Below are 136,070 nucleotides of genomic sequence, written 5' to 3' on the forward strand. Positions count from 1 at the left end.
TATCTAATTGTGATACGCCATATTATATACCGGAACCTGCCAGCTCATTGACTATCCCCCCCTAAAACTCTTTCCTCAATCACAAGAGCTTCATTCAACCCACGCTTGTTCGCAAAGGAGGTCTACTTGCTGGTGGGAATGATCATAAGAAAACTCGGTGCTTGCTCCTACATAGTAATGCTTCTTTGTGACATGCATGTATGTTTGTCGCACAAAACAAAAGAACACAGCAAAACAAGGGCGACGCATCATCTCTATTTCTGTCACCCTTTTCTTTTCCAAAATGACACGCGACACTGACGAATCCGACGACCCATCCCAAGTACATAATACGAGAGTACATGGGTGGTGATATTGACACGCTTTATTATTAGATCAGCATAAACTTAGAGGATGACGAGGGCTACCACCTTAAACAGTTTTTCGAAAAGGGGCTCGATGCACTCTTAACGGACCCACACTTTTTGTTGCTGTATGTGCCAGAGGATGGAGCCAACAGGATGCAAATTATAAGACCTGCCACCAATTTACTCCATCGAAAACGCATGATCAAAAGGGTTAATGAAACAAAAAAGGGCATCCCATCCTTTTATTACGCTCTATCGCACCTCTGGGGGGTCTCCAAAGACAACCGGTACCACTGGAATGATATCAGCGAATATGTGGAAGATGAAGATGGACAACCTGTCAAACCTGTTTCCATGAGACCAGAGAAACGAGATGCATTGTTAATGCTACTCAAGGATCATCCTGATAGTTATTGGTGGATTGACGTCTTGTGTGCACGTACTGATACACCGCTCGATATCATGGGTGATATCTATGCTTGTTGCCTTGAGTGTATTGCCATGGTCGACTGTGAGCCTAATGTGATACCACAACTACATACCATGAAGGGCGAGGAAAAAGAGGATTTCAATGACGTGTTCGATGATATCGTGAATATAAGTCAAGATTCATATCTTCAAGGCAAGCAAGCCTATAAAGATTACCCCCAACTGATGGATTGCGTGCCTACATTTATGGAAAGTGAATGGTGGCAACGTGTTTGGACTTGGCAAGAAATGGCTCTACCTGCCGGAGATGTGCATTTTATGTCAGAAGTAGACACCCAGCGACTTGAAAAGAATACGATCACTCTGGAGGACCTAATTAACAGTTGTATACATGCTTTACGCATTAATTTCTATTTTTGCATGGAAAACAATAGGTTTGGTAGGTAGTAATGCCATATTGGTATATTATTGAGGCACACTACTAATCTAGTTACAGCATTAGACGCTATGAAAAAAGAACCGGAAGCCTTTGGCTGGGGATGTGTACCTCTCAAGCATCCCATGGGTACACCGGCCCAATTTGGAGGTAGGAGTACGCAATACTTGGAACATGATCAACGAATACTGTACCACTAAATTTTCAAGCAGGACTAATGTATTGGCTCGCTAACGTAAACCAAGCCAGAGCCTTCAACGAACGTCGACTCAAAAAGAAAAAGAGCGCACAGGAACTTCTCGACCTGTTTGGTGCATTGGGTGGTTCCACTCGACGATGCATGGATCCAGTGGACTATGTCTATGGTGTGCTTGGCATGTTCCAATTCAAAATTCCAAGGACACTTGAGTCGGATCAAGTTTGGCGGTATTTTTTGTCTGAGATGAATAATTACATTGAAGATATCAAGAACGAAGAGGTCATGCTTAACCCTCACTATGGAACGATGGCAAGAATAACTGGAGTCAGTGATAGTGCATACGAGGTCGATTTGCTGGAAGCTGAAAATATGGCTGATGTATACAGAGATTTACTAGCAACGCAGGAATTTCTCTCGAGTGACGAAGAATAAATCAATCATGGATCACTGTCAGAGACAAGAAGATCTTTTGTGTTATTGATCATCATGGATTGCAAACAAATAAAGGGAGGTTGTGAAGCTCTTCTATAGCTACTAAGAGAACAAGATACGGAAGGTGTGGATAGCAGCTACAGCTACGGCTTTGGAGAGAAAGGCTGATTGCTGAAAAGGTATCAGCAATGGGCCCGCTATATGGCTTGCATAACACAGGCGCACATCGTCGCTTGTTGATGTTGAAATCATGCAGGAAAGCTAGCTTTGAGATGGAGCTGGCACCAGGGTCCGCAAAGTAAAAGTGGTTATAAGTCGCCAAATTTGGTACGGTGTTACAGCTCTACTCCTCTTCCTTCTTCAAGCATGTTCCTTTTTCGCCGAATCGTTGCATGTACAGCACCGCATCGTCCATTTTCGACCAAGACAACACATGCCAATTCAGCCAAGCTCGATCGATTGCATGAACTTGCGACAACAGTCAATGAGACGAGCAGCAATATAGAAAAAGCTCTCCGAGTCAAACGCTTTATGCCTTGCTGTCATTCCATCATGAAGCGCATATACGATCCCCATTCACGGTTCCATATATCTTCACGGACTGTATTGGCGTATATTGAACGACAAGGTGCAAAGAAAAACACACCAGCAGCAACAGCACCTACAACACTTGAAGCGTTACTGGATGCGTTAGCGTCACGGCAACTGACAGGCAATGCAGCACTTGAAGCAGCGGCCTCTTTTTACCTATCTTATTGTCATACGGCTTCCCAGCAGCAAATCTTTTGTCGTATCCTTGATCGTAATCTCAAGATGGGCGTATCCACAAAAACAATCCAACAGATCCTTCGTCGAGATGATGATCAATTTCGATTCCCGAGCGTTGCCTTGGCACACCTTCATCCTTTATCACAACATCCATTGGACAATGGCGAATGGTACGCATCACGTAAACTGGATGGTGTGCGATGTATTGCTTTTGTCAATCATGATGATATTCGTTTCTATTCACGCACCGGTCGACGCTTTGAGACATTGCAAAAAGTGGAAGAAGCCATTCGTAGACGACAAAAGAAGAAGGAGGGTGGTGATGGATCATTTGTATTGGATGGCGAGATATGCGTTTATGACGAGCACATGGAGGATTTTATCAGCGTCATGAAGCAAATCAGGACCAAGCAACCCATGGATCATCCCGTCTATGAAGTATTTGATTTGGTGGATACACAAGGATTCATGAAAGGCGTTGATCCCACCCCATTTACAGAACGACAGCAGTATCTGAAATCATGGATTGGTCATTCACAACCGCATTTGAGGATGGTGCCCCAAACAAGAATCACATCAAAGAAAATGTTGAAGGAAATGAAGGACAAGGCAGCCCGCCATGGATGGGAAGGATTGGTTTTACGTCGAGATACAGGGTATCAGGGGAAACGAAGGTAAGGAAAAAAAAAACAATCATGCATGCATTGCTGTGTGGAATTAAATCATCCTTTTGTGTTACAAGTCGCGACATGATCAAGATTAAGAAATGGAAGGACCAAGAATTCATTGTCAAATCGATCGAAACGGGACGAATGAGGATGCCAGATACAGGTGAAGATAAGGAGGTCATGACAAGTGTTGTCATTGAACACAAAGGTAATAATGCTCAATCCCCCACATGATGTATCCATGGTTACTCATCCTACCTTTTTTTCAGGTACAACGGTGAGTGTTGGATCGGGGTTCACTCTTCAGCAGCGTATGCGCTTTTTGCAAAATCCGGATCTTATCATTGGGAAACCCATCACGGTGCAATACTTTGCTGAATCTCCTGGTGAAAACGGGCAGGCTTCTCTTCGATTCCCTACCGTGAAGATGGTTTATGAAGAAGGTGTACGAGATGTCTAATTGTATTCTATCAACATCCCCCCACCATATGGCTTTGATTGCTACTAATATCCACAACCATGATAGTCCCCGTATTCCCTGATGTGCATACATAAAAGCTGAGGAAGATGAATGAGCATCCAATACGGTAAAAATGACTTGGTTAAGTGAAGCGTCATAAAAGGTGTATGTATAAAACAAGTGATCGCTCCCTTGAATCGACCTTTATTTGCTGGCAATAAATGGATACGTACATCAGTTATACCAACACGACCAAGCCAAGTCAATGATCCAATACGAGTCATTTTATGAAGAGGATGGCATGTTTTATATGGGATTAGTGGTGTCTTTATGAGCTGTTGAGATCCCTAGGTTGTATGCGAGTATTATCTCACATTAGCGATGCATATACATATGCCAAAGAGGTGGGGAAAGTTACTTTATTTGTATAAAGTGGTACAAGTATTGTTTACTCTTTCTTTCGGTGTGTTTCGTAATGAACCATTGGCATGGAGCCACCGCATCAGACACAATGGTATCGGACTTTTCAAGTGGACCTTGTTTTCCAACACCACATGAAAGTTTTGAGATAACGCCTCTCCCTTTTTCCCTTCCTTTCCTCTCTCTCTCTCTCTCTCCCGTTTTCTGCATGTCCGCCATTCAGTTCAGCATTGACAGGCCATTTGGTGTCTACTTGTGGGATTACTTTGACCAACTCTACACTGCCGTTGTTGGCAAGTCGGCTACGGACTTTGCTTTTGTAGAAGGAGAGACGCCCCTGTCCACCGTCCCAGAAGGTAAGAAGCAATGGCCAACATGGAGGACCACCACCACCACGATGAAGGGTATTAAAGACACACTTCTCTAGTTGCCATTGGATGTGTTACCTATTTGTTGGTTATCTTTGGCGGACAATACATGCTCCGTGAATCTGGCCCAAGCAACCCCAAGTTTATCTTTCGCCTTCACAACTTTTTGTTGACGATTGTATCCCTCGCTCTCTTGTTGTTGTTGGTTGAACAATTGGTCCCTCAATTGGCGCGTCATGGTCTTTACTATACCATTTGTTCGGCAGAAGCATGGACCGAGAAGCACGAATTGCTGTACTACCTCAATTATCTTGTGAAATGGTGGGAGTTGGCAGACACCGTGTTCCTTGTGCTTAAGAAAAAGAAGCTTGGTAAGTGAGGATGTGTATAAATATCATGCGCGTATGAATGGATTGGCTGATTGGAGAGGAAATCATGTTAGAATTCTTGCACTATTTCCATCACAGTATGACCATGGTCCTTTGCTACACTCAATTGGTTGGCAGAACCACTGTTGTAAGTAGGAGGATGATTGGGGAAAAAAAAGGATTCATTCAAAGCTGACAATTGCAAATGATAGTCTTGGGTGCCTATTACGCTTAACCTTACTGTGCACGTTCTCATGTACTATTACTACTTCCGTACCGCATCGGGTGCCAAGATTTGGTGGAAGCGTTACTTGACGACCATGCAGATTATCCAGTTTGTGATTGATTTGGTTGTCATTTACAGCTGCACATACACCTTTTATGCCAGCAAGTATGCTCCTCATTTGCCCAACTTTGGTTCTTGTGCTGGAGGTGAAGGTGCTGCATGGTTTGGTTGTGCCCTTCTTTCTTCCTATTTGTTATTGTTTATCAACTTTTATCGCATGACTTACAAGGCTGGTAAAAACAAGAGCAAGGCTGCTGCCGCTGCTACTGCTGCTTCCACCACGGTCAAGAAGAGCAAGAAAATCTAGACCCCACCTATCACGACTACTACTACATCCCTTATCCCCACACACACACACATCAGCATCTTTTCTGATTCCATTGTATAGAAAAAGGAGAATAGAGATTTATTTAGAAGAAGAATACAATTGCTTTTCGCGAATGTAATTAGCTACATCGGGATCTACGATGGTATCCAAGTCGTTGCTATGAGCTTGTTGTCGTGCAAGTGTACTTGATAATTGAGCAATGGCAGGATCCGATAATACGACACGCGTCATTTTATTCTTGTAGACACACGATTGCCAAAAGGATTCTATATCACCATAACCTGGACGATCCGCACAGACCAGCTGGGCGTGCTTGAAAAAGGGAGCCAACGCATCATTGAGCGGTGTAGGTAAATAATATTTGGCATCAAGGAATCGTATCACGGTATCATAGCCCAACACAAAGTACGGTGTGCAATCAGGCCACTGGTGTGCCAACGTCGTTGCCTTGTCGACAAATTTGCCATGCGGTGTCACTGCTACGGCCGTTGCAAGGTGTTCACTGTCGACAAGCTTACGCGCTATCATGGTCATCATCGCCAGCCTTTCTTCTGTAGACGCACCAGTAGCATTCAACTTATCCACGTTACGCGTCGTATATAACAACAAACAACTGTCAAAGTATCCTGGGCCGAAATGCGATACGGTGGTATGCACAAGCGCCTGATGGGCTCGTGTAGGTGGGTTGAATGACGAGTCAAGTACAAGCATACGTTGTCGTTGTTGTTGACCTTGCCATCCTTCAGAAGCAAATGTCACTTGCAAATCGCCATTGCCGTGCAGCGTGGAGGATGCCATGGTGCTGCTGTTGCTGTTGTCCTTAGAAAAAAGATAGCGTCGCCAAAGCCAAGACACACGAAATGAAAACATGACATCATACTAGTATCTCCATGTGATTTTTTTATACATAGCACTGACAACATTGACACGGCAGCTTTTTAAATGCTAAAACAACATAATATTAATGAAATGGTGTCCGAACAAGTGTTCTATTCTGGGGACAAGGTTGAGTGTGTGAGTGTTGTTGGGATATGTGTGGGTAGTGTGAGAGAGATGGGGGAAGAAAAGAGTTAAAAGTGTGAAAACTATATATGAATGTCAATATGGAATCGTCAACGATGTGGTGGATTGTTGTTGCGAGTGCTGTGAGTGTGTGTGAATGTGTGTGTGTGTGTGTGTGCGAGTGCGTGTTGTGTGTGTGTTTTCGGGGGGGAATCCTGTTTTTAATATAGGTGTGTAAATAATAACATGTTTTACAAGCGACCGCTAGCATTCAAGTTTTGTTGGGAGTGAGCATCGCTACTTGTGCTTGCTACACTTTGTCGATGATTGAACATGTGAGAGAATCCACCTGTATTGGATCGCTGGACATCAGCGCCCTTTTCGGAAGGGAAGAGGGGGCCATTAGGCGATCCTGCAGTAGATCCTGGTGGTACCGATTTGGTGGCATTGTCCAAAGAACGGAAAATCTCATCATTGACATAGTATGACTTGAAGAGCATTTCCATCATTTGCATACGTTCTTCCACTCGAGAGATACGTTGACCTTCAGATTCATATGCCAAATCCTGTGGCATGTTGTTCATGGAGAAACGTGGATGTAAAGGATGAACAAGAGGAATCGATGAATCGGTAGGCTTGAAGCTTGTTTGCAAACCACGCAACAATGAACGTTTCATCTCACCCACGGACCAACGATGCACCAAACCCCATGGGCTCGAAGGACGGAAACCGAATAACCAGGTTTGTACAGCAACCAACAAACCAAAGATACCACCAACAAAACCAAGTGCATTAAGCAAGGTGTACATCTTCACTTCACGATCGGTGTAGTTGGCAAAGGATTCGGGGTAAATAGCGATAAAGGCCAAGTCAGCGTGGGTTTGCGTGTAGTTGGGATTGGGAGCCTCAGCACGGAAATTGCTTTCAACTTCAGGTGTCGAGTTGGTGATGGGAGAGAAACCAACATAGTTCCAGCCAACAGGTTGCAAGTAGCGATGATCAATCAAGTTGTAGCTAAGGGCATTGTAGCTGTAGGGCTCGACTTCAAAGATGTTGGTGGTGCCAAGATCGTTACGTTCATTCACTTGCCATGTCAAGACATCAAAATCAGACATGATGACGGGAATGTCATCATTGAGGTTGTACACCTTGACGTTGGGATCCATTTGCTTGGGATACAAAGAAACGTGCACGCGACCATAGTTGACAGATTGATCACCAAAGAAAGTGAACAACATGCGTGAACCGTTATTGGCACCTGAAGTGGAAGTCATCTTGAAATCAGCATCCGAACGGAACAAGAAGCATGAAACAGCACCAAGGTTGGATGCAAAGGAAGGTGTGAAAACGCTCATGTCGAGTGGTTGAATCGAGCCACTGCAAGAGTAGCCGGTATCGGTTTGGCATACAACACCAGGGTCACGAGGATCATTGTTGCCATAGGTGGGGAAACCATCAAAGCAGAATCGTACATCTGTAGAAAACAAATTAATATCATTTAGTATGGGAAGGGAGAGAGGGGGCCGAGAACCAAATCACATACCTGGAACATCAACTTGAGCAGCAGCCTCCTCAATTCGTTGTGTAACATTGGGGCTATTAATCGCTTGGCGGATCACAAAGACCAAGAAGCACACAAATAGGAACAACATAAAGATTTGGCACACAATGCGACTGGTTTCAGCCCACACAGGTTCACCGGTACGTGGCTTCCAGATATCGTGATGGATGCGAAGAGCCAACCAGCGAATGTAAGATTGGAAGCGCCACAACAAGAACAAAATGATGCAAAGCAATACAACAGCAGCAATGGTAACACCAGCAATGAGACCACCAGAGACACCCGAACCAGAATCGCTATCGCTTTCATCAAAGGATTGCAACCATTTGGAATCAGCCAAGTTGAACACATTGAGATCATTGTATTGCGTATTGAGAGCCGAGCCTAGATTATACGTATATGCAAGTTAAAATTTGCTCTCTTTATCAACATTGATGTGTGCATATGCATGTGACTTACCAAAAGCAAACAAAACATGTTGATCATCAAAGCTACCAGAGACGGCAAATGAACGACGCGAGGGAGGAATACCGTCGACGGTAGGGATTTCCCAGGTCCATGTCTTGGTATCAAGAATAGCAATAGCATTCAAGTATTGTCGGTTTCTCATATCACTGCCACTGTCACCTAAAAAAAGAACCCAACATGTCAACCCTCTTGGTATTACATGTGTACACGTGATGCATTTCCATACCGCCAAAAATCACAATCTTGTCGTCGGAGGCTGTTTATGGATATGGGATTAACATTTCATTGTCAATTATGCATGGTTGGCATGTGAGCACTTACTGACGACGGCACTATGATCGGTACGAGTGGAAGGGTAGCTGCCACCTGAAGATTGGGTGTTTTGTGCGGTCCATGTGTTGGTCTTTGTGTCGAATACAAGAACTTGTTGCATTGGGACAAGGTCGGGCACATTGTTTTGATCCAAAGCAACACCACCAATCACAACCAACTTGCCATCACTAGATGTAAGTAAAAAAGAAAAATCATGATCATCAGCATGCGAGTGTTTGAGGAGAGAAAGGAATAAAAATTTCCCATTCATTGTCGGGGAGCACAAGAATTGGGATGATTGGTTGTGCACAATTATTATGTGGTAAATCAAATTTGCACATTAAAGATATACATGCAACATACACACATACACGTGGTCTTCTCCCCCATCATGATGATGGAAATTAGAGCTTACCTTAACATGGAAGCGGTATGACCGTAACGATGTTCACCAGCATTAGGCAATTCAGTGAATTGCATTTTGCCGGTATCCAACTTGTAAAAGTCGCCAAAGATGACCGAATTGTTGAGCGAACCACCATAAATGTAAACGCTGGTGTTGTTATCATAGGTGGCGGTGAAACGTTGACGGTTCAAAGGCACACCGGTAGCATTTGTGTTTGCATTGCCGCCCCAGGCACCCCAAGATTTGCTGTCAAAGTTGTAAGAGTACATTTGCAAAGGCAAGAGCTGATTAGCGGTGGATTGGGAAAGACCACCCATCAACAAAAAGGTGCTGCCAGTGTTGGAAACAATGGCTTGGCCGTATGTAGAGCCTGGTGGAGGATTTTGCTGTTCCAAGGCTTGCCAAGTAAAGGTATCGCCGGTTTGTTGAAGCTGGAAAAGGCCGTTGGTGTAAGGGTTGGTACCATTCTCGCCACCAAAGATCACAATCGAGTCACCACCACGTTGTGCAAAGGCACTACCGCCTTGGAATGGTAACGAGCTCATGAAATTGGGAACGTAAAAGTAGGCATCGGTTAAAGTCGCAGCCCAAAGGCCCACGAGTAAAAGTGTGGCAAGCAATTTCATGTTGTTGATGATGAAGAGGAGAGAGGTATTGCTCACACACTAGAGTCGGATGTAAAAGGAGGAAGCGGGATAGAGGAGGTGATGATAGGATGTATAATAGATGTATGTGTGTGTGGAGAAAATGAAAGGAAGTGGGGAAGCAGTAAAAAGAAAGAAAGAAAGAAAGAGTGAGCAAGAGCACAAGAGAGAGAGAAAGAGAGAGAAAAAAGAAAGCGAAAGAGAAAGGAACAGGGTCCACAAAGAAACGAGGCACACACAAAAAATTAGGGAGGTACCAAATGGAGATCGAAAGCGAACGATAAAGCAAGGCGATAACATGGTGCCATAATGACTCGGGGCAGAAATCAACATGTAACTATAACGACTACTACTACTACTGCTGCTTGCTGTGATATATACAACTCCTTTCTTTTCCCTTCTCCTTGATTTTGGGAGCCAAGTATATATAAAAGCGCCCATACGCGTTTTTACATTTCTCCTTGTTCTTTCTTTCTCTTTACCCATCATTTGATTTAAAACAAAAAAGAGACCAAGGATATGGGATCATACTGAAATCGGCATATGATGGGGTCAAGACCGGGCTACACGCGTTCTCGCCCTTGAATTTTTGCTCCTTTGCTGTACCATAAAAGGCATGCGCTTAAACTTCAGCGGTGTCTAGTTCATTTAAGGCATCCAATCATCACCTACGGCCTATTTTTATGCTTCAAGGTCCACACACAAACACGCTAAACTGTAGATGTGGTTGTTTGTTTCGCAATAGTGAGAAAATGCTTGTTAGCGTGCTTCGAGGCCCCCATTGACATGAGTGGAGCCATCCATTTGTGTTGCCATGTTTCCATGCACCTTGTGTTATGGTTCATTCAAAGATGAAAAGAGTGACCCAGCCAACCAGCCAGCCAGTCCTCCTTTGAGATTCCGAAAGATGGGCACACATGCATCCAACACACACACCGATCGCCCCGCCCGCTCTCTCTCATCATTTTTTTTCGTTTGCTCTCATCACTCTAATTCTTGGCTGCATTGTAAGACAAGAGAAAATGATCGCCCTGCCCTCGTGCCTGGCCCGATGTCGGTGCTGCACTCCTCCATTTTTGATATACAGCGGAAGATAGAATGTTTCTTTTTTATTACACTTGAGAAAGAGTAGTATATTTACAAAGCAAGGTGTGTGTGTGTTTATTACCGCTATGCTAACGTTGTTGTTGTGATCTTTTTGGGAAGAGGGGTTATACCAATGACGATGGGTAAAAAGAAGACGAGGAGGAGGAGGAGGAGATGTGTGTATACAAATGAGGTTGCTTGTTGATATATATGTGTGTTGTGTGCGTATATATATAGATGTGTGTGTGTGTGTGTGTGTGTGTGTGTTTGGATGCATAGAATAGGAAGGATCGTTAGTGAGATGATGCTTCAGCGGATGGTGTAGTAGTCGAAGTGGTGGAGGTGGTATTGTTTGGTGTACGTTCAACAGGAACAGCTCTGCACAAGGGACATCGGTTTTGACCTTCTGTGAGCCACTTGTCGATACAAGTTTGATGGAAACCATGCTGACATTTCAAGACGCGCACCACATCCAAGGCAACAAACTTTTCCAAGCACACGTGACAATTTTCGGTATCACCCACCATGGATGCCGCCACTTGAGCATTGTATTGTTGCGTAGGAGCACTTGCATCGATTTGTTCAATACTGATCGGGAATCTGGCAGGACCCAGTGACTCCACCAACGATAGCAATTCCTCATACGTAGGCGACTCGCTCAATCCCGGCAAAGTGCCACCCCCTTCTCCAGTCGTATCACTATAAATCCATACCATCCATCGACTCGATGCATTTCTTTGCTGCTCCTCTTCCTCTTGTTGTTGTCGCTGTTGTTGACGTTGGGCTGCTATTCGTTGACTACGTCGCAATCCTTGTTGTTGTCCTTCATCATCACCACCTTCGTTGGGTGTGGGTGTCGTTGTAGTAGTGGTAGCCGTGCCTCGAATACGATATCCCACAATGACCATTGGCATCGTCATTTCACGCAATTGTTGAGTTTCACCATTGGCGGATACAGTGGTTAACATGACTGGCAATCGTACATATCTGAAAAAAGATTCATCGGTCGATGCTCCAGTGCTTGGTGATGACGAAGAACCACCATTGGATGTTTGATTCAACATGGATGGGATATGCATTGAAGCAAGTGATGATAGTTGTTCAGGTCCCAATGATTGTTCACCTCCTTCTCCCGTTGTTGTTGTTGTAGTAGTAGTAGCAGAAGCAGCTGCTGCTGCGGCAGCTGCTGTGGTTGTCATCATTGGATCTGGATTGGTGGTTGTGGTTTCAGTTGTATTGCCTTCACCAGCACCCGTATGTCGATCTCGAAATGCTGATAGTACGGCTTGAGTAATGACATCTGCAATCATGGAAGGCGCTAAAAGGGTATGTGCTGGATCATTGTTGGTAGTAGATGCATCAGGTTGTTGTTGTGGTTGATCAATATCCATCATGCTGCTGCTTGATTCCTCTTGTTGTTGCTGTTCGTCTCGCATCCTGGACATTCGAACTGAACGACGCAACGAGTAGGGTACATTATCAACATCTCGTCGTCGTCGTTGTTGTTGTTGACCACCCGCTGCTAGTGCTGCTGCTGCTGCTGCTGCTGCCCTTGATCGCGTAACCATACCGGATGGTGGCGGTGGGTCTTCTTCATTAGGACTCAACAGACTCGAGGCATTCAACGGTAGACTTTGACTGCTACTGGTGCGTATAGGTCGAGTGGATCGTGACAATGGATTGTATCGATTGACTTGTCGAGCCGATGCACTGCGACTCAATGTGCGTCGAGGCGAAGAAGCAGTAGAAGAAGAAGCATTGTTGGTATCGTTCCTTTGTTCACTCATGTGACGTGATGGATCGTGTGAATTGCTCGTGGTTGAAAAGTTTTGTCCCATGAGAGTGAATGTGATAAAGAGAAAAAGAAAGCAATTGGACAAGGAGTTCAAGTGAGGGGGGTAAAAAGAACAAGAGAGAGAGAGAGAGAGAGTAAATGTGTAATATGCAAGATTGGCTTGCTGGCTGCAGAAAAAAGAAAGTCCCACATTCGAACGATCGGTTGGATTTGTGTGAGTTGCCTTTACATCTAGCAACTTCCATCCCAATGTGAAACATGACCTCTTGTTCTTCCATTGTAATCCATTCTATCATTACACATGCACTGTAAAATGATTCATTCAAAATGAGTGTTGTTGCTGGATGATGATAGTAAACTATAAAGAGTACAAAAAAAATAAAGAGACTATGCTACGTAAAAACAAAGGAGAGGCAAGAGAGAGATAATTAGTCAATGGTGCATGATCGATTGTGTGTGTGTGTGTGTAAAAAAAGAAAGGAAAGGGGGTGATGGAAGAAGAGGAACATTCAACATCATCCTACTGCGATGATGCTGCAGCACTGCTGTTTTAGGGAGAGAGAGAGAGAGATGATGGCATCATGTGTTGCTGCCATCCTTTTGCTGCAAATGTTGCTTTACCAAGTCCTCCAATTGTTTTCGAGAAAGCCGTTCTTGCATCAACATGGCTTCAAGTTGTGCAATGCGTTCAAGTAACTTGCTCCCATCCATGTTGAAACCGCCAGCCAGGGCAGGTGGACACGACGACCGGCGTCTTTTACGTTCTTCAACCTCCATGTTGGTGGTCACATGTTGTCGACAATGAGGGCATGTTGTATCATTCTTACTGCTACTACTACTACTACGAGTGGTGGTTGTGGTTGATTTGAAAATGGAATGCCGTTTTTGTTGTTTGGAACAAGAAGAAAGGGTTGACATGCGTGGGGAGGGTACGGAGGGTGGTGGCATAGGGAATAATTGCAGATCATCCTGGATCGGTGAAGTCGTCGTAGTAGCACTAGTAGTGGACGTGCACGGTTGCATATTATCCGCCTTTGGATGTTCCGATGAGGATGAGGATGATGAATGGTGTGTGCTGCTGCCAACACTGTAAACACCTGAATCTCTCAGCATGGGCTCATAAGATGCAGGCAATAGGGGGATGTGCTTGGCCCCTGCCAAAGTAGATGCCGGTGTGGGTGGTGCTAAACGTTGTCCACTGCCACTACGTGCTAGCAGTGGTGTATTTGCTTTTCTCCTGGTAGGCATTCGATGATGGTAATGATCCACTACAATATCACTCAAACTGGAAATAGCTGGTTGTTGTTGTTGTGGTGGTGGTGGATTGGATGTTGATGATGATCCTTGACGCCTATTATTACTACTACTACGAAACTTGCGAAATAGACTCAATTGTTTCTTGCGATGATTGCTGTAATCATCGTCATCGTTGTTGGATGAATGATGATGAATCATAGAGGCACGGTTTGCGAATTCTTCAGGACCTGTGGATGCTAAAAATTCGGCTAGAGCAAGTGTGCTGCTCCCTGATAATCGATATGGGTTCATGGCATGATCAACATCAAACAATGGATCTCTGCTGGAGGCTGTCGTCGTGGTGGTGGTTGCTCGTGCAGGTTGCATTATTCGGGTGGCCATGATGTTAGTTGGCTTGATGCTATTATAAAAGGAAAGGAAGAAAAAAAAAGTACAACGTCGACAAAGTTTTCATTTTATACGCAAGGTTGTTTGATATAGGTTGTTATATAATCTTGTTGCCTCCTTTTGACGTTTATCGATTGTATGACGTGAATACATTTCTGTGCTCTATTATTATATGACTCCTTGTTCACACCCATTGACAAAGCGTCAATTGTGTATATGGGTGTGTATCCAGACACTTGGCGCTTTGTCTCATCAACCCCGGTCTCCCTCCTCCTAGAGAGATCAATGGGGTAATAAGTGAAACTGACATTTGCCCTTACATTTGCCTCCTGACTCAGCACAGCACACACACACATACATACACACCCACACTCAAATTATTATATGGGGAAAATGTATATATATATACTGGTTGAAAAAAGAACAAGCATCGAAAAAGCTACCTGTTTTGGGATGAAGAAGAAGGAGAGGAAGAAGAAGAAATGAGTGACAAGGGATGTTGTTCTTGTTGTTGTTGATGGTTGTTGTTATTCTGCTCCTCCTCGGATAGCGTTGATTCTCCTACTATTGAAGATTGTGCTGTGGGTGGTTGTGGTTGTGATAATGATGCTGATGATGCTGAATGTTGTTGCTCTCCTATCACTGATGGCTGTTGTTGTGACCGAGGATTAGGAGAGAGTGAATGAGGACCAGGAGCTGTAGAACCCGCCAAGCCGATAAAAAGATCAGAGTCCGAGCCACTTCGAATAGGCAATGATGGCATTCGGTAGGCTAAACGTCTGTTGCTATGGATAATGGATGACCCTCGTCGTATGGCTCCTTGCCCTGCTACGGATGATGGTGATGGTGATGCTGTTGAGGAGGGAATATCCATACTGGAGACACGACGTTGATGATGATGCTTGTTGTTGTTGTTGCGGGGATACCATTCACCCACACCTTGAAGCAAAACGCCATGTTCATTATTTTCGAACAAGGATGATTGAGCTGGTGTTGCCATCGTCGTGCTGCTGCTGGTCGGCTGTTGTTGTATGGTTGCTATGCTACAACTCTCCTCCACGGCCTCCTCTAATGAACCCCTTCTGGCCTGAGTATGATGATCCCTTTGCCTGGATGACCGCCTCGACATCGATGATGATGGTGTCATTTTTTGTTGATTCGTTGTAGTAGTAGTCGTGTTGTTGTTGGTGGATTGTCGCCAACGTCGCCAACCTTCAAAATCAATCAAGGCTTGCATGCATCCCCATTCGACAATTTTCTTTTCAAGCCATTCCAAACTCACTGGCTTTGTAAGGAAATCATTGCATCCTGCCGCCAAAGCTGCATGACGATCGGATTCAGAGGAGCTTGCCGTCAGGGCAACAATAATGACCGGTGATCGAAATGGCGTTTGTGGGTCCGATGATGCCATCATCTTGTTGTTGTTGTTGTCACCGCCAGATGAATCATTGTCTGCCAAAGAGGCTGATGCTGGTAACACACCAATCTTTTGTTCCTTTTCAATTGCACGAATCGTCTTTGTAGCTTCAAGTCCATTCATAACAGGAAGTTGGATATCCATCTAAGTGGTTGTGTCATTTCGAGGAGAAGAAATAGTAGTAGTCATGGGTAGGAGAGAGAAGAACAAGGGGGGGAAGGGGAATGAAAGAGGAAATAATTAGCCTGAATACAATCATAATAAAGCGGGTTGGCATTGTTGTTGTCATATACACATCTTGTTGTTGTATAGGTAATAGCCAACCTTGTCACCCCCTCCTTGCTTTGACTTACCAGTACAAGATGAAAACCACCCCCTTTCCATTTCTCCACGGCTTCTTGTCCATTCATGGCAGATGAATGCTTGATGTTGTGTTTCTTCATCCAAGTTTGCAAAATCACTTGATTGATCTTGTTGTCTAGTAGCATGCTATCAATGTCAACAACACGTTGTGCCTAGACGACTTCTCCTTATTACCTTCCACAATCAGCACATGAATGGGTGGACTCGCCATACCAGAAAAGGGTGTGCCCTTGTCTCGTCTCTTTTTCCTCACCATCCGCCTAATCCTGCGAGCTGTTACTGGAGCTGAAGAGGAAGATGCCTGATTCGCTGACGTTGTGCCTGTGGGTGATTTTCTGGATGTAGAAGCATTGTCGGTCGCATTGGCTACTGAAACAGATGTATTTGCCATAGCCGTTGTCGTATCATTTCCATCTTGTTGTTGACGCTGTAATGGTCCAACGAGTGCTAATGATTGCTCCGATGACTGTTGTTGTGATGATGATGGTTGATTATCCTCATCGTCATCTTCATCGTCCTCATCATCGTCATCCGTATCATCATCGTCGTCATCATCTTCATCAACAGGACCCACCATAGCAGCAGCAGCAGCAGCCGTATTCATGCGCATGAATCGGCTATTTGTTGTTCCACTTGCACGTAAATCGTCATCGTCATCATCATCTGTACCAAATGGATACATCATGCCCGCCATCGCAGGTCGATAAGGTGTAGCCAAGGCATCCATTCTTGATTCCATCGGTCGATTGCTTGCAAAAAATGTACCACTGGAAGATCGCAAACGTTTTTCCTTTGTTGTTGTCGTTGATGATGTTGCATGATGAGGAGAACTTGCCATACTCGTACTGGCGGTGGTGGTGGTGGTGGTGCCATCCATCACGATCGTTTCTTGGGTGAAATAATGCTTATCAGGCCAATTCACACCAGGTGGGGTATAATAACCACTGCCACCACTATGTCGTTGAGAGGGACCTCCTCCTGGTCGTCGACTTGCTGTGCTATGATAACTGCTACTTGATCCAGGATGAATACCACTGTCGCTGAGAGGAGATGCCATTGCAGGTTGTGGATGATGATGATGATGATGATAATAATAATGTTTTTGTCCACTACCACTTCCACTTCCACCACCACCACTTTTATCATGATGATGATGATGATGATGACCTCCTGGTGTGCTGGTATTGGAGGGTGTTGAATGCAAAGGATGAGGAGGAGGTGGTGCCGTCATGGGCGTAAAAGGGGTGGTAGCAATTGGAAAATAATGTGGTTCTACCATTGGATTATGCCATGCTGTGTGTAACGCTGTCAAGAAACGTAAAGGACCTGCTGGTTTGGGCACCACAACGACTCTCGGCATACCAAAAGGATGATGCTGCTGCCCCGTTGAAAACCTTTGTACAACACCACGAATTTGTTTGTACTTGTTGAGCGATGCAAAACAAATGATGGCTTGTACGCCATGATGGAAAAAGTTGCCATGAGGTCCACCACCACCACCACCACTTGTTGAAGGATTTGCCGTCTTTTGTCGGCGTTGCATTTGTTGATGATGTTGTAGCATCTTGTCGGATACTGGAGGTTGAGAACGAAACTCACGTAATTGTTGCTCCAATGTATAGGTATCATCGTCAATCAATACAAAGGTGGGCTCACTCAAAGTAGTCGTCGTTGTCGTCGTCGATTGTTGTTGTGATGATGCTGCATCTTTCATTTCTTGACGAGGGAATCGGCTGATAGGAATATGACTGATGTCGACATTGAGGTTGGCAAGATAGCTTGTAAGATGAGTCGCAAAGACACTTTGCTCGGGTGCATGCAAGACCATCCTGATCCCTTTCAAATGTGTATTCACAAACTGGGCCAATTCATCCCGTGTTGGCTCATTGGAAAACTGGATCCCTGACAATTGTTGTTGTAGTATTTGCTGTGACGACGTATCAATGACAAGTAATTGTTGTTCATCCGTATCACGTTCGCCAGGTTTCATATCAAGGGTCAATCGAAAGAGAGTACGTCCACGATCCATTTCTTCCACGGCCAAGCTGCCACCCACATGCTGCATCAATTGGGCTGTGAAATTGGAATTGGGTGTAAGCACGGCTTCCAAGCTGATAGGGATGGCAGGTGAACATGTATGAACAATATCAAAGGTGATACGCTTCAAGCCATTATTGAGAGATGCCATTCCCAATCCCACTTCCACTGTAGCACCTGGTGTACATCCCTCTTCCATAATTCGTGATATTAACTATACAAAGAAAATAGGTGTTAATGATGATGTCTATGTTGCTGTTGTACTTGTACTTGCATCCAACAACGTATGACGAATAATGCCTTCGTTGCCTGTGACATTGCTGTAATGGAGTCCATTGTCGGCATGATAGATAACAAGGTATACATCCAATTTGGCTGCCATGCCAGCTAATGCATCACCCACGTTTTGTACAAGACCACCAATATCAAACTGGACATTGTCCTGCTGCTGTAGTAGCAATGTATCCTCTTGCGTCTCACTGTGGGATGTTGTAAAGGTATCGGGATCATGATGATGATGCTGATGATGCTGATGGTGATGATGTGTGCTGGTAAGTAAACGCGTGACGAGATCAAGGTTATGGCTGACGTGGTGCACTTGTTTGATAGCTGTATGAATAGCGGAAATGCTTGTGATAGGAACAGCAATCGTACATGCACTGAGTAATTCATGGGTGCGAGCCAAGATGGAAGAAGGGGAAAAATGCTCAAGCGTTGTAGTGATCATGCCTGCCACTCCTTGCATTTCCTGTGCAACAGCATCCAACATCTTGAGTCGATGAGATGACGCGTAGATTCGGCGCAGTAGTTCGCGTTGGTGGTAGTCATGTGCTGCATGTAACTGTCGAGCAAACCAAAAGAGGCAAGCACCGGGAATAACAAGCAACGCCGATGCATGGAGCAAGTATGGATGGTTGTTGTTGTTATGATTGATAAAAAGCATTGTCATGTGGTGGTGCACGGCCATGAGAATAGATACACCCAATGCCCATGATAGCCATCCCTCATGCATCGTAGTGTCATTGTAGGACCCCATCCATAAGGCCAAAGTAGACCATATCCACCATGTGGTATACACGAATGCTGCCGGATGATCCACTTTTACCATAGCAATACTCGATAAAAGACACATGATCGCTGCTGCTGTGGTTGCGTATCGGATTTGGCGATCCACAGGATTACTCACAATACATGCTTCGAGACTAGTAGTGTCGGTGGATTCATTCATGCCATAACGAGTAGTAGTGCGTGATGATGTCGATGAGGAGGAGGATGAAACGGGTAAGGGTCGTCGTTTGGTGGTGGTGGTGGTGGATTCAAACGACACGTTGTTGCTGTGAGTCATTGTCGGTTCAATCGCAGCTGCTGTCTTGTCATTCCACCGAGTCATTAAAGTGCGAGTTGTAGTAGAATCGCTTCACAATGGCAGTGGAAGGAAAAGGGTGTATGTATATATATATGCGTCAAGTGTGTGCGTGTGAAAAGAGAGAGAGAGAGAGAAAAGAGAGAAAAGAGAAAGAACGAAAAATCGTTTGCGAACGAGCCACCTAGAAAGGGGAAACGTTTCACCTCTACACACACACACACAAAGCAACATCACCCATAATCACCACCATCATCACCCACACACCCACACCTTGTATCACCCTGAATAGGGTCTTTTGCAGTGGTCCAACCCCACCCCCAATCTCATTGGCCGCACGCTCCACCCACCCAAGATCGGCACCCAATCGCATCATCGGACCTAGATCGTGGTAGCTCACATGTTTCACACATCATCTGTTGCTACAATGTACATTTTATCTATTGTGCACCATTAACTCTACCATATGATAACACCCGCTGATCAAGACGGCATTCTTCCGGTACAGTCGTCACTTTTTGTAAGCTCTGTTCAAGCACCACATTCTCATCCTAATCATTCTCTTTGAGTTAATGCACACTTTATGATGATGATTATCGTACCTTGGGAAAATGGAATTCACCCACAAAAGGTTGTCCACTCAACATGAAGGGTAACCAAAGTCGGTCATCCGCCCACATGCTGTCATAGGGAATGTCATCATACGAATACCATTGGGGTCGCATTTCCTCGGTTCTAATCACCATCCAAGGTTACTACATCATCATCCTCATCCATACCAATCCACTGTACTTACTCGGTAGGTGTGCCTTGAAAAGTCTTTCCTTTGAATATATGGACTTCAAGTGCCATTGGGCTTTCTTCAAATGTAAATACATTGAGACCAATCTTTTCAAGGTGATCCGTTTTGATCATCGCCTCTTCCTAAAAGATTTATTACTATGTGCTGCTGCGGCGGCATACAATGATGATGACCACCTACCTCTAATTCTCGGTGTGCAGCTTCCAATACGCTCTCTCCAGGTTCCACCTTGCCTCCAAATCCTATAGCGTTCATCTTTTGAATACACCCAGCCGCGTGTAGACACTATGCTTTGATCTCTTACCATTCCAGAGATTCACACCAAAGCCACGCTTCTTCATTCCGAGAAGGACCTAGTCGAGTGATGAGGGGATTAGTCAATCACACCTCCTCGTATCGACAACAACCCCTTTATATACCTTTTGGTTGGCTTCGTCTTGAATAAATATCAGAGTGTACGCTTTTTTCTTGTCAACAACGACCATGCTTAAAACGTGAGGGGAGAAAGAAAAGAGTTGAATGTGTCAAAATCGGAGTCGACTATGAAGCTGCTACTACTACGCGTACAAGTGTCTCTTTCTTTCGTCCTCCTTTACGAACGCGTCCATTCACTACTGATATCACCAATGTCATGGGTTTGTGTGTGTATGGGGGGGGGGAAAGATGTGTGCTCTCAGTCAGCTGGTGTTGGTGGTGGTGAGCAAGACCTTGCATATTCCTCGGAACCGCAAAAGGTGGGGAAGCCGAATTTATACTTTCATGGGACCTACTCGACGAATGACTTTTAGCGCCTTGAGTATGATGTGATCAGACCTTGTCCTCCTCATCTCTCCCAGGTACCCATTTCTTATTCAGGAACAGCTTGATCCCGGTGTATTCGATAGGATGATGAAGTTTAGCCAATGTCAATAAACTATGGATGGTAACAACATTCACTGGTGGCCCATTGTATACAAAAAAAAAAGGTTGTCAGAGACGCCGCCACCACCTGCATGATATAGGAAACATGAAAGGATCAAGGGTTGGGATGCACTCCGATAACTTGATTAATTGCGCTACATACACACAGGTTCTCTCTTTTCTATCAAGGCTATGCACACGATCTTGTTGTAAATGAGATTTGCAGACCTCATTGATATTCGACGCCCTTCTTCTTCCAACGACCATTCCACCACCAGACACTCAGTTTCCGGAGAATCGCTTGAGCAACAACAACAACAACCACCACCACCATCCATCTCCACATCATCCACCACCTCTTCCATCGACATGACACAACAAGCAGACGTTCATTTTGCTCGGTCGACACAAGGGTTCCCTCGTAGTGCACTCGATCGTGCTGCTGCCGCCAAACTACGTTTAGAACATCACTACAAAGTGACACTTCAAGAAGCTATTGAACGTAATCAAAGGTAGCCTTTTCTCTCCCTCTTTTATCGATGGATGGCATTATTAAATGGTCTCTATAGGAGGGTGGAAGTAGAAAAACGGCTTCAAGATGAACAAAGCAGCCAAGAAAAGAAGAATCGACAATTGCAATCGCTTGGTCGTAAGGAGTCTCAGTATTTACGGTTACGACGTACACGGCTTGGACTCGATGATTTTGTCACCGTCAAAGTAATTGGTAAAGGTGCCTTTGGTGAGGTAAATTAGCAACATGATGATCCAAGGATGATGATCTCAACAATGATTTATGTTAGGTACGGTTGGTACAAGCTTGTGATACTGGCAAGATTTATGCTATGAAGACATTGAGGAAATCAGAAATGATGAAAAAGGATCAAGTAAGTGATTGATGTCTATGCGTTATGGATCCCACCTACATGGCTAATACTTGTTGACCATAGTTAGCACATGTCAAAGCTGAACGAGACGTCCTTGCAGAGTCCGATTCGCCTTGGGTGACACAGCTTTATTTTTCATTCCAAGACACGCAATACCTCTACTTGATCATGGAATTCTTGCCTGGAGGGGATTTAATGACCATGTTGATAAAGTATGACACATTCAGCGAACCGGTGACGCGATTCTATATGGCTGAAATTGTTTTGGCCTTGGAAGCTGTACATAACCTTGGATTTATTCACCGGTAAGGAAGAAGGGATACATCGTTTTAACCCCCTCGCTCATTCCTTATGCTGTTGTTGATCATCATCATTTCAGGGACATCAAGCCTGATAACATTCTGATCGACAAGGATGGTCATATTAAGCTCTCTGACTTTGGCTTATCCACGGGTTTCCACAAGACACATCATTCACAATATTATCAACGTCTCTTGGAAGGTGCAGAAAACACAAGCGGGACCGAGAGCATCCATTTGACCACCAAGGAGAAAATCGCAACATGGAAAAAGAATCGTCGTGGATTGGCTTATTCAACAGTGGGAACACCGGATTACATTGCACCCGAGATCTTTTTACAAAAAGGATACGGCCAAGAGTGTGATTGGTGGTCACTTGGCACAATCATGTTTGAATGTCTTTGTGGCTATCCACCCTTTTGCTCTGATCACCCCCATGATACCTATCGCAAGATTATGAATTGGCGAGAGACGCTTGTGTTTCCAGATGATCAACCTATTAGTCGAGAAGCTGAGGATTTGATTCGAAGGTATGTAATGTAATGTGATCGAAGTGTATATAAAACATCAACTCATTATTGTGATCATAGACTTGTATGTGACGCTGAGTATCGACTAGGACGTCTCGGGGTACAAGAGATCAAGGCGCATCCATTCTTTTACGGGGTTAATTGGGATACATTAAGATCTGAGCCATCGCCCTATGTACCGCAATTGTCAAGTATCACGGACACCAGCCATTTCCCTACCGAAGAATTGGATGCTATTCCCGAAGCTGTGGATGCTCATCACATGCCTCAAGGTAAGAAAGAGAGAGAGAATGTGTATGTGTGTATGTGGCTAATCGGCTTTTCTTATATCCAGACTACGCCACGGATACCGTCAATGCACAAAAGGATTTGGCTTTTGTCGGCTACACGTTTAAACGATTTGATAACTTGACAAGAAAAAACATTTTGTAATATGACCGCTCATTTTTCCCTATACACATACGCACTCCTCCTCTTCATCCTCATCATCATCCTCCTTTGAAACCAACTTTGGGCAAATAGAAAAAGAAGCTTCTTTCAATCGCGTCAATTGTTGATTTAAATCTCGACGGCTTGGAGACTGGAATTATGTGTGTATGAGAGAGAGGGTGTGTAGATACGTACATAAGCATATTTCATATCCCATGCATGTATGTATGTGTGACCGATAGAAGGGATGAGATAGCTTTTTACGGTTAAGGTTTTTGCACGAGCAAATGGGGCGGGTCGTGCGGGCGGGCGGGCGGCCCATCCATCATTGATTGACACAACCTATGAGAAGTCTAACTCAAAAAGCTCTTGTTTTTTATGCAGATATCGACCGGCGTATTGACCAGATCCAAATTATGAATAAACACTCAAGCTAGTTATTGGAAAACGATATAGGATTGACACATACCATTCATGTGTGTGTGTGTGTGTGCGTATAGTGAATGACATGTTATTATCGGCGACCCTCTCTCTCTTTTCTTCCACACACACACCCCTTAACACCCTAAAAGCAGGGGCATTCCGCCTATCATTTTCTATGACTTGTCTATAATCTCGGAAACAAATGACATTGTTCCTGCAATGCCGGTATCTACGTGATGTATGTTATTGATATCATTCCATCCATATGAATGGATAGAGAGCGAGTTAGAGAGAGACAGAGCGAGAACGAGCGAGAGGAGGAGAAAAAAGTCCCGCACGAAAAAAATACACACACAGCTCAGTTCAAAGTGTAGGTGGTTTGTACCAAGAGAGAAAAGTTGTTATTGTTCTTTTACCACCACAACACACAAACACACAGACCAAAAAGTGAAATAACTCAAAAGCCCATACCCTCTTTTTTTTTCTTTCTCCCTTTTTCGTTCACTTGCCGCCTTTTCACCAACCCAAAAACACCACCACCACAACAACAAAAAGACGATTGGCATTGGCTCATTTAACAACCAGCAGACTTTGTTGTTGCGCGCGCACCTTTCTTTCTTTCTCTTATACCTCATATACACAACGACTATTACTATTATTACCCCACCACAACAACACCACCCTTACGAGAAACAACAATGACTGGCTACATGGCCTATTCGTTATGCTTGGGGATCCCACCAGACACGGACTCAATGGACGCTATTGATCCGACAGCGATTGCAGCGATGCGGGATCGATTTAGTGCTACTCATACCCAACTTCAGCATGTGCATTTTTCCACGGTACGATTGTCGTCTTCCAGGACGTTTCTTAACGTGGTGGTGAACGGACCTCTTGCTGCCGTCCAAGCTGCGAGAGCTGATATCCTACGACAAAATCCAGTAGAGGTGAGGGATGCGAGAGAGCAAGAGCAAGAGCTATACCCAAAAGAGTGTGAGGGAGAGGGAGAGGGAGAGAGAGAAAAACTTCACCAAGGATTTCGGAACAATACCTTTTGAGAAAAAGTGTGCAATGTGTTTGGAAATGGACTATACTTCTTCTTCTTGAACGCTAATAATCATCATCCATGTTTCCATGTACTGTATCTACCAGACTAGGCTGGTCATCAAATCTTTCAATCCCGATTGTATCCATGCTCCTGGCAAAAGGCAGGTCCTTATTGCTGGTCTTGATGACATTGCATCCCATACCCACTGCAAGTTTCTTGTGCAAGACATTTCAGAACCAGAGATCATCGTATCAGGCTCACTGGATGCTGCTGAATCAGCTCGTGTTCGCATCTTGGTCTTTCTTGATCAAATGGCAAGTTACCTACGCTTATATATAACTCCGTCCCATCGCTAATCGCTCTCTCTCGCTCTCTTTCTTATAGATGGGTTTACGCACAGACACCTTGCAGATACCCTATTATCTTCATAATCTTATTGCTGGTCGCAAGCATATCAATATCCAATCCATTCTGGAAGAAACCAATACCAACATTTATCTTCAATCGCCTTTCACAAAGCTCGGTGATTCTCAACACATGGCTATTCCCGTGGCTGATCGATCGGGTACCATTCATCTGACTGGCGATAGTGCGGGTATTTCCCGTGCACAGGAAATGTTAAAGAAATTGACCACGCAAAAGGTAAATTCATTGGGCATGAGAGACAAAGTAACAAGGCAAACTTACGCTTTGCATCTAGGCCAAGTCCATGTATCACAAGCAATCGACAATGCATCCAAGAAAACTCGATTGGATCATGCTCCATCAACAAGGTCAATTACGAAAGATTATGCGAGATAATGGTAAGAGGGGAAAATGAAAGGAATCATGCTATTGTGAACGAGGTCACACTCACTACATTTGCTATAGGGTCCTTCATCGCTTTTCCTGCACTTGGCTCTGGTAGCAATACCATTACGGTGTATGCCGAGAACAGAATTAATGTGGAACGTACTCTCAGATCGCTCAATTATTTGGTACGCATGATGTCTTTATTCTCTATCACAAGACTTATCATCATCATTGTTGTCGTACATAGATCTACAAGGTATATGAAGTCTCCTTCTGCATCAAGCATTCAGGCGATGGATCACAACGCGTAGAGGACCCATTGCATTTATTTGGATCACCTGAAGCATTGACGCAACTCTTACAACGTATCTCCCAAGCCTCTGGTGCTGAATTGAGTTATCGTACTGAGACTGGTCGATTCGAAGCATTTGGTATTGAACAAGCCGTGCATACCGCTTATCAAATCCTTTCTGGCATACCCGTGCTCAAAGTAAGTTGTTGTTGTGTATTGATGATATGCATCCATGGGATATAAACAAATCGTTACTACTAGATGCACCATACCCTAAGCGTATTTGCAGTCGAGCTTGCAGCAGACCAACGTGAATTCTTGAGCGGCAAAAAGAACGGCAAAGTCAACAAGATCATGAAAACGTGTGGTGTGCGTATCAAGTTTCTTGCCTTCAACGAATACAATTTTGTGATTACGGTCGAGAGTGATGATCCTGATAAGGCATTGGAAGGATTGCGCATGCTACAAGACGAGCTACCAGCCGAGATGTCATTTTTTGTACCTGAGATATACCATCGGCGTATCATTGGTGTTGCCGGCAAGAACATTCAGCGTGTGATGAAACGTTTTGGTGTCTATGTCAAGTTTTCGGGTGCTGAGGAATTCACATCCTTGGGAGGCTATTTTGAGAACGAGCATAATGTGGTAGCACGCACACCCATGAAGAATCAAGCCAACCTTGAGAATCTCAAAGCAGCCGTGATGGATTTTGTTACGTTTGAAAAGGATCGAGATTTCACGACCAGCGTTGTACGCATTCCATGCTATCAACAACGCACCATTTTACACGTCCATGGCAGCGAGATACGAGAGGCATGCCGTACACACAATACACGAGTATGGTGGCCCGAGAGATCAGGCACAGACCAAGTGGCTGTCATGGGACCTGCCTCTCAAATTGGTGCCGTGCTGCAACTCTTGAATACCATGATTGAGCGAGAAGCCCATTTCTTAATACCCTTAACTGAAGAGTTGCGTCAGCTATTCACGGACAAGGCCAAGGAACTCGACACTCTTACACGTCACCTGACAAAAGATTTAAAGATGGAAGTGCGTTTACCGGATCTCGATAGCAGCAGCAATCCGCCACCCACCACCACCACCACCTTGTCAACAGCCCATGTTCAATGGAAATCATCCACACCCATCGTGCGAGATATTCGCGTGATTCGTTTGCATTATAAACAAGAACATGGGAAGAATGTATCGAATGCCAAGGACAAGTTGTATCACTTTTTCAAGCAACACAATGTCCCATGCGATATGGCAACAACAACAACAACAGCTGCTACCAATGATACCAGTCTTATTTCTCCCACATCGGATGACTCGTGTCTCAACATTGACCAGGATACATTGGCAGCCATCCCATCGCCTAACGATGATGCTACCAAGCAACCCACACCCCAAGGTAGCAACAGTAGCACTACTACTACTGCTGGAGAGTACAACTTGTTCAATGGACCCTTACCATTACCTGCATTTGATGGCTCCTCGTGGTCGATATTCCCTGCTGAAGAGAAAAAGAATAGCAAATTGGGTGAATCCAACTTGTCACTCAAAGATGGTCCTTTACGTGCTATTTTTGAAAACATGCCTAGTTCACCTCCTCATCCAATGGATCGTCGTCGTGCATCTACCGCTGTGTTATCGACCCCTATGCCGGGAAAGAACATTTGGGCCTCACCTCGTCTTCAAGCGAGCAATGTAAGTAACACAAACATTCATGCAAGTTTAAAAAATGCTGATGATCACCATCCTCTCATGTAGTCATGTTCTCCTCGTAGTCGTCAAGGTCTTATGCAGGATTCGGCGACGCGACGTTATCATGCACCTCCTATGCCGTATACCTCTTTTTCAGCAACGACCAGTAATCATCGACCCAATTTTCATCAATCGATGCCCGATATCTTTTTTGGTCATGATTTGTTTCCAGTCTCAGGTGCTGCTGCTGCCGCACCACCACAGCCACTACCATCCTCCTCCTCCTCTGCTACAGCAGCAGCAGCAGCAGCCATGTATGGTGGTGGAGGAGATCAATTTGTACCGGTAACAACCACACCTCCTGGAAGTGATCGTATGTTTGTCCCTGTGAGTACTAGCAATAGTACAGGTAGTAGCAGCAGCAGTGGCGGCGGTCATCATCATTGGGTTCGTCACCAACAACAACAACGTCAACAACAATTGCCTACTCCACCTCCAAGCATGACGACGCATCATCATCATCATCATCATCCTCACTTGCATCACCCCAAGCTCGATGAAAATGTCAGCGATGGTAACGCGTTGCTTCTTCGGTCTTGATATACCATGGATTTGTCTTTTGGCTGATTGATTCTTTTTTTCTTTTCTCCCAATGTTTTGTTATTCTTCTTTTCCATTCTTGTTACGACTCCAGTTGTTGCATCGTCATTAGATACCATCAACAAGCCTGCTATTCCAACCCCCTCTCAAAGCTCTCCATACCCACGCACGCAGCAATCTGTAAAGCATCTACCGGGAGGTCGAACCCCAGGCTTCAACATTTAATTAAATGTATCCTTCGTTTTTTCTTTCTTTCTTTTGCACACACACACACACACACCCTGCCCATTCTTTCTATTATAAAGGTTGTTTTTCCACTCCACTCATAGTAGTGCTGCGCTTGTTGGTTGCATTTTAGATAAAAGAGGGTTCGCACAATAAAGGGTGTCATGTGATTTCTGCCACGTGGGTTTTACGTTGCATGTTACAATTCATTACGTGGCAATGTTGCACTTTGGTTACACGCTTGAATATGACCACGGGCCATCATGATCCAGAACATGTATAGTAGCGCGGGATGTTTTGTACATTTACTGTGATGCAAAAAGTAATGGAATACAAATGATCAAATGTGTGTGTGTATGCGTATGCATGCAATTGGGGGGGGTGGGAGGAAGGATTCTAATAACGCTTTTCGTGCCGAATAAGCCTGATTTGGGATGATAGGTCATCTTCACGTTCATCCATAGGCAGCCACTTTTCATCCGCGAGTGGTTGTGATGGTTGTGGTGTGATAGCGGGTATATGATTCGAATGATGCTCGTGACTATAATAATAATCCTCCTCCTCCATGGCAATAGGTCCTTTGAGCGTATTCATCGTCATGCCGAGATCGAGTGTGGGTGGTGTTGTCGTTGTGCTATTGCCGTTTAACCCAAACTCGCGTTGTTGGGGTGTTGACGAATAATGGTTTCCATGGAGACGATGATGATTATGTTTTTGGAAATTTTGTTGGTATTGAAGTTGTTGCTGTTTCAAATCCTCAAAAGCATGATGACTCAACGTGCCCTGAAAACTCACGTCAACACCAGGTCCAGCAAAAGAGGAAGATGTTTGTGTTTCCTCGTACGTGGTGGATCGTCCACCTGTCGAACTTTTCAATCCATCCACACCACTGGTACCAATCTTTGGACTAAACACCACCCACCCTTAATCAGCATCATCGGTTTAGTGTGCGTTCATGATGATCAAGACTTACTGGAAAATGACCGCCAATTCCACGCACAGCGTGGTGACAGGACCGAGATAATTCCAAATGACACCAAGGAAAATGGATCCTGGTACGTTCACCATGATCTGATCACGAAGAGCTCCATATAGGAGCAAAAAGATAGCAAACAAGAGTAAACATACAACAATGATACCCATCACCGCACGTATCTATATAATACCGAATGATGAGTACAACAACAACAATGATGTAGCACGTTTTGTACCTTAAAGATACCCGTTTTGACAGATGCATAGCGTGGCCCCGATGACTTGAATTTCGTCAAATGATGATTAAGGATGCGGACCAAGCGAATTCCAGAGAAGAGCACCGCCATGGCAAGTGAAAAACAATGGACAAACCAAAATACATACAACAATCGCACACACACTTCGGATGCGTACAAGTTGGTGCGTGCCAGCGCGCCACCAACCAACGCCACAATGTTGTTACAAATGAAGGGTGCAAAGAAAAAAGTCAATCCAATAATATCCACCGTCCTTGGTGATGGTAACCATCCATGAGAAATCGCCTTGTGGCTCTAGTAGTGGTAGTAGTAGAGTGAAATGGTAAGTTTAAAAGAAAACATTGAGACAACAGCAAATAGTAAGCTTACATCAGCCAATGTTTGTGCAATCCCGACAAGGTAAAGTGCAAATGCACCATAACCAAATTGCCATGGAAACTCAAAAATAACTAGGTACACATGCATTTAGCTCTACGTTGTGTGCGATGCTTTCTTTTTGGAAAAGAGAAAGACACTTACACATGCGTGAAATCATGTCATCAGCAACATCCGTGACAAGAATAACGCTTGTCAACAAGCGAACTATAAGGAGGAGATAGACTATTGTTAAACCGGCTTTCTGGGCATACCATCGTGCGGAGTCGGGGAAGAAAGGGAGATGATCCTTTGGGCAAGAAATAAAGGAATGGGAAGAATTTACTTACGAATGTTGTATATCATTAATAAGAATAACATACAATCGATTGGTTTGGGTCGTAAGCAACCTTTTGCTGGGCTAACATCAAAAAGTCGATGTCCCTTGATAAAGATGCGATGGATCAGGAGACAAACACCTATCGAGCGAGCAAAAGTTACTATCGTGCTCATTGTTCTTTGTTGACAAGGTATGCATACCAATGATGAACACTACAGCCGAGATAGCGATGTTGCCGATATAAACGCCTGTCATTGCATTTTGCTCGACACAGCCTTGAAGTGTGATACGCCAATCGCAGTGACAGGTGCCATCAACTAGGCAGTGACGTTCCAATGTTCGCACGCTCAATTCGGCGCTATCTTCCATGTCGAATGTTGAGCTATTGGAGCGACAAAAGTGACAAGGGGCCCGAGCAGCAGCAAGTAAGGAAAAAGAAAGAGGTAAATCAATGGGGAAAAGAAAAAGGCGACTCTCGTCTATTTTGTGTGCCTTGTCGTCGTCGTCGTCAATGTATGGTAAGCATGTTTTTTTTGTTGAATTAGCGCGGAGGTACAAGTCATCGATCTTCCCAAACAATTTACTTCCGCATTGTCATCCTTTGGGAAAATTTGTGATGGCTGTCAAATGTCACACGCGTGTACGTGCTTTGCCATTATCATCGGCTTTTCTCTTTCAAAGGGGCATACACCCACACGCATAAAACACCACGACGGCTATTATTGATCCAGCGGGATCATGATGATGGTAGTAGTGGTTGTAGTATAATAGGTTTCTTGCCTATCCCGAGTACACAGATTTTTCGAAAGCCGCCCTGTGCGACGCGCTGCCACAAAGTAATAAAAGGCCCTTTTCGTGTTTGGCACAGGGAAAAGTGATCAGCATGTTAGCACTCGTTTTGTTGTTGATCAAGGAGGTGAGAGGGAGAAAAGTCCATGTTGGTAAAGTGGGATTTCATATGTCAGTCTGTACGACATTGTCAAGGGATGACAAGGTCCAACCATAGAATCAGAGCTCGGTCGTACATGTGTTCAATGATACGGGTGGCCATGGGCCACTTTGGGTGCCCTCCTCCTCCCTGGGGTAATGAGTTCAACTCCCGTCATTCTGGATCAATCCATCTTGTTGCTTCCCTAGCTTATTGGATCAAAAGCATTCACGAAGAACAAGGCCTTAATCTCACATTTACATAATGCATCATTGCAACATAGATCATCATGTGCGCAATTAAACATCAAGCAACAAGGTCAGAAGCGCTGGAATTAAGGAATTCTCGAGTATCGATGTCCTGCATCAACCTGATAGAGAGAAAAGACATTCACACTCACCCCCTCCCCATTGCAGTGGCAATATGGGATCTGTGCATGATTTTCAAGTAGCATGTATCATCGACGACATAAAATTTATTATCAGAAACCACCCAATCACGCGTCCTGCTAATATGTGTGGCCGTTGTCATGCCGTAAAAAGATGGTTGCCATGGTCACTTATTCCACTGATGTAACGGACCATGTCGCCGAATCCAACCTTTGCATATGCATAGCATGCTCATGTGTATGTTAACCACCATCATTCGATAGCACAATAGCCTTTCCCTAGCAACCTTCACTCCGCAGCAAAAGTGTCTATAGTGACAGTGGTATTACTGATATCGCTCCTGCTAACACTGGCGATAACAAAACAGCCCTCATTGTTGCTCCTCAGAAACAAATACATGTGGGCATTGTTAATGTTATAGTCATTATCCATGATGATGTGCTTTTTTCATTGATTTGATACTGATGGTCGTATTAGTATATGACCATGTTTTACTCAAGCATTCACCATGACGACCATTACCATGACGACAATGAAAGTAGAACAACAAAGAAAGGAAGCCTATGGATGATCACAATGACCAGCTCCCATCTACAGTCACCAAAATACGAAGACCTTATTTTCCAAGAGCCCAAGTATGATTGATTGTTGTTCATGCATAATAATATAAATGGTAATTGGCATGGACACGATCAAATTAGGGCAATCCATCACCACCAAACAATGACATCAAGCATACCTATCTCTTGTAAAGCTTATGTGGACATGACCATCATAAAAAATAGCCGCTACCTGTATCCTGCTGTTACACGTTTCATGGTGAATGTATGTGGTATATTCATTTGAGTAGCTCATTGTTGTAAGCAGCACATTGATGAAACTATCTGACTTTGGGCAAGACATCTTGTGGGAGGGGGCTTGTATACTATAAAGCATGGATGATGATGCAAGAGACCAAGCGCTGAGCAATCAGATGGCACCCCAAGGTGCGTTATGCTACACTAGATCCAAGACAACGGACATCGTCCAATGAGTGGTGAGATGTGCCTGGCCGAACACGATAAAACAAACGCAGAAATTTTTTTACTGGACACGTTCTCTTTTTCATCCACTTCTTTATCGATTACACACTATGAGCTACCAACTTGTTGTTATGGAAAACCCTCTCCTGGACATCCAGGTTAACAATGCTGAGGAGCTTCTTCAAAAGTACGAGCTCAAGGCCAACGATGCCATCTTGGCTGACACCAAGCACATGCCCATGTAAGTTGTAACGTCTCCCCCTCCCCCTCTCATTGCCCTCATCGATGAGACTCATGTTGAGCATTGTATAGCTACGAAGAGATTGTTGAAAAGTACAATGTCGTCTACGTTGCTGGTGGTGCTGCTCAAAACACTGCTCGTGGTGCTCAATACCTTTTGCCTGCCAACTCGACTGTGTACTTTGGTTGCGTTTCCAATGACAAGTATGCCGATACTCTCAAGGATGCTGCTGCTGCTGATGGCTTGCGTACCATCTACCAAATCAACGAGGAGGTTCCTACCGGTCTCTGTGCTGCATTGATCACTGGTCACAACCGGTAAGGTGTCTATATTATGGGGGGAAGGGTCAAGAGGATGAGATGATCTTATCAAGTGCTTATATAGTTCGCTTTGCACCAACCTTGCTGCTGCTGAAAAGTTCACTCTTGAGTTTATTGAAAAGCCCGAGAACTGGTCGATTGTTGAGAACGCAAAGTATTACTTTGTTGGTGGTTTCTTCATCACTCACGATGGTGGCTACAACTCTGCTATCAAGCTTTCCAAGTACGCTGCTGAGAACAACAAGCCTTTTGCTTTGAACTTGAGTGCTCCTTTCCTTGCCCAATTCTTCAAGGAGCGTTTGGATGCCGTTCTTAACAACGCTGATATCGTCTTTGGTAATGAGACTGAGGCTCGTACTTACTCTGAAGTCGCTGGCTGGGGTACCACCGATGTCAAGGAAATTGCCAAGAAGCTTTCTCAATTGCCCAAGGGCAACAACAACCCTCGCACTGTTGTCATTACTCAGGGTGCTGATGAGACCGTCGTTGCTACTGGTGATAACGTGCAAGTCTTCCCTGTCCACAAGGTTGAGGATAAGGATATTGTCGATACCAACGGTGCTGGTGATGCATTCTGTGGTGGTTTCATGGGCTTGTATGCTCAAGGTATTCATGATGTCGCTCGTTGTGTCAAGGCTGGTCACTATCTTGCAAGTCTTTGCATCAAGCAAGTTGGCCCTACTTTCCCCAAGGTTGGCGAGCGTGAACCTCTCCCCGAGTTCTAAACTCTCTTTTCATTTGGTTCAACCCGGCTATACAGATCTCCTTCGCGCCGACTCGTATTCTTAAATCTCATCCATATCAATTGCCCTTTTGCTTGTCTTTTTTTTCTTGTACCATAAACCGTTTCAACACACTCAATGTACAAATTATATAAACACACGATTTCATATCCACACATAAGCAAGTGTTTGTCCCCCCTTGAATCCTCTCTCTCTCCTCCGTAAGCATTGCTGCACGCGTACTTAGATCGGCGTCAACGTATCTTTCAGGACAATGAGAAAAATGAATTTGCCATTGTTGTCTCTTTAACCCCCCCTCCACCCCCAATTTCTCCTTTTAACCTGTTTCCTCCTTAAAGGGTGGCGTTATTACAATAAAGGCATTCGCAAAAGCATTTGTCGTATACGTATGTTCAACTCGCATGGACCTCCTCGCATGGGATCGATCCATGTACATGTCGTTAGATAAGAAAAGAATACTGTGGTGGTGTGGTATGTAGGAGATGCCACCAGCCAGATAAAAACACTTCTCCTTTTGGTCATGGAAATTCATCCCAACAAGGTATATTACACACACAATCATAATGCAGACAAAAAATCGCGTGGTGATGACGATCATCTCGTGTGCAGAATATGTGTGTATGTGCGTGTGTGTGTGTGTGTGTGCGCTCAACACGCTACTACTATCATCATCCTACACTTTGTCGCTCGCCAAATGATGCCATTGCATCATGCTGCAAACGGCCTCTTCTTTTTTTTACTCCTTGTAGCTGCAAGATGCGTTTGGATATGCTAAAGAGTGCATCAAAACGTGTATGATGTTGCAAGGAGCATGGTGAGTTTTGCACGTATACATGTAAATGTATGTATGCAAGATGTTGCATTCGTTGTTGATGGTGCTATTATGTAAAGGAGGAATGTTGACCTCCTCGTCCTCCTCCAATAGGGTTGGACCCTGACCAGAAAGTCAAGGTCATCATCATCCCATCATCATTAGTCAACACGCAGGTATGTATAATTAGGATCTAACATGCGGATTGGTGTTATCCTGATGCACGGATGGGGTTGGTGATGTGGGGGAGAAGTTGTCAGGTGTCTATAGTAGGGTGGTTGATCAGGATGGTACTCTCTTTTTTTAGGAAATTAGGAAATTGACGATGTAGTGAATGCATAAAAGACATCAAATCAAGTGCACAAAATGGAGCCGATCCATGCCTGGATACCATCAAGTGACCCATTTTAATCCAAAGCGTCAATAGTAATAAAGCTCTTTCCTTTTTCTCTTGTCAAGCTTAACTCTCTTGTTGAAATGAAACGATGGGAAATGAAATATGGCTCGAGTGGCTCTCCCTGAGGGTGGCGTTAGTTTTTGTATGTGCGTATGGGCTGAAGCTGCCCTGGTGCTCTTTCCAAATTCATATCAAGCACCGTGGATGAATCCGAGAAACCTGACAGCTTTATGCCGACGACCACCATGCAATGTGTAACGCGACATACATCCCAACCGGTTCCTCAGCCCTCTCTTTTACTCCCTCATGATGAAGGACCTGTCGGATAAACACCCCATCACCCCCTACATTGGCTATGCGATTCATAATAATACACACAACAAAAAAAGTTTGAGGTGTTTCTCATAGAGGAGAAGGATTACATTATTTGTTGGATGATCCAATATACAATAAATACATATGAACAAGGGAATGTGTTGGGGTATACAATACTACAGAGGGGTTCAAAAAGGAAAGAAAGAGAGAGAGAATTATTTACAAAAGAGATGGGCGTCGCCTTGTGGTGGGGTTATTTTTAGCAATGCAGCGAAGGGTGACCTTTTCATGCTGGCTCCAAAGTTTATCCATGGCAGCTCGGAGATCCTTGTCATCAGCAATAATGGTCATTCTATCACTGCGAGCGGAAAAACATGAGGCGGCACTCGTACCCGAGGATCGTGCATCATTGTACAGTAAGCAAAAGTCACTGGTAGGTAAACGTGTTGCAGGATCGAGCGAGAATTTGAGCATAATACGTGATCGCAAATCGGCCATGGATACGGTGCGTGGTACTTGGATGACGATAATATTGTCGACATCGTAAATGACCTTGATCTTGATGGTGCATGACACACAAGAGGAGGTGGAAATAGGGCTACCAGGCGGTGTTGGAGTCGTCGTACTGCTGTTGTTGCTGTCACACGTACTAACACTATCACGGCTGCTGGTAGTGGAGGATCGGCTAATGGTGCTACTACTACCAATGCGACGTGGGGTTGAAAAGGATGGCATGATCATGCTGGCAATGGATGAAATGGTGGTGGCTGTTGATAGGCTAGGTTGTGGACAGGGGCTATAAGCAGATGATGGGGGTGATGTTGACGATGGCGTTGTTGTTGTTGTCGTCGTCATCATGGAGGGTGATGATGATAAGTAGGGGAAGGCTGCAGCTGATGCTGATGATGTTGTTGTTGTGCTGGGTTTTCTTTTCTTTTTAAAAGTTGAGATGGTGGTGCAGCTTTGGCTGGATGTCATTTGTTGGTTATTGGATGATGATGTTGCTCGTGCGCGTAAGCGTTGCCATGTTGAAGGAGATGAATCCAATGTCGGCATCGGATCGGTCATTACGGAACAAAGCTGCACCTTGCTGCTACGGCGGTCATGCGACTGCTGTCCAAAAAATTCAAGCACCGGTAATGATTGAGCAATGGATGCTGGCAAGCGAAATAGCTGATACAAAAACTTTTCAAGATCGGTACGTCGTTGTAATTGTCGCTTGGCTTGATTGTGCAACAAGTGGATACGCTTGCTACTGCTATGGCTGCTCAATTTGGGAATGCTTGGCCCACCTTGATGGCGACGTGAGTGGTTGTTGGTAGTGGTAGTGAGTGGTGGAAATGCTTCATGCAATCGTTGTGAGAGTTGAACAAAGTCTTCGTATCGACGAGCAATCGAATACGGCTGACGAGCAACAGCCTTGATGCCCACAGGGACTCCATTCACATAACGAATATCGGTTTGTTGAGGAATGACCCGTACAGTGAACCACACCTTTTGGTCAATTTGCTTTTCAGCAATGACAAGCGCTTGATGTATGGGTGGGGCGAGCTTAAATGGTGTATACCGCTTGCTACACATGTGTGTGATGATTGTGTGAAAGAAAAAAGGAGCACAGACAAAAATGAGCTTTTGAAAAAGAAAGTAATGCAGAATAGTAATGTGGCAAGGATCATCTTGGTGCCCTTTTTATATATGTCGGGAGGCAACCTACGTATGGAAAATCCTCACTTGCATCAAATCGGATGGGCTGGCTTAATTTGTATATGCGAAAGAGTTGGGGGAGTCATCAACACAGGGACGAAAAAAGGAGATTGGGGGTGCAACACACACAAAAAGATGGGGGAGAAAGAGATGATGCATGAAAGACGGACCACAAAGAAGGAGCTGGTGATGATATGGGGAGGATTTTAGAGTTGATGTGTTTGACATGCATCATCCCAATACACGGCACACACACACACACACACGCTCGTATCACTGTTAATCCTCCACAAAGGATCATCTTTTTTTTCTAAAGTAGATCATTGATCCTCCACCTGATGATGATCAACAAGAAAGATCAGCCATGTTGCTGATGTGCCCACAACACAAAGTTGGCATATTCTTGCGATATCATGGATGATGTACAGCAATGAGCCAATGTTCCAGATTCTTAGGGAGTGGGAAAGTGGAGGAGGAGATTACTACTACTAACACTGATATGCCTATCGTAAGCGAGACACATGTGCATGCGTCATGCATCACCCAACCCACACACACGCACACACACACACCTTTCAAGTTATCCACCTTCTATACACGAGCCTGATGGTAGCATGGAACGAAGCGCATTGGGCGCACTGCAGCACACAATCACAAAACACGCTCTCATTCTTCACCTTGAATCCCTTTTCTCTTTTCTTTGAATAACACGTTGTTCGTTACAGTACTCTACAATCAATCAAGCTTACTCTCTTTTTGATAACAAAACCAAAGCATTTTTCAAAAGTCGTGGTGTTGTGGATCGAAATGAAGAACATTGGGCTCCCCCTGGATCATTTGTTTGCTTTCGGGAAGAACACGCGTATCCATATTTGTATAGCAAACGCACAGCACGCACCTTGGTTACACAAACCAACTTGTGTCCAAATGATCAAAGCACTCTCACAGCCAACCTTGTTTGGCTCATTTTCTCTCTCACTCTCTTGATCATCCCTTTAGCCCTTTTTTTTGTACTGCTGCATGCAAAATGAAAACCACCTTAACACCTATCATCGCGTCATGTATTACCATCATTGCTCGGTTTCCATAACCGGCTCCTTACTCTGCTGTTGCTGCTGCTGTCAATAAAACAAAGGAGGAGGAGAAGAGCATTACTTGTTCACCCTGGATTGTCGCAAATCAAGCCGTGACGTTGCTTTGCTCTGCATAATGTTTGTGTATCAACTTTTGACAATGAAAGGCCAACCTTTCAAAGTGCGTGTGTGATGGTGCATGTGATGTGCGTGCATATACACAACAACAACCATGATGATGGTGTTGTTGTTGTTGTTCACCGGCAGCAGCAGCAGCAATGTGTACCACTGTAATGTGTGTGCGTACGTGCGTATGTGTTGTGGGGGATTTTTGGGGGAGGTGATCGAGACATGTGTTGCGTGAAAAGCTTAAGCACGCTCATTGAAAGCACACTTATTGACCCATTCGGAGCCGGACGTGCATTACATCTCCCCAAATCCATCGAGAATGGGTATAATGAAAAAGGACATGCGGTGTTTACATGTCATCACCTGTTATTTTCTTCTTTCATCATCAGCAAGCAACAACCACCACTGCTTTGTAAGCGACGTGCATGGTAATACTAGTAGTGTGTGGGATGATGCTGCATCTCAATTGCATACGTAGAATTCAGCTGGTGATACCGTTATTTGGTACAACCCAGAAAAGGGCGGTCTGCAAGATAAAGGATGGTTTAGCACAGACAACGCTCGGTCCAGACACACCCCATCATTGACATAATGAAACGCTATTACCAAGGAAAATCATTTTAAAGGATATGCATGTTTATTTTGACGCTGAAACAAGTGTACTTGCTGACATCCGCCATCATTTCATTATACTCTATGGTTACATGTTTCACATTGATTTGCCCTTTCAACCTTCAACAAAAAGAACAATGAAAATTGTGGCAAATCAAACAAAGGCTGATCTTGTAATACCCAATCGGTTCTACGACCACCAATGATACTGCAACAAAATGAAGAAAACTTTGATAGATACACAAACACACACACACACACACACACAGACGCCCAAGTGATGCAGTTAGGATTGCTATAGATGACATGTAGGAGTTGATCTTGTTTTGGGGGACAGAGAGAGAGTCTCTTTGGGCGTCGATAGTAGAAAGGGAGGCGAAAAGAAGTTGATGGGCTGTGCTCCAAAAAGTTATCCCCAGATTCGTAACCAGCGAGCAAGTTTACGTCAAGCTGCATGAAGCCATGTGCTGCTATCTTTGTAACAATTGGGTCGTGCGTGCGTGCTTGCCTGCCATCTTTCCACTTTACACTCTTTCCATTTGCACACTTGAATCATGAATACAACGATACACGTTATCATTTATGATGGGCGTCAATCATCCATGTCGCATTTTTATTCAAATGGGGTGGATAACATCATCATCATCATCATAAGGAGGAGAAGAAATTGGCTGTGCAACAAAGGAGTGTGGGGGAGGTGGGGCTGAACTTGTTGTCAATTGACATCCGTTGATGAATTACGTATGCACTAACAAAAGGAGACAAAGAATATGGATCGGACGTACAATGGCTTTGCTAGAGCAATACAAAGTGCATCGAGATCTTCTTGAAGAGTCTCGAACCACCGTGCGACATGCAGATGATGACGACGACGAGTGCTTCGTTGCTGATGATCTTGCCTTTTCTTCCATGCATCCGTTATCGTTGCACCAGCAATGATATGTCTAATGTCACTGATGTTTCATAACTAACATTGCCTTGCTGCTGCTGTCAATTTAATCGAGATCTTCTTGGGTCGGCCCTTTATGATATCACCACTTTCCTCATACAGCAGCATACCATCATGGCGTTCATCAACAACCTCCTCGGCCTGCTTGATGTGGATGGTAGTATTCTATTAATCTGTAACAACATCGATCTTCCCTTTTTACGTCATGATGTTGGTGGGTGGTGGTCTTTCTTCATCTGGGAAACAAGCCATGTGCATATTATTCACACGACGTCATTTTTGTTTGGGAACCTCCTCCTCCTCCTCCTCCTTCTTGAAGATGTGTAAACCAGGACATGTTTTATTGAGCAAGGATTGTGTACTAGAGTACGTGCATGGGCGAATTTCTAGCTATGCGGCGCCAAAGGTACCAACCAGCATGAAGTTGATGCTCCGCGTGCCTTTGTTGTACCTTGCCAACGACCACAACGATCTTTGTTCTTTGACCGAATATGACAACTGCTGGTGCTGCTGGAGAAATCATACCCTTTGTCCATTACTATTGTGCATGTCCCGATCTCACTACCACGCCGCAACCCACTGATCCACAAAGGTCGCCTGATGTCGGTTTGAAAAAGGAAGGCGTTGACGATGCCAAGAGTATCGGCCCCAGTAGCGCAAGCACCAGCACCAGTAGCAACCATCACAAGGAGCATAATATCGATGCATCGACCACGGGCTATCATTTGCTCTCGCGTAAAGCATCCAACTATCTATACCCACTTTCGAGATTGTACTTTTGCGAAGATTGCCACCAAATCCGCTGTCCTTCGTGTGTCCAAGACGAAATAATGTCATATTACTGCCCCAACTGCTTATTCGAGGTATACTCTATCAATCATCAGCCCATCTCTATGTCCCATCTTTTACTTATCGATAATACAAGGTACCCACAGCGAGCGTCAAGAGTGAAAAGAATAGGTAAGGAAGGATTGGATCATGATGTATGGGATAGGCTACTAACATGAGAGGGATCTTTTAGATGTGCACGTAACTGCTTCCAATGTCCCATATGCCAAAACACGCTATCCGTCGTTGCTGCCCAAGAACCAACACCCTCCAGTACACCTGCCACTGCCGGTCCCTATTTCCTCTTTTGCAATGTGTGTCGGTGGAATTCTAAAGAAGTCAACATGACATTTGAAAAACCTACCAGTTTGGCATGTAAGTTTCATGATGCGGGATGGTACACAAAAGGATGATCAAATTGATATGTATGATATTAGTACAACTACAAAAGACAGAGGAAGCATTACCAGATGCCAAGGAATTCGACCATCTCAAAGAACACTTTGAAAAGCATTTGCGACTCAATCCACCACCACCACTTCCGCCCAGCTTGTTATCACTCTCCAGTCCTGGCGCTTTCAGCAAATTGATGGGAACAATGTCAAATCCGCATTCGCAAGCTCAGTGCAAACTTGATGATATCGACACGTATGAGCCAAGCGTTCAAGTACCGGATGATGATCTCAAACTCGTGGATAAGCTCATGACGCTTCGCAATGTGGATGAGAGTAAGCTTTGAGGAAAAGAGGGGGTTACCATGGGTTGTTGAGAGAATTGATGGATTTTTGTGTGTGTGTAGTCTCCACTTTGCGACAACGTTCAAGCCAACTCCATAATCAACCTTATCTACGCAAGTAAGGTATCCATGATTTGGAAATGACAAAACGGCTGATCATGGAGATCATAGGGATATCCATCCACAACGTATTCATCTTAGCATCAAACGATCCAAGCGTTGCAGGACATGCAGACACATCCTTATTCGTCCAGAACAAAAGGCCCAAATCACTCGATTCAAAATCAAGTTGGTTGCCATGTAAGTTACCCATGCTACCATTTTAATCGGCCGATAGCCTAATTGCATCATATATAGGAATTACATCCCCAATATCACCATTGTGAAACTACCTCGCAAGACATGGCCATTACACGTCGGCATTCCTACTCAATTTGTGCTAAAGTTCACCAATCCACTCTATGAAGAAATGAGTGTTACGCTGGCAACGCCACAACAACATAAAAAGCCTGCCATGGGTCTTGGTGCAACGGCTGAGGAAGAACAAGAGACAACAACACCTGATGAACCCAAGGTGGGTGGCAAGGTAACGATCCTCTCGCCTCATTTCAAGGTTGGTGCATTCAATGAAATGATGGAGTATGACGATGAGATATACCCTACGGGTCCCAGTAGCCGTAGCCGTTCTGGATTCTCGGCTGGTTTGTCATCGTCTTGGGCAGATGGTGTGCATGAAAAGAAGAATAATTATACCAGCATCATTGTGGAAGTGATCCCTGAAGAAGCGGGCGAATTCAAGGTAAGATAAAACAAGCTTTATATACTCACACAGGTTTATTCATGCACTTTTCTTTTATGTAGTTTCCATTGCTTGTGACCTACAATTACCGATCAGGACAAGACCGCATGGATGCATCATCAGGTGATATTGATGAGGAGGATATCGAGGATATGGATGTGGATGATAGTACGGATGGTGGATCTCGGAAAGCCAACTCGTCAATGCGATTAGATGATGATCGGATCAAGAGCTATTCGTTTTGGTGTTTGATCGGTCTTGGTCAAGTCGTTTCGGATGCCGAGAAATAGCCCTCTCTCTCTCTCTCTCTATCGATCCAACCCATTACATCTATATATTCAAGATCCACCTTTGCATACGGATTCCCGGTTTTATTATTAAACAACTGCTTGACTATTTGGTGACCATTTGGATATTGTGCTTCTTTTGGAATTCTTGAAATTCTTGTTCCTTGCGTTTGTAGGATTGCAATAATGATTGGATGACTTGTTGAATCTATACATAAAAGACTTTAGTATGCTAAAAGCAAGTTGAGGGGAGGAAAGAAGGAGGTGGAGGAAACACATACGCCATTGTAGTTTGTTTGTAGAGCTGGGAGGACTTCCTTGACAGTGCGCTCAACTAGAACACCACCCACCATACGGAAACACTTGCGATCAGGTTCGAGTGGCGAGATGCTGTCAATCACAAGCCTAGATAGATGGCGTATTAGTTGAATAAAGAGCATCGGTGGCATGACGACGCGTCGATGTTTACTTGTGTTCTTCGACCTCGGATTCCAACTCGCCGACCTTTTGTGCCAGCTGTTGCAATTCATTCTTGTACTTGTTATACTGTGGATGCAAGCGTTAGTCAAGGTCTCCATGCGTATAGTGTCAATGACAACTTGCTTGTTGGGTAATCTCGGCTTCCGATGGCTTTTTGCTTGATGAGGACATGGTGGGGAGAGAGTGGCTGACAGGTGGTGGTAACGAGATAATGCTGAAATGGACTATGTACCCTCGTGTATGCTTTTCAAGCTCCACGGCCCCCACCAAAGGTTTTCATCGGCAAGTCAAACGTCCCCTGACGACAACTCATCCAAGCAGGCACAAAGTAGATTATGACCACTACAACAACAACACGTGATACATTTACAATGCCCCCCATTATTCTTTATCAAATACATAAATTGTGCTTTGGGTATCTGCATTAATTTTGGTATACAAAGGTGGATTGTGTTGGCTATATACAATAACAGATTTTGCAAGTGTACACGCTGCTCCCTCTTACCTTGCCGGTCGAGTTACAGCGTCGGATGAATGCAGGTTTATGTGTGGATGTCAGGGTGTCTTCAATTTGTTTCTCGCTGCTCCTTACATTGGTTTCTGTACGCTTCATGCTTGAATTGTAAAGTCTTTAGATGTTGCATTAAGTCTGCGAAATCGATGGCCGGTGTCTTTTTGGAAGGATGAGAAGCACCATTCATGGTGGGTATGGATCGACTGGTAGTAGTAGTAGTAGCAGCCAAGGTCGTATTACTGAAAACACAATGAGTCACATGTATCGTATCATAGGCCTTGGTATATGGATACATACGTTTTTGGCATTGCATGCATGAAACCCAAGGATGAAGCACTGTTAAGACGGCTCCGTAACGGGCTGAGTGATGATGATTGTGGTAAGAGCATGAATATACCATAAAGGCATTTGAGGAGTTGTGGATACTTGTTGGGTTCCAAAAGCTGTAATCGAAGATCTGTTTCCACCTCTTAATTAGCTTTCCACACGCACGTTGTCATTGTATCATGCAATATTACATGTAAATACGGGCGATTCGAGTAATTGAACAAGTTGATCCAATTGTATAAGCATCGTCACTGTCATCTCAATATCGGCACTAGTAGCGTATCCTAGAGTGTGAGTGTCATCGCCCATCATGATGTTCCTTAAGACAAACTTACAAGAATTGAAGCATGTTGGCAGCATGGTCGTAAGCTTCTGCCATCAATGTAAGCGAGAATGCCGAAATAGCATTATGGCACCATGATCGATAAAGCGTGAGAAAGAGATGTTGTCCTTCCTATTATTTATTCTCGTCAATGTTCTTCACTGCCCCGTGTGTGTCATATGTCTACCTCCTCCTCCTCCTCCTCCTCCTCTTTAAAGTTACCTTGGTATCCAATTCTCTCAATTGCTTACGTATATCATCCAATTCCTCGGATGTGATGAGGATGATGTTGAGATTTTGTACCATCATGTTTGCAAAGTCCAAATCCTACAAAGAAAAAAGAATATCCGCTGTTGATGCGTATTCGCCCCATCCTTCAATCCCACAAACAAGGTTACCTTGTCTTGCTCCAGTATCCTTGCCATGGTACAAAACACCTGTTCCGGACCAAGGTGCACACAGAGTTCACGTATGATGGAGTCACCTCGCGTTTCCAACAAGTCACCGTCAATAGCAAAAAGTGATAATAAATGCTTTGTAAGCTTGTCAAACTCCTTGTCACCACCTTGTTCGGCTACTTGAGCAATCAACTCGAGGGTCAACAATACAACCTAATGAGATGAGAATCGATGTTTTGGAGCAAGCTCAAACGTGAGACTGTATATACCTCTTCAGACGGATCACTAAGCAGCTTGAGAAGCATTGGAAATGTGCTATCCATGGTACTCAAGATCTTGTCCCCCAAGACAAAATGATCATGTGAGATGATGATGAGTTGCTGTTGCTTGACACCCACCCCCATTTGTATTTACCTTTTCTCTCGCCTTGGTATGTAAAAGCATTAACCACCTCAAGCTTTCGATCCGTGTTAATGCATGGTCGCTGTGAAATTGCAATCGTAAATTGATGACCGTCAGCTGGTAATCAAACATGTCTCCTGGCGCAGGTTCAGAACGTTTGGTCAATTGATGCCCAATGTCAGATCGATGCGTACGACGCAAGGTGGGTACGAGCGTGTTGCCATGGCTACTGGTCTCTTCTTTTTCTTGTCGCGTGGTGGGAAAATGGTGATCCAATGAGGATGGATCGCTTTTGCTGTTGACAGGTTCAGGTGGTTTGTTCTCCATGACAAGCTTTTGCAAATTGCGATTGGTTTCAATGGCAAACGCGCTTATGGTAGGCACCGGATGTTCGAGTGATGGCAAAACAGCAATGATGATACGAGGTGTAAATTGCAGTACCACATCCTTGGCAATGGTAATAAATTCAATGATCCATTGTAGCGCGGTACGTTGGATATCTTCTTTGGGTGAAGACAAGTGTGGAATCAAAATTTCAATCATGCGTGCATCCTTCTCCTTGTCCCATTGAGGTGATGATGATGATGATGATTGTTGTTGTTGTTGCTCTCCTCCATGTCGCCGTAAAAGGGCTACACCTTCATCCGATTGTTGTTGATGGACCATGGTTTGTATTTGTTGAAAAAAGCGTGCCAATAATAACCGAGCGTTTGCACGTACGGGCTGATTGGGATCACCGAGTACGCGAATAAGACCATCCATGTATTCAGGCAAGTACCAAACGAGGTTAAACTCGGGAATTGAATCCAATAAACCAATCCATGACATGACATAAAGCCGTTCAGCAGGATGATGGCTGTAAATACGACGCCGTAAATAAGGTATGAATTTCTGGACTGAAAAGGCCTTGACTGGAACGCCTCTTGGAATACCATGGGTGGTGGTGTAGGTGCCTGCCAATTCAAAAGCGATCTCCTTGATCAATCGATCCAAAATGTCACGACCATTCTTGATAGAAGGTTCCTTGTTGGTGGATAGCTACATCGTAGATATGGATATTACTATCACCTGCATGTATCCATTTTCTCTTTTACCTTGCACTGTGCTTCGAACACGCTGTTAAAAAAGCGGAGCAATTCGCCTTTGGAAACCTTGGCAACGTTGTACATGCACTCGCATGCGTAGTAGCGCACCGACGACTCCTTTCTGCCCATGCTATCGAGAATGGGTGGCACCACCGTATCTAGATAGGGCGCCACATCCTGCAAATGATCATTAGTCCTCTTCCCAATAGAATCGTTTAAAGAATGGATTATTATACTTGCAGATCCCAGGGCAATGGCTGTCGCTGCGAGGCTGATCAAACCGCCGCATTGGGCGTTGGGCATATGCGAATACACAAAATCCCGCACCAACTCATCAATGATCCGAGATACTTGAGCAGGATGGTCTTTGCTAGCTTTCACCAGACTAAGATGATGATAATGATGACGACGCGTGAGGAAAAAATAAACGTATTTGAGAGAGAGAGAGAGAGAGAAAGCATGTTTGTTGTTACCTTTCGACTTCAAGAGCAGCTACTTTACGACGGTCGTACTTTTTATGAGTCAATTCCCGAATGACGGTGGGAGTAAAGACACTCAATCGTTTATCGATCGGTTGCATGAGCGAAGTAAGAGAGGAAAGAAAGAGAAACGGGGATCTCAAAACAGTTACGGAGGGTGGGGGGGGGAGAGAAAAAAGACACCTGAGAAGGGGCCAACAAGCATCCGATACACCCGAGATGGCTGGTTGGTTGGTTACCATTTGTTTATGCAAAGCTGCATCAAAAGTTTGATCACCACTCTTCTCTCTTTTCTTTTCCCCCACAAGCAAACCACCACATTCAATGCAACGTATTACAAGAAGCATTATCATCAATCGACCTTTATTCTCTAACTTGACGACTCGTCGCTTTTACTCGGATGGTCCATTTGGAGGTAGTAGTAATGGTGGTGCGGGTGCCACTGCTAGTTCACGAGACTGGGGTGAAAAAGAAAGAGCTATAGAAGGTCAATGGGCTCGTATCAATGTAAGTTCTACTTTATTACTAATTGTCCTCTTCAAATGTTCACTCGTTTTACAGGATCAACAAAAACTCAACATGCTTCGAGAAACAATCGAGAAACAAAAGATTGCTACAGGCGAAATGAGAAAAGATATAGAAGACTTGAAAGAAATCCTTGATTTGAAAAAGAAGAACCAATAAACCTTTCTTCATGCGTTGTCGGTGATATGACGGATTAGTAGCAGTGGATGGTTGCACAATTGCTTTCTTTCTTTCCCTTACATGGACGCGTTTATTGAACACCAAGTCAAGCTTGTCGAGAAGGAAAAGCAGATCGATGTCGAGGATACCTTGCAATTGCTCTCGTCATTCACACCCATTCAGCTTCAAAAGCGTGGTGTTGCGCTAATCGGGCTCAAGGTGACAGGTAAACGTTTGCTCAAGCGTCATTCAGCTTCTTCATTTTGCTCATTCAATGAATGTGGGTTTGCAGGCATGCGAACGGGTCTTGGAGGCAAAAAGTAAAAAGGCACATGGATGGATGGTGGATTGGATATCACTCGATGATTGACATGGGGGTTTCGTTTCATAGTCTTGTTGACCTTGAGCTTGCCAATCCTACACGATCACCACCCACTTTTCCGCCCCACAAGATCAGCACGGGAGATATTGTTGGATTGGATGAATACAAAAAGGACAAGCAGACCGGCAAAAGCAAACCATTTGGATCACAATGGTCGGGTGTCGTTGTTCGAGCTACAGATACAAAGATCACTGTTGCATTGTCACATGATAATGAATTGCCACCTGAGGTTCAGGAACGATGTCAAATGTAAGTCATAAAACATGGTGCTTACGTGTATGTGTTCTAAAGAAACATCATTTATTAGCGTCAAGTTGGCGAATAATATCACCTATGATCGGCAAGTGACAATAGGCATATGAACAAGACATTGAGGCTGACATGTATCTATCCAACTATAGCATGCTTACTGCTCTTGAGCAATTGAGATCAGCTGCACCTTCGCATGGATTGGGTCAAGTACTTCTCGGCCAACGACCACCATCACCGCCACAAGAAGTTTCGGACTTGCAGTTCTTTGATGAATCTCTCAATGAATCACAAAAAGATGCTGTACGCTTTGCACTTGGTGCCCATGAAATTGCTCTCGTGCACGGTCCGCCTGGGGTAATGCATCATCATCATCATCATCCAATTACTATTATGACCAACAACGTTAAACTAAGCGTGCTTGTAGACAGGCAAGACATATACATTGGTGGAAATCATCCGGCAACTTGCCGTTGTTCAAGGCAAAAAGGTGCTCGTATGTGGTCCATCCAATATATCCGTAGGCAAGTGAAGAAGCACTATCGTTGAATAACAACCCACCAACCAAGGATGATATATAGACAACTTGGTGGAAAGATTGGCACGTCATCGAATGAACCTTGTACGCGTGGGTCATCCAGCACGTATCCTGCCTACTGTTTTGGAGCATTCGCTTGATATCATTACACGTACATGTGATTCCGGTCAAATTGTTGCTGATGTACGACGTGAAATGGATGAGACCTTGGCCAAGATTAGCAAGACCAAAAAGCGTTCGGAGCGCCGTGAATTATACATGCACCTCAAGGATCTTCGTAAGGACTATCGTGCTCGAGAACGTAAGGTGTTGGATGAAGTGATGACCGGAGCTGATGTATTGATATCAACACTCAATGGGTAAGTCATTACAATCCATGGTGAGGATAAGGATGGCTAAAGTTTGGGATATAGGTGTGGGAGCAAGACTATGATGAAGCGTGAATTTGACGTGGTGATTATTGACGAGGCAACGCAAGCTCTGGAAGGTACGCATTGGTAACACAAAACGAGACGCATGGATCACTAACTCATATTGGTCTTTTACTTGCAGCTGAATGCTGGATCGCCCTTTTAAAAGGCAAAAAGGCCATTTTGGTAAGCATGGATGCATGTAGATGAGGGGCTTGTTGTATTAATGCACGTCTTAGGCAGGTGATCATCTTCAGCTTCCTCCCACTGTCAAGACACCCGTTGCATCATCAGCTGACAAGAAGAAGGCTTCCAAAAATGGTCTCTCGCTTGCAACAGATCTTACAACGACACTTTTTGATCGACTCCTTGGAATGTATGATACTGCAACAATCAAACGTATGCTGGTTGTCCAATACCGTATGCATCAAAAGATCATGGAATTCAGCTCCAAGGAGTTGTACGAGAACAAGCTGGTGGCTGATGACAGCGTTGCATCACATCTGCTATCTGATTTGCCTGATGTGAGCCACAGTGATGATACGGATATGCCCGTGGTATTGATCGATACAAGTGATACGGGTCTCGGCCACGAGATTGAAGACGAAGCACAAGATGGTGGCGAAAAAAGTCGAGCCAACGAGCTTGAAGTTGATCTTGCTGTCAAGCATGTACAATCGCTCCTGGATGATGGATTGGAACAAGAACATATTGGCGTCATTACTCCTTATGCATATCAGGTGACCCATTTGATCCGAGCCATGCGTGAACAGTGGCCAGCAATTGAAATTGGTACAGTGGATGGATTTCAGGGGCGTGAAAAAGAAGCCATCATTCTCTCACTGGTGCGATCCAATGATGAAGGGCAAGTTGGCTTTTTGGCTGAAAAGAGGCGTCTCAATGGTAAGTTTGATTCACGGCATGTGATGTAAGCATTCATACTAACGATCATATCCTAGTGGCCATGACTCGTCCAAAACGACATCTTTGTGTGATTTGCGATACGGAGACCTTATCCGGCGCGAAGGCCACGAAAAAGAATACCATAGATGGTGGATTTTTGAAACGTTGGATGGATTGGTTAAATGAAGAAGCAGATTTGAGATTTAGTGAACAATAAATAGAATCATGGCACCAAAGTATCTACATATGGCCTGTACGTTGTATTTTGTTTCGTGGAATTTATATTGCCCTCACCTTGTTCATCCCAAAGCCTGAATTATGCCTAGACATTCAATCACGCCAGGCTCTTTGTGGGGGCACATCATCAATCTATCAGCTCATCCACCCCCTTCCTCCTTTTTAAGATCACAGAGATGCCCACGCCTACCATACAGATATAAACAAGGATGTTGTCGCCTCATACATGTTTTTCTTTTCTCGTGTCATTCTTTGATTACTTACACCTTCAAATCCCAGTTGACGCGAGTAGCGTGGTGGATGATCCTCTTTCTGAGCAATGCATACAATGATCTTTGGCGTTTCATTGTCATTGTTGCCATAGTGATTTGACCCCTTTTGCTAAGGTAGAACGTAATCATTTTGCTTGAAGAGGCACATAGCCACCTCCCAAGATGCATCCCGAATGTTGGATTGGGCGGCACATCTACTGCAGCCTGCATGGTAGTAATACAACGGGTTTCTTAACTTTGGTGGTTCATTGTCGTTACCATACGTTTGGCTTTTACGAAGTAAGCAGGAAAAACAAAAAAGTTCAACCCAAATTACAGCCCTTTATTATCATGCTTTTCAGCAGCTGAAGGTCCCATAGGGCTGATCAATCTTATATTTAACTTCCTTGCCATGTATACATGGCGAGAACGTCTGTCAGAGATTACTTGTGGATCGCTATCAGAACTTCAGGGCAAAGATACAAACGTGCATATCAAAGACGATGAGTACTACTTACAAGCGACCATACGAGTGGTACAAGGTAAGCGACTAATCGGTCTGGATTTTCCCAGCGGTCCTGTTAAGCGCCCTGTTAAATTTAACGGTTGTCTAGCAGCCTGACATTTCCCAGCAGTCCCGTTAACTGCCCCGTTAAATTTAGCGGATCTCTCTACAACCACACATTTCCCAGCAGTCCTGTTAAACCATCCTGTTATATTTAAACGGTTCTCTAGCAGCCTCACATTTCCCAGCAGTCCTGTTAAACCGCCCTGTTAAACTTAATGGCCTTTCTCAACTTGAACCCCATCCCATATTGAAGAATCAATCAGACCATTTCTCTTCCTCTCTTTTTCCTTTTTCCTTTGTCACAACATCTACAAGTGGATATACTTTTACAATCCTGCATTTGCCATACCGCCAATCCTTCTATAATATGACGCATCACGTGCCATGCACGAAGCCCAACTCAGGGTGAAAGCCTCTTACACTGTATACTTATGACTTATGAGTGATTGCCAACACAATGCCGCATTTGAAAAGTAACCTTTTTAATCCAAGATCACTCATAAGAGATAGATTGTGAGGTATAGTGATGGGAAAGATATATTGAATTGGAACGATTCTATCCTTGTATGTGCATGCATTGTACAAAGGCGAATGGATGAACATAAAGTGGTACTTGATGCGTAGTAGCGAATTGTATGCATGGCGCGTCACAACATGTAGCTGGATGGTGATGATGGTTGGTCGTACATGGTTGACAGGGAGCACAAAGGAGGATGATTGTGGTTGCCATGGCATGGGATGCACCAATCGTTCAGGATGATAGCGTCAAGCACAATGGATCCAAACATCAAACGCTCCTTTTCTACGCGTTGTGTATACCCAAATCCTTCCATCGCATGTTCCAAACCAATATCCATATCCATATCCATATCCATATCCACAGGAGTTCGTATAGCTGCTCCACACAAATCAAGCTGTTTCTATATGATGGCTATCCGTTGTTCACGTGAAAAAGTCTGCAAGGCGAGTTGCCGCAAGTCAAGGATGCCGTTTGTGACAATGGAGTATAGACATCGCTTATAGTAACCGTTGCAATGAACACTGTTACGTTTGATCGTGGTAGAGGATTGTGCAAGAGCGTGTGTTGTGTCATGAAACGGGTGTGTTGTAGAAGAGTGACAAGAAGGCTGTGTACACGCCATGGACTTGCCATTCTGTCAAGGCAATCGGATCAGGGCAATTGTAGGATTGACATGATGGGTTGAAGCAGGACAATCGTTCGCAGGTGGTAGTTGTATACTTGAATGGGCCAACGGTTGGGAATAGGAGGACGAGGGAAGAAGTTGAGAGTGGAAGAAGGAAGTGGAAATTAAAGAGGTCGGGCACATCTTGTATCAATGCATGAACACTGTACATCAATCCTTGATATTGAGATTACCCCTTTCGAACCTGAAACTTTCACACAAGGTGCACTTGGCGATGCTGATCAATATTGTGTTAAAAAAGACCTCGTGTTCATTTGAAAACCTTGAATGGGAGGGTACAATGTGGGATTTACTATGGAGATCGGAAAGCATGTCAGCGCCGGATTCATGATTCATCGAAATAGTACGTATTACCTTGGGATTCCCCATCTCGAACATGAAACTTTGTCAGAAGATTCGCTGAGGCATGCTGATCAACGTTATTCATTTAAAAACCACAGACTTCATTGTGAAGAATTAAAATGCGGGGCGACCGAAATGGTGGATGACGGGCAATAAAAAAGAGCGGACAGCCCACCGCCCCGAAGTTGCTCACCTCCAACTAGAAAATTAGACAGGATGGTGCTCTCGCGCAAGCTGATCAACTTTTTCTAATAAAAACTTCACGCTTCATTTGAAAATTTGGAATGGGAGCGTCCAACAGTTTGAAAGACGGAGACATTCGCAGGGTCTGCGATTCATTAATTTTCATGTTTGCTGTTCCAGCGTAGCTCAGTCAAATCAGCTCGGATCAAGCTACTTGAATGATGGAAATGCTCGGCTGGAGCAGGAGAATCGTTCACATGCAATGGATTTTGCAACAATGTTGATTGTGAGGAATTGGCTGATAGCGTGCACCATATGGACTATTATGGATAGACCATAAAGTAAAATCCATCAATCCTTCCAGTCATGCAAAGTAGCTGTGTTACACAAAGAAGTCCTTCTGCATCTCCGGCTGTATCAGGGTCAAGCTACTTCACAATGAACAACGACCACTTTTCATATAGCATCACGCTTACAGCATATGTAAAACATAAAGACAGCTATATCTCAAAACTTTACAATGAAGTGTGGGGTCTTTAAGAGAACAAGCTGCTCGGCTGAGTCAAAGCGATCTTGTGTCAAAGTATGAAGTTCATCGTGGCCATTCCCAGATTTCGCAATGTCGCTACCAGCCAAACCGGATCTGGGGGTCGACCTCTTCGACGACGACGACCAAAAAAATATTTTTTGGGCTGTTTGCGACATTGAACCCGAAACTTTCACACAAGGTGCTGTTGGCCAAGCCGAGCACATTGCTCTAATAAAAACCCCACGTTTCATTGTAAAGTTTGGAGATACAGGCAACTTTATGTTTGTAAGCGTGATGCTATATGAAGAGTGGTCTTTGTTCATTGTCAAGTGGCTAGACCCTGGCAGAGCAAAAGATGCAGAGGGCCGTGTTGTGTAACACAGCTACGTTTGCATGAATGAAAGCGTCAATGTATAATTACTTTATGGATCATCTAGGAACAGGCATGTATTGCTAGCTAACGGCCACTTTTATCCAATCATCATTGTTGCGAGATCCACTGCATGGGAACGATGCCCCTGCTCTAGACATTCATTTCCATGATTAAAGTAGGTTGATCCGAGCTGATTTGGTTGAGTTACGCTCACACAAGATTACATCGGTTGAGCTACATCGAGCGTGCTTTATGTCCAGAGTGATGTAATCTCTCTTTGACCGCAGCTCAGTCAAATCAGCTCGGATCAACCTACTTTAATCATGGAAATGAATGTCTAGAGCAGGAGCATCGTCCACCTACAATAGAATGCACAAAAGTTGGGAATGCACAAAAGTGGCTATTAGCTGCCAATGTATGACCTGAAAATGAGGGTTGCGTACCTGTCATGCATGGTCCCTGAAGTCCTGACTTTTTAACCCAGTAACACAAACACGTCCCTCTGCATCTTTTGCTCTGCCAGGGTCCAGCTACTTCACAATGAACAAAGACCACTCTTCATATAGCATCACGCTTACAAACATAAAGGTGCCTGTATCTCCAAACTTTACAATGAAACGTGGGGTTTTTATTAGAGCAATGTGCTCGGCTTGGCCAACAGCACCTTGTGTGAAAGTTTTACGTTCAATGTCGCAAACAGCCCAAAAAATATTTTTTGGTCGTCGTCGTCGAAGAGATCGACCCCCAGATCCAGTTTGGCTGGTAGTGCCAATGCGAAATCTGGGATTGGCAAGCTTGATCGTGAAACTGGCACCCAAGGTGCTGTTGGCCAAGCCGAGCACATTGCTCTAATAAAAACCCCACGTTTCATTGTAAAGTTTGGAGATACAGGCACCTTTATGTTTGTAAGCGTGATGCTATATGAAGAGTGGTCTTTGTTCATTGTGAAGTAGCTGGACCCTGGCAGAGCAAAAGATGCAGAGGGACCTCTTTGGGTTACTCAGCTACTTTGCATGACTGGAAGGATGGAAGGACGATACTATATACTGTTGACAAAAGCCCGTACATTGCGAGCTAACAGCCACTTCCATCCAATCCCAACTTTTGTCTAATCCATTACAATGGAACGATGCTCCTGCTCCAGACATTCATTTCCATGGTTGGATTATCTTGATCCGAGCTGATTTGATCAAGCTACGGTCAAAGAGGGGTTACATCAATGCGTACATGAAGCACGCACGATCTAGCTCAACTGATGTAATGTTGTTTGACCGTAACTCAACCAAATCAACTCGGATCAAGAAACTTGAATGATGGAAATGCTCGGCTGGAGCAGGAGAATCGTTCACATGCAATGGATTTTGCAACAACGCTGATTGAGAGGAAATGGCTGTTAGCTGGCAATACATGGTCTATTGTCAACAGTATACAGTATCATCCTTCCATCTTTCCAGTCATGCAAGGTAGCTGGGATACACAAAGACGTCCCTCTGCATCTTTTGCTCTGCCAAGGTCTAACTAATTGACAATGAACAAAGACCACCTTTCATATAGTATCACGCAAGCAGCATATGTAAAACATGAAGGTGCCCGTATCTCTAAACTTTACAATGAAACGTGGGGTCTTTAAGGGAACAGAGTTGCTCGGCGGGGTCAAAGCGATCTTGTGTCAAAGTATGAAGTTCATCGTGGCCATTCCCAGATTTGGCCATTGTCGCCACCAGCCAAAGTGGATCTGGGGGTCGACCTCTTGAAATTTTTCTTGACGACGACCAATTTATTTTTTGGCTGGGGGCGACATTGGGTGAATCTGGGAATGGCCACGATGAACTTCATACTTTGACACAAGATCGCTTTGACCCCGCCGAGCAACATTGTTCTATTGAAGACTCCACGTTTGAATGTAAAGTTTAAAGATACAGACATCTTTATGTTTTACATATGTTGTAAGCGTGATGCTATATGAGAAGTGGTCTTTGTTCATCGCCGACAGCCTCACTCACATGAGTCAAAATGCAGAAGGACTTGTTTGTGTAACTCAAAACCAAGAGGACGGGGCCTGAAGGGTCAATGCCATTGGTGGAACGATGCATGAAGAAGTAGCTCCATCCTCTATAGTAAGTTCCGCCCATGATAGCCATGTGGAATGGTTCGTACTTATATAAGGTTGCATAAGGTAGCTTTGGGTGAAGCTTGCCATAGGTAAGCATGTGCCATATGTATCGCAGCTCACTCTTTCCTGAACATAAGGAAATAAACTCACAATGAACCAAGCTTATAGAACAAACACCCCCTCCCTCACTCTGAATTTATTGTCTTTGCGATGCGATGCAAGTGTTTGAGAATTGCTACTGTCTTTCATCCATCAATACACGAACTAGATAGCTGTGACAAGAGAACAAAAGTATCTCGATCCATACGATGACATGTATGTACGTGATGATCCAATCTCGCTTTCCTACCTTCAATTTCCTGTTCCCCTTTCAATCCAGAAATCAATCAAGTGATTGATATCTCACTCATATGAACTGATAGCACGATACCCTTCTATGTTGAATCCAATTTCCATCAATAATGAAGAAGTCGATGAATGCACATGGTAGTGTGGATGTTTATCAAGTAATGGTGATAAAGAACATTGCTAATTGGATAAGCTACAGGTGAATCACATCGAGTCCACAGGGATAATTGTGTCATTGTATTCTTGGTTGCTGCCATCATAGCCATCCTTCATCCATGATTGTAAAATAGCTGCTGCATACATTGAATCAAGTACCCCCAATGTCATCCATGGCTGCACCACACCTTTCGCCCAAGATAGAAGCCCCCTCATCAATTCCATCCAATCCATCATCATCCTCGGCCGTATCCACGTGATCGTTCTTGCTGGCAACACGACAAGTAACCAAAGCAACATTCCAGGGTTTCCCATCACTGCACTTGATCGCTTCCATCCATCATAACCATTGCAAGTCCAATAATAAATAGCCAACCTTTTCCATCCGGCCATCGATCTATCTCTTTCTTGATCATGTCCATTACTGCTCAACCACGTGAAGATTGCTTGTATTGCGGTGCACTTGATAGCTGATATGACATCCCATCCATAAGAAATCGTATGTATTGAAACAAGTTGCTACATGTAAATAAAGCTGCTTTTATACAATGGCTGTCTGCTGTCCACGCGAAATCGTCTCTAAGGCAGGTTGCTGCAAGTAGCTTGAGACAATAGAGTAAAGACCTTGCTAATGGCGACTTCTGTCATGTTTGATCGTGGCAGAGAAGTGTGCAAGAGCGTGTGTTGTAGTAGAGTAACAAGGTTGTGAACGCTGTACGAGACAATGGCGTAAAGACCTTGCTATAGCAACTGCTGTTACGTTTGATTGTGGTCGAGGATTGTACAAGAGATGGGGAAGTGACAAGAAACTCGGGTGTTGTAGTGGTGTGCACACGCCATGTCTTGCCATTCAGACAAAGACTTTCCAATCAAGACAATCGTAGGGTTGACATGATGGGTTGAAGCAGGACAATCGTTCGCAGGTGGTGGTTGTATACTTGAATGGGCCAACAGTTGAGAATGGGAGGAAGAGGGAAGAAGCTGGCGAGTGGAAGAAGTGGAAAGTAAATCGGTCGGACACCTCTTGTATAGATGCATGAACACTGTACATCAATCCTTGATATTGAGATTGCCCCTCTCGAACCTGAAACTTTCACACAAGATGCTCTTGGTCATGCTGATGACTTTTTTCTAATAAAGAACCCATACTTCATTATGAAGATTATGAATGGGAGTGTCCAAATGTAGGAGATACGATGAATAAAAGTAGGTGGGTGGTCCATTACCTTGAGATTGCCCATTTCGAACTCAAAAATTTCCCACAAGATACTCTCGGATACGCTGATCAATTCGATTCTCATAAAGCCTCCACGCTTCACTATGAAAAGTTTGAGAGGGAGGGGCATGATTTGGGGGATGGCTATATATGAAAGGACCGGAAGCTCCAGTTTAGCTCAGCCAAATGCTTGCGGATCTAGACAATTGATGGATGAAAATGTTGAGCTGGAGCACGAGTAGCATCGTTCACATGTGGGCAACAGTCTTGAATGAGAGGAAGAACTAGAAACTAAATAGCGTATACGGATTGACTTGTTCGCTGCCCTGAGATATACAGAAATTTATGAGCGAAACGAACAACCCAGAAGGCGATTAAAGTTTAGTTTTCTGCATAAGCGAATCATGCTAGGCTTGATAAGCAATTGCCATTCACACAACGTGAGCTTTTATTAGGGCACCTTTTGTGGTGAAAAAGAAACATGCCTTGCATAGCCAAATGTATTTAGATTCCTTTGGGATGAAGTTTATTGTACTATCCTTTTAGAAAACAACTGCTGCGTCTTGGAGTCAGGAGGAGTTTTACAAAGTTAATAAACAACAACCCCAAAAAAATTTACAATAGGATGTCGAACCTACATAGATACTTTAAACCTGGTGCACCACCCACATTCCCTTTTACAAGTGGTACTTGCGGTGCAATTCATTGCCGTCGTTACTCCTTCATAGTAATAAGGAATAGCGTATCCATGGTGCAACTCGTTGAAAAGCTTCTTCGTCAACGTCATGTGTGTAAAGCTATTTGCATCAAACTCCCCGATCATACACGCAGCACCACGTAATTCTTCTTTTTGCCGACTCGTGTTGCTCATAGTAGATTGGGTTGTTCAACATGATGAAACGGGGTTGTCATGGTGCTGTTGCAGTGATACAATACAGAATGTCGTGTGAGTGAAAGACGACCAAACCTTGCACACAAGATCCCCTGATTCATATATGCGCGGGTTAGTATGTAGTATCATTTGAGCTAGAAGCAAGTAGCTCTCTCATATCTTTTGCTTTTAACGTCTTGGTTGTGTTGCTCTTACTCATTACTGATGACAAATTATCCCACCCTCACTGCACACACACACCCTCTCGCTCTCTCTCTTCTTTTTCAATTTCTCTCAATGCCCTGCTGAGTGGTTGAGATATGTACTGATCGATAAGTCGTGTTTGTCATGTCGTGTTACTTGGCTCGCATTAGAGAGCGATGCTGGGTTGGGTGGATTGGGGGGAATGGCTGGGTATATAATATATACAAATCAATTTTCTCTCTCTCTCTTCGCATATGTGTGTATGTGTGTGTGTGTGTGTACAAGGGAATGGGGGCACTCTTATGATGCCTGCTGTGATGGTTGTTGTTCGTTTGTGTTTGTCAGTAGTCATGTTGTATTGCCGAAAGCAGGGTGGTAATAATACTGATCGGTGACAGAGGATGGCCACTGGGGCTGGATATGGTATACGGATGATTCCATAACCTCCAAACCTTGGGCATCATGGCGATGGGAAGTAGAAGTAGCTGTACGAAGCAAAGGGAACAAGGGAGATTTAGAGCTGTTGGTGTCGTTCAATACGGCCGATGGATGAGATGACGTGGACGCAACAGGGGCGGCCGATGCAAAGGAGGATGTTGGTGGTGAATTCGTTAGGGAAGATTTTGCAGTTTCGCTTGTAGACCAGTCAAGTTGAACAGGCTCATCGTGTAATTTAAACTCTTGCAAAGAGAACATAGCCAAGGCAGCGTTGGCATGGGTATCCATACTATGTAAAATAAACATGTTGGTTAGAGAATTGCAAAGCTTATCTATGAGTCATACGCATGACATACCTCACAATGGCATAGTTCTCGTTGAGATGCAAGTCGATGCCGGATACGTATCCGTATTGAGAAAAGTAGAACCAAAGATCTTGTTCTAAAGAGCAATGTTAATATCAAAGGTATGTAACTTGCATTATTACTACTTACTCGTTGTCTCTGATGGAAGAGGATGAGCGTATACGGTGGTGACTGGAAGAGGAGCGCCGTTAAAGATATCATCGTAGGATTGTTTGTTGGACGACGATGCGGGTGTGAGTGATGGCGATTGCTGAGCTTCGACATTTTGTTCGTGACTATACGCACGAGTATTCTCAGATGATAATGAGGATGATGATGATGAAAGTGGTGCGCATTGAATAGTGTTTTTGCCAAGCTGCGTATTGTTGAGTGATTCTGCTGCTCCATGTGCGCTCTTTTCATCAAGGAAATTGACACGAGCCATGCCTTTGGTCTTGCCGGTGGCATTGTCCCAAATGAATTCGATTTGACTAGTTGGAAAAGTACACGTCAGCAGGGGAGATTGCAAAAAAATCCCTATGGTTCTCTTTGTTATTACCTTAGTTGCTTCTTGTATGGTGTCAATGATTCACGAATGGATTCGGTGCTAACATCCGGGCTGAGATTCTTCATCACTACACCATATGTGGATTGGTCGCTGCTACTCTTCTTTTTTGGCTCATTCCAGGTAGCTTCAACTACCTATTTGGGACGACGAAGAAGATGTGCGATAAGTAAATCTGATGTTGGGGGAAGAGGGCATGGCATCGTTCAAGGGGGTATGTATGTGGTGTGTGATAAACAAAAAGTATGCTGAGATAGCCCCCAGCAGAAAATTAGGTAGAACGCTCACCTTGCCAAAAAGAGTACGACCATCCATTACATGGAAAGCTTGTTCAGCCGCGTGATGATCGTGGAAACGAACATAGGCATGATGATCCAAAGCCTACATAAAATAAATGATATTTTACGTTAGCAAGTCCGCACACAAGGTTCTTTGTAACCCCTTCCACAAAAGAATGATTAGATGCAATCGGCCAATCATGACCGCTGCTTGCAGTCGATGGATAAGATACCGTCAAAATGCAAAAAGAGAATCATAGATAAAAAAAGAAAATAGGATCACCCATGCGCACCTCATCATCTTGCTCACTTACACTCCATCGCTCATCAGACTCTTCGGCCATGTGTACATGATCGACTGGTACGACTGTTGAGAGGATGGAATGTAGCATACGGTCGTCAACACGAGGGTCGAGATTATTGAAGCGTAATGTTTTGCAGTCTTGATGTGAATACGACATGTTGTTGTGTGGGCGCATAGTGAAGAAAAAAAGTATGTAGATAAAAAAGAAAGCAAGATGTCGTTCCAGGAGAGATGAGAGGGAGGGTTTTATGGTCGGTGCTGTACGACGATAACTAAATGAGGAAGCAAAAAAGTCCTCCTTCAAGAGATAAAAAATTTACAACTGAGTGAAAAGTCGTCAAAGGACCGATTCATGATGTCATGTTTCAACTGGAAGCGGTATTTACTGTTATAAAATACAATCGCAGTGCCAATCCAAGAGTCGTGACCCTAACCCCGAAAGACCCAAAGAAGTATGTCACCCCAAATGTCATGCAAGCCCGCTTTTCTCTTGGAAGAAGTGCAGATTATGCAATTGATGTCATTAGCTTGCACAACGAAGTGATACATCTTCCCTGGTAATCCATCATTTGTGTGGATCACACACACATAACACACATACACAGCCTACCAGTGGTACCAGTGAACAGCTGGTTTGAAATGAAACCAATATCATTATCTCATTTGCCATGTGCAACACACAAAGCAATACGATTCCCACAACCAAGGTTACCCATCATCACACAAAACGCACGCACGCCCTTGTCCCCCAACGTCTCTACCTCTTTAGAGTGTCTCTTTTTGTTATTACTGTTGCTCAATTAACCCACCCCCCAGCGGCACAATACCATAAGCTCTATTGTGCATGAAATTAGAAACAAAGAAGATTTAGTGGAAAATCACACGATTATAGGAGCTTGTACATGCATACAAGTAGCTATGCGTATGGCTGTATTCGTGATCTGCTATCTGTGTTGCATTATAAATCTAGGATATCTGTATCATTGGGGGGAAAAGAAGCGAGGAGCATACCCCCAAATTCTATGCTCAATGTGGAAATGCAAACGATCATGACGCCGAAAAGCAAGGCGACACCGCGTAAAATATTATATCATCTGGTGATTATTACTTGGCTTGCCGTTTGCAGCTTGGTGACAATTACTTTTCCAAGAAGTTGACCGATAACCCAATCTCTCACACAGCATGATGATAGGTTCATCTTCATTGCTGAACAATGGATGTTGCTTCAATTAGAAAAAGAACGTGCTTATGCTTTCGTTGTGGAGTAGTACGTGTGGGGGGGGAGGAGGGGAGGAGGAGCAGCAGCAGCAGCAGAGGAGTTGATCGGAGCAAAGACCGAGACCGCGGCGTTTATGTTTACAAGAAGTATCCACATCAATATCGTATGACATGGGGCGATACAATTGATCAACGCTACACTAATAAGGATAAGGAGAGAAGTATTGAAAGGATATACATAAAAAATCTTGATTTTGTTGGCTTTTTGTTTTTTCTAAACCTTCTCTATATACACATGCAAATGATTGGGTCGTCCAAATGAGTCTTAGTATTCTTCCCAGCCCTAGCATAAAAGGAAAAACCGAGCAGGATTGTCAGTTCTCAGATGCCAAAAGGTTTGGGATTGGCGTTACATACCACAGCATTGAGACGATCAACCTTGCCTAGAACTTCGCCTTCCATTTTCTTCATATAGGCATCCATCTTTTGGAGAACACCAGGAATGAAAGCACCAAGCATACGAATAGCAAGGAGGGCGGCATTGGTGCTGTTGTTGATTGCCACTGTTGCAACAGGTACACCACGCTGTATAACCATGTGATTAATCATCTATTGTGTACCCAATTGATTGGTTTATCAAATACGTACTGGCATTTGCACAATGCTGTGCAACGAATCAACACCATCAAGCGAGCTTCCCTTGACAGGAACACCAATAACTGGAAGAGGCGTCATGGCAGCAACCATACCAGGCAAGTGAGCGGCACCACCAGCACCTGCAATGATAGCTTTGAGACCACGTTCAGCTGCAGAGCGGGCGTATTCAAACATGCGATCAGGAGTGCGATGTGCTGAAACAATAGTAAGCTCAAAGGGGATATCAAAGTCCTTGAGAATCTTGGCGCCCACTTTCATGACAGGCAAATCTGAATCGGAACCCATGATGATACCCACCAAAGGACGAAGGGACAAGTTGCGCTCCACATCAGGCTCAATGGCTTTAAGAATAGGCTTGAGACGATCTTGGACTTGCATCATGGATTCACCAACAACAGTAATGTGACCCATCTTACGACCTGCACGGCATTCCTTTTTGCCATACAAATGAATCGTAGCACCATCCACCAACAAAGCTTCCTGGCAAGGACGATAGCATTCTTCCATACTGGTAGATTCACCAAGCAAATTGACCATGATGGATGCTGGCACCTTCATTTCAGTAGAACCAAGAGGCATATCAAGGATAGCACGCATATGATTTTCAAATTGGGATGTCTCACATGCTTCAATCGTGTAATGGCCCGAGTTGTGAGGACGTGGTGCAATCTCGTTGAGTAAAATAGAACCATTCTCCATCAAAAACATCTCGACACCGAAAATGCCTGCACCAGGGAAGGACTTGATAGCATCAGCGGCAATGGCTTGAGCCTTGGCAAGGGCAGCACCATCAGCTTGAGCAGGAGCAATGACCAAATGACAAATGCTGTTCTTGTGAATGGTCTCGACAACAGGATAAGTACGCACTTCGCCATTAGCACGACGCACCACCATCACAGCCAATTCCTTGACAAAAGGAGCCCACTTTTCTGCATACAAGGGCAAGTTCTTCAAGGCCTCCATAGCGGCAGGAATGTCATCAGCAGAGCGCACCACGTAGTTGCCCTTGCCATCATAAGCCATGGTCTTTGATTTCAACATGAAGGGATATCCAAATTGCTTGCCAGCAGCAGCAACAGCATCGGCATCAGGGGTCTCCATATACTCGGCCACAGGAATACCATGTGCTTGCAAATGTTGCTTTTGAGCATACTTGTCTTGGATCGTTTGAACCGTCTTTGCAGAAGGATGCACCTTGACTTTGCCTTCCTTTTCAATCTCGGCAAGGACTTGAGCGTCCACGTGCTCAATTTCAACTGTCAACACGTCCACCTTGCTGGCAAGCTCACGAATCTTGACGGGATCCTTGAATGCTCCATGAATGTGCTCTTGCGTCGCCTCGATTTGCTTGGCAGGGGAATTGACAGGGCTGTCAAGAATGGTCACCGAGAGATTCAAGCGAGAAGCAGCTTCCACCATCATGCGACCCAATTGGCCACCTATTGATTCCCGCATTAGTTGTACTGTTGACAAGGCCCGTAATGTCGTTTATTCATATTTGCCTCCTAGAATGCCGACTTTTTGTGTATTCATGGCGAATGCTGCTGCAAGAGAAGTTGTATGTAACGTGTGGACACAAAGAAGGTAGATCGCTGTGGCTTGTAAAAGATCGATTGCATTGAACAAAGATCTCTTGCCACACCCCGCCCAGCCCCACGCACCCCGCAGGAAATTAATTTGGAACCAGAAGCCACAACAACCATAGCATCATTATGACCAAGGTTGAGAAAACATGGATTGTATTACATCAAGCAATAAACAAAAGTATGCATACACTATAACATTGATCTCTTTTAAATGATCCTTGCCCTTGCCAATACATTGGATATACAGTGTCCACCATCTTCTTCTTGTCTGGTGGTGTGGACACCTAACGATGTGTGGAAGCCATAATCCACGCCTTTGGTTCTTCGCCAACTAGTGGAATCCTGCAATAATTGTACCAACTTCACCACAAGAAATTTCAGTCAATGGTTGACACGAATGCTTGTTTGATATGATCTTGCAGGCTATTGTCCACGTGATCAATGGCAGGACGATCGCGTTTGTGCTTGTTGTTCGACATCCAGCACAGGGCCTGGACCTTGAACAAGGGCCACCTTGTCGACGGCTATTACTCCCAACATTTGGTCTCTCGATTGTTTGTGGTCAATTTCTTGATGGGCGTCGAACGATGGATGGTTGGTTTTGTTTGATATTGATGTTTATGGGGGATGATAGCTGCATCCTGCTGCTCGAGAAGACCAAGTACTTCTTCCTTCGTATCACACAGAAGGCTTTTTGACAATGCGAAATGTTGAATTGCCAGTCGAGGTTTAGAGTAACTGGGTATTTTGTTGCCTGATACCCTTACGGCGTGGCCTTTTTCATCCGCATTTACATAATTAATGTGACAACAAGGAGAAACCGTTATATCATATCACCGCCATGAGGGCTATGTACATCTTGCTAATGCACCAACCAATGTAGACCATGCCATCCAATCCAGATTTGTATATGAATCGAGGTTAAACAGCTACATCAAAAGGAGGGTTATTATTACGAGTGCTTCATCATCAAGTGAGATGATTAGGTTTTACCTTATCAAGAGGCCAAAGATCATCACCAATATTGGTACATGGATCACAAAAAGATTTATCCACTATGGTGCTCGCATTAACTTGTTGGGTTTTGAACATGACAGCAATCAAAGAGTGATATGAAGGAAGAAAAAAGAGATGTACGAGGCGACAACACCCTTCTGTTTATATCTGCATGGTTGGCGTGGGTATTTCTTTGATCAAAGAAAAAAGGAGGAAAGGGTGATAAATGTTGTTGGGAATGTGGGGCCTCTACCCTTGGTGTGCTCAATTATCCTTGCATAAATCAGGATTCGAGATAGCAATGGCAAGGTGATCTGCTATCACAAATCACTAGCTGTGCTCATATCTACATACCTATTGTGATTAATACTCCAGGGTGGTATATAGGTATTCGAGTAATAAGCAGCAATGATGGAATGTTAGAGACCTTAGTAATGCTGGCAACATGCTGATGTGTCACGTGGGCTCAAAAAAGCAAATTGTATTAAACATGCAAAGCAAAGGACAAGAGTACGTTTATTGAGGTTGTGTCTTGTAAAATGAACATGGTTGGGTTTGTTATGCAAAGGATATCAGGTAGATGGCAGAGCGATATAAGGACCCTCGTTGTTAGCCGTAGTAGTATGTTGATTTGCCAAGCATTTTGTTACTTGCAGCACAAAAGGGGAAGGCGGCGGGTGTAACAATAGACGTTTGTTCCTTTTCCTCAATGTATCAAGATAGCCGTTACAACTATGAACTACCCTCCATATACAAAGCTGGTCCCGTAGAAGAACGCGAGTCTTTTGATATACAACCTTCAGCGACACAAAACCAAGGCTTAATCGACCACGACCTTCAAGGATACCCGTCGCCTCCTTCCTCCGCCGACAACCCATCCAATGTCAACGATCGTCATTTGGCATGGCTCCTTCTCATGACCCCGCTTGCAATGCTCATTTTCACAGTCATTCCTGCCGTGGCATCGTTTCCCTATGTTGATACCATGACAACCGGCGACGCTATCTTTCGACTGATCGATCCAGTGAGTTCTATTGGGCATATACACACACACGCAGCGCTTTATTGTGGTCACTGATCATGGACGCATTGGGTGGCGCGCTCTCACTCTGTGTAACAGGTCATTACATTGCCATTGAACCTCTTCATCATGTTTTATGCAATACCCTTACGAGATTGGAGTTCTAGGCATGGTAAGATTTGCTAAAAGGTACAAGATGGTTTATGATTTACTCATTCATTAGATGTGGATGAATGGCTATAGCACGAGAACGAACACTGGTGTGGATATTATGGGCTGTGGGTAGGTGCCAAGATACCAGATGATGTATCACATGACGCTAAACAACAGCATTTGTATGTAGGTGCTGGTATCTATGTACAAGGACATGGCGTGCATTTATCAGCTGCAATGTTCAAGGTAAAAGGTGGTGGGGATAGTAAATGGATCATTCAATCGGCTCACACTGGTATGTATGAATACGTACTGCTAGCATCCTGTACAAGATTTTATCAACTCGCACCCTGCTTTGATGGCAGCCAACCCTGATGTGGCGGACGAACTCCAAGCTATTTATTCGTACATGCGAAACTTTTGGGAACACATCATTGCCCATTACATGTATGCATTTGGTATGTACACTGCCACCATCACCATCACTTGGAGGTATTCTTTATTGACTTTGATTATTACATAGGTGCGGTGTGGATGTCATGGGTGCAAATCTTTGCATTCAGGAACCAGCTACATGGGCCTCTTAAAACCGGTGATCAAATTGTATTTGCAATTGCTGCATTGATTTATGGACTTTTGGTTGCTGGTGTGGCTATTGATTTCCCTTATGGCACTTATGGTACGCGGGTTGGGTTGTTACTCATTGTCATTGCTTGCCGTCATTGTTCTCACACTATGCACCCCCCCCCTTAGTTGGATTACCCTACACAATCCTTTTGGGTATTGTTTGTACCCTTCTCCTCACACTCAATCCACAAGGACTTTCCAAAGGTGGCATCCTTACAATGGGCCGTCGTATGGTGTTGCAGTATTATTTAGGTAAAACAATGTGGGAATACAAAGGGATCATTGTCATGGAAACGAGTCGTCTAACAACTTTTTTAGGCGCTTCTGTGGTGGGATTGATTGTGATCATTGGATGGGTTGGCAAATATGGATTCAATAACCGGACAGCAGCTGGTATCTGATACATACAACTTTATGCCGTCGTGCGTTCCCCGAGAATATCCATCTTATAGACTGTAATACGACCATAAAAATCGGTGCTTTCTTCAAACACAATCTTGAGACGCTGTACGGGAGTGCTTGGATCCAATGCAAATGTTTGTGTCGAATTGATGTCTTCAGGATAAAAGCTACCGAGATCCACGCAATAATCATTGGGATTATCGGCAAGACTACCAAGTGCACGGCATGTCTTGCCAACAAAGCCACCTTGGAACATAAATAGGATCGTGTGAATGGATGCTGTGCCTCCAAAGTCGCAAAGAATGTGTTGTGGAAGCCCCTATTACGTATCTTGAGTGGACTGCTACACCGACAACGTTGCTATCGTATAAAGTACCTGCTCAGAGTTCCAACACGTCTCTTCGCTGCCGTCAGTCAAGAACTGCTTGCCAAACGATGTCGTGTCGCGATTCAACACGGAGCTAACTCTACTCCCATGTCAGCCCTCTTTTTACAATTGAGACGAATAAAGGGATGAGCATACTTGATTCGAGTATCAGGTGTAATAAGACTGGTGGGAGCCATTTAAAAGCGTATCGGATATGAGAAAGAGAGAGAGCAAAAGATAAAAAGTTCAACAGCGACAGCACTAAAATGAATGATTTTGACATTTTTGTTTATTCGAGGAATAGGAAGGGACTATTTACAAATCGACATGAGGGATGTCATACAGGCATGATTACATGCGACGACCCTGTGCAATATCTTCACCATGGGCCACCTTGTTGGGGTCATTCATCAATTTACCACCGAGCTTTTCAATGTTGCCTTTGATACGTTCACCAGCAGAGGGAGCACGCTCAGCTTGTTGTGGTTGACCAATGTTTTGGTAGCTATCGGCAGTCGAAGGTTGATTCCATCCGGCTTGACGTTGTTGTGGTTGACCAGCAGCAGACGTTTGAGTTTGATCATATCCTGTTTGGCTTTGAGGTTGAGCAACACCAGTAGCACCAGCCGTATTACCAGCACTATATTGACCACCCGACGATTGTTGTGTGGTGGTGGGGTTGTTTGCAAATCCACTGGTGTTGTTGTTATCGTTGAAGCTTGATTGATTCAATGGCTCATTTTGGCTACCAGTGTATTCGGATTGATAGGTTTGGTCGTGCATGGTACGATCGATATCAGCACCGCTGTAATTGCCTTGTCCAGTGCCAGTAGAAGAGTATTGTTGATTGTACGACATGGTGATGAGAATAAAGATATCGTTTACTGCTTCTGCGTCAGGCCCTTTTTATAAGCCTCGATCGTCGATTTGATCAAACGTCATTATGAGATTTTATGATCGACAGACCCTTGTTGAATTGACCAAAGCGTTCATGCTTGCTCATACTTGGTTTTGATTGAATCAGATTCGAGCGGAATGCTATCATGGTTACGTCAAATCATAAAATTAGTAGCCATGTTAATGCAAAAAGATCTGGGTTGCCAATCAACCAATACAATGGCGACTTTATCTTCCCAAACAGTATACGCGTCCCAAGACTCGACTTTAGGATACATTACGTATAGCTGACATGCCCCATACAATGTACCCATATCACTTGAGAGCTGACGTTTGCCACATGTTGGTAAATCCAGCGCAACGATGATAGGTAAAGAAAAAGTGGGTGAATTTGGGGCTACACATTCGTAACAAACCCCTTTAAACAACAGTGATTTGATTGCCATGCAACAGCTTGGTTGCCAAGCAACTGCTTGTTGCCACTTGGCAACCTGAGACATACCGTAACAAAGCGAATAAAATAGTCCCAGTGAGCGTCGATAATACGTAGTCATGCTGATATTATTGATCATCCAAGCCTAAGATAAAACAGCTATGGGTCTCTAATTGCGTACAAGATATTGCATGAAGCTGTACTAAATTGCATCTTCTTTAACGTCCCATCTTAAGGTCAACTTTGGCGATGTAGAACCCTTATTGATGAAGGCTGTTGCCAGGATACCTAACAAGGCCACCTATTGGAGGCCGGCCCACAAATCCAACAAGGTCTTTATAGCTGGGCACAGATGCCACATATTAAAACTTTGTCAATGCAATTACTCTCACCATCTGCAACAGGTTGTTGAACAACAAACATGACCCAGAGCCAATTGGTTAAGAATGCTTACGAGGCGCATTGTTTGTGTTTGCTGGTACCTGAGTGACGCACGGACGCTGGTTGTGGTAAGCGTAAAGAGAACGGGGAGATACGGTCGAAAAAGGAAATCTCTCTCATAGCACAACCAGCAAAGCGGCTGAGGTTATTACCCCCAACAAGAATCTCATTTTACATGATCCCGAACTGCTCGAGACCTTTGTTGTCCCATTGCTGATGATGCATGTAAATGCAATGATAGCCTGGTTTGGATATAGGCCATTAGCCAATAGAAGGAGTGTATGGAAATGACATGTTGCCTGATGTAGCATTGCTAGGGATCTAGAATGTTTCAAGGAACACGAGGCACAGCACACATAGTAATTCCCATTTTTCTTCCATTGATGTGACAGAAAAAAAAAAGTGGTGTGCAAAAAGAAAGGATCCAGGCTGTGTCTAATTAACATGCCCAACTTTTACCACATAGGTGGTATATCCGCGCGTGCGTGTATGTGTGCCAAGCCAAGCCTCTGGGGAGCGTCAGAGATGTAGTTGTGTGTGTGTGTGTGTGCTTTGCCAAACAAGAGTGTAGGCCGTTGGTGTGCGGTCGTGTCACATTGCTGATGACGCGTTTCAAAAAACATGTTGCACGGCACCACTTGATCTCAAACAAGCACACACAGGCAAAGGGGAAATGGAGGTGATGATGAGTGGGAGTCAAGTAGCAGTGTTGGTTTTTTTTCCGGGTGAGAGGAAAAAGGGATGTTTGTCACACCTTGTGAGAGCGAACCAACACATGTGTCCAATGACCCTCTTGTTGGGAGGGTAAGTGAGTAAGTGAATGAGAGCAACAATCACAGAGCGTCAGCGACAACGACGATGATCATGGATTGTTATCAATCAGGGGATTGTTAACGTTTGTGATGTCGTATGCCAAAACTAATTAACTTGGTATTACCCGTTTGCTCTTTGACGGCTATGACGATCGTTCCTATTTTCACCAAATCACCGCCATCATCAGCCAAAAGGGTTACAAGGTATGTGAATATATATGTGTGTGATGTGTAAACGATATACAAGTGGTAGTCCAAGTGACATGTGGCAACGAGAAAAACATGGTAGATATGTGCTATGGTGTAGCAGCCCTGCATCTGCACATGCAACAAAGTTTCAGGTGGAGCCTGAAAAAAAACGTTTAATTGAAGGGATACTGCACACCTGCTTTATCCCCCCTTACCCCTTGTCATCTTGAATACAAGATGGATTTGGGAGGGCCAAGATAACAATAAAACACAATGAATGTGGATGGGTGATGATGCTTACTACCTTTGTAAAGAATGTGCTTTGCTGTGTGGATAATGACCAGAATAAAGAAAGCACCGAGCGATTCCTAAATGGGGTTGTAAACCTGTTTGACCGCAATCAGGGTGGTAATAAAGTGTGGAACCGTTACTGCCACCGACAACAAATAACACACAGGCTGGTTATTTTGTGTCTCCTTCCTATCTTTTCTCATCTTTTTTCTCTTTTCAACGCTCTTTTCATCCTTTTGTACTGTATCCAACAGCCAGCATCTCGTCGAATAAAGTACAATCACCGATAAAGACGCCACAATAACAACAACAACAACGATTTATCTACGACACACGACGATCTACATATAAAGATGGGTTGCTGCCAATCTGCTGAACGTGTTGAGGAAAAACAACGAAACGATGAGATCGAAGCGCAAATCAAGCGTGACCGAGCCAACATGAAGATGGAAATCAAAATGTTACTGCTAGGTAAATACGATGACTATCGCCACCTTACACCCTACGCATCGCTCACACAATGAAAAAAGGGGCTGGTGAATCCGGCAAATCGACCATTTTGAAACAAATGAAGCTCATCCATGATGGTGGCTATACACCTGAAGAGCGAGAAAGCTTTAAAGAAGTGATTTTCAGTAATACCATCCAATCGATGCGTGTGACAATGGAAGCAATGCAAGATCTTGGCATTGTTTTCCGTAATCAAGAAAACGAAGTGCATCGCCGATTGGTATTGGAGGCTCCACCCCAAGTCGATTATTTGAGCCATGAGCTTGTGGAAGCGATTGCAACCTTGTGGGACGACCCGGCTGTAAAGGATTGTGTTGACCGAGCCAATGAATTCCAACTGAATGACTCGGCACGGTAGTAAGTATCACAAACACACGTAATGTGCACGAACACAATCTCCCGTTTGGAATAAGGCTCACTGATACTGCTCTCCATAGCTATTTCGATTCTATTCTACGTATCGGCCAACCACACTATATCCCTAGCGACCAGGATGTATTGCGATCACGCGTCAAATCAACGGGTATCACCGAAACGACATTTGTGATTGGCGACTTGACCTATCGCATGGTAGACGTGGGTGGTCAACGATCAGAACGCAAAAAGTGGATCCATTGTTTTGAAAACGTTACGACGTTACTTTTCCTTGTCGCTATTTCTGAATACGATCAAGTGTTATTTGAAGATGCATCTGTCAATCGCTTACAAGAATCTTTGACCTTGTTTGATTCAATCTGCAACTCCCGGTGGTTTATCAAAACATCCATCATTCTTTTCCTCAACAAGATTGATCTCTTTGCAGAGAAATTGCCACGAAGCCCACTCTCAAAGTACTTTGATGATTACAAGGGCGGCGATCGTTATGATGCTGCATGTCAATATCTCCTCCAGAAATTCGTTGCACTCAACACTCGTGCCGACACTAAACAAATCTACACCCATTTTACGTGCGCTACAGAGACAAAACAAATCAAATTCGTCATGAACGCCGTCAACAATATCATTATGCACGAGAATCTGGCAAAGGAAGGTCTTTTATAAACGACTCCAACAACAAAATGAGAGGATTCAAGTAGCCAAATACACACCAACACCAACACACATTTAGCACCATCCGCACAAACAATACCCCTCGATTCCTATCCAATCCATTTTGTCGTAGCGAAAGCAACTTGACGGATACATTATCGTTCCCTACAAGCACACACACACACATACGCAATCACTTTATCGCGTCCACACGCCCCGCATTTTAATATTTGTTATACTAGGATTATTCCCCCACACCTCTTTTCTCTCTACCAGTGTCTTTTTTTTATCATCATCTTGTCGTGGTCCGTCGCTTGTATGCAATGCATTATTCTTTCTCTCTCTCTCTCTCCTATCCCCCTCTCTCCATGAGCGCACGCTCTCTCACGCACTCTTATTCATGCCCATACTTCTTTACATGTGTACAAAAAGTTTACTAAATGATGATTCGGGATTTGCTATATAGTTAACTTTTTTGAGGGTTAGCAGAGAAAATGGGGGATGATGACGATCTTCACCATGTATGGCAATGGGCGGCTTTACAAAAAAGAATGACGAGTGATTGGGGTTATGAAATGTGTGTATCTTTATATCATTTGTCATGTCGATCATGGGTGCCTTGTTGAATCAACTTTGCCGGGTGATCCATCATAAAGGTCTTTGAGCGAATAATGGGAGGAACGTTACGACGACCAATGACGCTATTCACTAGATGATGTGCTTTGGATTTGATGCTGTTGTTGTTGTTGCTGCCTTCATCTCCTGTTGTGGTCCGTGGTATATTCTTGTGTCTCGCTTGTTCAACAATGTGGACGGATGAGTCGCTGTCTATTTCCCATTCTTTACTGCATTAGGCGATTTTGTCATCCATTCACACCTTTTATACTACTACCTTCGGCTGGTGACGAAGACAAGGTTGTTGCTTTGGTATCCTCAAGTAAAATTGGACGTTGTTGTTGTGAATGCATCAAAAGTGGTGAGGGTCCACGACTGCTGCTAGGCGACGCGGTGCCACTGCTGCCGTTGTTGTTATGGTTACTGCTACTACTAGCAAGCGTAGGTCCACCACTACTTCTTCGACGAGTCAAATTTTTCCAATCCCTCAACAAGCTTGAACGTGATGATATGGGCACAGGCGGCGGTGGTAAATCAGGTGTAATGGGACGATTATCAACGAGTGCAGAACGTAGGCTACGCATACTGCCACGTGAGATACGTTGCGCTCCAGCGGATTTTGGTCGTTCGGTGCGTTTCACCTCCTCTTCAAATCTAGGTCGGGTTTCTGAAAATTGATGTGCCATGGTGCTATGTGCCTTGAGAGCTCCTTCTCTCGCCCGAAGATTGGGTAAAGTAAAGCTGTCGGATTTCAATGCCGCATTCTCCGCGTTGATCACTACATGACCACGTGGTACATTAGACCCAACCAGTCAGCTAGTTTAATATCTCTTTTACTTACTTTTCAAAAGGAGAAATGCACGTAATTCATCTTCATCACGGATAACGGAGGGGCTGGAAAGCATAGGGGTGAAATCCATTACATTCTTTTTCGTTGCTACTTGGACCCTAGATATGCCTTATTATGAGTAAAGAAGTGATGATGATGATGATGATGACCCCCACCCTCTTGTATCATTTACCTCCATGCATTTTTCCCTTCAGGATGAATAACAATATACACATGCAAAAACTGAGATCGTATCACGTCTGGGTCGAACTTTGCCGTTTTTCCTTCCACAAACACAATGCAAACAATATCTACATACAACTGCCTGCATTAGCGTCTTTGTACATACATGCATATTTATACGCCCCACATCATACTACATACCATTGCCGATGTATCGCTTACGATGAACTTGTTGCTTGTCATTTTCCCTCAAAGGCATCAACGGAGCCACATGAAACATGATCTCGCAGTCGCGCCATGATGATGCAAACGACGTTTCACCCGATTCTCCTGCTATGTGTCTTTCATAAGTCTCATTTTTGCCTATACCTTTATGTAACCTTACATTTTGTATCCAGTCCAGCTGAATATCCTTTATAGCCACAGAGTTCAACGGGTTTGCCCATGATGTGGAGAAATCGTTCCAGCGATTCAGATAGTTGCGAATTGCCGAACCACTCTTCTTCGGTTGTTTGCCCATCATGCACTGAAAGCACACCAAACTTGTAGCATCGAGGGATCTCGTTTTCATCAAATCTCAATAAATCCTTTTCCAATCCTGATAGAATGGTAGCTTGGGCTGACATTTCACGAAAATCACGCATGTCCAATGTTGAATGTACGGATTTGACGGCAGCACGCATGGTACGTGTACTTGGAGAAGTAGGATGTTGATGTTGTGTTGAAATGATGGCGGATGAGATACTGCGCAAAGGTCGACGTCGCCCCTTGGGATCCGTAATAAGCGTAGCATGATCCAATAGATGACCTTGTCCATGTACCTCCAGATCAGTCTCCGTTTCCCTGGCAACGTTCTCGCCAACAATACTATAGAGTGTGGCCTATGGTAACCATGTCAACAACTTTTTATCGTATCATCGTTATTGGAAATGTACCTACCTTTTTCTCCCTGTAGATGACTCTATGATTGTATCCACTGTTGCTGGTACGTTCTCTCACAATCGATATGATGATATCTTGATCCATGCCCACAAGTGTAATATACGGCTTGCCCACAAAGTATTGTCGGAACCAATAAGCTCGATTATCCAATTGATCAGGCCACATGGACGCATAATCAGCGACAGCGCGATTGGGTAGGATCTTTGGTCGTTCGATATGAAATTCATCACGATGCGATTGAATGTATGAAGGTGTTGCTGCAATATGAGATTTACATTCGTCACATATCTCCTGGATGTGCTTGACCTAACGTTGACGTTGAGTTAGAGCAAGGGCCAATGATGGGACACTTTTATATATGCTTTACCACTTGTTTGACTTGATCAGGTGATGAAGATACGCTTTGTTTCAACGACTTGATTCGATCCTTGAGACGAGACACGACACTGGCGGGCGCGTCCAAAGCATTGACGAGAATTGCAACACTGTCAAGAGCTACTTGTACATTACGGTCGTCGTTGTCAGGATCGTCAAAGGTTGCACAGTGTTCGTACACCCAGTCGCAACATTCCTCAACCGTTGGTGGAGGTGCGGCCATGAATGAGTGAAAGATGCGTCGTTGCCAATCGACTGCCAGGCAAGAAAAGAAAAGGGGGTAGCAGCAAACATATAAGGGGGTGAGAAAGGAAAGTATCCATTTTATACCTCGCTTGCTTATTTGGGCGCTCACCTTATTCTCCCCCTCCCCCTTCCCGTGACCCCAGTGTAGGTGAGATGTTTATTAACATGTGTCAAATAAGAAATGATTCCCTTGCTTGCTCTCTCTCTCTCTCTTCCTTTCTCTCGCTCTCCGTGCACGATAAAAAGACATGTACATCTTGTTCTTCATATGCAGGTAGATCATGCTTAATGTGGGAGTATATGTACAATGGCCTCCCTTTATTATCATCACACACACACACACACACCCCAATTAGGCTTTTGTTTGTATTAGATCATCCCACGCCTTTGTATAATCCCTCACCTATGCAAGTTGTATAAAAGATTCCTTTTTATCATTCATAAAGGATAATGGTGTCCTCTTTCTTGTGGATTACTATCATCGGCTGTGGCTCAAACTGAAATGAAAAACGAGGAGAGGAGGCAAGAAGGAGATGGAAAACGAGATTCGTCGTCGCACCACATCCAATAGATAATTGCTACATGCATATCACCACCTTTAAAAGTGCAACAACAATACGACGCTGACAAGATGATGCATGCATTGTTCTATTCACATGCAAATCCCGATCGATCAACGAAGCTTTTATCACACATGTTGTATGGGCACCATGAATGATACCCCTTACTACTACTGCTCTCTGTCGGTAAATAAAAGACTCGTGATTTTTTATGCAGACAACAAACCATGATGGTGCTACGCGACTGTGTGCACAGACCAAGCCTATTTACTCATCGCTGCTGCTCAATTGGCACCAAAAAGTCGGTCATGCAGGATAAGTGATCGTCTCTTTATTGGGCGGGAATCAGATCACTTTGTATCGTATTGGCGTCCCCATTCTAATGCAATTAATGCAGGTCTATCTTTACTGGTGTTGTCAAGTTAGGGAGATTACCGAGGTTTATATCCATAAGATTTCAGTGTTACTATGCATGGCTCATGAAGGTGCCACCGAACCAGCTATACGGGGGCAATGGCAAATCGTATAGTAACATGATGATCATCGCACACCCCCTTTTTGCTCTCCATGCCATAAATAAAAGCCAATGATGATGTCTATGAATACCGCTTGCTGATAAGCAGCCTTGAATGCACCAAAGCAACGTTGCCTCCAAAGAGTTATGGAGAACCACCATTGTCTAAAAGTCTACTGCATAGTGGATAGTGTTCCAGCTACTACATGCCATAGCAAAACAATGGGATCTGTAGATGAGAAACAAAAAACACGCTGTATGTTGATTGACATAGCTTGCTATGAAGCACGGCAATAGATGGGCGTTTATTTCGGTGAAGCTACTATTATTATAGAACGATGTCTACTAGGATTATTAGTGAATTGGGATTTTCCAATCGAAGGCCCAACGGTTAATAATAAAACCTTTGGTTGGCTTATCAGTGATCTCATAATCATGACAGGTGGGAAATCTTGATTTTTTGTGGCCATCAATAAGCAATTAACAAGGTAAAGGCTCGTTGATTAGCTCGGTCACCCGGCTTCAATCATGTGATTTAAAAGATTAAAGCAGTGGTAGGTTGTCTGATGAGCACCGTCTTGTAAATGGATCATGCTTATCACCATGTCACAATGATAGTGTACCTTCGATCAGTGGACCCGAGGCAAGTTTTATTGTATGCATGATGCTAGCTAGTGTAGTAGTGGGGATATTCAAGAACCGCCAGGAACAAGAGCTGTCGTCTTTTCTTTGACACGTCAAAAGTTATGACCCAACCTGCCATTTACGACCTACAAAGTATTCCTTGGTGGTGCTGTTTCACTAGTGAATGGTGCAATCGAAGCGAATTTGGAGTGTTACCAGCAATGTGATGAATGCCGTCTCAAGGCTCATGGCGAAGGCCCCCATTGACGTGCTCCTTGAATGTAGCTTTATTCCCTTCAGTCCAAGAGTCATCAAGTTCTCTCCTCTCTATCCAAGGTCCATGACAATTGGGTATGCTGGAACGTGGATCGCATATGGTTTGTTTGACAAGATGGTTTCCACAAGGAGCATGTTCGTATCCAGGTGCTATTATCTAGGGGCAACCGTTGGCTAGGCAACCATGGTTAAAGAAACACCTTCAAGATGATACTTTGTTTGAATCGATTACTCTACTATTATGAAACTTCGGAGGTACTACTGTATTGGGATTGTCATATCCTGGAAGGATGCTTATGATGAGGGACAGGATCAAGAACGTGCTTTACATCTTTTGGTTTACGCGATGCTTCAGGGTCACTTTGCGCACGAACATTATTGGGAAGTCTGCAAAGGTACAACATCCATCTTGTATTGTGCTTGAGGAAAGGCAGAGTAACAAGGTCATACATCATAGGTGGCAATTCCAAGCAAGGGTGAAGCTTTATTCTTATGCACCTTGAAGGATACGATTGAGGTTGCCATGGACTTGTGAGAATGGCACACTTTGTGTTTGATTATGGTGGTATGGAAATCAATGTTGGATATACATAGCTGGTATCGACTCGAATGAATATAGTTATCCATGGTCATTCCACCTCGTTTCAGCAAGCAGTTACCTCTTTCCTCCCTTGATCTCGATCTCTCATACGCTCTCAAATGCCTACTTTTTGTTCCTGGTTGGAAGGCTTTTATGATCATGATTGATTGCTAGCGTATTCGTACAAGATTATACACCCACCCCCCCGATAATAAATTTAGGATGATCGTCAGGCTTACTACTGTTGTTATCCATGATTCTCTGACAAGCTTTACAATGAGACAAAGGCAATGATGAAGCAACAATCAACCATGTATACAAGCTAAAATGGGTCTTATAATCGGGGCCGAATACTTAGAGGCTTCTCTTTACACACATCATACGGCTTTTACATCCACTCATTGCTTGACATGATATACCCAACAACAACACGTTTCTTATAACCCATTCGACTCAATCCATGCATTCGCAAAAACATGTCGCAGCAACATACCGGATCTTCTTGATCGGTATTATCTTTTTGTACATCTTTATCATCTTATCTTCTTTACGCTGCGCCCTCCATCATCATTACTTCGCCACATCCAACAATTATAAATAGTGGACCATCTCATAGAATAAAACATCATCTTACGTTCTCTTTAATTTATTGTCTATTTGCCTGTGTGGTCTATCTATCCTTCGTGGTAGTCGTCTATTATCCTGTGTGGATCCAAAAAGAAAGACGACAAACAAAACGCTGTCGTATCATCGATTGATCCAACAATTATAGTTTTGTACCTCCACATGTATTCCTTAATATCCTTTGTACTCATAACCTTATCCCAACATCTATATATATATGACCTTTTCATAAACTAAAGAACGACACGTTATAGACACATCTTTGATACGAGCTATTGCTTTGGGCTTTGTATAGACTTGTCGTATCACAAAATGATGATGGCTACAACATCATAGACTTGTACGCCCCACATGTATATCCAATATCTTTTGTACTCATAACCTTATCCCATATACATATAAATATCACCACAACACAAAATAAAGGACGACACGTTGTATTCACATTATTCGATACGGGCTATTGCTTTTGGCTTTGTATAGTCGCGTCCCTCTTACGACAGACTCGTCCCTCGCACGACAACGCAAAAAATCACGTGACCCACAAAAACTGTCGTTATCGTATGGCTGATTAGATCAGTGGCCAATGATATAACTTTTGGTGTTGCTATGATAAGTGATGATCTTTTATTGCTAAGGATGTTCACGATATATATATGTTCAATGTATGGATTCTATGAATGATGTGGAAGATGCTAGTAAAGGGCTTCTAGCAATTGCCAGCATCAAAAGGAAAAGGGTTCTAGAAGGAACGAGCAAAAGCTAGGTCACGTGGTCACATGACCTACGACAAAACAAGAAAACAAAAAGCTTCTAGCATCATTCGATTCAATTGCCTAATTTAGCTGATGGTGGTTTCGATCCACCGGCCTTTGGGTTATGAGCCCAACGCGCTTCCTCTGCGCTAATCAGCTCTGTTTTTATGTCGTGGACGAGCTGAGTGTTGGCCCCACGCCTGCCAAATCGAGACGGAGGTTCAAGCCCAGGAATCCAGGTCGACCACCACACGTGACTTCAAACATTCAATGACCGACGGCGGCCTTGGATCTCCCTGGCAACTTCTCGAATACACCAGCACCCTCACACTCCTTGCAGTAATTTATAATTGATCACACCACCACACCACACCAATCACTTCCATGTCGATGCTTCTAGCAAAGGATGTCTCTAGAATGATTATGAATACCTGCTACTAGCATCTTCCATAGACTTTAGTATAAATATCAGTAGTTTTATCATTGCAATAAAATAACCAACATACAACTATCTTATTATCTCCATACTTTTATCTTATCTTCAGTCTCTTATTCGACTTACGGCTTCCTCTGGATATTCCTTTCATTCTCGGTGCTAGTTTGAGTGTCTCTTTGGGTTATTTACGACTTCTTTACAAAAACGGAAAGAGAACAAGACAACTAGGAGCAAGGACCTGACATTTAATTGGACGAGGTGGTCACAGGTTAGTTTGTAAATTTCCAAATTAAGAAGGTGATCATAGGATGATAGGAAAAGTTGTATAATGTAGCTGAATTGGTATAGAATGCAATGATGAGAAAAGGAAGTGAATTGGGAGGGTCATTGTAGAGCAATTTAAGCGTAAAGTACATTTTAGTATTTCGGCCTCAGGATTTTAAAGAGCGAAGAGGCTTCCTCCATGTGCCATGTCCACCTTGACACAATGTCAGCGATCGCAACTACAACAACAAGTGACAGCGCCCGTTAACTATACAAAAGGTGAATAAGAGAACGAACGACATCATACAGCTCCCTAGCATAATGCATAAATCGCGTGGCTAACTAACAAGTTTGCCATCTTGGACAATGATAATAATACAAGCCAAATTACAACATTTATTGAGAGACAATACTACCACCAAGAATCATGTAAATAAACGAAGACTACTTTCGACGGATGAATGGAACATGTGCTTGCCAATCCAATAACATTGATGATCTCTCCCTTGGCATATGACATCCATAACCATCATCCGGCAACCCGTCCAATGCTGTAAAAGCTTTCCCAAAGTATACTTGCTGTTCTCGCGATAATGCTTGTGCTGTACATCGCCAAGTAATGTAATCTCGTTGCGAGAAGGAGTTCGATCCCAAGTATCATGTACACCACAAGAAGCTTCAGCTAATGATAGAAAAGAAATGATCCTGACAACGTTGCCAAGACTATGCCCTTTTGCAATAATCTCCCTGTCAACCGCCATCGCCAACATAAAGTCGTCAGAGATTTGCTGTGACAGAAGCGTGTAAATCATCCCTAATGACCCTGGTAGGTTGATGCTTGTGCTTGTTGAGCACGGTTGCTGCATCATGTTGATCAAGCTTGAGCAACTGCTCCATGTCGGTATCCATCCATGCATCCACGCATTCTTGCTAGGTCAGCTCTTGAGATAATTGATTGCAGTAATGAGTAGTGTTGTGAAGCTTGATGAAGGTATAGGCGCAAAGCCAATCTTTTGAGCCATATCTTCTACACGCTGAAAGCATCCTTTTCACGATCCATCCCATCACCATAATGTCCAAACGCATTGTCTCAAATTGCCTCATCTTCAAGCCATCATTTGGATTCCTTCCAGTTGAAAAACAGTGACGCGTTTGAATGTTGGATGCGACGCAGCGTCCACTTGATACAGGCTGGGACTTGAACCCAAAGAGATGATGATGATGATGCCCCGAGTTGCACTGCCTGTTCAAAAACCTATTCATTATTAGCACACATAGACAATAAACGCCTTTTTTCAAAGTCTTCGCTCTTCATTGCACTTGCCTTTTCCATATTCATAAAGACGCGTTGTTGTTGGTTACTGGAAACCGAAAACCATGGTATAGTGTCGTTGAGCCGAAACAAAACGCCAAACCAGCATCCGTCTTGAGACCAAACTTGCCCTCTATACAAGCTAACACGTCAATGGAACCAAATCGGCTGCAACATTGGGCTTTGAATGTACCTGTTGACACCAAGCGTAGAGCGGGAATAGCAACGAGCAAAAGGATGCAACAATATCGCCATGGCAACCACCCTCATTCCTCAGCACTTGGGCACACTCACTCCCTGACAATGCATGTTCATTCAATACGTCACAACCAACAAGAGGCACTCTTTTACAGTACATTACCTTGATCGGGATGTCGTGAATGGGATAAAAGCAGATAAGGGAAGAAGAGAAGACAAGCGTTGTCTCAAGTCGTGGAGCTACCGTCCCCAAGTTTAAATCCCCTACTGCTATTACACTGAGGCCACTCAATTACCCTATACACACCATCCACCCAAACACACAACTCACCCATCATCATCAGCATCCTCACGATAGACAATAGGCACGCGTAAATAAAAGAAATGATCCTCACGTATAGCAAAAGGGTGTGTGTCATTTTACACCTTGCATGATAATGATGATGATCCAACAACACCCATTGTTGCCATACTACCATGTCACCTCGAATCACGAAAGTTCCATGGTGGAGATGATGAGCTGGAGTAGGGCAATCGTATGTATGCATTGGTTTGGGCAATTTAGGTGAATGGGAGGAATGGGCTATCAAGTGGCAGTTTACAAATAACTTTGCAAAATGATTTTTCTCATATTGGGCGAAACTTCTGTGTTTGAGCGTTTTTCAGTCAAATCTCATCGGATCAAGAAAGTTGACTGATGGGCATGCTGGGCTGGAGCAGGACAATCGTTCGTATGCATTGGATTGGGCTACAATGGAGAGTGGGAGGACTAGGTTATTAGCTGGCATTTTGAACTATACCTAAATAGTGTACAAGAATCATGCATCGACTGTGCTGAATGACTCAAGTTACACAGACACACCCTCTGCATCTTTTGCTCTATTATAGTCATACTACTTTACATTAAACAAAGACCACTTCCCATATAGCATCATGCTTACAAGCATAAAGGTGCCTGTATCTCCAAACTTTACAATGAAACATGGGGTTTTTATTAGAGCAATGTGCTCGACTTGGCCAACTGCACCTTGGGTGCCAGTTTCACGATCAAGCTTGCCAATCCAGATTTCGCAATGTCGCCACCAGCCAAACTGGATCCGGGGGTCGACCTCTTCGACGACGACGACCAAAGAATATTTTTTGGGCTGTTTGCGACATTGAACGCGAAACTTTCACACAAGGTGCAGTTGGCCAAGCCGAGCACATTGCTCTAATAAAAACCCCATGTTTCATTGTAAAGTTTGGAGATACAGGCACCTTTATGCTTGTAAGCATGATGCTATATGGGAAGTGGTCTTCGTTCAATGTCAAGTCGCTGGACCCTGGCAGAGCAAAAGATGCAGAGGGACCTCTTTGTGTAACTCAGCTACTTTGCATGACTGGAAGGATGGAAGGATGATACTATATACTGTTGACAAAAGCCCGTACATTGCGAGCTATCAGCCATTTCTTCACAATAGCCACTATTGTCCACTCTATGACATGTGAGCGATGCTCCTGCTTCAGACATTCATTTCCATGATTGGATTATGTTGATCCGAGTTGATTTGACCGAGATACAGCCAAAGACGGATTACATCAATCCACACATCTAACCATGCTCTATGTTGCTCAACTGAAGTAACCTTGTATGAGCGTAGCTCAGCCAAATCAACTCGGATCAACATAATCCAATCATGGAAATGAATGTCTGAAGCAGGAGCATCGTTCCACTGTCATAGAATGGGCAACATTGCCGATTGTGAGGAAATGGCTGTTAGCTCGCAATGTATGGGATATTGTCAATAGTATACAGTATCATCCTTCCATCCTTCTAGTCATGCAAAGTAGCTGAGTTACACAAAGAGGTCCCTCTGCGTCTTTTGCTCTGCCAGGGTCCAGCGACTTGACAATGAACAAAAACCGCTCTTCATATAGCATCACGCTTACAGCATAGTGAAAACATAAAGACGCCCATATCTCAAGATCCTACAATGAAACATGGGGTCTTTAATAGCGCAATGTGCTCGGCTTGGCCAACAGCACCTTGTGTGCAAGTTTCACGTTCAATGCCGCAACTAGCCCAAAAAATATTTTTTTGATCGTCGTCGAAAAAAATTCAAGAGGTCGACCCCTGGATCCAGTTTGGCTGGTGGCGACATTGCGAAATCTGAGATTGGCAAACTTGATCATGAAACTTGCACCCAAGGTGCAGTTGGCCAAGCCGAGCACACTGCTGTAATAAAAACCCCACGTTTCATTGTAAAGTTTGGAGATACAGGCATCTTTATGTTTTGCATATGCTGTAAGCTTGGTGGAGTTGCTTTCTCCTGGTGGATGATGTCGATTGCATGAACGGAAAGATGAAGAGCTGAGCGAAATGGCACGTAGTGGTTACACAAATATGTCCTTGACAGGTTTGCTGCACAAATGGATGATGATGATGATTGCCTTTTGTGAAGGTACGTAAGTAAACAACGTCCAATAATGAAGATGTATCAAAGTAACTGGTTTATAGGAACACGCATATATCAGGGATGGGTGCTTATACATAATAAATTCACGGTGGGTTGAGCTGCATAAAAAACAATTGGCTTGATAGTAATGCCGCACGGGCCTAAATGACGCCACCTCCTGGACACGGTAAGATCATGTATAGTTTAGTTACGAGGGCTATGTTTAATTGACATTTCGAGCAGTGGTCTATTACTCTTCACCCAAATGTATAGGATGTTTGTTTCGGTGCGTATTCACAGTGGTAGCTATAGCAAGCGGGGTGGCGTGGAGTGCACAAATACAAAACAACGAAAGGAAAGACAAAGAGCCACTTCTTCTCCTCTCCCGCTTCACAAAGCAAGGTAAGCTTGTCTCCATTGACAAAGTACAGAGCATTAACTGCTGCCATTGTTGCCTTCAAAGCACAGTGTCGATGATGTACAGGTGACCAATGGCGACACTTTCCAAGGCAACCAAGTACGCGCGCGATCTACCCTTGACCCAACCTTCCATTCCAACACAACATGTACGTTCAATCGCTGCAATACTTTATTATTCAAGTGGACGTTATGGTACTAAAGTTTACGTGTAGTCCTGTCGTTCTCTCGTTCAAACAAGGATCAAGGGGCCCGTCGTGTGTCGCGTGAATGCTTTCTATGGATACCATCGAGGAGGGGTCCCCAACACATAGTTACTTTGAGTATGTTGACAAAGAAGGCAAATGTTACGGTTGACATCTTACATTGCATTTACTGTAGCTTGGGCATGTCTGATGATGATACCTGTGGCAGCAACAAGATATTGATACCAAAGCAAGAACGCTGTACGTTGGCTCAATGGTATGCATGGTATTGAACCTATAAAGCAAGACTATTAATTAACGGCCATTACAGTGAAATAGCAGCAGCAAGTATGGATGAATGGAATGGAGATACGGTTATTGAAAGCAAGAATGCAATTGAGAATGTCCCAAGGTAAAGTGGTATCCTGGGTGGTGATCTTCAAATTGGACTTATAAAAGAAATCGATTGACAGGCTCTCGCTCGGCTATCAATACTATCACGACAGCATGTCAAGGGTGTCATTGTACCGTGTTGTCTACAGGAGACGACCATGTTGTGTTGGTGGAAATCGGCGCGATTCACGGTGCTACTTGAACTTGATGTGCATCCAAGTATCGGCTCCATCATTGTATGATTTATGCTTTACTCGCCTTGAAGAGAAGATGGTACCTCTATTGGCAACATGCGTGATCCACGGCTCATAGTGGTGTCAAATCTGTGAAGGGCTCATGGCAATGGGACACTGTTGAATCGGGCGTTTTGACCAAAAAAGGCACGACAGCGTGCAGGATATGGATGGATCGATTATGCTTGGATACATCAACATGGTGCATACAAGAAGGCGTTCGTTGCAGTCATATGGGATATCCAGGACCTGGTGTTTTCTGATCCCTTGAGGAGGTCGACCACTTTATCAGCTCACGCACTCTTTGGCAAGTCAACGATCCACGCGCCCATGCACATACTAGCAGGATGTTATCACCAACGTTATCACATATCTCTTTCGTCTACTTTTATCACTTCTTTGATTATGCCATTCCAAGCCCACATTTTGGTATGTCAAGAGAAGTTTTGGGTGAATCAATGGATCATCGAGAATGCTCATGTAGCGGTAGTTGTTCTTCAAGGCCTTACTGCTCTCCTGTGTTGATTGTTGTCTGCATGATGTTGAATCTTATTCCTAATGGTATGAGTGATTATTCCTTGTGTCTTTCTTTTGTTTCATCGTATGCTACTACGTGGTCGCACGAATAGTCATGATGCTTCCGGGGCCTGGATGGATGGCGATCATGATCTTTGCCAAGGAGTATTACCTATTCGAACTTTCGTGATCAACAAAGGTTCTTTGATGGAAGGATAGATGATTAGCTTTTTACCTTAATAATAAAAGAGCCCCATTGACACAGTGACAACCACAACGGGGAATGGAAGTAGGATAACAGTGGCCTCTATTACACATGCTCACCCTGACATACAGCATCATCATGTATATAATAAACGCAATCATTGCTCTCGTGATCGTTACCCAGCCTTCCTTACTCGACCGTGTTTCAAGCTTTTAGTATAATTGATTTCCTTGACACAAACAACCGGGACCATTTTGCATATAGCAATCATAATCTTCTCATCTCGCTTGATCATAGCAAACAAAGGAAAAGAGCAACGCCAAACACGAACGACTTTCCGAAACCAATGTAACTCCTCGTTCCCTTTTATAAGTAACAGCCGGTTACGTCTGCTAACCAACGCCTCATTTGAATTGCAGTCGTGCTAATATTATTACTTTGAATTGTGAAGACCCGTTCACTTGGGTCGACTATCAATCAGAGGTACAGTAGTTTCAAGCTTAAAAGTAAAAGAGTAGATTAAGCAGTGGTGGTGCCACAATACAAGGACTGCAGGCATGTGTGTGTTACACGCTTATAAGGTTTACATTATTCTGTTCCAGGTGTAGTATATAAAAGACTCGTTAAGATAAACGTCAATGGGATATTCTTTACGCATTTATCTTTTCAACAACATGCCGATACGCGAAATCAAGAGTCGTGCTGAATATAAGCAAATTATCAACTCGAAAGCGAAGGTATGAGCAGCTTTGTCCATTCACGCCTCCCTTAATTTCAGGAACGTGTATCATCATCTTGCTCATGGTATTTGTATTTTAACTTTAGGTTGCCGTTGACTTTGGGGCTCCTGCATGGTCTTGTAGGTTGATAGGAGAGCATGCTTAACGCTTCCTTAACAACAGCTGTTCTCTTTTAACATACATCTTTTTTAGCTATCTGCAGATATATGTACGCGAAATTCAAAAAGTATTCTGAAGAGTACCCTGGCATTACTTTTCTGCACGTCGATACCGATGATCATCCGGTAAGTAGCTTACCATGAGAGATGGGACTGAGCTTGTATTGACCATATGAGTGTAAATGCAGGATTTTGCTACATCCGAGGGAGTTACAGCGATTCCTACTTTTTACTTCTTCCACAATGGTCAGAAGATTGATTACTATGTTGGTCCCAACGAATACGCAGTTAAAAGAAACCTTGACAAATTGGACGCCTGCTAAACCAACATGTTGGTCATTTCTTATATTCTACATTCCCTTGTCACGTGTAATGTATGAAATAAAGAACATTTTTGTTGTGGACATTTACGTACATAGCTGTGATACGATTGCTTTATCTATGCATTAATGCAGGTATCCATCATGATGATGGCGTTTATATTCTCTATGTTGTGTCAAGATTGGTGTCAAAAATCAACACGTTGATCTTTATTAGAGGGATCAACATTTTGCTCTTGCAGAGTAGTGCTCACCAAATCGAACATCGTCATCTCAAGCACACAGGACCTATTGAAGCAATCCAACAACGGGTGTCTTTTTGACAAAAAAAGGTCATACTCGAGTTGCATAGGTGATAAGGAGCATGCATAATGTACTATGAATCCTACTAATAAGCACGCTACTAGGATTATAATAAATTCTCTTCCAAAGTGAAGGAAATTCTGCTAAGAGCTCAAGATTTTGATTTACTCCCTGGTGTGGGACGTTTATTTGAAAACGGGCAGCTTTTAGGGCATGGTGACGTCGGGGGAAAGCTACGAGATAGATTTCATGCCGGCGGATCCAATCGTTCAATCACACGTCTCTTTCTCTCGTTACAACACGTTGACATGCGTCTTTTCGTACTTGCATTCGTCTTTCAACTCATTGCTCTGGTCTATGGCCTGAAGGAACCTCCCAAGGATCTTCAAATCGGTAAGCTTACGATATAATGAACGTTTTGTTGTTAGCTTCGTCATTCACCATGAAACTTAGGTGTCAAGAAACGCGTACCTGCCGAGGAATGTAAAATCCGTTCGCGCGATGGGTAAGAAGCAATGGACTCGGCTTGCTTGTTGATGGTCGTATCTCATACACAAGGGTAGAGACAAGTTGTCAATGCACTACACGGGTACTCTCTTTGATACTGGTGAAAAGTTCGATAGCAGCCTCGATCGCAACCAGCCATTGCAGTTCACTTTGGGTGTGGGACAAGTTATCAAGGGTTGGGATCAGGGTTTGAAAAAGTAAGTTGTCATAGTGTCAATGCCAAAGACATGGGCATTGATTTATGTATGTGTAGCATGTGCATTGGTGAGAAGCGTCGTTTGGTGATTCCACCTGCTCTTGGTAAGAAGGAAGTGATGCTTTTTTTATCATGCATCGTCTAACTGTGAGTATTTCTCAATCAAGGTTATGGTGCTCAAGGTGCTGGCAGTGCTATCCCTGGTGGTGCTACTTTGGTATTTGAAGTTGAATTGGTTGACATCAAGCAAGGTCCTGGTATGCAAAAGAAGCCTGCTATTACACAAGACAAGGGAATCGCAGATACTATTTCCAAGTAAGTTCTCAACTCAGCTGCTTTTGCCATGTTAATCCCACAACCGACCACCTGACCACTTTTGAATAGGGCATTGGAGAACCCCACCTATCTTGGCTTGGCTGGTGCATGTGTGTTAGCATTGATCATTGCTCTTGTCAAAGGAGGATCCAACAAGCAAGTCATTGAAAAGAAGGAGACCACCACTGACAAGTCAACCTCCTCTTCCTCCTCGTCCTCAGGCAAAAAGTCCAAGAAGGTCAATTAGAGAGAGTATGCAGTAGCTGTACCTTGATTTATTATCCCAAACACAATAACAAAGCTTTTCTCTCTCTCTGTGTGTGTATACATTTACGCTATTCGTCGTCCTCCTCCTTCTCCTTTGTTGGTTCGTTATGGTGATGATGGTAGCTATGAGCTTTGGTCTTGGCCTTGTGAATCTCATCTTTGACTTTGTTGACAATCTTGGTGCTCTTTTTTTCTTCGGCTCGGATGGTAGTAGTAGATGATGGCTGTTCGTCTTCATAGTCTCCAATTTGGTATGGGTTGGGTGACGCCTTTGCATCATGCTTTTTCTTGGATTTGAAAGGATTGTCGAGTTGTCCAATGTCCATGTTGTGAAAGAGAAAGGTCGAATAAGATGTTCAGGAAAAGAGGGAAATAAAAGAAAGCAACAAGAGGTGCACATTTTGTGGTACACTACCCATTTACAGACCCAACCGCTCCTTGATGGTTACACACGCACACACACACGCATCCAAAAAGTATCTCTGATAGAACCACGTATTATTTGTCATTCAAGCAATGGAATAAATGGGGGTGTTGATATAGCTAAGCAAAGTATGTGAGAATATATGTGCAATTGAGAAAGGATAAGCTTTTTTAGAAAGGAGAGGGAGTAAGGCGGAGATAAGGACGCACGACCTTGACACCCTTGGGGAAGAGCTTTTGAGCTTCTTCGGTGGACACGCTTGGGTGAACAATAACATCATCGCCCTTCTTCCAGTTACCAGGAGTAGTGATGCGGTGCTTGTCACCAAGTTGCAAAGAGTCAATGACACGCAAGATTTCATCAAAGTTACGGCCAGTGGAAGCAGGGTAGGTGAGGATCAAGCGGATGGTCTTTTTGGGATCCACAATAAAGACGGAGCGTACGGTGAATGGGACACCCTTAGCATCAATGTTGGTAGCATCCTAAAAGAAGATGATGAGTATACACTTTATGCTTCCCTCTGTATGCGTTTCCTTACCTGATGATCCAACATGTCATAAAGCTCAGAGACCTTGCGATCAGCATCAGCAATGATAGGGAATTGGAGGTCGACATTGCTGATTTCATTGATATCATTGATCCACTTTTCATGCGAATCAAGGTCGTTGGCAGACAATCCGATCACCTTGACGTTGCGCTTGTCAAATTCATCTTGAAGAGCAGCGACAAGACCCAACTCGGTAGTGCAAACGGGGGCTATCATTGTTGTTGTTGTTTGCATAAGTAAATACAGCCCAGCTTCTTAGGTCACATTGACATCATCATCATCAACTTACTGAAATCAGCAGGATGGGAGAACAAGATAGCCCACTTGTCACCGATAAAGTCATGGAACTTGATATCACCCTTGGTGGTTTTGGCTTCAAAGTCTATAGCATGTAAAAATCACCCCTTGTCAGTTTATGCCGGTAAGCAAACCTTACTATTGTCCTCCGCTCAGCCAAAGGGGGTGGGGGAGGTACACGTACACGCGCACGCACATCCACATACGTGTCTATGTACCATACACCCTTGATAGCCAACATGAAAGCAAGCAACTTACCAGGAGCAATAGAACCGAGACGAAGAGTCATGTTTGTGAGTAGAATAAAAGAAGAAAAAGAGGTGTCTTTTCGTTCCGCTGTCGCGTCTTGCTGTATTTATTGGGGTCACAGACCTTGTTGTTGGTGCGCTTTTTGAATTTTATTGGGTATTCGAACAATTGCGCCATCGTCTTGCAGACCGTGATCATTCATTTGCGTAACGCAGTAAAATGAAACCAGCCTAATTTCATGCAAGTTGTACGTGCGTGTGAGCTTATCATGCAATGTTTATTAAAACATGTCCATCTCTCTACAACACTACAACAACATCATCATCATTTACATAAAGCATTTCCCTTGAAACATCAAATCCATATCATAGTCATCAGCTTCTTCGTTCCTTTGTCGAAAAGTGGATGTTGTGGTCGATAAGCATCTTGGGATTATTACACACGTGTGATGCCAATCCAAATGTTGGTGCTACTTTGTGGGCAGATTGCGTGCTTGAGTGTAGCCTTGTGATGTGTGTGTGTCATCCCAGTGAACGTGTTGATTGGCTGTACTGCTCACTTCTTGGTTTTCCTTGGACACAGATGCATCTCGCTGAAACATTCATCTTTTTATGATACAGATGTTATCAGCTCTATTGAGCTCACTACTAGTAGAATCATATAGCAGCGGATCACATAATAAAGAATAAGAGCGCTGGGAATCAATGGTATCGTTTCTCCCGACTTTTTCATTCTCCCTCTCTTCAACATGTTCTCTATGATAAAGTTCTCTCATTCACATTACGTTGACCACTATCGTGCGATTGAGCAGCCTCACATGGCCATGATGAACTTCGTTTGGCATTGATACGAGTGACTTTGACTTTTGGGCGATCGCGATGGAGCTATTCAGCTTATGGATGACTGCTTCACAACACACGCTTCTTTTGGCGACACACGTACATCCCCAACTATCAGGAACCAAGCTCACAGCAATCGTCATTCGCCCAATCGAACGTGTCGTTGTGTACAGCAGTGGTGGCAATGCGCGACAACGACTTGCATTTCAATACACCAAGCTCGCACTTTTATGACCCACAACGCGTTCAGTATCACCACGCTCCATATGTTCGAGTTACTGCTTTACTGGATCAGGTTGATATAGCGACACTCGTGGATCGAATGATACATCCATTGCAAGGACAACACTCGATAGGGGGATATCAATCACATGATCGAGTCGTCTCACTCACTTGCTAGGCAGCAGCTGTCCCATGTATATATATATTTATCAGGCAATATGTGTCAAGCACGCAATAAAGATCGATTGACATCATTCATTGGAAAAAAAGACCTGGAATTGGATATGCGTGAGAAAAAGACCAATACGGCAAAGCAGCTCGCAACATCATTCGGATGGAGGGTGGGGAGGATGACATGATGATGATGCCTGTGCGGTGGAATACTACTTGTATATCCGATGTGATAGAGAATCGAAAGAGATAGAGAACGAAAACGACATTATGCAAAAGTACGTATAAAACAGGGTTCGGATATACAATCATACTGTACTTCGGCTGCATGAATCTTGTTCACAGGGGAAAATATACCATGCACTACATTGCACCGGATCGAAACAAGAAAAGGATGAGCCCAAGATCTACTGTGCCGCGGTTCATATCCATAGCAGGCAACCAAGGTAGATGATCTCCCATTCGCTATGAATTGCTGCTCCCTAGCCATGCTGAAACAAGTATTTGTAATAGAGGGTTTCGAATGAATGTATGGGATTCACCCAGTATGTGATTGGATCAGATTTTGGGACAATGAGGTATGTGTGTGGGTATGTGGAAAGGGAATGTGTTGATCCTTCGATGATGAATAATAACGGTGGTAGTACAATGAATCGTTGCCATTCAACCTTTTGACAAACCAAGCATTACACAGCATTGCTATAAACAAACCACGGGCTATTGGTGATGGAAAAAGAAAAGGAACCAGAGGACGTCCATTGTTTTCGCACGCTAAGTAGATTGGATTGGGGAAAAATGTACGTATTCTTGAATATGGTTGGTTGTCAAGGGCTGAACAGAGTGCGGGGTGAATGTGTGATTGCGGAGTCTAATGAGGTATATTTTGTTTGTCGGTTAGAAAAAAAGCCGCCTTGACGGAAGTACCTTTGAATGTCTGGTCTTTCGGGAGAAACGCGTCACCAACATGATTGGACGTAAATACGCAAGCTCGTTTTGCCAACTCTCGCCTTTTTTGCTGTTCTTCACCTTTGTCTCCTTTGTTGTCTTTATTCTTTACGGCATCCTCACTATCCCAACTAAAACAATGGCTCCTCACAAACTTTGCATGATTCCTGGTAAGTAGGCTCTCTGGATCCGGTTGAGCAACCAAAAGAGGGTGTTTGACAGCAGCAATTGGTTCACTCATATACATCAACTCCTTGTTTCAGGCCCTATCGAGTTCCACGAAGATGTTCTCGCTGCCATGGGCACTCCTGCCACCTCCCACGTTGATCCCAACTTCATCCCCGTCTTTGGTGAATCCATCGAGATGGTCCGTAAGGTCGTTCTCTCTGAGAAGGCTCAACCCTTCATTGTCTCCGGTTCCGGCACTTTGGGTTGGGACATGATGGTCAACTTGATCGAAGCTGGTGATGAAGTCCTTGTTATCAACACTGGTTACTTTGGTGACCACTTTGCTGAATGGTACGTTTTGTGGGTGGCGGAGGCTGTGATGATGATTCATCAGCACACACATGAAAGTATACATGCATGCATGTGGGCTAATCGGTCATTGTAATTTTGTTTTAGCTTGGAAGTCTATGGTGCCAAGATCACTCACTTGCGTGCCCCCGTTGGTGGTCGTCCTTCCGCTGATGAGATCAAGCAAGCCGTTGCTGGCAAGAAGTACAAGATGGTCACTGTTACCCACGTTGATACCTCGTAAGTAGTGACTCAAAAGGAATGAGATAATCTATTACAAATCTCTGACACATGCATGTTTTTCATTTAGCACTGGTGTCCTTTCCGATATCAAGAGCGTAGCTGAGATCGTCAAGGCCAACTCCCCTGAGACTTTGGTTGTTGTTGATGGTGTTTGCTCTGTTGGCTCTGAGGAGATCCGTTTCGATGAATGGAACTTGGATGTTGTTATCACTGGTTCCCAAAAGGGTCTTGGTGTTCCCCCTGGTTTGTCTATTGTCATTGCCAGCCCCCACGCTATTGAAGTCTTCAAGAGCCGCAAGACCCCCGTTCCTTCCTACTACTCCAACTGGAACAAGTGGATCCCTAGTAAGTAGCATGATGATTCAAGAGAAGGGAGAGAGAAAAGGAAAAATGAGTTTGAGCATTTAGAGTGAGGGAGAGGGGTGGGAATTGTGTGTGTGTGTGTATCGCATGATGATTGACACATGTTTCCAAAATAGTCATGCAAGCCTACGAATCCCGCAAGCCTGCTTACTTTGCCACTCCCGCTGTTCAACTTATCTATGCTCTTCACTCTTCGCTTAAGCGCATCACCAGCCAACCCATGGAGGCTACCTTTGCTAAGCACCAACAAGTTGCTTCCAACTTCCGCAAGACCGTTCAAGACTTGGGTTTCAAGTTGTTGGCTCACACTGAGGAGGGTGCTGCCAATGGTATGACCGCCATTTGGCTCCCTGAAGGTATCACTATTCCCCAAGTTGTTCCCAGCCTTGCTGGCAAGGGTGTCCAAATCGCTGGTGGTCTTCACAAGGACTGTGCTCCCAAGTACATCAGAATTGGGTAAGTTGACTATTCGGATTATCACACACACACACACACGCGTCATGTCAAGCATAGGCACCACGTGATGTGTGTCGATTTGGGGGGAGAAAGAAAAAGTAATAGGGATATTGACTCTGACATCCTTTTTTAATGTAGCCACATGGGTATCTCTGTCATGGAAGATGAGCGTGGTCATATCCAAAAGGTGATTGACTCCTTCAAGCAAACCTTCACCGAGCTTGGTTACCTTAAGGCTTGACTACCCCCATCTCGATCCGCTACCCAACCCCCTTTCCTCAGTATGCTGTAAGATAAATCATTTCTCTCGACACACACATATATACACCCACACAACAACAACAACGCATAGCGTACCCTTTCATCCCCAAATCCATATATAAGATGTCAGAAACTAAAATGGATAAATTGCTCGAACTACAAAAGAGAGAAACCGAAAACAAAGTTTGCAGTGTGCCGAGCGATAAGAGTTGTTACTCCATTTTGACCCCGCAAATACGGTGTACCCGCCGCTTGCGTGTGTGGTATGCATCTATTTTTTTCTGACCAACCCTTGAAACAATCAATGATCAGCAGCACTGACTCGGCCGATGCAAGGACCTATACCGAGGGTTGCCCAACATGCATGTTGTGTGCAGCAAATAAGCGGGAAAAGTCATTCTTGGATATATAAAAACATCCATCCACCACTTTTTTCGCCCATGATTCCATTGTCATTTCTCTTTTTTCTCATTCACACATCATTTCATGTACCTTCTTTGTAAATTACTTTACATTACCGTCTTTGGTTTGCTAACGGCATGCCCACCCTACTTTGCATTGTATTATCATAATGTGCTTCGATTTTCATCCGACCAGATCGGCTTTACCATAGCCATAGCCCCTTTTGTTCAATCCATTGCATGTCCTATATGGGCCTATGTTGTAGACAAACGTCCAAATCTTCATGGCGTTACCATGGCAATCACAGGCTGTATCGGTTGCCTCTCGGTGATGTGTATCATGGGCATTGGTCATTATGTACAAGCCATGTATGATGCTACTCTATCGACGTTTTCCTCCTCCTCCTCCCATGGTAGTGGTGATGCTGGTGACAGTAATGGATCGGTTGTCATGGCAACATGTGCTCTATCCCTGGCATTTGCCTTTTTCGCGTTACCAAATGTGGCTCTTGTTGACAGTGCAGTCATGAAAATCCTTGGCCCTAACAAGATCCTTTATGGCAAGTGCTCACACACACATACACACGTTTGTTGTATCTTTTTATCTGACACGTCACATGATTTATAATAGGGGAGCAACGATTATGGGGATCCGTATCTGCTGGATTGACTATTCTTCTTGTGGGTGTATTAATGTCAATCACTAACAATTTGGACATGATGTTTTGGGTATGCGGTGGCTCGACCTTGTGTTTCATGGTGTTCGCTTTTATGACACGCATCCCTTCTCCTGCAACATTTGACTACTTGGATGATGAGAGCAGTGTACAACATCAGCACAACGATTACATGGATCCTTCAGCAGGGAATGATGAACGCACAAGGCTTTTGCACCAGGTAGCATCATCGACACAATACAACTATGATGGCAAGGAAGATGAAGCATGGATTGGGGCCGCAGCCAACCAACTAAAGTTAACCTCCTCCATTGTATCGCGTGCACGTACCTTAAGAGAAGAAGCAAATGATGCATTGGAAACAAATTTGGGCTTGGCAGTATCACGTGTCTTATCGGTGGAGCATGCCTCCGTATTGCTACCAGCTGCTACAGGAGAAGAATCGGATTCAGTACAAGTACCAGATGGCGCCTCGTTTCGATCACCTCGCGTTTTGACATTTTTGAGCACCACCTTGTTGTTTGGTATCGTGCTATCCATTGTTATCAATTACCTCTTTTTGTTCCTCAACAATCATCTCCATATGCCGGCAAGCTGGATCGGGTGGACTGGTCCTGTGGGTGGTTCTACAGAGCTGTTGTGTTTTTACTTTTCCAAACAAGTAAGGAAAATCATCACTTTTCATCATTGCAACAAGAAAGATGGCTGATGTATGTTTGATATAGCTGTCTGAGCGTTTTAGCGTGACGAAATTGGTGGTGTTTGCTCATGTTGTAACCATTGCGCGTTGTCTTGCCTACACGTGGTTGGTGCCGGACTCGTTTGTAAGCTTTGTGATTGCGATTTGTTTGCAGACCATGCATGGATTCGGTTTTGCCATCTTTTGGAGCACGGCTGTCAGCGAAGTCGATAGCTTTTTCCCTCCAGAGCAACGTGCTGTTGCTCAAGGTGTTCTTGGTTCGTTGCATCTTGGCCTTGGCAATGGCTTAGGTGCGCTCTTGGGTGGTTACCTCGATAGCTATCTCGGCTCCCTTTGGATGTTTCGATGCAATGCCATCCTTTGTGCATTCAGTATTCTCGTCTTTGCCATTGGACGCCTTTCACGCCCCCAACATGCTTAATAACAAGTAGAATAAAGTGTATCATTATATGCTTATCTCCATAAACATTGACACAATAGATGTTGTCCTCATACTAATTCGTAGCGTAACAATGCTAAACATCTCCTTGTATTGTTTAATGCATCATCATTGTCCCACCCATCTCGCAGCACTTTAGGTATTCCCTTTTTTGATGAATCCTTTCTCCTCCCTATGTTTATCCTGAAGCATCATCATTTGCCAGGTTCATATGCATAATAGTACACCCCATACACAAGATGACTGTATCTCAATTAACTTGTTCATTTACATAAACGCGGCTCAATTGCTGCTGCTATGCGTGGTGGAGCGATCTTTTTATTTCTGTACTCACATTTCTGTATTATGAGATTCATCCACAATGCTGGTTGTTGCCGATCTACCTAACTGAAAAAAGAAGATTTTGCCGACGACGACATCATCAGATGATGTATGTCGGATTAAGGTGATTTATCATGCATGAGACTCAACCATCCCTTTTTAGCCCCTTAAAGGACCCGTACCGGAACCGAATAAGCCCACACCCTTGTGCTATATGTACAAACCTCGAAGATTTTAAAGAGTGATCAATGCGTTCCTCAGTAATTATTGAGTTTAATTGCTTTCACTTTGTGTGACACAGCACCTTTTCATTCGCTCACAGTAACACAAATCAAATGCCATAATGGCCAAGTTTTGGTAACGTGTAACATCGGAGACCGAGTCTTGCGATTAAAAAAGTACCCCGATATATCTTCATTGTGTATGCAAAAGAAAGATGAGTCTATAGAGAAATGCCAAAAACAAAGATCCAATCAAGAAGAATGAAAATGTGTGTATGTTGTGTAATGTTTATCAATGAATAAAGAGTTCCCAAAGGTAAAAAAAAAGAGAAGGATAAGGAACAAGGGGGGGGGTGATGATGGTGGTGATGATGATGGGGCAAAGAGATTTCCTTTTCGTGTGTTGTAGGAGGAGTCGGGGGTGGGTGGGGGTGGTGTTGATTGATAATTTTACAATGAAAAGAAAGCCAAGAAACCCATAATAGCAGCAAGCAAAGTGGTATTCATGGATGTCAGGGACACAGCTGCCGATTCACCAGAATTAGAAGACTCGCTCGAATCCGAGGACGACGTGGCGGAGGCTGATTGTTCTGGGATAGGTTGCAAGGATACCGAGGCACTTGCAGCGTCACCACTATAGGTACCGTAGCAGTAATGATTATAGCCGTCAACGCACAAAACGCTGTCGCCATTGCAAAGACATGAGGCAGTGCCGTTGAATTGAGAGCTGCAAGAATCAGGAATCGAAGGGCAATTGGTGGTTTGGTTCAATTTCTGGGAGCCCCAGCAGAATTGGCCGTTTTGATTGTGGCAGACGGTGACAATGTCATCGCAACGGCAGCTGACAGGTTGATTGATATTGCTGCAAACGGAAGGGGTGTGGCAGTTGGTGTTGGGAAGAGTGTCGTATGGCAACTTGTCTTCGCGTTTGAAAAGGCGATGCATTTGTTCCAATTCAGTAGAAGCTGTTACTGCCACCACCATCATAAGCAATGACGTAAAAACGAATGTAAGGTGTCTCATCATTTTCCCGTATAACGAAAGAAGTGAGTGAGAGAGTGAGAGTGAAAAAGTGTAAGTTTAAGGATGGAGTGAAAAAGAAAAAAAGGAACAAGAGGTTGCCCTGGATCCCCAATATGTTATTTTTTTTGGTCCCCAAACTCCGGTATTCATCACCCTCTCACACTTTCACCTATCACTTAAGCGGAACTAAATTGGCAGGTTGACGCGTGCGGACATCCCAAATGGTACTGCCGTTAGAAGCAAGTGTTAATTGTTGAGAAAAGCCCAGCTACGTTGCACAGTATCTCCACTGTGCAATTGATTGCAAATAGAATGTGGCCCTGACCCCCTCGTTCCCGCCTTCCTTCCTCCTTTCTCTCTTTTTCTTTGTCTCTCTCGCTCAGACGACGCCTCTCACATTCTTTATACATCTAATTCCAACAAAGAACACCTATACATACTCTATTTTCGGGTAGACAGCTTTAATGACCCATCTCAGGTAAAGAAACAATCAAACATGGCCGAGAATCCCGGGAATTATCATCACACCAACAATCCGTAAAATGAGAATACAACCCCTGGACTCACATAACCGGTTTTAATATTTCATTAACATTGACCATCCCACCATTGGCCCCATCTAGTGATTTTTCATACATAGGTACAGTACTCTTGCTGATCATTCAATCCTTCTTTTTGCCATGTGATATCATTGTACGCATGCTAACATAGTTACGCGCTATCCCCTTCATGGTCACAATAGAGCGTTCTACTCTCGATGTATACATTACCGCGTACCTGATCTACAGCATTTGGAAAAATGACAGGTTCAAGTGTTTGCGACCTTCCAAATTCTTTGCTGGCGAGCTGCGAAGCATCATTACGGTCATTATGTTTATAATGATGACAACACAAGCGGTAGTTGGTAATAAAGATCGATCGTAAAACGGCATGTTTGTGCTTGTGGAACTCACCAACCATGATGGATCCCCTCATAGATTTCTATTCAACCTACATCAAGTACACTGAGGGGTTCATGATGCTGCCCACTGGGTCAATCGTGCAAAAACCATATGCGTTTTGGTCACCTGAGAACCAAAAACCGATACAGGTAAAGCAACGTGGATATCAATCCATTCACACATGTGTGTGAAAAAACCGTAACACCCTGATTGTCTTACCTATTGTGTAACCTGTAGCCAATGGACTATCTCCAATGTGTCACCTTTGCTTTTCACACAAGCGTGTTTTTCCTTATGCAATGCTTTTGGAACTACTTGTCCAATAGCGTTGCCAAAAGAAGCTTCATGGGTTCCTTTGAATTCAAGTTTTATATCCTTTGGTAAGTGTGTGCAAAGAGACAATGGGCACCACCATCATCATCACCCCAACCATTTTTCATTTCTCACATGCTTTTATCTTTCCGCTTGCTGCACGCAGGGCTTTAGGTAGCGTAGCCATGTTTCCGGTTCTTCAATGGCGTTGGAGCTATGACGAGCTGATGAGCGAGATTGTACCACAGCTGGCCTATGGCGGTGAAGGTAAAAAGTAATAGAGGATGGATCATGGGATGAATGTTAATGGGCTGGCGGCTACTATAGTATTGATCACCGCATTCCTGGGTATTCGATCCAACTTTCGATTTAAGCGTATTATTGCTTATTCAATGCGTACCAAGAGCTCAACCAGCACTGCCATTGTCAATCGATTGTCGTACTTTAAGGAGATGAACATCATCTTAACGTGCGTCTTGTTCATTTATGGCGCATGCTTTGTGATCTTGTGTGCCGATGGCTTGACCGATGGCAAGACCATTAATACCAACAAGTTTGCATGCGATTTACTCATTGCCAATGTTAACATGTGTATCATTGTGCTTTGGTTGCTCTTTGTAAGTGGTGGGATTCAAGATGGTGATGGGCTGATAGTGACACGTGATCCTCCTCCTGTTGTAGATCTCGATTTTCCATCCTCGTCGTAATTTGTCAACGCCTCAAAACTCTGCCATTTCTCGCTCGGGTCAAGAATCCGAATTCCAATCGAAGAATGATGTTGAGTTGACCCAAAACAGCCGTCCACTAAGCCAACGTATCACCAACTTTATTCAAAACAACAACGTTATCAATGGCGGTGGTAGTGCCTATGGCAGTGAAAAGTATCAGCAACAATCATCTCCCGTATCATCGCAACCACATGATGGCTATGGCAACGGCGTCTTTATGCGACCCATGTCACCGGTCAATGTTGACTATCCACCTTCCATGGGAACAGAAGCTGCACCTCTTACATCGGCAGCAGCTGCTACCTCGGTGTATCAACGCAACATGTCGATTGAGGATCCTTATAGTAGTCAATCGGTTGTGTTTTCAATGGTGGATCCACCCCCACCACCACGCCCCTCAGCACCCGAAAACCAACAGACTCGGTTCCCCACCCCCACAACTGACATGTCGTATCACACGACCACTGCCACGGGTGCAGTTGAATATCCCATGCACAACGTTGGGTTGAGAGATCAACATGATGCACGAAGCGAGTTTGATGTAAGCGACTATCACGATGATACAACCACTACACAACCTGGCATGTCGACAACGCATGGTGCTGCTGCTGCTGCTCGTGAACAACAACAACAGCCACCACGTATGGTGACCGATTGGCTATATCAATCTCCTGAACGCAAGCAGTAATAATACGCTGCTGCTGCATTCGTTCCCATCATGCAATATCACCCATATTCTTCTATTTGTACTACTCTACCCAATATTTTCCCTCCTTCTCTTTTTGCTTTTGCTTTTTGTATTTACTTCTTTTCATGTCTTTTAATGATTCTTGCCGCTGTATAGCAGGTCCCATTTCTTTAACATTACACACGCACAACCTATCTTTTTTTTTATCGTGCCATAAATTATATAGCCTTGTTCCCTTTATTGTACACAAACACATACACACGCACACACAAGTATAAAATGACTATTCGGAGCAGCAGCTTACAATTGTTCCAAAGATATGAACGAGGCAACAATATTTGCGGGGGGAGAAAATCTATCAGCAAGAGCCATACTAAACATGGATATACCCATGGCTCCATCGGCAAAAAGCTAAGATAGAGTTAATATGCGTGTAATTTGTGTTGCATGAAACACGGGTACGCAGCATCTAAGATGTTTCTTTGGCTTACTGTTCCACATACATGCATTGTTTGACTACAAAGGCTTCCACACACACACTCAAGTACACCTCAGCTGCCTTCATGTAATCATCGCGAGTCATTCTTATAGAAGTTCATACCCTTCATCCATGCTATGACTATCAATCATGGTGCTGTAGAAAGAGCCTTGATGCCTCTTTACATAAAAGAAGCCAAAGAATCTTCGTATCTCTTACTTGCATACACCTTTGTCGTGGTAGTTTGCATATGCGTCAAGCTAAACATCAAAGCGTACTCATATACATGGGATCCTTAAGCTATGTAGCATCCAACCATCCAATTCATCATAGCATGTTTATTGATCTTTTGCGATGAATCTAATTGATCGTAAATGTATATATACTATTATTCAATACTTGCTGAACCTCAGGATCTAATTTTTCCAAATGCTTAGACATATCCACGCGAGCATCTACAAGTTTCGGGAAATCTGCAAGGATCGACAAGTTGTCTTGGGTGATTTGAGTCGTCTCCACGTATAGCTTTTCCAGGTTTGGGAATTGTTGTAAGGCTGGTAAATGGTCTCCAGTAATGCCGTACAATGATAAGCGTCGTATACGCGGGCATCCTTTTGCAAGCTTCTCCAAGAACTGACACACTGCATCAAACCAATATGAATCATCTTGTCCTTGGATAGGTGGTTGGATGTCCAAGTCTTCGAGGCATGGTAATCGTGTCAGCATATCCAATGTATCGATTGACAGCGGGTTATCGTATGGGGTATCAAGATGTCTCAACTTGGATTCGATCGTGGTGGTGGTATGATACTCAAGAAATTGGTGTATACCAGCAGCTGCGTTGCTTCCTTTGATTTGAACAATGACCACTTCCAAATGGGGTAGACCTGATAGCATGGCAAACAATTGATCGAGATTGTCGAATTCAGGGTCGTCAGGTTCATCATATGTGTTGGTGCCTTCGTCTTCATATTGATATTGTTTTCTGATCAGCTCAACGTGCTGGAGATGGGGTGAGTTGCGTATGACCCACATGGAAAGCGTCAGATCATCGTGACAAAAGATCACATGGGTGAAATAGGCCAGGTGGTCAAAGGTAACATCTATCACATCAGGGATGCTCATGCATTCAAAGCGAAGATAGATCGATTGTAGGCTGTGTGCGTTGCGTGTCATCGATGTCACCACGTCCACGGTATCCACATGGAGCTCGTCCTCTTCCCATCCCCGGTTCATAGTGAGTACTCGCAAACCACGTTGTTCCTCCTTGCCTTTGCTGCATGTCCTCATCCGTTTCTTGTGAGGCTCGTCGTCCAGGAAATCGTTGTACATGATGAATTTCAGATTTGGGCAGTTGTCCTGAATCATTGGTAAAGCGTTTGAATCCACACATCGATGGACGCACAATATCTCCAAGGCTGGTAGTCGTCGTGTCAAGCTGTCAAGTTGATGTGATTCAAAGTTGATCTCAAAGTCAGGGAAGAGCTTTAGCTCCTTCAAATGAGGATGGGTTGCCATCGTAGACATTTCAGTGAGGTCGTTGATGATACCATAGCATCGTAATGATACCAAAAGTTGAAAAGTATCAAGAATGTCTTCAATGGGATATTGCTCCTCCTCATACGGAAAGTGAATCTCCAAATGTGTAAGCGTTGATCGCACCGATGCTATTGAAGCGAAGACAGCAGCCTGCTGGTGAGGATGATCAGATGTCACTCTATGTCATCATTTTTAGTTGTTATTGGATAAAGCAATCAGGGGATCTACTTACTCGTGCAATGTCAGAGATTGCAGTGATGGAAACTGGGTACGATGGAATAGCTGATAAGGAGCGGCTTCATATTGGAGCGTCAATGCTGTAATACGCGGTGCTGATTGTTTCAAGACATATTCTTCAAAGCGGTAAAATCCAGAACTGACAACATGTAAATCACGTGCATACTCCAAGATCCTTTGTTGCCAAAGACGAGAAATGGAAAGATACTCGCAGAGCTGCTTTGGGCGAACTTTCACGCCAGCCAACAGCTTGTGGACAATGGTCTCGATGATTTCCAAAGGAAGTTCTTTCATAAAATCAACCTTCAAAGTGTTGTACTTTGCTGCCATGGATCGCATATGCACAAGTTGCTGATAGTAAGAATCAGATGATGGTACAGCCGAAAGTCCTCGATCACAAATGTCCATGCAGGCTTCATATCGTCCTTGTATTTGATGCACGTGACCTTCACACAAGTAACCCATTCCAGACGAAGGAGCCGCTTTCTGTACAAAGTGGGCGATGCGCAAAGCTTCTTCGAACTTGCCGCATGCTGCTAATGGTGCTGCTTGATCGTGTATGTAAACAACTAGTTTCCTGATGGGTTCTTCAAGATGGCGTGTTGAATCGGTGCTCGTCTCTGGTTGAGTGATGACGATTGGCAGTACAAGCATAACAAGAGAAGGGAGACAGTAAGATACCCACAGGGCTTGGTGTGAGTAGAGGAGCTATATGCATGCGGAAGAAAGAGCTGGTACAACACCCGTGGTCCGACCTTGTGGATATTAAATGCCTCTTCATCTTGTTACTGTAGCGACACCTTTAGCATTTAATAGTCACTCTTTTTATATCATTAAACCATGATTTTGTTTTATTCATCAGCTGGTGATGGGGATAATGTCGAAGTGCAATATTAAGCATTGCCATGTGGGAACATAGCCTCAGCGGGGCTGATCAAGCCAGACTAACTAAATCAAATCAATGCGACGACATGCGACGAATGTGCCACGATACAAAGCTCGTTGATCATCATCATGTTACAAGTACCCTATGCTCCCAATATTGTGATATGGCATCTTCATGATGCTCTCAAACGACTCGCATAGCTCATAGTAAATCGAAACTTTATTGCCACCATGGCACTATTTGTTAATGACAACAACATGGCTATGACGATAAACCTATTTCGCAGTTGCTGTCCATGTTCTCGATTCCACATGAAGACTCCCAAGAGGAAAATGAAAACGACACTGCCGCATAGCATGATCCTTGGTAACAGCAACGGCCTTCACCAGCTAGGAAACAAGTGCCATTTTTAGTGCTCAGCTACTTAGATATAAAATGAAATACTTACAGCGATACCCGCAATCTTCATATGTCGAGCATGAGGTTTCAAGGCGCATACAAGTTTTGGTCATCTCTCGCTCTACTGTACCATATACGCCATAGACGGCGGTCTCCACCGTATGGATCGAAAGAACAAACACAAGCGAACTCTTGAGCAAGAGGTTCAGCTTCAGCTTCATGTTGTGGAACCAAATACGGGCGATTGAGTTGATGGAGGCTATGATGAAGTATCTTGATACCTTCTTATATACCTTTTTTCGTCAGTCACGAAACGCGTGAAGCGATTCACAAGAACATCCTTTTTTCCATGTTGGTCTTTACTAACAATTTACTAACACTTTACAATACATGTTGTTCAAAGTGCAGAATTGTTATTTCCTGGTTTGCTAGGAGGTGAGAAGATGACATTTGAACGATACTCCTACTTTGCGACCAGGGATCACTTACTACATTGTCATGCATAATGCTACAGGTGGTGGGGTCAAGAATCACCCTTGAACGAATATACAAACGTACGTTTGGAAACTCTATCTTTGAAAGCGACAATGTGTATGTTCCTACAGCTCTACTGCTGATCCAGAGAGGCACGACCGGTCTTTTGTTAAAGTGGCGGTGGTCGCTCGGCGTGTCTGTAACTTTATCTTGCTGATTGCAAGGTAGGTTCTTTCAAACGCGGTACAAGGTATGCAACGTGCACCACTATAAAAACAAAGGTGACTAACTGTAACATAGAAAGCCATGCAAAGTACCAACTTTCAATAAAGTGATATGCACGTTTCCAGGGCAATTCCAGAGTTTGCATCATACCCATGCATTTGCATAATATTCAGCTTACCAGCCTAATGTTGAAAATGGCCTATCTTGTGAGAGGTTCGAATAGAAGATCACGTCATATAGATGACATTGGAATCAACATGTTTTTAATAGTCCATTACATAACAATCATAACGGCTGGCAAAAGGCTCACACTTCATTTAAGTATACATATGATGCGTTCCTTTGTGGATATGCATCCCTACATGAATGAATCAACAAATATACGGCAACATCCACAGTTGGGTCTTAGAAAGGTTCAAATGCACTTTGCACATCACCAAATCCATCCTGATCAATCATTTTAAGAGAACCAAACACAAGTCCACCTGATTTCACGTTATTGCTAACGCTATCTGGACCATCATGTCAGCTGCATCTTTGTGACATGGATGTTGTGCTGCTGTAAATCTTTGTATTCGCAATGCTTGCTTTGTAGACTCAATACTACACGTACGTGTGTTGAGGCAAATGCACAACTTTGTTACAGTATTGCGGTTGCCATGGATACCATCCAACATGGCGTTCAATCCTTTCGTGGTCGAGGTGTGATTGGCATAACGAGCAAAGTAGTACGGGGCATTACAAATTACGAGAGTTATTCCACCAATAGATGAAATTTATTATAGAAAGGACGTACGAATCAGCAATGCTACATGGTCAGGACGTTTAAACAAGCTCTTCGTGCAGCCAGTTGTTTAGCATGTCAATGGCATAATCACCACGATCCATGGGCACCACATGACCTGAATCAATGACACGCAAAAAGGCAAATCGTCCATCCTTTTGTACGACGAAGCTCACCACCTTGCTCATTTGCAGTGGTAGAGAACCATGGCGTATCCTCGGCAGCTGCAAATTCCTCGTGACCACTCCAAGGCAATCCAATGACCCAAGCCTTGTTGCCCATCCAATTGCAGGTAAAATCAGCGTCACCAGCGTAAATAAGAATGCGGATTCCATCTTCCAAGAGGGGTGCAATTTCATCAACATAAGGACGCATCCAATCATGTGCCTAAAATAGAGGGATTAGAGATACGCGTTTCCATACCCAAACGCAGCAACAAATACGTACGCTGAATTGGCTGCCGAGTCCATCATTGCACCCATATGCGACATGACGTCAGGGACGTTCAAGTAGGTTTCCATGTTGCGCTCATAAGGATTCTTGCCGCTTTCTGATATGGCTCGACCATGTGATGGCTGCTCCAAGTCTGGTACTAGTCGTTGTGTCAAGCTGTCAAGTTGATGTGATTCCAAGTTGTTGTCAAAGCTCCAGCTCCTTCAAATGCGGATAAGTCATCGTCATAGAAATATCAGTGATGTCGTTGAGGGCACCGTAGCATCGTAGTGATATCAAGAGTCAATGGAATATGGCAACTCCTCATCATCATCCCGAAAGTGAATCTCCAAATGTGTAAGCGTTGATCGCACAGATACTAGAGGGAGTACTCTATGTCATCATTTTTAGTTGTTATTGGATAAAGCAATCACGCGTCTACTTACTCATACAATGGCAGATTGCAGTGATGATAACTGGGCTCGATGGAATTGCCATGGATCGCACATGCACAAGTTGCTGATAGTAAGAATCAGATGATGGTACAGCCGAAAATCCTCAATCACAACTGTCCATGCAAGCTTCATATCGTCCTTGTATTTGATGCACGTGACCTTCACACAAGTAACCCATTCCAGACGAAGGGAGCGCTTTCTGTACAAAATGGGCGATTCTCAATGCTGCTTCGAACTTGCCGCATGCCGCTAATGCTGATGTTCGGTCGCTCATGTAAACACGCTTTGTCACGGTGGGTTCTTCAAGTTGGCGTGTTGAATCGGTGCTCGTCTCTGGTGAAGCATGATGTACTCGACTGACGACGATTGGCTGTTGTTCAAGCGTAACAAGAGAAGGGAAAAGAGCTTGGCGTGTGTGGGAGGAGTCATGTGCATGTGGAAGATCAATGCAACAGCCATAGCCCAACCCCCCTCGTGGATATTAGATTCCTATTCTCCCTCTACACATTCATAGTATTACTGTAGGGACACCTTTGGCTCTTAATAGTTGCTCTTTTATTGAAATCATTAAACTAGTTTAGTTTATTCATAAGCAGGTGTGCGATAAGCTTTGCTACGTAGAACATGGCAGCGGGCTGACCATGCCAGACTAAGTAACTAAATCAAAGCGATTGGCATACATGCCACTTATTTAGGTCATTGGCCATCTTTGTTACAGACACCCTATGCTATCAATACTGTGACAAGTCATCTTCATTATGCCTCTGAAACGACTCGTATAGCTCATAGTAAATCGAAGTTTTATTGCCACCATGGCACTTTTTGTTAATGACAACGATGATAAACCTATTTACAATTGCTGTCCATGTTCTCTATTTTGCATACATCCGCCCAGGAGGAAGTTGTCATCGATGATGCCCGATAGCAGGATCCTTGGTAACAGCAACGGCTTTGAGTAACTAGGAAGCAGGTGACATTTTAGTGCTCAGCTACTTAGATACAAAGTGAAGTACTTACACTTATACTCGCAATCTTCAAATGACGAGCATGAGTTGCCGAGGTGTTTACAATATGTGTCTAAATGCTTTTGGGCTACTGGCGCCAGAAATTCAGAAGCGGCATCCACCGCATGGATTGAAAGAACAAACAAGAGCGAGATACTGAGCAAGAGGTTCAGGTTCAACTTCATGATTTGGAATCAACTACTGGTGCTTGGATTGATGATGGCCATGATGAAGTGTTTTGATACGATCTTATATACCTTTTTTCTTCAGTCACAAGCTGCCTGAATCGATGCAGATTAACATCCTTTTTTCTCCCATGTTGGTCTCTACTAACGCTTTACAATACATGTTTTTCAAAGCGCAGAACTGGTATTTTCCTTGTTTACTAGGAGGCGAGCAGGTGCCAATTGAACGATACCCCTACTTTACGACCAGGGATTACTTAATACATTGATATGCATGATGCTGCAGGCCTAGTAGCACGAGCCACCATTAACGGATGTACAAAATGTACGTTTCGAAACTCTATCTTTGAAAGCGACAATATGTATGCTCCTTCAAGTCCACTGTTGGTCTAGAGAGGCACGACACTTTTGTTTGTATGGTGGTTGCTTGGCGTGCCTGTAACTTTGTCATGCTGATTGCAAGGTGGGTTTTTTCGAACGTGCTGCAGTGTATGCAACATGCACCATTATAAAAGCAGAGACGGCTAACCGGAATATAAAGGATCTTGTAAAGTATCAAATTTCTAAAGAGAAAGCGATATGCACGTTTCCAGGGTAATTCCAGAGTTGCATGACACTCATACATTTGCATGATATGTAGCTTGTCTGCCCCTAATGTCGAAAATGGCCTGTCTTGGAGAGGTTCGGATAAAAATCATGTTATTGATATGTCATTAGAATCAACATGTTTTTCATAGTCGATTATTAACAATAATAAAGGCTGGTAAAATGCTCCCTTTTTTGAACATACATGTGGTGCGTTCCTTGTGGATATGCATCCCTACGTGTTTGTATGTATCCACAGTGGATCTTAGAAAGGTTCAAATGCACTTTGGACATCACCAAATCTATGCTTTATCAATCATACTATGAGAACTAAAGATAAGTCCACCTGATGCCGCAGTTGTTGCAGACGCGATCTGAACCATCATGTCAGCTGCATCGTTGTGACATGGTTGCTGTGCTGCCGTAAACGTTTGTATTCGCAATGCATGCATTTGTAGACACAATTCTATACGTATGTGCGGGACAAATGGATAATGTTGCTGCATTGGGGTTATCATGGATACCATCCAACATCACACTCAGCCATTTTGTGGTTGGGTTCGATTAGCATAACAAGCAAAGGAGCACGGGCCATCACAAGATTACGACAGCTATTCCACCAATAGATGATATTTATTACACAAAAGGACGTACAAAATAGCCAGCAATGATACATAGGCAGGACGTTTAAACAAGCTCTTCGTGCAACCAGTTGTTTAGCATGTCAATGGCATAATCACCACGATCCATGGGCACCATATGGCCTGAATCAAAGACACGCAAAAAGGCAAATCGACCATCCTTTGTACGACGAAGCTCACCACCTTGCTCGTTTGCAGTAGTTGAGAACCATGGCGTATCCTCGGCAGCTGCAAATTCCTCGTGGCCACTCCAAGGCAACTCAATGACCCAAGCCTTGTTGCCCATCCAATTGCAGATAAAGTCAGCGTCACCAGCGTAAATAAGAATACGGATTCCATCTTCCAAGAGGGGTGCAATTTCATCAACATAGGGACGCATCCAATCATGTGCCTAAAATAGAGGGATGAGGAATACGTACGTTCCATATGCAACAACAAACACGTACGCTGAATTGGCTGCCGAAACCATCATTGCAGTTTGTGTACTTTTGCACTTGTGCACCAATAGCCGACATGACATCAGGGCGGTTCAAGTAGGTCTCCATGCCTTCGATGATATCGTAGCACAAATTGCTGTTTACACAATCTTTGCGGACATCATAAGGATTCTTGCCACTCTTCTGGTATGGCTCGATCATGTCATGGTTGCATTTGATGACAGCTGGCATACAAGCAAGCACGTTTTGTGAGGCGTAGCAATCTTCAATAAGCTTGGCGCATGCTGGATACTTGTCATCCATCTTGTCGCATACTTCTTGATCCAATGCAGGTCCATAAGAGTTTCCACATGCGTACTTTGAGTAATACTGGTATTGGATGAGTGGATTTGTCAAGCCATTGCCCACCAAAAGTGACTTTAGGTTGATCGTAGAAAGGGTGGATGTCCATGCGCTCAATTCAGAAGATGAGGCGCCAAGCTTGGCCTTGTTGTTGCGGTTGAGCACGCCACCAATGGCAGGAACATAATGGCCACCATCTTTTTAAAAGAAGAACGGTAAGTGGTCATGTGATTTGATAGACGCTTGTTGTAAGGCACTCACATGATTCACCAGCAACGTGGAAATCAAGATCAGCGTATTGAGGGAACTCCTTAAAGAACAATTGAAGCAAAGCGTAGACATCCTTGGCTGCAGTGACTGAATCGAGTGGGCCGCCCTTGCCATAAGAGTATCCTACATTCAATGGCTACAAAACAACGCATGATGATTAATGTCAAATGCATAAATGGGATTGTGCAAAGGCAAATTTACCTGATCCAAGAAGATGACGCTTGCATTGTTATTCCACGAGTATTCATTCAAAGTCGTACCACTTCCATCTTCATTTACTCGGCATGGTCTTGATGATAAATGATATGTTAGCATAGTACGCTACATCCATGGTAGCACAGCACATACCCCAATTCAGTAAGAAGACCCAACATGGATGAGCATCCAGGGCCGCCATTGAGCCATAACACAAGGGGATCTTCTTGTGGGTTGTTGCGTGATTCGAAGAACCAAAAGAAAAAGTGTTTGTCGGATTCAATGTCAAGATAGCCGCTGATCTATTCTCCGGGAAAACATTGACCATGAGTAAAGCCGATCCTCGGTGTATGTTCATAATCCCTCTCAACCCACCTGCTTCACACTAGGATCACAGATCTCAGGTGTCTTGTAACGCATTGAATATTCTGGAAAAGCAGGATGTGAAAATGACTTTAAAAAGCCATCTTGACGTTGTTGTTCCTCTTCGGGCGATTGTTGCCATGGCAATCCGGTATCCATGTCATGATGATGGTCGATGTTGGAGCTGCCACAATCATGATGAGATACACTTTGGCCGATAATCGCTTGCTGACCATGGTGCCAAATGTTGCTCAAACCATGGACGGATTGTTGAAAGAAGGAGGCTGATTCAGCAGCACTGGTAGTTGTTGCTGCAAGTATCAATGCAGCTGCGGATGCTGTCTTGTATAAACGAGATAAGGAAGGCATCTTGTGTGTGAAAAAGAGAGCAAGCAGGGTCGAAAAGCGTCCTCTCGTCAATCGCTCTTATCATGATCGCGCGCGCGCGTCGTGAAACCATCCTTTGTCCCGCTTCATTTTTCCCACCATGGCGCAGTTACGATCATCATCATCATCATTGTTCTGTTGAAAACATCCAAAAGCGTCCGACATTTCCATATTGGGGTGGCTATCATGTAAAGTGGATCCCCGTTGTCTCGGCTGTTGTTCATGCAAGCAGAGTGAGTGCTGTCGCTGCCTGAAAAATAGGCACGGATGATGCGTTCATGCGTAGTATTGCTCCTGTCAAGGACGTTCTTCTTGCTTCCTCTCTTCTTCGACATCAAGGCGCAATGGCGTTCTCAATCCAATCCTTAGCCACACAATGGAGCCATTTCTAAAGGATAAAGGTTAGGAATTGAGTACACGTACAGTGAATGCTGTAAGAGTAGCATGCGAAACTCACATTAAGGAACCGATCAGCAACATTCAACGTCTCTTTGCATGTCCGATGGGGGTATCGAATGAACAACAGCAACGACGACCTTAATTGATGGATGACTCAGTTCACCAATTCGGGTCCTTGTTCAACTGCCAACGACTTACGAGAAAGATGTGTTGAAGAAGAAGATGGTCAACAGGCAACGACAACCCGATCAGCGGGGATGACATCCATCATCAAGCATCTAACATACAACCCTCGCTTTTCATATGGATCAAGGTACGCGCACACTTTTCGATATTAGCTAATCACATGAAGACGGCTACAGCCGAGGTGGTGTTCTGTAATTCACGTGATCCACAGCACACAACGATCATTTACACGCAACACGCGGTCAACCGAACCATGGGCATTATAATCAACCTCACCTCACCTTTGCAGTAGTATACCAACATTGATTCAAATATATACATCCTTTTGCTGCTATACTCTCTCGTCTCATTATTGCTTGTGATATGGATTGTTGGCTGTGATAAAGTGCTCAATATGGGGATCATCCTTTCTTACCTTCACTTTTTTCGTGACGCAACACAGAGGGATAGGGTGGAGGTCCTACCGCCAATGGAAGATCGGGAATCGTGAAGAATAGTAGCAGTAACGAATATGACAGTAGCTTGTGACACGTCCGAGGACTTTGTGCATATCTTTGCCGGTTGTGGTGTAACATAGTTCAACATGGGGCTTCTCATTCACATCTTTGTATAGGGTTGTTGTTGGACTATTAGTTCTAAGATCCACCATGTCGTGGTTTGATCATGCTGTATTACAAATCTCACAAGGGAAAAAATGCAAGGTGACGTACATGGAAGGAATGTTTTGTTGTCGGTGCATCGCAACATCGTATTTAAATATCTGTGTTGCCTTCCAACTTAAATAAGCGGGTGGTGGTGGTGGTATATATAGCCGCCCTTCTTCGTTTCGTTTATTCACCTTTCCCCCCCCACCCACCTTACACTTTGATGCCACTTTTCAGTAGCCTGTCTTCTTGGATCAGTGCCAGCAGCAGTCGTCATGATCGTATCCTTACCATGGATACGGCCCTCAAAGCAGTGGCTGGCATTACGGCTTGTGCAGGCACCTATTACATCTTACGCCAATTAACAAGCAGCAGCAGCAGCCGTAAAAAGTACGCAGGACTCAAAAAGATCCCTGAACCCAAGGGTGCTTACCCTTATCTCGGTTAGTATCATCGACCCCACTCGCGCGGTGTACATTCTTACGCGAAACATGTTACACATACATAATAGGACACTTGCTCTCTATTGGAGATGATGTAGGCGCAAAGTTTACTGAATGGCAAGAACAAGTGGGTATGTGTGTGAATAGGAAATAGGTGATGCACGCGCGATGTTACTCACATGTACTTGTCACATGCGTGTGTGTTGTGTGTATATGCAGGTCCTGTAATGCAGGTCCGATTGGGCGTGATGAAATGGATCGTCGTCAGTGGTAAGCTTTATTATTTCATTACAAGGCAAATCAACGTGGCTCACTCTACTACGTACGATGGTATCCAGATCCTGTGTTTGCATACGACTTGTTTTGCATCAAAGGAGCCGTCGCTTCAAGCCGACCCGTTAATGCATTCGTATACGAGTATTATGCAATGGGTGGAAAGTGAGTAATCGTGTCCAAGTAGTAGAGAGAGATATTGCTTACGATGATTCTCTATAGGGGATTGGTCTTTGCACCTACAGGCAAAAGTTGGAGGAATACACGTAAAGCAGGTATTACATACCATTAAGATCGTGCTCTCTCTTTTCTTTTGAATCTTAACATTCATTGTTTTGCATCCAGTGGTTTCGGTGCTGGCACCACCCATGGTTGACAAGTTTATGCCGATGCTCGAAAAGGAAGCCGACTATCTCATTGAGCGACTTGCCGCTGATCCCAATGGCATCGATCCTCGTCAGGCACTTCAAGTGATGACCATGAATGCCGTATTGTTGACATGCTTTGGTGTACGTGCCACATCCGTGGATGATCCATTGTTTCAAGAAATTGCCAATTACGTTGACGAGTCGCTCGCCGTGGGTGGGTTACAGGGTGATGTGACCGAATTTTTGCCCATTCTCAAGTTTTTCGACAAGTTTGGACAACGCACAAAGAAACGCAAAGTGCAACTTGCATTGCTTGAAAAGCGAAATGCTATCTTTGAGCGGTTGATCAAGCAAGCCCTCGATTCGAAAAAGGATTGCTTTGTTCGCCATTTTTACAACATTTTGGAGGAGCATGAATTAGACGATAGGGATGTCGTTGTCACCATGAGTAAGTGTAATGAGCTTGTTGGATGCTCTTGTTGTTGAAGCAATCATGATGATTTACATACATTATACATAGGTGATATGATTATTGCTGGTACAGATACGACCTCTGTTTCACTCGTATGGCTCTTTGCTATCCTTGCTCATCATCCCGAAGTACAAAAACGGATCCAAGCTGAAATTGATATCTTTGTTCAAGACCATGGTAGACTCCCATCCTTTGCCGAGCGTCGTGAGTTGCCCTATCTTATCTCTGTGCAAAAGGAAGGGATGCGTTTTCGATCACCATCCGTATTTGGCATGTCACATGTGGTAGAAGAAGATGGTACGTTGCCATGACAACAACAACGTCCGCTGCTGTGATTGACATTATACATGTAGTCGAATGCCAGGGTTACTTGATCCCCAAAGGAACGCCTGTATTTCCCAACATGCTGGGCATGCATCATAACCCCAATGTGTTCTCAGAGCCAGAAAAGTTTATTCCTGAAAGGTTTATTGAAAACACTTCTACCATGACAACATCAGCCAATGGACGTCTTGAAAACCGAGATCATTTCAATTTTGGATGGGGCCGGTAAGAAGAAGAGGAAAATGGCGTATGATGATGTACATAGCTGATACACTTCCCTCTCTATAGACGTGTGTGCCCTGGTATCTATCTGGTAACGTCATTGAACAAGTCCGGGAATCATTAATAGAAATGACTCACTTGCTTTTCATATTATGTAGTCTGAAGTCGAGATGTTTGTGGCAATGGTACGCCTTTTATCCAAGTACACCATTGAGCCATCATTGGATGCCGCTGGCAAGCCTGTGTATCCCGATATCCATTCGCGTGTCAGTGGAGGTCTCATTGTGCTTCCTCAATCATACAAGGTGCGATTCATCCCTCGTACTGCAGATGCAGCTCTATAAATAAAAGGCATGATATGATATCGTTGAGGATAAAGAAATGAGAAGGAGGGGACATTGTCTTATTTAAAGCGGAGAATGTAGAGTATAAAGATAGGATGGTAGCAAAAGCATATAATGAGACATGAAAAAGAAGCAATGAGAAGGATCGTTTTAGGATACCTTGCTGACAAGTAAAGTTGGTCAATGGGCATCAAGAAGGGGGAATGGCATCCAAATGCATACATGCATGTGATATAGAGTTTAGGTCTCAACTTTACTGGACAAGCCGCCCTCATCATCATCATCTCCGCCAAATTTACGGCTATAAAAATCCATCAGCGGTCCAGTTTTGTTGTTTTTCTTTTTATTCAACCCTGCTACCGCCGATCTTGCTGATTGACTCGTGTCAGTAAAGCGGTTCTTCCTTATTCACGAAGAGGGGGGAATACGAAACTACATCCAAATTAATCACCGGGAGCGTCTCCTCATATGCTTTTTGGTTTCATGCCTTGGATATAGCTACCACTTGCAATAATTGAAAAAGAAAATGAGAAGCTACCTTGCTATTTGGACAACATGGCACTGTTGCTATGATAGCCATCGTGGTTTATGATGCTGCTACGCGGTCTATGGGATGGATGAAGTGGGAGAGGAGGAATACCAAGCCATGGAAAAACTAGGTTGGGTATCCAAGGAAAACACTGTCACAGATTTTGTGAACCCAATGCAAGTGGTTGTCAAAGGAGAGTCGACTTTTTGATAGAATCTTACTATGGTAGCGATCCATTTAGGCCACAAAAACCATGTACTGGATTCTTTGAACGATGCACGTCTTTGATGAAGGGATCGAAATGTAGATCATCATATGAAAAAGTGAATATAAAAGCTGTTGTAAGCATTATGAAATATGAACCATCACTTATTGTGCTCAATAAGAGCGTATTTTATTGAATGCCATAGATCGAAAAGGGTCATACAAATAAGCCATGGTGGGCTGGGTGTGTGAGGTGGTGGTGGGTGGTGGTGGGGGGGGATTAGAAACCTGGCAACAAGGAAATCCTAGTTACCTTTTCTTCCCCGTATGCACGACGAGCAGGACCCGTTTGTAGCAAATGACGATGATTCCACGGTAGCAGCAGCAGCAGCCATTACAAAGCAATTCGATCTCGATCGCCTTCCTGCATCCTTTCAACAATTCCTTGACGACAATGCGATCGATCCACGCATATACACTGTCAGCGATCTTCCCCGCTATGTACGTCTCAATACGAATGCCATTGCTTTACCTTCCTTGGACGACTTGAAAGAACAACTTGGCACGGATGATGTATGGCAAGTGAAGGATGGTATCTTTGGATTCTTGCATGCCAAGCATCGACTGGTCGATATTGCAGCGTACGTGTATTCTATTCATGTCAAGAGGTTGTGTTATTTCATGCTCACTCACACACATACTTTTTTTAAGATACAAGAATCGAAGTCTATTTGGGATTGATCTTAGTTCAGCCATGGCCGTAGAAGCGCTTGACTTGCAAGCCAATGATCAAGTCCTTGACATGTGTTGTGCGCCGGGTGCCAAGTTATGCATGATTGCCAATCGGATCGAGGCTTCCGGTAGTGCTACAGGTGTCGATTGTGCCGCTCATCGTTTGGCTACTTGTCGCTCATTGTTGAAAAAGTACAAGGTCGGCTCACACGTTCGTCTCTTTGAAGCGGATGGTACAACATTTGCAATCCCACCACCCCTCGCACCCAAGGAACGACAACAGAAACATACGCTTCATGCCAATCACCGCAGGCCCTATTGGGCTCCCAAGATGCTACGCTTCGATCCACAAACATCCACAGCCTTGTATGATAAAGTATTGGTGGATGCAGAATGCACCCATGATGGATCCATCAGCCATATCCTCAAGGTAAGCATGATAGGGGGTGTTCATGGCACTCACATTCACTCACACTCACATATTGTAGTACGAGAAATGGGGATGGGATGCATTTGAACGCAACTTTATGAATCCAGATCGATTATCGACCGTATGCGAGCTACAGGTACGTACATTTGGGAGGGATATGGCCTGTAAGGGACATCGATAACTCACCTTGGCTTATAGCGAAATTTGATGAAACAAGGATGGAAGATGCTCAAGCAGAATGGGATTATGGTGTACAGTACTTGCTCTCTCACAGTCCAACAAAATGAAGCCAATGTTGCGTGGTTTTTGAAACATCATCCGGACGCTGTATTGGAAGACGCGGACAATGCTGGTATCAAATTGGCCAATATCAAAAAGGTGGAAGGCATTGAGGAGGACATTCAACAGGCGATGGAACAACATTGTTTAAGATTTGATCCTTTAATTAGTCAAACTAGTGGTTTTTTTCTGGCTCGGTTAAGGAAACATTAAAAGTGTCAATTGTGGCATGATAATCCGTGTCTTTTCGAGTAGTACAGTGTACCCGTATAAGCGGAGAAGCCGGTCCGAAACGGGCGATGCATGCGTGTTGCGTGTGGGTGTGAGCAGTGCTTTGTATACATAAACAGACGACACTTACCCATCACCCAACAACCCTTGTTCTTTTTCTTTCTTTCTTTTTGTTTCCTCCCTCCCACATTTTTTTTTGTATATCCCCCCTCATGCCGAATATTACCCAGTTGAAAGCGGATGATTTGACGCTTGCTCATAGCAAGCCATCCTTGATTGCTGTTAGCCCCATTGTCTCTATTCAAACGGCTTTAAACCTGCTCCAGAATAACAAGATCACGTCCTTGCCTGTTTTTTCTCACAATAGCACACAAGTCGTCAGCATTGTGAATTTGTTTGATATCCTTTTGTATTTGATGGGTCGCTCGGACACCACCGTGGACAATACCGCATCCAAGTTGAATGATCCAGTGGAATACGTGCTTGGCCTAGACTCAGACCGTGAGAGCTATCGCATGCATAAAACGGATAGTCAAGATACTTTGCTCGAGGCAAGTCTTGGGTTTATTGTCATTGTATAAGAAAAGAGGAAGGGTGATTCTAACATGGGCTCTTTTTAGACTTTACGCGCGTTTGCTTCAGGCATTCATCGTTCTCTCGTTGTGGATTATGCAAAAGCCAACAACGAAGGCACGTGGCTTCTTTCACAAACCGACATTATGCAACACATTCGTAAGCATCCAGAGAGCACCGAAGGATTAGTCGATATCAATGCCACAGTGGGATCCCTTGGCTTTGACAAAAAGCCACCCCTGGTTAGCGTTTCAGCTTCACAAACAGCACTTTCAGGCTACAGATTGATTGCTGAAAAGCGACTCAGTGGCGTCCCCATTGTCGATGAGTAAGTAGCAGTAAGCAAGATCAGAAGGAGGAGGACGTCGTTGGCTCATGGATGATGGGTCTAGGAATGGAAACCTTGTGGGTGATTTATGCCTCGAAGACTTGCCAGGTGCGAATCTCGATACGTTTGACAAGCTTACACTTCCATGTATAGAATATGTCAAGGTGCGTATTCTCTTCACCCATCCACATTGATAACTCATTGCTCCTTTTATAGTATCATATGGATACAATTGCCTTGCCTGTGGCTACGCCGGAGACTACGTTGAAGGAAGTGATTGATATTATGATTACGCAAGATACGCATCGTGTATGGATCAAGCAGGATGAGCAATCTCAAAAAGTCATTGGGGTCATTTCCATGTCGGATGTCATTGGTCTTTTATGCAAGTGAAAAGAAAAAATCTAATGCTTATCCATGACAACGGCTGCCACCGATCCCAAGGTTTGTCGAATGTATTCACGTTCCACATCATGACCTACATATCATTGTTGAGTTTTTTCATTTGTATATCACCCTTCCAATAAATACATACTGTCTTCGACTTCTCCCCATCGATCAATTTGAGCATTCATTTCAACATGAGCCGCTTGAGCAGCTTGTTCAACGGTCAATGCGTTCTTGACAAGGGCCAAACCAATCAAAAAGCTCTTGGAGCTCATGACAGCTCTTTCAAAAGCAGCCAATTCCAAAGGACACATTTGATCAACAACAGCTCGCAACTTTTCACGTGTCTCGGCAGGTTGACCAACAGCGAAAATGCCGGTTGTGGTATTGATTTGGACACCATAGTTTTCACTGGCCCATGCAATCAATGGCTTCCAATGCTGTTCCTGCAGCTGAGTGAGCACCTCGGGATAATCTTCATGGTAGCATGTGGCATCGGTGTCAAAATAGGTCATCAGCTTGTCAATCACTTGATCACGCACACGAGGATCTTCAGCTCGGGTAGGGTCCAATGCATCAAAGGCACGTGCAATGATCGATGTCTTTATAAGAGTTAATCATCCACTACGACGACGACTACTTCTATACCCAACAACAACAACTTACCAAAGGCAAAGAATGTGATTTAAGCGATTCGGTCTGTGCTTCCCATTCAGCAGCTGTCAAATAAGCCAAGGGTCGTTGTGCAGATGTAAACTTGACGATATGACGGCCATTAGGTGTACGTAAATTGCGTTTATCGAGCATCACAGTGCAACCATCTATTCAGCTAAAATGTAAGGAGAAGGGGATATTCATTGTTCCACACACAATCAAACTTGCCAGCTTCCTCCTTGACCCAAGCATGCTTCCAGAAGCGTTTCATGGTGCGTTCAGCCACTACCCAAAAACTCAACGTCAGCATTTCACATTTGGTGGCGAAGAAAAGAAAGCGATCGCGATGCCCTACATTTGGCAGCCACCTCAGCTTTGGAAGGATCGACATTTTCCAATCGTGAAGTAGCGGTTGTCGAGAATAAACGTGTGGATCGGCTGATCCATCGATTGGCGAAACGCAAGGACATGGTCGAGTAGTTAAAGAGACACACAAGGGGAAAAGAGCCAAGCAGCTAGTTGTCAATAACAAAGCCCGCCCATTTTCAACCACCATGTCAAACTGCGCCAACAATCCTAGGATACCCTTGATGGTCCCATTAGAGTCAATTATGCGATATAAATTATATTTCGAAATGATGGAGATGGGAATGGATGTATTATTCGATCTTTTTTTGTTTCCTTTTTCTATGTGAACAGGATGTGATGGGGAGCTATGTGCGTGATGTAAATGTGGGTTTGTATATATAGAGAGCGGGCGTGGAGGATGTTGCGGTATGATGGTGTTGTTGTTGTTCTATGCAAAATGGTGCGTGTGTGTGTGTGTGTGTGTTAGTTAATGGCGTCTAGTGAGGAGCTTTTCAGTCAATTGAATCAATGCAGAACGTGCGTCTGAAGGTGGCAATTGCGAAATCAAGGAAATGGCTGTGCTGCAATGTTCCTCAGCCAAGGAAAGTGTCTTTTTCAATCCATCACTTTGGTATACAAGAAGTCGTGCCTAATGTGCATATGTGTGTGAGTCCACATGAATCGCCTCTTTATCTTTTTATACATACCTTATCAACATCGCCTTCCTCTGCAAACTTGCGTTTGATCAATGGCTCCAATTCAGGGAACTCTTCGCATGCAAAGAGTACAGGGGCAGTGGCCAAACCAAGCTTAAGATCGGCACCAGCAGGCTTACCAAGATCAGCGGCTGTCACTGTAAAGTCAAGCATGTCATCCACGAGCTATACACAACAAGAGTGAGTGAGTATCTATGTTGTCTTCCATATGCTGAAGTGTTTTTACCTGGAAAGCAATACCCAAATTACGACCAAATTCAAAGGCGATATCGGCGACTTCCTTGGTAGATCCACCCAATACAGCGGATGATTTACAACTTTGTGCAATCAAACTGCCAGTCTTCATGTAAGTCTTTTCAATATAGTAATCAAACGTGGATTTGGTGCGAACGCCATTCTCACCCCGTGTGTTTTTAAGCTGCATGAATTCGCCTTCAACCAAATTGGCAATGCAAGTGGACATCAATTCAGTGCATTCAGCGTTACGTAAGCGAGCCAAGGCAATGGAAGCGCGAGCAAGAAGGAAATCACCACCGAGCACAGCCATCTTGTTACCAAAACTGGCATTGGCAGAAGGCAAGTTGCGACGGGTCTCGGAGGCATCAATCACATCATCATGCAAAAGCGAAGCCGTATGAATCATCTCTGTAATCTCTGCTAAACGTCGCTGCGTAGGAAGGATCGTGCATCCTTGATGCGTGACAGAAGGCGTGTAATGAGTGGCGTGATCAAATACATCACTCGTAGTAATATTCTTTAGACCATGGGAAATGGGCGTGTCGATGGATTGATAATCGATCGGCTGTTGTTGTTGTTGCTGCTGCTGAGTTGTTGAGGAAGAAGATAAGGTTGGCTTTTTAGGAGCAATGCTCGTTGCTTGGGCGATCAATAACACCAACAATGGACGAACGTGTTTACCATCCGCATTGAAATAGTGCTTGGCAACCGTGTTGAGAAAAGGATGACCACTTCCAAGTAGCTTTGCAATATTGCCTTTCAAGTCCCATAGGTCACGTCCCACCAGTTTGGCTGGATCAATCAAAGGTGTATTGGAGGATGATGATCGTACTTTGGTTGCTAGGTGTTGTTGTTCCTCTTCTACAAGGCTTTGTGCTTCACGTATCGCTTGGTTCCATGTCGCTGCTTCACCCGTAAACGGTGCATGTGGTTCGGTGGCCGCACTAGAAGATGGTATAATAGTCGATCGGATCGCGTTCAATCCCTCGGCAATCTTGCCCAACGGAGAAATGTCGCTAGCTTCCTGCTGCTTGGGCTCGGTGGCCGCTTTGCTGTAATGGCGCAATGGTGTTCTTAGGCGGACATGGGCTGACCTGGCAATAGTAGACCGTGCTGCACCTCGGATAATAGCCGTTATCATTGATGTAAAAGAGAAATAAAAGGAGAGGGAAGCAACGTTGACTGGTGGCTTTGGTTTTGATAACAGGGTTCAAGAGCAACAACACCTACTTTTTGCGTAACTCGACCAGGTCCCCTTTAAGAGTTCCGACGCATTCGGCCCGTGATCCCGTAGACCATTATGATTGGCATCATCATCCCCCTCTTCAAGTGTAACTACTTACTACATGTTGTTATCTTCCGTATGGCTATTTATACATCCCCCCCTCCCTGCATGATTGTTTACGCAGATCACTTTTTTTACGCCTCCCATAGATTCTTTAATGTGAATGACTGATTTATGTATTGTGTGTAAAAAGAAGGAAGCGCTAATAGGTGTGTTTTTAATCATGTCATGCCTTTGAAAAGAGGTAATGGATTGCCCATGGCGGGGGGTTGAAAAGGTGAATAGGAGCCTGGTACTGCTGGTGTTGATGGGGAGAGTGGGGAGAGTGGATTGGGAAAACCAAATCGTCCCGGCTCTTGGTAATGAACAAGGACACCGTGTTGTAAATCACTGGTACAACGGAAAGGACTTGATGGATTCATTACCATGGCTTGATATAAATCTTGGATCGTAGCAGAACAATCGCAATAAAGGTCAATCATCATACGATGGATTTGAGCCAAGGTATAAAATGGAGGTACAGGTCCAAGGAATGTAGCTGTGCGAGAAATTTCATCCAACTTGTTGTAGGCTGCCTTGGCCTTTTCCAGTAACACCGTATTTCGGTCAGGCTAAAATAATAGATAGATCCATGAATCTTCATAGCCATCATCATCATCCTCATCATCAAGCATCATCAACTTACCAGTACATTGCCAAAGAGCCTTCCATGAAAGTCCTCGGATAAAAAGGTCGAAGCGGTCCAACCTAATCCCCATTCAACATGAGTAAACATGCAACACACACAAGGATGATTCTCATACCATTGGTCCAATTCGCTTTGGGGGTATCATTTGAAGTTTGAATGTCTGATCTTTCTTGGGTTGTCTTGTCTTGATTCTTATCTATAGACAAGACATGTGTGTTAAAATAACGTATGCCACTCACATGATAAAAGAAAATGTACCTTTGGATGGACCAAACAAGAAATTGGAAAAGAAAGAGTTCTCGGTTGCAGGACGTTGGTCATTGGAAGGATCATTGCAAACAACAGTTGGAGGAGGACGATGAAGTTGATTAGAAGAGGGCGGGCCAATAGGAGCGATGGATCGATTGGTCTTTGTTTTTGGTGAAGAAGCTGTTGTAGTAGATCGGTGAGCATGATCACTCCTTTTTCCCTTTTTCCCTCTCTCTCTCTTTTTTTTTCCTAAATACACCCAATCTGGAACAGCAGTTTACCGGTATCAGAGGCTGTGGTGATAGACGAGGAGGAGGACGATAAAGAAGATGATAAGGATGAAGAAGAAGAAGGACCCATCAAGGCATCAATCAAGGTTTGTTGACTCTTGCGACGTTGTTCTTCTTTTTCCCACTTGAGCTTTCGTTCCTGCAAGGCTCGATCGCGTCTCTCCATTTCTTCTTTGAGCTCTCGTTCACGTCGTTCCTTTTCTTGCTTGAATTGTTGTTCTTGACGATCACGATCCTCTTGTTCCTTGCGTTCTTGTTTTCTCTTCATCTCACGTTCCTGTCGTTTACGTTCCTTTTCAGCTGCACGTTCACGCTCTTCTTGCAAACGACGACGCTTTTCTTCTTCACGACGTAATCGAGCCTCTTCCTTTTGTCGTCGTTCTTGTTCACGTCGTTGTCGTTCTTCCTCAAGCTTCTTTTGCTTTTCAGCACGTAATCGTTCCTCTTCAGCTTTCTTTGCAGCCTCCTTGGCCCGCCGTTCCTCTTCCTTTTGCTTCTTGAGTTGCCTAAGAGATATATGAAAAAGATAAGCCCTATGCAGTCGTTTGCATCAAGAAATAAACGATGACTTACATTTTCTTATCCTTTTTTCGTTCCTTTTCCTTTTGCTTTTTCAATTCCTTTTCTTGTCGAAGGCGATCTTCCTCTTCCAATTCTTGAATCAAGCGTTGCTGTCGTTCTTGAGCCACCTTTTCACGATACGCAGCAAGGACACGTTGTTCAAACATGCGAGCAGCAAATATTTGGAATGTGCGACGGCCTTCTTCAATGCGTTGCAACTCTGTCCGTGCGTCCTAAGGGGGTGGGTATTTGCAAGTCAGATACCAACTCCAAGTGATGTACACACACACACACACACACACACAACATACCTCTTCTTCATCTTCATAGTCATCATCATCCAAGTATTCATCATCTTCTTCATCCTCTTCGTCATCTTCTTGTCTGTAATCCAAAGGGTCTTCTTTTTTGATCCTCCTTTCTGCAAGTCGTTCCATCATGTCGAGAAATTTCTTGCCATTGTTTTGCAACAAGTCATCAGCCACGGTAAGAATCCCACCTAAGTGATCACTCTTTTGTGAGAATGTGTGTGTGTGTGTGCGGGTTATCGGGCATTATAAAAAGGTTGTTGTTATGTACCTTTGACCGTGAGACTGTTGCCAAAAGCAAGGTGATCTGAGCTATATTCATCTTCGTCGTCATCCTCGTCGTCGTCAGATGGATCATTCTCGATATCGTCGTCGTCGTCGTCATCATCATAATCTGATTCATAATCGGGATCTTCCTCCTCATCGTCGTCGTCATCGTCATCATCATCATCATCCATATCAGATACGGGTGTACCAGTCAAAGGATTGATGCCAGAACTGTTTTGATTGTTGTTGGTATATTGTTCCAATTCCTCATAATAAGCATCGTAAAGGACCTCGAGTTCATCTTCAATAGCGGTGCTATACAGGGATTTCAATAAGAACCTGTTGTGTCCATGGAAATCAACAATTGTACACACACAAGCATACGTGTAACACGACTTGGGTGTTTCACATAAAGAAAAAGAGAGAGAGAGAGAGAGAGATGTGATGATGGAAAGGAGGAGGAGGGTGAGGGTGGGGTGGGGGTGGGGTGGGTGTGTGGGAGAAGAGGAACACAAAGATGTGTGTGCGTTATGTGAGGAAGAAGGGGCAGGGGTTTTTGGAGGGAGATAGAGGGGATGATGAACGTACCGTTTCTTGCCACACACTGAACAGTTGCAGGAATGTCGTTGTTGCTCCTTCATTTTCTTGAGTACTGCCTCCTTCTCGATTTTGATGAGAGAACGACGCTCGTCTTCACGTAGCTGTAACCAGAATTCTCGAATGCGTTGGCGTTCCTCTGCATTGCTGGGTCTTGTCCAAAAGCCGTCCTGGTCATTGTCGATAATATCATTCAGCTCATTCTTGACGGCATTGCGTTGCTTTGCTGCTGCTGCTTTGTCAGACGACCATGTGGACGACGAAGAAGACGCAATACTATGGGTATCGGGTGTACGTGATACTCTTCTTCCACCACCACCTATCGATCGTTGTTTCTTTCTTTTGGACTTTGGTACACTTGTACGCCGAGGTCGGGTATTGTTGTTAGTCATGCGTTCGACAATGTTGATAAGAGACTGGAATGTGTAGAGTCGCGAGTGTGTGAGAGGGAGAGAACTAGGAATAGTAGTAGTAGTAGTAGTAGTTTAAAAAGAAACGCTTACGAATGAGTATGCTGCCTCATGTATAAATAAAGAGCTATCCTTGTTATTTACCTGGTTCGTTCAAATAAGCATAAATATAGATAGTAGCAAAAGAGGAAAAAGAGCAAGAGTGAGTGGTGGGGTGGTGAGAGAAGAAAGAGAGAGAGGGAAATGAACAGAAAGCGCCTTCCTTTTCGAGAACGCGCTTACCTGCTTTGCCGTTGCTGATGATGCTGCTGCAATAGCGGAGAGTTTTATGTGCGCGCTGCTGCTGGGTCGGCGGGAAAGTGGGAATGAATGAATGCGAGGAAGAGAGTAATTTGTTCCACATTCATTTGATGTAATATGACTTTCATTTACATAATGAGCAATCCATGTCTATTGAATGAATATAGGAGTCGTCTATGTGTGAGTGTGTGTGTGTGTTTTGATTCATCCATTGAGAGAGAATCGACATTCTGGAATGCATCCTTATCTAGTAGCATCATCCATCATCATACCATTCACTTCTTGGATAATGAACCCCCCCCCTGTGTATGCCATTCTACTGACAGATTTCCCTCCCTCCTCCTTCTTCTCCTCCTCCTATGTAAGGATACATTTATGTACATATACATATATACAATGATCCCATCCATTGTCTATCGGATCTCATTTATTCAGATGTCTACATTGATCCCGCATTTTTTCCCAAATGTGAAATGGTGTACACACACCACCCATATAAGCTTGTTGTTGTTGTACGTAGCACTTTTGATCTTTTTTTGATACATTATTCTTATGTAAACTTGCTGCTGTACATAATACAAATCTAACGACCCATTCAATGACGGCAATCCAGTTGCCATTATCATGCCGTCGACGTAACCCAAAGCATCCATCATCATCATGCGACTAGCTTATATATAAGTATGTAACCATAATTTCTTTTTTCCGACCCAGCATTGTCACGAGGATCGCTTTGAGCATGGTTACTCCACTTTTGTGTGATTCATCCAAAGCAGGTTAAATACATACAGCAACGTTTGCATCAAACCCATTGCCTTCACTTCTTTATGATCTTTGGTCATCTATGGGACAGGGGAAACCGTTGCACTTTGTGTGGTTGTAAATAGTAATCGCTCGACGAGCTCATTTTCCAAAAGAGATGAACTTTTTTTTCAACCGGAAGAGGAAACAAAGCATAAAGTGTAATAGATCCACATCAACATCATCAGAGTGTGTGACATTCAATAATCCAAATCAATGATGCTGCTGCTTTCTAGTAGTAATAATAATGGATGGGTATTATTGTATATAATTTAAGGATAAACTCTAACAGCATCCGCCATGAGACGATCCAGTTCCTATAGGATTGTGAGCGGCAAGAAAAAAAGCAACCTCTATATGTGTATATACCTTTTCCAATTGTTCGAGTCGTTGTTGGCTGTCCTTGAACACCTCACTGATTTCGCTACGAATAGGTGGATGTTTATGTGTCTTTGTTGATTGTTCTTGCTCCTCTGCATAGCGTACAGCACCACGAATCAGCACCATGAGTTCATTCATGCCAAATTCTTCACAGAATAGCATAGAGTCAACAGGTGTACGACGACTTGATTTACCATCCATGGATGGTGGTTGTTGGTTCTCCTCCTCCATAGGCTTGTGGTGCTCATGCTCAGTGATGGATGGCTGTGGTGGCGCATCAATATCACTATCCATATCCCATGCCCGTTGGTGGTGCTGTTGTTGCTCCTTTTTATCATCGGTCTCATCATCAACAACATCATCATGCATGGTTGTTTGTTGCAACATGTCTCGGCTATTGTTGATACTGCTTGCCACAATGGCTTCCGTTAAAGGTTCGTTGCTGTTGCGTGTATGGGCTAAATTATCAAGCGCTTGATCGAGTTTCATAAGCACATCCACAGCTGACTCAGGTTCATCATACATCACTTGGCCTTGTTGTTGTTGTTGTTCCTGGTCTGTTGTAGTAGAAATAGCAAGTGGATGAACATTATTTCCAGAAGATGGAACATCAGGCATAGGGCCATTGGCAGGTGAAGGTGTTCCTCTAGGCATGGGTGTGTCTTGTCTGGTAGGGCGGGGAGGTCGTACTATAAATAAAAATAGCCATGAGCAAGAGGTGTAAACTCTTTTTATATATCATTTACCTGGAACTTGTTGAGAAGAAGAGTCCTTATTGTGGCGATCGGATCGTCGAAGAATGAAAAACGTTTCATCGGGTTGAGGAGAAGGAGTTATAACAGAAGACAAGGATGCAATAGAGGCTCTATCGGGATTGCTACTGTTGCGACGGTGGACAACGGGTGGTAAATTATCACCAAATGCGCTGCTGATATCCACGGTGGGTGCAAGCATCATTTCTAATACCTTGTGTGTTAAATAGACATGTCATGTTATAAAAAGGTGTGAGGGGGTGGATATACTTACCTTGTCCTTGTTTGCTGACAGAGAGTTGGTATCGAATCGCTTGGTCTTCAGCACCTCGTAGACGCAACGACTGTGCTTTTTCTTCAGCATCAGGACCATCCACAATGCCGTTCAAGATATGAAACTTGTCAAGAACAAGGGCTGTCACATCACTCACAGAGGCATGGATGGGTACGGTCACCAATTTATCCACACGCGTCTGATCAAACTTTAGAATGCTGGTATTGCCACCAATCTCGGATGCAAACAACGACACCTTGATAGACATGTGGCCATCTTCAGGCCGCTTGGCCTTGGTATACAGGTAGAAGCGCACCTCTTCTTGAATCTCTTCAGCTCCTTCCTTGGGACCACCAATATGTGTACTATCACTGGCACCCATCAAGGCAGAAATACGACGTGCCTTTTTCAAAGATGGCATAGGTGTATTCAAATGAGCCGTTAACGAGGAATAAATGGTAAGAGGTCGATCATTGGGCACCAATGTATACTCATCTAAATAAAAAAAGAAATGAGCCTCGCCTCTTTTTCTTTATACATTCCCCCCTCCCTTACTTACCTCCATCCACACCACGTACAACCAAAAAGTAATCGAGATGAGCATCTGCATTGGCACTGGGTTGATGATTTTGGATATCAAATGTATGCAATGCATGTTGGATCAAATCAGCAGCTGTTGTATTTGGATAAGTATTGGCAATCTTGAATTCGGCACCAAAGCGTACATTGCCGGCATAAATCTTGAGCATAGCAGGTTGTTGTTGTTGTTGTTGTACGCCGGCGGTGGCAGGTTCGGGTTGCTGTTGTTGATGTGGATGAGGATCACGAGGTTGTTGCTGTTGCTGATGTGAATAATGTTGATGTTGATGATGATGATGCATATGCATATGGGAAGAAGAATCGATACTGCTAGCACGATCACGATCAGAGTAACCTGTTGATTGTGAAGAAAGCGATGCTGTCTCAGATGAAATGATTTCACCACCCACAGTAATGATCGGTGTTGTTTGCTTATCCATGCTGCCCTTTCGCTGCTTTTTGTCCTTGCCATCCTTATTGCGCGAAAACAATTTACGCAATCCACCCTTTTCCTTTTTATCCTTGGAGCCACGACGTTGTTCATTCACAGGGGGTACTGCTGATGATGACGATGATGAAGGTGGTGATGATCCATCTCCTGCAAGGATACTCTCCAGTTTGCTGGCTTTACTTTGTGGATCGCCATAGCTCATTTCTCGGTATTGATTTCCAGATTCATGGGTATCACGTGCAACTTCAGGTGTCAATGAGAATTTGATTGTCTCAGTGGCTTCAAGATCCAAAGTGTCTCTAAATGGCATGTTACCACCCCGTTGTTGTTGTTGTTGTTGCTGTTGTTGTGGTTGTGCAGGAGGATAGGGTTGTTGTTGTTGATGATGGTGGTTGCTAGTAGTAGGTTGTGCATATTGTTGTTGTTGTTGTGATACTTGTTGGTGGTGATGGGATCGTGCATAATTATCCACCGATGATTGACCATAATCATAGCCACCTGTTGATCCATACAACCGTACATCATCATAGTAATCATCATCATCATCCGAATCGGTGGTATCATCGAGATCATCCGTATCACTATCGGTGCGAATCGTTTCCTGCCATTCTTCGAATTCCTCTTCAAAATCTTCATCGTCACTGGATCCGAAAATAACTTGTGCCTGGAATTTGACACCTTTGGCCAGCTTGACTTTTTTGTTGCTCTTGGGTTTGGTGGAAGGGGGAGCAGGGAATGCATCTTGGATATCACGTTGTGTCAATTCGATATTGCGATGTGAATTAAGACGTGCCAATCGTTCATAAGGCGTCTATGTACATCCAAATCCAACAACATCAATACACCATCCATCCCACACATGTCCTAGGATGCCCGATTTACCTCGATATTCTCGGCAGGAATATAGCCAACTTCAGATGTTTTGAGCACTTTGACGAGCCACCAATAAGAGTTGCTGTCATCCAACAGGGTTAATGCGTCCCCTTTCACCACAGAGGCTTGTCCTTCCACAGTGGCTGCAAACGTGTGTAGTGCATAGACAAGGTCGAAATCAATGTTGGGATCGGGTATACTCAAAACAGAGCCTACAGACTCTTCTTCGTCGTCGTCGTCCATATCATCGTCATAGTCATCGTCAATAGGGTGATTGTGGTAATCGTCCATGCCGTCGTCGTATAGAGAATGGCGGTGGATCTGTGCAGGTGCAACACTCTGTTGATCGTGTGCTCCAGTAACATAGCCCGTCAGCCGTCGTCCATCACGTAGAGAAGTGGGCATTGCAAAAGGAATGGAATGAAAAAGATGATGGTGGTGGAAGGGAAGGAGAATAGCTTCATTTGGGTTGCACAAACGACATGTCTTTTATTGGATTTTTATCTTGGTGCGATGCCAACCTCGTTACCCGGGCAATGGATCCTAGCAACGCGTCTTTTATCTTACAACTTGCTTTACTTTTTGCATCCATTGGATAACATCAATAAAAAGATGATCATGGTGGAATTGATGCATAAGGTCGTGGTGCCTGGTTTATTCATTGGCGGTGTTCCTGAAGTAGTAGTCGTTCAATCCTCCTGCAGATAATTAAGGTAGGAATACACCCCACTGAAGTCGCCGCAGCTATTTCACACTGCTAGTTCAATAAATTGTCTTACTATCCACCCGCCATAATTGCATCCCTTGTTAATATGGCATACCTTCAGGTATCTATATACTCCCTTATCTTATACACGTTTACTTTTACTGAGGCAATGATTCATCCCAACCCTCCATATTGTATTATTCAAGCTTCACGCGTATTAAGATTGTACATAGTGTCCCTCTTTATTGCGCATCAGTCGTCTTTTTTGGGTGAGGATGGTTTAGCTTCTTTGGGTGAGGATGATGGTGGTTGTTGTTCATCTTTGGCTGACGATGATGAGGATTCTTCCTGGGGTTGTTGTTGTTGTTGTTGTTGTTCAGCATTGGATGATGAAGGTTCCTCTTGTGATGATGACGCTGTTGCTTCATCTTGTGGCGGTAGTGATGATGGTGGTGGTTGTTGTTGTTGTTCGACGACATGTTCAGCATTGGATGACGATGGTTCTTGTTCAGGGCCTTGAGGTTCATCGGCAGGAGCATTAAAGATGGCATTGCTGTATTGGGCAGAGACATCTTCAGAGGGCCTCGTGCTGGCTGATTTGCGCGGTATCCGATGTAATAAACCATATCCAACATCACAACCCAAGGATCCATGACCTCCCCAATCGTGGTTTGGAACAATAATCACCTAAAAAACATGTCCCTCAGCATAAGAAGACTCTCCCGTTTATGATTTCCTAGACTTACCTCACGGCAACTATCCCATTCAGAGTTGTATAGATAAAGTTGTAATGGCTTGCCAATATGCTCTTCCACCAAATCATAAAAGCCATCTTCACTGGCAAGGACTGCATGTGGACTGCCAATGATATAATCGCTTTCGGGAATAATGCCTGCCATCTCTGCTGGTGAATTGGGTGCAACACTAAGAACATGCCATACATGTTCACCCGCCCTCTCATAGGAACAAAACCGTATTGAGCATCCTAAATCCAACATTAAGAACCATGACATTCTTTTTTTTTTCGTGTGTGTGTGTGTGTACCTATCAAGCTTTTTTCGCCAGGATTATCCTTGTGCCAATCACTGCTAGGGATCAGAGTCACCTCTATATACACGTATCCATGGTGAATCATCATGCGTAAAAGATAGAGAGACATTCCATATACGAACCTCTAACAGCTTGCTCTTTGCTTGAATAGACCTCCAGTTGCACGGGCTTGTTCTCCGAGTCATTTAAAATACGAAGCAAGGTCTCACTATCGCCATTGTCCTTTCAAGACGAATTTGACAACGTGTTGGCATTGGATGCCCATGGTCGACAACACACACATACACGTACCACTTTGATGTCGTTGATGCCGATAATATAGTCAAAGAACTGCTCAATGCCGGCCTTGAATGCAGGAGAGTTTTCTTTCACCTTGTTTTTACTTGCAAGTAAGTATTTAAAACGAGGGTGGATGCACGTGAACAACTTACCTTTAATACGTGAAACCCATATTGGCCTTGTTCAGTGCTTTGCGTACCACCCATAACAAAAGAGAGCACGATGGTTGCGGAGCATACGCATTAACACCAAAGTTATCTCAGCTTGCAAAGTCACAACCGATCCATCCGATATAAAAAAGGTTGTGGGGGGATGGGTATCTCAGACACTATGTCTGCTTCTTCTCGTCTTGCAGCCGTCAAACAACATCTTACTGTAAGCCCTCTTGTGTATATCCTTTATTTACACATCCTATATTAAATCACTCACACATACACACACACTCTCACTATAGCCCATGTCCAAGAGCCCTATCACCTGCCACGTCCTTGTTGCCTCTGTTGGCAAGCCTGGAGAACATGTCCGTGTAAAGATCGAAAAGGAAGGTGCTGCTGGTGCTTTCTCTGTTCTTTCCACTGCGTACGTATATCCATCTATCTATGTGGATTTCGAGTAAAGGCTCACATTGACATCTATGTAGTGAGACCAACGATGATGGTCGTTGCCCCAACCTTTTGCCTAGCGACTACAAGGTTGAGAAGGGTGTCTATCGTGTCACTTTTGAGACCAAGGAGTTCTTTGCTCGCAAGGGCGAAAAGTGCTTCTATCCTTATGTCCAGGTAAAGAAATATAGCTCTCTCACACACACACACATCATTATGGAAAGAAGGAAGGAGAAGAAAAGACTCATAGGAATTCTATCTATCTAGATTGTGTTCGAGATTGAACACCCCGAGCAACATTATCATATCCCTCTTTTGATCAGCCCTTACTCTTACACCACTTACCGTGGTAGCTAAGCGTGCGGTATATTCGGTTTAGCGGTATATTCCAAAATTTGTGTAACATAAAGAGCTTTGGCCCAAAAGGCAAAAAGTACAAGGATGATTTTTATGCAACATGGATATTGGAGAGAGAAAAAAAAAAGTTGACTTTATTTTAATGCATATCTGATGTATCTGAATCCTATGTTTATACATACCCCCATAACAACAACAACAGTTACCATGTTTGAACAAACATTCCAAGGTTTCACATGAGACTCTCTAAGGGCGCCAAAAAGAAAAAAACGCCCGTTGTTGATGGTGGGCTGCTGCTGCTGCTGCTGCTGCTCATTCATCCACCCCTTTCCTCCTCCTCCTGCACATACACATACAACACTCGTTGTTGTTGGTAAAAGCGCTTCTGTTTACTTTTTCCTTTTCTCTTTCTCCCCTTAAACCTACTTTTTTTTCGTGGCGGGCAAAACGCATAGTGTGTGTGTGTTGGTGCGTGCGTGCGGGTATCTATACAACCCAAAAAAAAAGAGCGAACGATTGTGAATCAACATGCTTCATGTTCAACCCAATACGACAACAACAGCCATCTCTCCAGAGTCACCCACTGATTGTATACCCAAATGGTCATTGGAGCAAGATTCCCACCATCCTGGCCCCATGGAACAAGAGGACCCAGTGCCACCACCTCCACCACCGTTAACAGAAGATGATGAATATTTCTTCCTCAACCAGCCGCCACCACCTCCACCTCCTATTCCACCCTCCATGTTATTATCATCATCACAAGAAGAGCCGGCAATGAATGATGATGAGGATGATGAGGATGGTGGTGGTGGCATGATGGCCATGATGGATGACAAGTATGAGACAGCGACACGGATCTTTTATGCAACCATGCAAAAGTTTGCGGGCCCTAGCAACCATCGTAGGACCTTTTTGGAGAGTTGGCATTTACATAGCATGTACAGCAAATCGCAGCAGATCCTTTTGGGGATTCCTAATGCACAATCCATGGTTTATTTATCCGGTGATGATTTCATGTTTACACCTCAACTTGTTCCCCAGGATACGACGGCCATGATGGATCAAATGGAGTTCGATTGGGAAGAAGAAGAAGAAGAGGAAGAGGAAGATGATTTGCCACCTATCATGATGATGCCAGCAACAACAATGATGGAACAACAACAACAGCAACAAGAACAAGATGCATCGCCACCACCCCTCGAAGAGAATGATGTGATGGTCATGAGTGCTCCTGCCCCTGTTATGGATGAAAATTTATGGATGGCCCCAGATAAAGTAAGCAAAAAGGAGACCGTAGTGATGATGATGATGATCATGTCATTGATATTGTATATACATAGGATGTGAGTGGGATCTCCTTGGATGCAGTGGACTTTTATCGTCATGGATCACCTTCTCCTCCACCTTCCGCTTTGTATGAATTGGATTCCAATGAAAAGGGTAAAGAAACGCTACGATTACCTGCTCAAGAACAACAAGAGACCACCACTACCCCCACCACCACCACCACCAACAATATGGAAGAAAAGGAACATGGCCAAAGAGACAAGATGAATGATATTCCACAATCCAGTGATACTACTACTACCACTACCCCACCCTATTATGGGACGCTCATGACATCGCCATCACAACAACAACAACAACGAGACATTGTACAACAACAAAAAGATGATTTGACAGAGCGATTATTACAATGGCCGATCCTTCACGCTTCCGAACGACTTGCACATGATCTCTTATTGGCATTTGAACTTGCTGAGGATTTCGTTGATAACAACAAAAAAGGATTGCGTACCGTGTCGAGTTTCTTTGTATACCTTATACGCATTTGGCATGTCCTCTTTGTCTGTGCTGAAATGTTGCTTGGCAGTTTGGGCAGTAATACACATCAACGACGACGCCCATGGATGAATGACGAGTTGGTGTAATGTATATACCATGATGCCTTTGGTTCCTCTTTTTCCACCCACCCCAACCCATATATATACCACCTCTTATACTCTTATATACACATACTTTATTCACTTTCACCCTATTTTGTTTGCGTTGTTTACAGACTTATTATACATAATGATATTAAAAGATACCTTCTTGTTGGCTCAGAAAGAAAAAAGGGACGACGACGACGAATTATATATTTACATCAAAATTAAAAGTGGGGAGGGAGGGAGGGAGTCCAGTGTAACCAATTATGTATGAATGAATGAACGAATATAACCTAAACTTCACCGCATTGTTCCTTTAGGGCAAAGTAAGCGCTTTCCCAATGCATCTTTTCTTCCCATATCATCCGTAATTTGACATAGGCGATACCACTCAATACTTCAAATTGGTCACACGTGGTATTCATGGCAGCTTCTAGTCGTTTTTGGCGTTGTTTCTCCAAGGCAATTTGGCGTTGCAATTCCTCCACCGTAGTAGGCATCGTCGTTGTGGTAGAATCCATGCCATCAAGGGCTGGTCGATAGGAAGAGGATGGAGGACGATGCAAGGATTTCAAAGAGGATTGATCCGTTTGAATATGGGCATGACGTACTCTTTTGGTTGTTGTTGTTGTTGTAGTGGATGATGATGATGACGGGGTTGTGGTGGTTGTGGTTGTGGGAAGATGGCCGTTCGCAGTAGCGGTGACGATCCTCTGTTGTAAAGCTTGATCAATTTGTCTACTTTCAAATACATCTGCCACGTGTCGCTCGTGATTTTTGGGACTTGCAGGGTTGGTACGTTGAGTCCCCCATCCATTATGACTACTACTCATACTGCGATAGCGCATGGAACCACTGTATAAGCTTGATTCACGTCTCGGAAGTATAGGTTCCGGTGGGGGAGGAGCTATCTCAATATGTGTCTTTGGAGGAGTTGTTGTTGCTACGGGTGACGACGTTGCTACGGGTGACGACGTTGCTACGGGTGCTGCTGCTGATGCTGATGATGATGACGATCCATGATGTGATTTGTTATTGTGCTGCTGCTGCTTTGCATGTTGTTGTGTCATGGATGCTAATGTTCCTTTGCTCTTGTTGCGTGCTCTTTTCAAAAATGATAAGGTAGCAATGCTGCCACTTGTCGTACTACTTCCACTGCTACTTGCACTAGATGGGACGCTGTTGTTTTTATGAAACTCCTCTGGACCCGTGGAGAGAAGGAAATCAGCCAATTCTTGAGTACGTGTCTTACGAGATGACTGGGAATACAAGGTCAGCTCATCATCGTCGAAATCAATGTCGCTCTTTATTCTTGCGTCCTTGGGCTGAAATTGATGTGGCATGATAGGATGGGATGGGATGGATGATCGGTGGTGTAAAAAGTGAGGTAAAAAAAAGTGAGAGTGAGTGAAAGGGAAAAGAAAACGAGAGAAAACTAAAATGAAATATGAAAGCAACACAAGGGAGAGAAAGAGAGAATAGGACATGGTGGTGGTGTACTAAATAACTCGACCTTGCAAGTTGGCCATTTCTCCTTCTGCGTAACCTCCGTATCCCCCATGCGTTTGTCTGTGTCCATTCATTTGTGCCACAATCAGGACTCGTTGTTGTCACCACCATCATCATCATCGGATCCACCACCACCTTGTTCAAGCCATTTTGCGTATCGTTCCAATCTTGCTTTTTCATTCTCATCATCTTCTTCGGTCGTCCGTGCACCGCTCTTTTCATATCTTGTTTTACCATCGTAAATCTCGGCACTGATTTGTCGGCCCGCAAAGTAACGATTGTTCATAAGCTAAAGATAATATACATATCACTGAGTTCAATTTGGGGGAGAGAAATGGGGGGTGACCA

General features: G+C 44.0%; 50 protein-coding genes and 1 non-coding gene across 51 annotated transcripts in view; 21 read left to right on the top strand and 30 right to left on the bottom strand.

Annotated features, from left to right (window-relative positions):
* Positions 1-283: 283 nt before the first annotated feature.
* Positions 284-1,843, top strand: O0I10_010661 (uncharacterized protein; the record flags this gene model as incomplete). The annotated part of the gene is made up of 4 exons (XM_058490640.1): positions 284-322; positions 375-1,215; positions 1,267-1,362; positions 1,425-1,843. The coding sequence occupies 4 exons, from the start codon at positions 284-286 to the stop codon at positions 1,841-1,843; spliced, it is 1,395 nt and encodes a 464-aa protein (XP_058338538.1).
* Positions 1,844-2,209: 366 nt separating this feature from the next.
* On the top strand, positions 2,210-3,739 carry O0I10_010662 (uncharacterized protein; the record flags this gene model as incomplete). Its single annotated transcript, XM_058490641.1, has 3 exons — positions 2,210-3,285; positions 3,354-3,487; positions 3,549-3,739. 3 exons carry the CDS (start codon positions 2,210-2,212, stop codon positions 3,737-3,739), a joined length of 1,401 nt encoding a protein of 466 aa, XP_058338539.1.
* A 628-nt stretch (positions 3,740-4,367) lies between these two features.
* O0I10_010663 (uncharacterized protein) lies at positions 4,368-5,488 on the top strand (the record flags this gene model as incomplete). Its single annotated transcript, XM_058490642.1, has 4 exons — positions 4,368-4,515; positions 4,587-4,898; positions 4,970-5,043; positions 5,108-5,488. 4 exons carry the CDS (start codon positions 4,368-4,370, stop codon positions 5,486-5,488), a joined length of 915 nt encoding a protein of 304 aa, XP_058338540.1.
* Positions 5,489-5,587: 99 nt separating this feature from the next.
* O0I10_010664 (uncharacterized protein) lies at positions 5,588-6,307 on the bottom strand (the record flags this gene model as incomplete). Its single annotated transcript, XM_058490643.1, has 1 exon — positions 5,588-6,307. The coding sequence occupies one exon, from the start codon at positions 6,305-6,307 to the stop codon at positions 5,588-5,590; it is 720 nt and encodes a 239-aa protein (XP_058338541.1).
* A 455-nt stretch (positions 6,308-6,762) lies between these two features.
* Positions 6,763-9,884, bottom strand: O0I10_010665 (uncharacterized protein; the record flags this gene model as incomplete). Its single annotated transcript, XM_058490644.1, has 6 exons — positions 6,763-7,985; positions 8,055-8,456; positions 8,532-8,699; positions 8,767-8,796; positions 8,862-9,040; positions 9,268-9,884. The coding sequence occupies 6 exons, from the start codon at positions 9,882-9,884 to the stop codon at positions 6,763-6,765; spliced, it is 2,619 nt and encodes an 872-aa protein (XP_058338542.1).
* Positions 9,885-11,281: 1,397 nt separating this feature from the next.
* O0I10_010666 (uncharacterized protein) lies at positions 11,282-12,826 on the bottom strand (the record flags this gene model as incomplete). Its single annotated transcript, XM_058490645.1, has 1 exon — positions 11,282-12,826. One exon carries the CDS (start codon positions 12,824-12,826, stop codon positions 11,282-11,284), a length of 1,545 nt encoding a protein of 514 aa, XP_058338543.1.
* A 536-nt stretch (positions 12,827-13,362) lies between these two features.
* Positions 13,363-14,421, bottom strand: O0I10_010667 (uncharacterized protein; the record flags this gene model as incomplete). Its single annotated transcript, XM_058490646.1, has 1 exon — positions 13,363-14,421. One exon carries the CDS (start codon positions 14,419-14,421, stop codon positions 13,363-13,365), a length of 1,059 nt encoding a protein of 352 aa, XP_058338544.1.
* A 445-nt stretch (positions 14,422-14,866) lies between these two features.
* Positions 14,867-19,589, bottom strand: O0I10_010668 (uncharacterized protein; the record flags this gene model as incomplete). Its single annotated transcript, XM_058490647.1, has 4 exons — positions 14,867-15,988; positions 16,198-16,322; positions 16,382-18,458; positions 18,519-19,589. The coding sequence occupies 4 exons, from the start codon at positions 19,587-19,589 to the stop codon at positions 14,867-14,869; spliced, it is 4,395 nt and encodes a 1,464-aa protein (XP_058338545.1).
* A 458-nt stretch (positions 19,590-20,047) lies between these two features.
* Positions 20,048-20,894, bottom strand: O0I10_010669 (uncharacterized protein; the record flags this gene model as incomplete). Its single annotated transcript, XM_058490648.1, has 6 exons — positions 20,048-20,158; positions 20,210-20,342; positions 20,404-20,531; positions 20,590-20,651; positions 20,714-20,762; positions 20,829-20,894. The coding sequence occupies 6 exons, from the start codon at positions 20,892-20,894 to the stop codon at positions 20,048-20,050; spliced, it is 549 nt and encodes a 182-aa protein (XP_058338546.1).
* Positions 20,895-21,522: 628 nt separating this feature from the next.
* O0I10_010670 (uncharacterized protein) lies at positions 21,523-23,454 on the top strand (the record flags this gene model as incomplete). The annotated part of the gene is made up of 7 exons (XM_058490649.1): positions 21,523-21,821; positions 21,879-22,053; positions 22,110-22,193; positions 22,257-22,498; positions 22,573-23,022; positions 23,083-23,294; positions 23,357-23,454. The coding sequence occupies 7 exons, from the start codon at positions 21,523-21,525 to the stop codon at positions 23,452-23,454; spliced, it is 1,560 nt and encodes a 519-aa protein (XP_058338547.1).
* Positions 23,455-24,572: 1,118 nt separating this feature from the next.
* On the top strand, positions 24,573-28,313 carry O0I10_010671 (uncharacterized protein; the record flags this gene model as incomplete). The annotated part of the gene is made up of 8 exons (XM_058490650.1): positions 24,573-24,824; positions 25,030-25,239; positions 25,310-25,567; positions 25,626-25,728; positions 25,796-25,902; positions 25,965-26,207; positions 26,271-27,716; positions 27,780-28,313. 8 exons carry the CDS (start codon positions 24,573-24,575, stop codon positions 28,311-28,313), a joined length of 3,153 nt encoding a protein of 1,050 aa, XP_058338548.1.
* A 621-nt stretch (positions 28,314-28,934) lies between these two features.
* Positions 28,935-30,833, bottom strand: O0I10_010672 (uncharacterized protein; the record flags this gene model as incomplete). Its single annotated transcript, XM_058490651.1, has 7 exons — positions 28,935-29,445; positions 29,512-29,693; positions 29,750-30,064; positions 30,140-30,219; positions 30,290-30,352; positions 30,475-30,603; positions 30,665-30,833. 7 exons carry the CDS (start codon positions 30,831-30,833, stop codon positions 28,935-28,937), a joined length of 1,449 nt encoding a protein of 482 aa, XP_058338549.1.
* A 2,080-nt stretch (positions 30,834-32,913) lies between these two features.
* On the top strand, positions 32,914-34,089 carry O0I10_010673 (uncharacterized protein; the record flags this gene model as incomplete). Its single annotated transcript, XM_058490652.1, has 3 exons — positions 32,914-33,044; positions 33,116-33,361; positions 33,429-34,089. The coding sequence occupies 3 exons, from the start codon at positions 32,914-32,916 to the stop codon at positions 34,087-34,089; spliced, it is 1,038 nt and encodes a 345-aa protein (XP_058338550.1).
* Positions 34,090-35,849: 1,760 nt separating this feature from the next.
* O0I10_010674 (uncharacterized protein) lies at positions 35,850-37,211 on the bottom strand (the record flags this gene model as incomplete). The annotated part of the gene is made up of 1 exon (XM_058490653.1): positions 35,850-37,211. One exon carries the CDS (start codon positions 37,209-37,211, stop codon positions 35,850-35,852), a length of 1,362 nt encoding a protein of 453 aa, XP_058338551.1.
* Positions 37,212-40,588: 3,377 nt separating this feature from the next.
* Positions 40,589-42,750, top strand: O0I10_010675 (uncharacterized protein; the record flags this gene model as incomplete). Its single annotated transcript, XM_058490654.1, has 8 exons — positions 40,589-40,960; positions 41,023-41,057; positions 41,119-41,300; positions 41,363-41,653; positions 41,725-41,779; positions 41,833-41,961; positions 42,019-42,460; positions 42,523-42,750. The coding sequence occupies 8 exons, from the start codon at positions 40,589-40,591 to the stop codon at positions 42,748-42,750; spliced, it is 1,734 nt and encodes a 577-aa protein (XP_058338552.1).
* Positions 42,751-42,853: 103 nt separating this feature from the next.
* On the bottom strand, positions 42,854-43,398 carry O0I10_010676 (uncharacterized protein; the record flags this gene model as incomplete). Its single annotated transcript, XM_058490655.1, has 4 exons — positions 42,854-42,955; positions 43,029-43,152; positions 43,217-43,293; positions 43,351-43,398. The coding sequence occupies 4 exons, from the start codon at positions 43,396-43,398 to the stop codon at positions 42,854-42,856; spliced, it is 351 nt and encodes a 116-aa protein (XP_058338553.1).
* Positions 43,399-43,793: 395 nt separating this feature from the next.
* On the bottom strand, positions 43,794-46,855 carry O0I10_010677 (uncharacterized protein; the record flags this gene model as incomplete). Its single annotated transcript, XM_058490656.1, has 11 exons — positions 43,794-43,980; positions 44,039-44,198; positions 44,260-44,339; positions 44,404-44,522; positions 44,613-44,717; positions 44,789-45,001; positions 45,058-45,123; positions 45,203-46,228; positions 46,285-46,452; positions 46,516-46,660; positions 46,749-46,855. The coding sequence occupies 11 exons, from the start codon at positions 46,853-46,855 to the stop codon at positions 43,794-43,796; spliced, it is 2,376 nt and encodes a 791-aa protein (XP_058338554.1).
* Positions 46,856-47,078: 223 nt separating this feature from the next.
* O0I10_010678 (uncharacterized protein) lies at positions 47,079-47,438 on the top strand (the record flags this gene model as incomplete). The annotated part of the gene is made up of 2 exons (XM_058490657.1): positions 47,079-47,261; positions 47,316-47,438. 2 exons carry the CDS (start codon positions 47,079-47,081, stop codon positions 47,436-47,438), a joined length of 306 nt encoding a protein of 101 aa, XP_058338555.1.
* An 81-nt stretch (positions 47,439-47,519) lies between these two features.
* Positions 47,520-50,137, top strand: O0I10_010679 (uncharacterized protein; the record flags this gene model as incomplete). Its single annotated transcript, XM_058490658.1, has 11 exons — positions 47,520-47,664; positions 47,731-47,758; positions 47,830-48,069; positions 48,128-48,160; positions 48,222-48,426; positions 48,497-48,593; positions 48,651-48,966; positions 49,021-49,094; positions 49,160-49,203; positions 49,257-49,920; positions 49,977-50,137. The coding sequence occupies 11 exons, from the start codon at positions 47,520-47,522 to the stop codon at positions 50,135-50,137; spliced, it is 2,007 nt and encodes a 668-aa protein (XP_058338556.1).
* Positions 50,138-58,864: 8,727 nt separating this feature from the next.
* On the bottom strand, positions 58,865-60,620 carry O0I10_010680 (uncharacterized protein; the record flags this gene model as incomplete). The annotated part of the gene is made up of 6 exons (XM_058490659.1): positions 58,865-59,243; positions 59,311-59,395; positions 59,449-59,789; positions 59,858-60,000; positions 60,152-60,244; positions 60,456-60,620. The coding sequence occupies 6 exons, from the start codon at positions 60,618-60,620 to the stop codon at positions 58,865-58,867; spliced, it is 1,206 nt and encodes a 401-aa protein (XP_058338557.1).
* A 1,368-nt stretch (positions 60,621-61,988) lies between these two features.
* On the bottom strand, positions 61,989-63,775 carry O0I10_010681 (phosphoribosylaminoimidazole carboxylase, ATPase subunit; the record flags this gene model as incomplete). Its single annotated transcript, XM_058490660.1, has 3 exons — positions 61,989-62,006; positions 62,081-62,248; positions 62,312-63,775. 3 exons carry the CDS (start codon positions 63,773-63,775, stop codon positions 61,989-61,991), a joined length of 1,650 nt encoding a protein of 549 aa, XP_058338558.1.
* A 1,836-nt stretch (positions 63,776-65,611) lies between these two features.
* O0I10_010682 (uncharacterized protein) lies at positions 65,612-67,104 on the top strand (the record flags this gene model as incomplete). Its single annotated transcript, XM_058490661.1, has 8 exons — positions 65,612-65,926; positions 66,023-66,095; positions 66,167-66,205; positions 66,267-66,322; positions 66,396-66,534; positions 66,600-66,755; positions 66,830-66,955; positions 67,022-67,104. The coding sequence occupies 8 exons, from the start codon at positions 65,612-65,614 to the stop codon at positions 67,102-67,104; spliced, it is 987 nt and encodes a 328-aa protein (XP_058338559.1).
* An 11-nt stretch (positions 67,105-67,115) lies between these two features.
* Positions 67,116-67,669, bottom strand: O0I10_010683 (uncharacterized protein; the record flags this gene model as incomplete). Its single annotated transcript, XM_058490662.1, has 3 exons — positions 67,116-67,424; positions 67,482-67,572; positions 67,629-67,669. The coding sequence occupies 3 exons, from the start codon at positions 67,667-67,669 to the stop codon at positions 67,116-67,118; spliced, it is 441 nt and encodes a 146-aa protein (XP_058338560.1).
* A 154-nt stretch (positions 67,670-67,823) lies between these two features.
* Positions 67,824-68,330, bottom strand: O0I10_010684 (uncharacterized protein; the record flags this gene model as incomplete). Its single annotated transcript, XM_058490663.1, has 1 exon — positions 67,824-68,330. The coding sequence occupies one exon, from the start codon at positions 68,328-68,330 to the stop codon at positions 67,824-67,826; it is 507 nt and encodes a 168-aa protein (XP_058338561.1).
* Positions 68,331-70,888: 2,558 nt separating this feature from the next.
* Positions 70,889-72,086, top strand: O0I10_010685 (uncharacterized protein; the record flags this gene model as incomplete). The annotated part of the gene is made up of 3 exons (XM_058490664.1): positions 70,889-71,006; positions 71,066-71,402; positions 71,483-72,086. 3 exons carry the CDS (start codon positions 70,889-70,891, stop codon positions 72,084-72,086), a joined length of 1,059 nt encoding a protein of 352 aa, XP_058338562.1.
* Positions 72,087-72,666: 580 nt separating this feature from the next.
* Positions 72,667-75,241, bottom strand: O0I10_010686 (uncharacterized protein; the record flags this gene model as incomplete). The annotated part of the gene is made up of 8 exons (XM_058490665.1): positions 72,667-72,902; positions 72,967-73,467; positions 73,531-73,637; positions 73,712-73,829; positions 73,903-74,034; positions 74,087-74,582; positions 74,641-74,949; positions 75,011-75,241. The coding sequence occupies 8 exons, from the start codon at positions 75,239-75,241 to the stop codon at positions 72,667-72,669; spliced, it is 2,130 nt and encodes a 709-aa protein (XP_058338563.1).
* Positions 75,242-79,284: 4,043 nt separating this feature from the next.
* Positions 79,285-79,356, bottom strand: O0I10_010687. Its single transcript has one exon. It is a non-coding gene; the product is annotated as a tRNA-Met (tRNA).
* A 7,109-nt stretch (positions 79,357-86,465) lies between these two features.
* On the top strand, positions 86,466-87,012 carry O0I10_010688 (uncharacterized protein; the record flags this gene model as incomplete). The annotated part of the gene is made up of 4 exons (XM_058490666.1): positions 86,466-86,528; positions 86,617-86,650; positions 86,724-86,815; positions 86,878-87,012. The coding sequence occupies 4 exons, from the start codon at positions 86,466-86,468 to the stop codon at positions 87,010-87,012; spliced, it is 324 nt and encodes a 107-aa protein (XP_058338564.1).
* A 608-nt stretch (positions 87,013-87,620) lies between these two features.
* Positions 87,621-88,577, top strand: O0I10_010689 (uncharacterized protein; the record flags this gene model as incomplete). Its single annotated transcript, XM_058490667.1, has 6 exons — positions 87,621-87,705; positions 87,766-87,817; positions 87,876-88,016; positions 88,073-88,119; positions 88,183-88,330; positions 88,400-88,577. 6 exons carry the CDS (start codon positions 87,621-87,623, stop codon positions 88,575-88,577), a joined length of 651 nt encoding a protein of 216 aa, XP_058338565.1.
* Positions 88,578-88,665: 88 nt separating this feature from the next.
* O0I10_010690 (uncharacterized protein) lies at positions 88,666-88,923 on the bottom strand (the record flags this gene model as incomplete). Its single annotated transcript, XM_058490668.1, has 1 exon — positions 88,666-88,923. One exon carries the CDS (start codon positions 88,921-88,923, stop codon positions 88,666-88,668), a length of 258 nt encoding a protein of 85 aa, XP_058338566.1.
* Positions 88,924-89,191: 268 nt separating this feature from the next.
* O0I10_010691 (uncharacterized protein) lies at positions 89,192-90,154 on the bottom strand (the record flags this gene model as incomplete). Its single annotated transcript, XM_058490669.1, has 4 exons — positions 89,192-89,503; positions 89,560-89,777; positions 89,858-89,950; positions 90,124-90,154. 4 exons carry the CDS (start codon positions 90,152-90,154, stop codon positions 89,192-89,194), a joined length of 654 nt encoding a protein of 217 aa, XP_058338567.1.
* A 1,719-nt stretch (positions 90,155-91,873) lies between these two features.
* On the top strand, positions 91,874-94,110 carry O0I10_010692 (uncharacterized protein; the record flags this gene model as incomplete). The annotated part of the gene is made up of 8 exons (XM_058490670.1): positions 91,874-91,924; positions 92,126-92,143; positions 92,245-92,461; positions 92,555-92,810; positions 92,916-93,047; positions 93,118-93,395; positions 93,530-93,869; positions 94,008-94,110. The coding sequence occupies 8 exons, from the start codon at positions 91,874-91,876 to the stop codon at positions 94,108-94,110; spliced, it is 1,395 nt and encodes a 464-aa protein (XP_058338568.1).
* Positions 94,111-94,616: 506 nt separating this feature from the next.
* On the top strand, positions 94,617-96,329 carry O0I10_010693 (uncharacterized protein; the record flags this gene model as incomplete). Its single annotated transcript, XM_058490671.1, has 3 exons — positions 94,617-95,091; positions 95,163-95,869; positions 95,934-96,329. The coding sequence occupies 3 exons, from the start codon at positions 94,617-94,619 to the stop codon at positions 96,327-96,329; spliced, it is 1,578 nt and encodes a 525-aa protein (XP_058338569.1).
* A 1,010-nt stretch (positions 96,330-97,339) lies between these two features.
* Positions 97,340-97,876, bottom strand: O0I10_010694 (uncharacterized protein; the record flags this gene model as incomplete). Its single annotated transcript, XM_058490672.1, has 1 exon — positions 97,340-97,876. The coding sequence occupies one exon, from the start codon at positions 97,874-97,876 to the stop codon at positions 97,340-97,342; it is 537 nt and encodes a 178-aa protein (XP_058338570.1).
* A 765-nt stretch (positions 97,877-98,641) lies between these two features.
* O0I10_010695 (uncharacterized protein) lies at positions 98,642-100,581 on the top strand (the record flags this gene model as incomplete). The annotated part of the gene is made up of 6 exons (XM_058490673.1): positions 98,642-98,816; positions 98,890-99,002; positions 99,091-99,233; positions 99,332-99,432; positions 99,493-99,782; positions 99,847-100,581. The coding sequence occupies 6 exons, from the start codon at positions 98,642-98,644 to the stop codon at positions 100,579-100,581; spliced, it is 1,557 nt and encodes a 518-aa protein (XP_058338571.1).
* Positions 100,582-101,419: 838 nt separating this feature from the next.
* Positions 101,420-103,489, bottom strand: O0I10_010696 (uncharacterized protein; the record flags this gene model as incomplete). Its single annotated transcript, XM_058490674.1, has 2 exons — positions 101,420-102,776; positions 102,831-103,489. 2 exons carry the CDS (start codon positions 103,487-103,489, stop codon positions 101,420-101,422), a joined length of 2,016 nt encoding a protein of 671 aa, XP_058338572.1.
* A 493-nt stretch (positions 103,490-103,982) lies between these two features.
* Positions 103,983-104,341, bottom strand: O0I10_010697 (uncharacterized protein; the record flags this gene model as incomplete). The annotated part of the gene is made up of 2 exons (XM_058490675.1): positions 103,983-104,110; positions 104,170-104,341. The coding sequence occupies 2 exons, from the start codon at positions 104,339-104,341 to the stop codon at positions 103,983-103,985; spliced, it is 300 nt and encodes a 99-aa protein (XP_058338573.1).
* A 1,303-nt stretch (positions 104,342-105,644) lies between these two features.
* Positions 105,645-107,679, bottom strand: O0I10_010698 (uncharacterized protein; the record flags this gene model as incomplete). The annotated part of the gene is made up of 6 exons (XM_058490676.1): positions 105,645-105,721; positions 105,780-105,990; positions 106,047-106,257; positions 107,131-107,147; positions 107,376-107,449; positions 107,508-107,679. 6 exons carry the CDS (start codon positions 107,677-107,679, stop codon positions 105,645-105,647), a joined length of 762 nt encoding a protein of 253 aa, XP_058338574.1.
* Positions 107,680-108,951: 1,272 nt separating this feature from the next.
* Positions 108,952-110,881, bottom strand: O0I10_010699 (uncharacterized protein; the record flags this gene model as incomplete). The annotated part of the gene is made up of 6 exons (XM_058490677.1): positions 108,952-109,296; positions 109,352-109,881; positions 109,946-110,090; positions 110,156-110,243; positions 110,303-110,451; positions 110,525-110,881. 6 exons carry the CDS (start codon positions 110,879-110,881, stop codon positions 108,952-108,954), a joined length of 1,614 nt encoding a protein of 537 aa, XP_058338575.1.
* Positions 110,882-112,351: 1,470 nt separating this feature from the next.
* O0I10_010700 (uncharacterized protein) lies at positions 112,352-114,574 on the top strand (the record flags this gene model as incomplete). The annotated part of the gene is made up of 10 exons (XM_058490678.1): positions 112,352-112,571; positions 112,640-112,702; positions 112,791-112,841; positions 112,910-113,009; positions 113,067-113,119; positions 113,190-113,660; positions 113,733-113,981; positions 114,038-114,233; positions 114,297-114,321; positions 114,389-114,574. The coding sequence occupies 10 exons, from the start codon at positions 112,352-112,354 to the stop codon at positions 114,572-114,574; spliced, it is 1,614 nt and encodes a 537-aa protein (XP_058338576.1).
* A 1,060-nt stretch (positions 114,575-115,634) lies between these two features.
* On the top strand, positions 115,635-116,961 carry O0I10_010701 (uncharacterized protein; the record flags this gene model as incomplete). Its single annotated transcript, XM_058490679.1, has 4 exons — positions 115,635-115,948; positions 116,019-116,469; positions 116,528-116,605; positions 116,668-116,961. The coding sequence occupies 4 exons, from the start codon at positions 115,635-115,637 to the stop codon at positions 116,959-116,961; spliced, it is 1,137 nt and encodes a 378-aa protein (XP_058338577.1).
* A 230-nt stretch (positions 116,962-117,191) lies between these two features.
* Positions 117,192-118,273, top strand: O0I10_010702 (uncharacterized protein; the record flags this gene model as incomplete). The annotated part of the gene is made up of 4 exons (XM_058490680.1): positions 117,192-117,530; positions 117,600-117,880; positions 117,945-118,044; positions 118,097-118,273. The coding sequence occupies 4 exons, from the start codon at positions 117,192-117,194 to the stop codon at positions 118,271-118,273; spliced, it is 897 nt and encodes a 298-aa protein (XP_058338578.1).
* Positions 118,274-118,284: 11 nt separating this feature from the next.
* Positions 118,285-119,391, bottom strand: O0I10_010703 (uncharacterized protein; the record flags this gene model as incomplete). The annotated part of the gene is made up of 5 exons (XM_058490681.1): positions 118,285-118,358; positions 118,416-118,869; positions 118,934-119,088; positions 119,150-119,206; positions 119,277-119,391. The coding sequence occupies 5 exons, from the start codon at positions 119,389-119,391 to the stop codon at positions 118,285-118,287; spliced, it is 855 nt and encodes a 284-aa protein (XP_058338579.1).
* Positions 119,392-119,756: 365 nt separating this feature from the next.
* Positions 119,757-121,363, bottom strand: O0I10_010704 (uncharacterized protein; the record flags this gene model as incomplete). Its single annotated transcript, XM_058490682.1, has 3 exons — positions 119,757-119,918; positions 119,977-120,150; positions 120,212-121,363. 3 exons carry the CDS (start codon positions 121,361-121,363, stop codon positions 119,757-119,759), a joined length of 1,488 nt encoding a protein of 495 aa, XP_058338580.1.
* Positions 121,364-121,728: 365 nt separating this feature from the next.
* On the bottom strand, positions 121,729-124,859 carry O0I10_010705 (uncharacterized protein; the record flags this gene model as incomplete). The annotated part of the gene is made up of 9 exons (XM_058490683.1): positions 121,729-122,118; positions 122,193-122,254; positions 122,311-122,391; positions 122,454-122,624; positions 122,726-123,240; positions 123,308-123,528; positions 123,607-123,794; positions 123,875-124,185; positions 124,459-124,859. 9 exons carry the CDS (start codon positions 124,857-124,859, stop codon positions 121,729-121,731), a joined length of 2,340 nt encoding a protein of 779 aa, XP_058338581.1.
* Positions 124,860-126,250: 1,391 nt separating this feature from the next.
* O0I10_010706 (uncharacterized protein) lies at positions 126,251-129,693 on the bottom strand (the record flags this gene model as incomplete). The annotated part of the gene is made up of 6 exons (XM_058490684.1): positions 126,251-126,295; positions 126,348-127,048; positions 127,106-127,318; positions 127,386-127,880; positions 127,945-129,226; positions 129,298-129,693. The coding sequence occupies 6 exons, from the start codon at positions 129,691-129,693 to the stop codon at positions 126,251-126,253; spliced, it is 3,132 nt and encodes a 1,043-aa protein (XP_058338582.1).
* Positions 129,694-130,246: 553 nt separating this feature from the next.
* On the bottom strand, positions 130,247-131,529 carry O0I10_010707 (uncharacterized protein; the record flags this gene model as incomplete). Its single annotated transcript, XM_058490685.1, has 6 exons — positions 130,247-130,681; positions 130,741-130,979; positions 131,039-131,101; positions 131,167-131,266; positions 131,336-131,416; positions 131,476-131,529. The coding sequence occupies 6 exons, from the start codon at positions 131,527-131,529 to the stop codon at positions 130,247-130,249; spliced, it is 972 nt and encodes a 323-aa protein (XP_058338583.1).
* A 124-nt stretch (positions 131,530-131,653) lies between these two features.
* Positions 131,654-132,282, top strand: O0I10_010708 (hydroxyisourate hydrolase; the record flags this gene model as incomplete). The annotated part of the gene is made up of 4 exons (XM_058490686.1): positions 131,654-131,698; positions 131,778-131,902; positions 131,964-132,102; positions 132,193-132,282. The coding sequence occupies 4 exons, from the start codon at positions 131,654-131,656 to the stop codon at positions 132,280-132,282; spliced, it is 399 nt and encodes a 132-aa protein (XP_058338584.1).
* A 528-nt stretch (positions 132,283-132,810) lies between these two features.
* O0I10_010709 (uncharacterized protein) lies at positions 132,811-134,216 on the top strand (the record flags this gene model as incomplete). Its single annotated transcript, XM_058490687.1, has 2 exons — positions 132,811-133,560; positions 133,626-134,216. The coding sequence occupies 2 exons, from the start codon at positions 132,811-132,813 to the stop codon at positions 134,214-134,216; spliced, it is 1,341 nt and encodes a 446-aa protein (XP_058338585.1).
* A 290-nt stretch (positions 134,217-134,506) lies between these two features.
* Positions 134,507-135,556, bottom strand: O0I10_010710 (uncharacterized protein; the record flags this gene model as incomplete). Its single annotated transcript, XM_058490688.1, has 1 exon — positions 134,507-135,556. One exon carries the CDS (start codon positions 135,554-135,556, stop codon positions 134,507-134,509), a length of 1,050 nt encoding a protein of 349 aa, XP_058338586.1.
* Positions 135,557-135,807: 251 nt separating this feature from the next.
* Positions 135,808-136,070, bottom strand: part of O0I10_010711 (uncharacterized protein) — a gene marked incomplete at both ends in the record, with an annotated part of 1,725 nt that continues 1,462 nt past the window's right edge. The window contains one exon of the mRNA XM_058490689.1: positions 135,808-136,011. Coding sequence (XP_058338587.1) covers positions 135,808-136,011 — 204 coding nt within the window. The remainder of the gene's footprint in view (positions 136,012-136,070) is intronic.

This window comes from Lichtheimia ornata (genome assembly GCF_029851405.1).
Source record: "Lichtheimia ornata isolate CBS 291.66 chromosome Unknown scaffold00074, whole genome shotgun sequence".
Classification (NCBI taxonomy): domain Eukaryota; kingdom Fungi; phylum Mucoromycota; class Mucoromycetes; order Mucorales; family Lichtheimiaceae; genus Lichtheimia; species Lichtheimia ornata.